This window comes from Rhipicephalus microplus, chromosome 9 (assembly GCF_043290135.1).
Source record: "Rhipicephalus microplus isolate Deutch F79 chromosome 9, USDA_Rmic, whole genome shotgun sequence".
In the NCBI taxonomy this organism is placed as follows: Eukaryota; Metazoa; Arthropoda; class Arachnida; order Ixodida; family Ixodidae; genus Rhipicephalus; species Rhipicephalus microplus.
Window position 1 is genome coordinate 10,315,637 of NC_134708.1, and position 144,179 is coordinate 10,459,815.

A 144,179-nucleotide genomic window follows, 5' to 3' on the forward strand; every position below is an offset into this window, starting at 1 on the left:
GTGTATGATGAAAATGCCGCTGGCATAGGTGGCGTGATGTGTGTACTTTTTATCATAATTTATTTTGTTACGTTGTTGTAAACTTTTGTATTTTGGGCTTGAGGTTGAAACGATTCATGCAATACCTACTTTGAAAAATGTTCACTACAAGTATCGAAACAGTGGGCATGCAAATTAAAACGAAAACAGCGCCAACATCTCTCGAAGACTATTCGCAAAGGAGAATGAAGGCACGCTTTTGTTAAAGGCAGGTCGCAACCATAGAAACTGTAAAGGAAGGCCTAATTGCGAAATGTGGGACGATGAGCAAATATTAAAATGTGAGTAAAATTATCAGCAATAGCATTGATAAAATTATAAATGATTGGGATAGGCAGTCGTGATGCTGTCTTCGAGAGCACCGAATTTCGCTGCTTTTAGTAAAAAAAAAAAAGCTTTTAAATGTTTCGGCAAAAGTAGAGCTACAGATTCAGAAATATATGGGAAACTTCCGCGCGCATTGAATTAATGCTCACGTCACGGGAATGTGAACGTAGCCGCTGTATCACGTAGCTACTGTCTGGCACCGTAGTACATGGGATCGGGATCTGCCTATAGATATAGAACGCCTGTCCTGTATTTTTTGTGTGTGTTTGTGCTTGTGTGTGCGTGTGTGTTTGTGTTTGACCGGTTTAAGAAGCTAGTTGTTTTCGTGTACACGCAGACTTTATAGGATATAATGTGTACCCTGGCTTTAGTGTGCTCAGTTTTTGTGCCTCTCGCGTCATTTGCTGTTCTCAGGTATTTTTTTTCTAAATTATACAAGAAGCAATCAGCAAAACCCTTGCATCGTCAATGAAGTTGATAAATAATCCTTCCGGTATGGTGAACAGCTGTCCCCGGTGGCCATACTTGCTTCGTTTGTCGTGCATCGTTTAGCGGAATTCTGGCCTTCATTTCGAAGTGCTGCGCTTAAAACTTGAATGCTGTGGACTTCATGTGAGTGGTCTTGTGTTTTTTTTCTTTTTGGTAACTTTTTGTATGTTTCTTTTGTATTCTTTTCACGAATGTTGAGTCATAAATCAGAAACAGCAGCTTATTCTGAATAAATCGAACAGCATGAACTTGAGTGCTTTCTTGAATTTCATGTGCTAGTGCTCTGTGGAGAAAAATACACAGCAACTCTGCAGTGCATGCATTAGATTTGAGAATCCGTTCATATAACCGACGCCTCACCGTTCACCATAAAATAAATAATTAGAGAGCAAACACTTTAAAATGCCGTTGCAGCTCGCTTAAACTCGGTCCAGATGAAGTAAGGACATTCGTAAAATACTCCGGAGGCGCAACGCAGAAGCTCCGGATAGCGGGAAGGAAAAACCCATGCAAAACACTCCGGAGGTGCCACGTAATCCCTCTGGCTTGCCGGAGTGAAAGGCGGGTTACAAAATGTTCCGGTGGCGCTAAGCAATCGTTCCGGCGCCGAAGGAAAATATCAGTGGAAAGTGCTCCGGATGTACCACGCAATTGCACCGGCCAGCCGGAGTAAACACTTCGCTCCGAAGGTCCGCAGCGAAAATTCTTCCAAATATGGGGGACGCAAGAGGAAAAGCATTTTCCTCCCACCTCGAAGTATTTTTTTTTTTCACAGTGTATGGTTATATGCTATCTTTACTCTCCTCCCCCCATCTCCGTCACTTCACTTGACGTTGCTTGAAATACTATAATTTACGTAGATATATGCTATAGATGTCGTTACCGAGGTGACGCGAACTGATGACATAAGATGAGAGCAGATGACTGCACGAGATAAACTAGGTTCCAAGTGATTCGCACTCGATACGCACCCTGATGTCAACTCTACGATCTCCTCGAGTGGTGCTTTCCTCGAAGGCTATCTGCAAGAGAATCGCCGTGTTTGGCTGGAGGCCAGGGAAGAAGAACGCTTTTCCATCGGTCATGGTTGCCAGCGTCTCGATCTGATGATCGGCTGATGTTCCCATCGCCATCGTACTGACTCCCACCTTGGCCGCCATGAGTTCTGGCAGGATGTCATTCAGTTTGGGCGTCATGTTTTCTTCACTATCGCTCATCAGCACAACAATGCCACCTTCCGGTTTCTCATCTGTAGTGTTGAGCACCTGCAATACAATTAGTTTTGCGCGTATCACTGCACTCCTGCCGAGAGTTCTTAAAGTGGCCTTGCTACACTGTTTTTAAACACGGTCAGAAACGGCTATGGACAGGAAGTCTAGGAGACCATGAACACGTGACCCAAATATTGAGTAGTGCATGTGGCTGGTATATAGCAAGTTCTTTAATGTTATTTAAAAGGCACCTATACAGTGCCCAGTCTTTCTCGTCAAGTCACTTCACGGAGGGCTTATTTTTTAAGTGATGCGAATATGCGCACACAGGGAAAGACAGAGCACAAAGAATAAGAAAGCTGTTGTGCAGCCAGTCAGGCAAGTAGCAACTAATGAATATAACTTACGAAAACAACAAAACACATACATATACGAAGGGCACCGCGTCGCTACGGCATAGGTTGATGAGGCACTGGAATTTAGAGCCTGTGGCTCCCACATATTCAATGGCTGCGAGATGGTGGACGCCGTTTACTCAAGAGTTAGGCGCATACTAAAGAACTCCAGGTTGTTAAGATTACCGGAGCCCTGAATCTACAGCATCACTCAATATTATAATGTGACTTTTAGGATGTAAGACCTCGAGGTTTAAGCCATATAATGAAGCACTGGAAATTTACCATCACGTGCCTAATTACCTTTTTTTGTAGAGCACGGAAACTTGCGTCAGCTAGAGGGCCGCCACCACTAAATACATTTGTGCGAGTGCGGGGCAGTCAAATAGGTTGAAAAAAATGTAGCGGGGAGGAGCTTCAACAAGATTTGAGCCCTATCCTTGCCCCTTGATAGAACCCTTTTCATAAGTCTTTACTGGTGTCCTTTGTTGAAGGGACTTGGAAATAGTATTCGAAAAGCATCGACACCGATCTGCAGAATTAGTGAAATCTGGACGCCTGAAATGGGAAGTGTTTGTTCTTTATTAGTATTCCAACACATGGTGACCACATTCGTTTCGTCATTAAAAGAACGATACGTTCATGTGTCGATATTGTGGCGATGGCGTAGTGGTTAGAGCATCCGCCTCGCATGCAAGAGGTCCGTGGTTCAAATCCCGGTACCGCGCAGTTCCCAACCGGATTTAAAAAAAATTCGCTTGTTGATGGAACTGCATTAAGAGGCCTGGGGTGCGGCCTCACCGGTAACCACCGCCGGGAACGAACTCCCTCACCAGAGAAGGATTGGCCACCCTGGTGCAGTATCTGGCCACTACCTCCCACATGCATGCGTCAAATAACTCACGGCCCTCAGTCCCCAGCAGCTGCGAAGCAACTGACCACGGTGGCGGTCAGATCTGCAACGCAGCAGAGGGTGCTAAGAATCTCTGGATTTGGAAAGCCGCCATTGGAACCTGAACTTGGCAACGTTTAACGCTAGAACATTATCTAGTGAGGGAAGTCTATCGTACTATTCGAGGAGCTAGAGGGTGTTAAATGGGATATAATAGGGCTCAGTGAGGTTAGGAGGACAGATGATGGCTATACGGTGCTACAGAATGGGCACGTCCTTTGCTATCGGGGCTTGGCAGACAGAAGAGAACTGGGAGTGGGGTTCCGAATTCACATAAACATAGCTGGCAACATAGAGGAATACTATAGCATTAATGAAAGGGTGGTAGGTATCGTAATTAAACTGAATAAGAGATACAAGATGAAGGTAGTACAGGCTTACGCGCCTACATGCAGCCGTCATGACGCTTCAGTTAAAAGCTTCTATGAAGACGTGGAATCGGCAATGAGTAAGGTAAAAACACAGTATACTATTGTGATGGGCGACTTTAATGCAAAGGTAGGGAAGAAGCAGGCTGGAGACCAGGCACTAGGAGATTATGGCATCGGCACTAGAAACGCCAGAGGAGAGCTACTAGTAGAATTCGCAGAACGCAATAATTTACGGATTTTGAATACCTTCTACCGAAAGCGAGAATACCGCAAGTGGACATGGAGGAGCCCTAATGGCGAAAATAAAAACGAAATTGACTTTATATTGAGTGCACACCCAGGAATCGTGCAGGATGTGGAAGAGGTTGGCAAGGTACGATGCAGTGACCATAGAATGGTACGGTTTCGAATTCGCCTAGACTTGAAGAACGAACGACAGAAAATGATACGCAAGAAGCCAATCAATGAGCTAGCACTGAGAGTGAAAGTACAGGAATTCAGAGTGTCGCTGCAGAACAGGTACTCGGCTCTTAGTGAGGAAACCAACCTTAGCGTAGATATAATGAATGATAATCTGACGAGTATCACTACGGAGTGTGCAGTGGAAGTTGGAGGCAGGGTAGTTAGACAGGACACTGGCAAGCTTTCCCAGGAAACGAAGAACCTAATTAAGAAGCGTCAAATAATGAAAGTGTCAAGTACAACAGACAAAATAGAACTGGCAGAACTTTCGAAGTGGATTAATAGACGTAATGCGATGCAAGAAGGTATAACATGGAGAGACTTGAACACGCTCTGAAAAACGGAGGAACGTTGAAGTAGTGAAGAAATAAATTGGGATAGGCAAAAGTCGGATGTATGCACTAAGGGACAAAGAAGGCAAAATAACTACCAATATGGATAGGATAGTTAAAATAGCGGAGGAGTTTTACAGAGATCTGTACAGTAGCCGAGACAACCACGACCTTAATATCATAAGAAGCAGTAACCCAGATGACACCCCACCAGTAATGATAGAAGAAGTCAGAAAAGCTTTGGAGAGCATGCAAAGAGGCAAAGGTGCTGGTGAGGATCAGGTAACATCAGATCTGCTGAAAAATGGAGGACAGTTTGTGTTAGAAAAACTAGTTACCCTGTTTACGAGGTGTCTCCTGACGGGAAGAGTACCAGATTCTTGGAAGAACGCGAACATCATCTTAATACATAAGAAAGGAGATGACAAGGACTTGAAGAATTACAGACCGATCAGCTTGCTCTCTGTAGTATACAAGCTATTTACAAAGGTCATTGCTAACAGAGTAAATAAAACATTAGATTTCAATCAACCCAAGGAACAAGCAGGATTTCGAACAGGCTACTCAACAATTGACCACATCCATACTATCAATCAGGTAATAGAGAAATGCTCACAGTATAATCAACCACTATACATAGCCTTCATAGATTACGAGAAGGCGTTTGATTCAGTAGAAATATCAGCCGTCATGCAGACACTGCGGAATCAGGGCGTAGATGAAGTATATATCAACATTCTGGAAGAAATCTACAGGGGATCAACTGCTACCATAGTGCTTCATAAAGAAAGCAACAGAATACCAATCAAGAAGGGTGTAAGGCAGGGGGACACAGTCTCCCCAATGCTATTTACCGCGTGCTTACAGGAAGTTTTCAGAAGCCTAGAATGGGAACAGTTAGGGATAAGAGTTAATGGAGAATACCTTAGTAACCTGCGCTTCGCCGATGACATCGCATTGCTGAGTAACTCAGGGGACGAATTGCAACTCATGATTACGGAGTTAGCCAAGGAGAGCAGAAAGGTGGGTCTTGAAATTAATCTGCAGAAAAGGAAAGTAATGTACAACAACCTCGGAAAGGAGCAGCGCTTCGAGATAGGTAATAGTGCACTTGAAGTTGTAAAGGAATATCTGTACTTAGGGCAGGTAATAACCGCAGAGCCGAACCACGAGATTGAAGTAACTGGAAGAATAAGAATGGGGTGGAGCACATTCGGCAAGCACTCTCAAATTATGACAGGTAGATTGCCCCTGTCCCTCAAGAGGAAGGTATATAACAGCTGTATCTTGCCGGTACTTAGCTACGGAGCAGAAACCTGGAGACCTACAAAGAGGGTTCAGCTTAAATTGAGGACGTCGCAGCGAGCAATGAAAAGAAAAATGGTAGGTGTAACCTTAAGAGACAAGAAGAGAGCAGAGTGGATTACGGGACAAACGGGGGTTAAGGATATCACAGTTGAAATAAAGAAGAGGAAATGGACATGGGCCGGGCATGTAGCGCGTAGACAGGATAACCCATGGTCATTAAGGGTAACTAACTGGATTCCCAGAGAAGGGAAGCGAGTTAGGGGGAGACAGAAGGTTAGGTGGGCAGATGAGATTAAAAAGTTTGCGGGTATAAATTGGCAGCAGCAAGCACAGGACCGGGTTAACTGGCGGAACATGGGAGAGGCCTTTGTCCCGCAGTAGACGTAGTCAGGCTGATAATGATGATGATGACGTTCATGTGACTCGTGGATGCACTTACTAAGAAGAATAGTATATAGAAGCGAGCTTTATTTACTATGAACTGGAAGGCGAGTGTAAGCCCGACTCCAAAACGGCGTAAAAGCCAGTACTCGCAAAAATTTCACCCTGCGTTTTGGCCGGAGTACGGCCGAAACGTAGTATATATATAAAATATATATATATATATATATATATATATATATATATATATATATATATATATATATATATATATATATATATATATATATATATATATATATATATATAAAGAAATAAGTGTATACTTAAGGGATCGTTTTTCCGTGTTTGACACAATATTATTGAGATCTAACAGACAATAATGCCAAGAAAAGTATAGGGGACGATATTAGACCGAATTGTAACGTAAATATGAAGAAAGAATGACGTATGAAAAGATAATTGCCGATGGCAGGAATCGAACCCTGCGACCTTCGAATAACGCATTCGATGCTCTCTCTCTCTCTCCACACACACACACACACACACACACACACACACACACATATATATATATATATATATATATATATATATATATATATATATATATATATATATATATATATATATATATATATATATATATATATATATATATAGTCTAGTAGATCCTCCGTGAGCGGTCACAACGTGGTTTACTTCGACGTTTCGGCCTAGAGTCTGGCCTTCATCAGGAATAAAGATACAGTTTGTCTGTGCTCAGCTTTATACAATCTCAAATCAGAGGGCAAGGAAAGAGGGAAAAAAATGGAAGAAAAAAAGAAAAGAAAAGGAAAGAAAAGAAAGAAAAAAGAGAAAAATAATACACGGTGGACGCCCCTCGGGTGCCCCCCTTCCACTTTTCCCTCCACTTCCCCCCCCCCCCCATCTCTCTCCCCCCTCTCCCCTTCACCTTTCTGATGTCAGGGGTCTGTGTATGTTTCCGTTCACTAGCGCATTCCTCCCGATCAGACGGCCCCTCCTGGCACTGGCGGTTCGGTGTGGGGCAAAAAAGAGCTTTTCAGGAAGTCCTAAGCCTTTAACTACTCGGGGTCCCGTAAACAATTCGTCGTAGAAGGACGGGGGCCGCGTATTGTGGCAGAGGCTGGTCAGCGGGCATTTTAGGAAGTTCTAAGCCTTTAACTACTCCGCGCCCTGTCAACATTTCGTCGTAAAAATAGGGGTGCCCCGTATTGCGGTAGGCTGTGCAAGCGCGTGCAATGCGAATTCCTGGCCCGCTTCTAAATTACGCGTGTCGTGGGGGCCTCCCGGCTGTGCACATGGTTGCTGTTGGGCATGTCGTGCATGGCACAATTGATTGGGTAGTAAAATAAAACAGAAAACAGACGACAGCTGCACTTAGGAAGAGTAGTTACACTTGGAATTGTTTTAGGTTGTCCAGTGCCCTTCGCAGCTGCAGTGCCGTGAACTCAGTTACTATTTTCATTGTTGCCGTTATTGTTTTCTAATGCTTTAATTGCTGCAAGTGTACCAGGATTCTCATTTATTCCTCTATCGAGGGTGTTAAATCGGTGGATAAGGTATGACTCTCGTTGTTCACGTTCTCGATTTGATTTAAATCCCGTCTCTAAGAGCGTTACTGATAGTTTGTCGAATGCATGGTCGGGAAGATTGAGATGTTTTGATTCGTCGTAGAAGGACGGGGGCCGCGTATTGTGGCAGAGGCTGGTCAGCGGGCATTTTAGGAAGTTCTAAGCCTTTAACTACTCCGCGCCCTGTCAACATTTCGTCGTAAAAATAGGGGTGCCCCGTATTGCGGTAGGCTGTGCAAGCGCGTGCAATGCGAATTCCTGGCCCGCTTCTAAATTACGCGTGTCGTGGGGGCCTCCCGGCTGTGCACATGGTTGCTGTTGGGCATGTCGTGCATGGCACAATTGATTGGGTAGTAAAATAAAACAGAAAACAGACGACAGCTGCACTTAGGAAGAGTAGTTACACTTGGAATTGTTTTAGGTTGTCCAGTGCCCTTCGCAGCTGCAGTGCCGTGAACTCAGTTACTATTTTCATTGTTGCCGTTATTGTTTTCTAATGCTTTAATTGCTGCAAGTGTACCAGGATTCTCATTTATTCCTCTATCTATTTATTTCTCTATTTATTCCTCTAGGTAGACTTGGGGCTGATTTCGCATGGGCTCTGTGATTATTGAAGCGAATCCTAAATGGCGTTTCTGTTTGTCCGATGTACTGCATACCACACACGTTGCATCAGAAAGGTGAAGGGGAGAGGGGGGAGAGAGATGGGGGGGGGAAGTGGAGGGAAAAGTGGAAGGGGGGCACCCGAGGGGCGTCCACCGTGTATTATTTTTCTCTTTTTTCTTTTTTTTCTTTCCTTTTCTTTTCTTTTTTCTTTCATTTTTTTCCCTCTTTCCTTGCCCTCTGATTTGAGATTGTATAAAGCTGAGCACAGACAAACTGTATCTTTATTCCTGATGAAGGCCAGACTCTAGGCCGAAACGTCGAAATAAACCACGTTGTGACCGCTCACGGAGGATCTACTAGACTATATGCAACGCTACGGCCACTCAACCACCATGCCTGCCTATATATATATATATATATATATATATATATATATATATATATATATATATATATATATATATATATATATATATATATATATATATATATATATATATATATATATATATATATATCATGGTGTCCAGCGACAGGTGCGTAAGCTGCGTACTTCTGACCTCTGCACTAGAGGTTACGCTATCCAATTACGAATACTGGTGATTTCCTCAAACCGAAAAGAAGCAAACATCAAGAAGCATGAATAAGAGTAAGCGCAGAAGGTAAAATTACGCTTCATGTGCTCAGTAATGGCTAAAATTACAGTATACCAGTTTCTATCGTTTTCACATTCAAATTTCCTGTGAGCTATAAACAGCCGTTTCCTTGCATTTGCTGTCTTTTATTTTTGTTTTCTTCTCTTGGTGAGATTCTTCCGCAATTATTGTGTTGCCACTTTTCCTTGCTGCATACACCGCTTTGTTACTAGCTAATTTTTTTTACTTTGTATTGGTGTAAACGTATACTTCTTTGTGCGATTCTGTTTTTTCGTGTTACCCCGCTGCAATGTTGGCCTCGCGGCGCTGCAGGTACTTGTATAAATGAATAAATAAATACCTTAATAAATAAATACGATAAAGTTTCTTTTCTCTTTGAGCACGCTCGCTTGAATGCACTCACCTGGAGGGTTCGTTGGAGGCCGCATCCAATGCACGTCTGCCCGGCCGCTTTTAAATCCTTCACCGCGTTCAAGAAGCTCTGCCTGGTAGAAGCATTTACTGGCATTAATGGGTGGAGTACCGCTGCTCTGCTACTGAACGTAACGATGGCAAGGCTCTTCGATCCATCCGCAATGTCTCGGACGTATCGTGTCAATGCGTCTTTCAGGAAGGTCATTCGATTATCACCCTGGAATATTCAGAGAATACATGAGTGAAATGATTGACCACTTTTTAACTGCTCTACATCTGCACTCAAAAAGACCCTGATGCCTTGCACTGTAGTACGAAGTTCAAGTGAAACATTACCACAACTGAGAGCCAAATTTGTTCATGAGTTATGTGCACTAATTAGCAGCTTCTCATCTAATCATCTCGATATTGAATCGTAATTCTTAACATATAGTGTAATTAACGCTAGCATCAGTATAACTTCATCGTCATGTATTAGACAGCAGCACCCAGAATTATAGGGTTGTGTTTAAACGAACCGTCAGAGGCTGGATGAGCCGTTTATTAGGTCGTGAGGGTGAGCTCAGCAGTGGCCTTGTAGATAGAGACGTTTTGGAGACAGAGATTACAACAAGAGATTTTTTGTGCCGGGGTCCACCAAGGCTTTACCGAGCCATTTCCATCACGGATACGACATTCGTTTTAAGAAAAAAAAAGGTCGGCATATTCACTAACCTAATTAACTGTTCACTTATCACATAAAGCACTAGACTCTTAATAAATAAAGGTAGTGCGATTAGGTAATTTTACTACCTAGTTATTAAGTGATTAGGCTGACTCGAGTTGCTACTCCATTACAAAACTGTTGGTAACTGCACAAATAGAGGTTTAGGCCTATTTTGTTATGTATGCGTGTGCGCTGCCATATCATGATAATGCACTTAAAAAGTATAGAGTACAAAGCAAGGTGGAAACGTTCTCGTACATTAATTAATGGCTGCTCACTACTTGATGCGACTATAACGTGGTAACTGCGCATCACAACAACTTACTTATAGAGAACTGATCACATATTCATGTGATCACATCATACTCGCAAATGGTCATACATATGGTGATGCTCATATGATCATAACATATGCTCGTATCAGTATGAGAAGAAGAACAAAACTTTATTTTCGAAAAAAAATTGCCCGCATCTTCCCTCGGGGGAACACTGAGGAGGATGCGGAGCATATAATTGGTTAACGGGGTGTTAAAGTGCGACTTACTTGGGTCGATGGCTAAATTGGTTAACGTGGTTGTGAAATGGGGTGTTAAATTGCGACTTACTTGGGTCGATGGCTAAATTGGTTAACGTGGTTGTAGGAGGGTGTGTTAAATGAGTGAACACGTACACACGTATGCGAAAGGGCGGCGCTGGTCGAAGGGACGTCGATCGTTGTGTTTGTGGATTCGTTGGAATTCATTTCACCGCGACCTTGGACGTCGATGCGCCGTACAAACCAACCGACGAGCGGCAACTGAGCCAGCGAGCGCCGACCTTGAGTATATATACAGCGCGACGGCGCATGCACTGTCAGCTGTTGAATGTTCTCGAAGCGCGACGCCACATGCGCGTCCACTGGAGAATCAGGAGAACTGTAGATGTCGAACGCGGTGTGTAGAGGAGGAAGGGTGCACAGATGGTGGAGGAGTGAAGCGCGCGCGGTGTGTAGAGGAGGAAGGGATGCACAGATGGTGGAAGAGTGGGCGACGGCGCGACGGCGCATGCGCGCGCGTCAGCTGTCGAATGTTCGAGAAGCGGTGCGGACGGCGCGGACGGCGCACTACAAGGCGCGAGTATAAGATGCTTCCGCATCTAAAACACTTTGTTGCTGCTAAACCAGGGCAACGCTGCGTGTTCCCGTCCCTATTCCAAGGCACCGCTGGCCCACGCCATACTTTTAGCGCTCCTGACTAGCATCCGCTGGTCCTCAAGGGCCGGGCTGGACAGCATTGCTTCCCACCTCTCTTTCCTGTTATCTCCTGCCTGTTCTTCGATGTGTGCCGTACATTCCCACGTGTTGTGGTAGAGCGTTGGTGTGCTTCCACACCAGGGGAATATGTCTCTATGCTGTGGGGTAGTACGCATGCAAGCTGTGGATGTTTATGTATGTGTTAGTTTGGAGCCTGCGTAACGTCGCAGAATCTATGGCCGAAAGGCTCTTGTGTAGTGCTGCAGTGGGTAATGCCTCCGCAACTCTTTGTGACATTGCAGGATCACTTTGTAACTGGGGAAGCGATTCTCAAATGAAAAGAAAAGAAACGTGAGCCCCGTAACTGTCTTTCAAGGGGAGGACACCTCAACGGTAGTTCATGAGGGGTGTGGAAAAAGAGGGATTAAAAGGATATGAATAAAAGGCATAGAGATAGAGAGAGCGAAAGGAGAGAGCGAGGCGCAGAAACAGTCACATAGAGAAGTAAGGAGAAGATAGGAAAGATGTGCACGGTCGCAGGTGTCCGAGGATGGGGCACCACTCGGCTAGAGCTCTTGTCGGCGTTCGGAGATGGTGTATAGGGCGAGCCAGTTGGTCAGAGCTGCGCTGTCGTCGGAGATCGCGGGGGCACAACCGGTTGGCATGAAATCCAGCCAGCGAGTCCCGCTTTGTAACTGGGATTTATGGGTGTCGGGTCCTCCACGGTTTTGCCATCGGCAGCTCGGTAATTCGTGAAACATCGAGCCGCCTCATGTGCATAGAGGTTCCCAGTGAAACCCTCGTGTCCCGGGGCCCGAATGATTCTTTGGGTATAGCGTATTCCCAGCTGTCTGCTACATCGGGTGAGTATCCGGTGCGCACTTGTATAAATAGACCACAAGTGAGAACCCACACGCATACGCACACGCAACTTTTCGAGACTTCGTCATAGCAAATTTGTACTGTAGTAGCAACTTGAAGGCTATATATACCCCTACTTTGGTATCGCCATCGTGTATGGGTCAGCAGCCATTGAACTAAGTAAAGAATTGTTGTTTTCGACACATCATAGGCGCTTCTATTTACTGATGTGTGTCATTACGTAGCACGAAACTTCTGTGACAAGGTTCAAGTGCCCATGTTACACGTGTCCATGTTAGAAGTGCCCATGTTAAAAGTGCCTATGTTGCAAGTGCCCATGCGTAAAAAAATACATGGCACAAAAACATCTCTTGAAAAGGCTATGAACCTGAATTTGTTGGTAAACATTCTTAGTAAAAATGACATCACCCGCTGAAAGGAACCATGGGAAGATGCGAAGAAGCGTGCGCTAACGCTTACACTGGCGGCATTGACGCGCAGGCGCTGATCGCGGAGTTGCGGAGAAAAGAAACCTGAAGATAAGCAAATCGCGCTGTGATGAACCGGTGTTTCCTACTGGGACACGCTAGTCGCTGCTAATGGGTAATAAGAGACAAAAAAGCTACGATTAGACGTAGAGATCTTCAGTGCGTGCACTTTAGGTTAACGTGCATGCTGGCAATTTCTTTTGCAAAACAACGACCAGGGAAAATCTCTTACCGGCACCATCTTTCAGGGTCAAGTTACAGTTTCCATATATAGAAGGGTGGCCAGTGAACTATGTTCAATGCCAGCAATCAGTTGCTTTCAATCAAAAACTCACTCGCAGACGCTCGCTGTGTCAGCGTTGCGGGGTGAGATGGGAGAGCATTGAAGAGGAAAGAGAAGTACATCTGTGTACAGTTGTCGCGTATACTGTCATGGGATTCAAGCGTATTTTCTTTGAGACATCACATCACTTACTTTCATGCTGTCCGAAACGTCAAGAGCCATTACAACCCGCTGGAGTAGATCTTCCGTGTGCTGCGTCTCTTCGAACGTCGTCTCGATGCGCTTGGACAAGTTGGCACGGGCAAGGCTGCAACAACAATGGGAGAGTGCCCGAATGACAGGCATAAGGCTTGGGCGTGTTGGTTTGTGCCTGCTTAGACACTCTTACCCTCCTTTCCTTGGTGCACACCACGAGATATTCTGATGTCCACGAGTGTTGGCAACCTGTTTTTAAAAAATATCCTACGCCGAGGCAAAAATTACTCTACTCTACCCTACATACCATTTCCGTTTGCTCTAAGCTTTTTTTTGCACCTAAATAGCACCGTGTAAAAATGATAGCGTAGAGATAACGTCCACTCTAAAACGTTCGGACATATGACGTGCCTCCTGGATGAGCTCACTTATGACCGGGTGACGATCATTGACGCCCCATTGTTATGTCACAGTGGCGTCACAGGGAATTTCTAATGAGGTCGAGACTTATGACACTATATCATGATGTCTTCTTGCAACAGACACGTTGCCGCCGACCATCCCCAACGCAACGAACAGATTGGATATGATAAAGAGAAAAAGAACACACCAAGAAAAAAAAAGACAGCTATTTGAATGATGTTTGACGCATTGTCTGCTGTATTTTGTGCTAGTGAGATTTCAAATAAGACAGGCTCAATGCCGATCTTCCCAGGAATGTAACCTTCGGAGAGGTCATGAGGATCTTTCACATTTATCCATGAGTGATGGGGAGCGAAATGTTGAAATTGCATTATGCCATCGCGGTGGTACCCTACGGTGGCTGGCGAAAAGTTCCGGAAATGCCCAAGTAGGGTAACTCCGCTATGGTTGGCAACCTTGGTGCGCACCAAGTGCACTGTAACACTACCTCCATTTACTCGGTGAAACACGCATGCGCTTACGATCGAAAAAGTTCGCCGTGGTTGTACAGTGGAGTTCTCAACTGCTGACCCCAATATTACGGGTTCTGTCACAGCCTTGGCAATTGCATTTCACCGTCATTAACATGGCCACCATCATCATCTTCATTATCATCATCAGCTTGGCTACGCCCACTGCAAGGCAAATGCCTCTCCCTTGAGCTGCCAATCAACCCGGACTTGTGCTTTTCACTGCTGCGTAATACCTGCGAACTATGCATTATCATTGGGCCACCTAATATTGTCTCCCCCCCACCCCCCGTGCTTCTGTGAGAATCCAGTCAGTTACCCTTAATGACCAGCGGTTAGCTTACCTACACACAACGTGCGCGGCTCATGTTCATTCTTTCTTCTCAATTTCAACTATGATATCATTTTGTTAACCCCTGTTTGATACCCGACTCTCTCTACTCTCTTCATGTCTCTCAAAGTTACACCTATCATTTGCCTTTCCATAGCTGGCTGCGTCGTCCTCATTCTGGTGGAGGTGAAATGACAAAAACCTTTGTACTATGCTATATCAGTGCACGTTAAAGGACACCAGATTCCGGTGCCCTCAATGACGGTGTCTCTCGTAATCATATCGAGTTTTTTCATGTAACAGCCCAAATATTATTATCATGCGTTGTAAACCCAAGCTTTATTCTCTGTTTCTAGATTACGTGATAGCTATTCATCTCCGCTGGGTGAGTTTCTAGGGACTGATAACTACAAATTTTGCACAGGGATTTCACTCTACATCTCTTTACTACCTGATGGTGTGTGGCTCTACTGACAGAGCCTAAGCCAAGGTGTACGATGTTTTAATTTACTCCTGTTGTTACGTGACTGGAACACGAAAAGGTATCTCTTCATTGCATGTTCTAAATGAAAATTTGGGAATCGCATAACTCTTTTCTGCACTTTTGATTCTCCTAATTTATTTTGTTTTTACCTCAAAACAATTAAAGTAGTTTATTGAAATGTTAAATTCGCTTGGTTAAATCTCATTTAAGCAAATTTTTTAACTGATCTATTCGAAAATTCTTCGGGATGACTTTCTTACTTCGATTTCCTCCGTTCGTAAATAATTTTCGCCAAGCAATGTGCTTTGTTTAGGTATGCTAGCGAATACCCAAACATGCTTACTTCTTTATCTATAATGCGCCGGAATACAGTTAAAGAAAATTAAAAAATCAAAACTTTTACATATCACCCGAATTCTCGTCAAATCACCGGGACTGCGCCTCTGTCAAACCGAATAGCAATGCCTTCACGGATGTACGGTTTCTAAAGAAGTGAACAGTGGCGCCGTTCTACCTTATCAGAACCAGTTGTTTGTCAGAAGAATGTTAGAGCGGTACGGTGATGTGTGTACAAATGAATAAGTTAGGCGAGTAGATGAGAGAGAGAGCCATAGATACTTAGTGAAGTCTTCGTTCTCGCTAATGACTTCCCACGTGGATCTTCCTCGGCAGATCGCATTCTGCTCACTGGGTGCGTATGGGTTGTGCTGGCGTGCTCCGTTAGTGGAATCACAAAAATGGCTTACCTGCAATATTCATTGGCATTATATAGCCAAAATACGTATGAACCAAGTATGAACCAACTAGTCTGCAAAAAAGTATTGCTTCAAAATACGTCGTTCGTCGAACAATCGTACTAATTTTTTTTCGGTGTAGGGAAACCATTACACTACACCCGGGAATGCACGGCTGAGAGTAATACGTTACGCTTTATTTGTCTCATTTTAAGACGAAAAACTTTAATAGACAGTCATAGTTTACCGGGCTTAGCGGGATAGCGGGATCGAAGTGCGCATGCACAGTAACGTACGTGACCCATACCGCTAACCGTACGCATGCTATTTTTCATATTTAACGTTACTGTGTTATCATGGTGTATGCATTGTACGTAAAACACGTCGGCGTTTTTGGACGCCCGCTCCGAAGTGATTTTCGCGTAGTTGTTGATAGATTCACTTTGTTCGCAGTAAACCACAGCTAAAAATAGCTTCGCTTGCCTCCAGTTGGCTTCGATGATTGAGTATTACGAATAAGTTTGCTTAGCTTTTGAGATAGCTTCCCATTTCAAACGTCTTTAGGCCTAACTAGAAAACAAATGTAAAAAATTTGCAACATAATTTTTTTTCGCAATCAGTGCGTGGTTAAAATTTATTTACAATTAATATTACTAAAATGAATTTGTACGATGGTTTCGCGCGGTGACATAGGCAAACATCCTCGTCGTTTTTTTTTTTGTCACTGTTCTTTAACTTATTAATTCTTTGTTAGGTGGTGCCACCATCCCATATGGTGCACGTAAACCACGTAAGCGCAATCCCGCTAAACTATGGGGCGCTGTCCGCAACGAAATTTTGCTGCACGGTAATGCTATTCTCTTAACTGACGCTATCATACTAATGGTGCACTATAACTGTCTAATATTTCATAGTCGAGTTCATCCTTCCATGACCTGCAACGGGGCTAGCTGCGGTATCTCCAACCCCCTCTCAGCAATCACGTGACGGCAATGCGGCGCATAGCAACAGCTGCGCCGCTGTATCCCTTAGGGTGCACTCTCAGCTATCACGTCTTTGCTTAGGAAGTGTTGAAAACAAAAGAAAAAAATGAAGAGGGGAGTAGAGAAATACGGAAAGAGACAGCGTAGTGTAGTATGGTTAAGGGTAGTAGCTAATTTCCACGAAAGGAACTTCCAGAACTGAGATTTTAGCTGTCAGTTCATTGATTGATTCAATCATATATTTATTCATTTTCTTTCATTAACTATTTATTGTAGTTTTGTTAATTGGGCACGAATCTCCAGAGTTCATTCATTCATTCATTCATTTAGTTAGCACTGTTTTTTGTCACATGCAGTTCATGCAATTAAAGATCTACAAAGGCAGCAATGCTTTTCACTGAGGAATGGCACAATTTTTTTTATTACTGAAGTTTTTTCTATCAGCCCAGAAATACTGTGCTTCATACGACAAAAAAAAAAATTACGTTTTCGTTAAAATTCCCCAGAAAAAATAAAACTGCGCTTTCGTGTAAGCAATTGAAATAGATTTTCGCTTAGATTCATTGCAATTCCTGCCTTTGTGGCCCAGGGGCAATAATTTTTGTGGGAAGTGTCAAAGCATAGATGAACCAATAAGCATGCCTCGAAGAATGGAAGCCACTCACGTTGGCGACATACGGCATGAACATGATTGATGATTCCACAGTATCTGTCACGTCTGTTTTGATACGCATAACACACTTTTCATAAAATGTACATGTAGTTTTGTTCAGTGGGCACGAATCTCCAGAGTCCAGTGTCAAGTCGAAGGTAAACTTTGAGGAGCACGCATTCAGTTTGAGTTCTCGGAGTCCTGTGACCTGAGTGAGCAGAAGGTAAGCGCAATTAGGAAAACATGAACATCAGCGAACTGCAAGGTGCATCAGCGAACTGCAAAATTGTCTTGATGTGCTAGTGTGTGTAAACTTTATTCAAAAAATTGAAATTGAGAGAGAGTAAATGCTAAATACAGTGCTTCGATTGTGAACTTTTCTATTTTTGGCGTCCATAACTGCTTCTGGCCGCTGCCGTGGTCAGACCAACTACGTGGCACCAAAAAATAACTGCAGTTTATCACACACGATCACAACTAACTTCTTTTAAGGTACTGCAAAATTGTCTTGATGTGCTAGTGCGTGTAAACGTTATTCAAGAAAATTGAAATTGAGAGAGAGTAAATGCTAAATACAGCGCTTCAGTTGTGAACTTCTGCTAGTTTTGGCGTCCATAACTGCTTCTGGCAGCTGCCATGGTCAGACCTAATGCGTCGCACCAAAAAAATACCTACAGTTTATCCAACACGATCACAACTAACTTCTTTTATGGTACCCCTGATAAGTCCATTTCTGTCCGAGTATGCACTTACGGTCACTGTTTTTTTTTTGGTCACCGGTCACTGTTTTCTGTTCCGACTGTAACTGTGTAAGGGTGTAATAGTGGGTCATGTAATACTTGTTGTTTGTGACGCTGATGCTGATTCAAACAGGAGAGTGAGCACTATGTGAGGCCCTTGTGGCCATTTGCTCTGGCTCCTTGTTTCTGTAATGGAAGTAAAACAAACTTCTCCGACTGGTTTGCTCAGGTGTGCACTTTTACCTAGCTTTTAGCAATGACTCTATGGAAGTTTCGTCAGGGATAATTTCCGTCATCACAGATAATATCTTGAAAAGATCGCTGATGACACGTAATGTGGTGCTGCACCTTAGCGTTAGCTGAAGGACAACTATGGCAAGGAGCTTCTCTGTAAACAACTTCAATAGAACTCTTTGGATGTGCTCCAGTGGTCATCATAGCTTCGCTGGTATTGTGAGTTTTGTTGTCAGTTTTATATATTCGGGCTTGAAATGACGATTTTGATCGAGTTTGCGGACAATGCGACGTGTTTCGACGTTATAGTGATTACTATGTAATTTACAATCGAGCAGCGTAACAAAAAGAAAAAAAATGTGGTGCATTCAGAACTCTATAAGCACTATGGTGCATTTCTAGCTCCCAGCATTGCGATGGCTGTACTGCAATCAAAAATAAAAATATTCACCATGATTCTATGAAAGTTTATACGTAGTAAAAATAAATGTTGATCAAGACACAGTGCCAATGGGACCTACATAATTTGAGAAAGATCAAAGAAAGCGGACAGTATGTAACAAACAGAATTTCGAACTCTTACACTTGCGAAAGAAAACACTGCAGTTATGATTATTTGCTTCTGAGATATTACAAGCAAATATCGTTCTGTCGGTCTTTATGAAACTGTTTTCTTTATAAAAGGGAACACGCGATAGCGTGACCTGCTCTCTACAACGGCTGCGTACTGTATCTTGTAGGGCTTGTCCTGCGACCTAACTGGTTGTTTTGTTCGCCAATAGATGACGCCAAAAGCCAACGTCAGTTTTTTTTTTTTTTTGCTGTTGGTTGATGATGGTCTTGCAGGCAGCCGCCACAGAGCGCAGGCCACGCGCTTACGTGTTCCCTTTCATAAGGGACGACAGTGTACCTAACTGACAGTGACACCTCAGATAAAAACCACTAGCGTATTACAGGATCCTCCTCGCAGTAGGTGAGTGGGTACTTTTCGTCATCCCGCCAGCCATGTTCGTCAAAGACTCCGTACCGGTAATGGGCCCACTCGTGCACAAAGACGTACGCTGCAAGAGCAAAGTAGCGACGTCAGTAAGAACGCACCATGACATTGAATTAATTTGTTCGTCAAATTCTACGACTACTTACATAAGCAGTTGCTAGTAGAATGTCGAGGATATAACACGGGAATTATTAGCTAGTGTAAAGGGGAAGAATACGCCGTAGTGGGCCATCTTTTTAGCCAGACGTTGAGCGTGAGCGGTTGGCTGTGATTCCTGTGTCGGTTGTCACCGCCCGCTTTCAGCATGATTAGACCTGCTGTGAAAGTGCTACTTACGCCACTAAACCCCGTTTCTGAGTGGTGGAGGTGCGGGGTAACTCAACCTAGAACCCTGCAACAGGAAACTACCTGGCTCCCCAGAAATGGCTGACGAAGCATATCGAATGACCTTCACCTTTTACTTCTGTCTTTTCCAATCTTATACTTCCTTATACCTCATTCCTGTGCCGACCTGTTGAGGTGTCCTCGTGAGGAGAGACAGTTACGGGTGGCATTTTTCTCTCCTTTTCTTCTGTTCTGTAAAAACGACATATATATATATATATATATATATATATATATATATATATATATATATATATATATATATATATATTGCCACCTGGCCATGAACTGCGGCGAGCACGAGCCCGCATCGAGGAGAAAAACGAGGAAGAAGTTGTTGGGCTAGCGCGCTCTCGCCGAGGCTTTTGTTTTTGGTTGTGGTGTCCCTGACCTGCGCCTCTGTGACTACGCGGTATTCTTTACCTGAAGTCCCTCTTGTTCACGCGCGACAACTGGTGGAGTCGCTGGGTATTCCCAGTCAATGATCCAAACGCCTCCTGGGAGCCCTATACCCGCAGTCGCAACACCTGTCCACCGGGCCAGCCGGAGAATCCGAGGATTGTCCCCCGAGCGTGAACCTCTACCGGAGATGGCATCAACTGCACCACCCCAGAGCGGTACGGAAAATATTCCGATGGCTAATTACACGCTGCAGAAGCCACGAGTGCCGAAGGTGTTCCGTGGCTCCATGTTGGAGGATGTTGTGGACTGGTTGGCTCACTTTGAACGCGTTGCGGCTTTCAACGAGTGGACCGACGCCAACAAGCTGCGGAATGTATATTTCAGCCTTGAGGACGGAGCTCGTACTTGGTACGAAAACCGCGAACCCTTCTCGTCGTGGACGATGTTTTGCCGTCAGCTGCTGGCAAGTTACGCTGACCCCCATCGCCGTGAACGAGCGGAACGGGCCATCCAATCACGCATCCAAATGCCGAACGAGAGCGTGATGGCGTACGTGGAGGACATGACGAGCCTTTTCCGTCGCGCTGACCCAGGTATGGGAGAAGACAAGAAGTTGCGCCACCTAATGCGAGGAGTTAAGGAGCAACTCTTCGCTGGTCTCGTGCGAAGTCCCCCGAATACTGTGGCAGAGTTTTTAACTGAAGCAACGACAATGGAAAACATGCTGCAGCAGCGATCAGCTGTGTACGACCGCCACGTGAATGTTGCCTCGCCGGTGGACCAGATTGGAGTTGCGGGGAGTAACGTCAATCTCGAAGCTCTCTGCGACCTCATCAGATCGGTGGTACGCGACGAGCTGCAGAAGATTCACGGGCCGCCTCCACCTGCTGCGGGATCCATCTCCAGCCTCATCAGGAGTGAAGTACAGCAGGCTTTGCAAGTCCCGCTGTCCAACGATGCTTCCCCGCCTGTACCGATCGAGCCTCACCGTGCATCTTATGCCGAGGCTGTGAGCTGTTACGTCGCTCCTGCATCGTACGCCGAAGCTGCGAGTCGTTACGCTCCTCCACGCCGTTTCGTACACCCTGCACATCGCGATCCACTCCCAGCAGTTCAACCAGTCCAGCATTTCGAGAATCGGCAGCTCCTCCCGCGGAAATCGGACGTATGGCGCACACCGGACAGGCGGCCGCTGTGCTACCACTGTGGCGAAGCCGGACACGTGTACCGCGAATGCCAGTACCGTCGCCTCGGACTTCAGGGTTTCGCCGTCGACTCACCCAGGCCAAGATTTGGCGAAAGACCCAGAGCGATTGAGGAGTACCTGTCCGAGCAGCGCATGCCACTGCTCCCGCGGCGCCAGTCACGATCACCATCTCCAAGAAGGTCTTCGTCAAGTGTCCCGAACTACCCAGGGGCGGCGCCAGCACGGCCGCTCAGCCCTAGGCGGGAAAACTAACGACAGCGACCTTCGGGGGCGGGGCCGCTGATAAACGACACGAACAAGGGCCCCAATCCATGCGAGTACGTACCAGCAGTGGTTCAACGACGACAGCTCCCGAATCAGAAAGCCGACTTTCCCTAGATATACCTGTAGTGCTCGACGGCCGCCACGATATTACAGCTTTATTAGACACAGGGGCCGACTACTCCATCATGAGCAGAAAACTGGCGACGCATCTCAAGAAAGTGGGTACGCCGTGGTACGGGACACGAATCCGTACAGCCGGCGGGCACGTCGTCACCCCTCTCGGTATCTGCACGATTAGAGTCGGCATTCGCAAACGCACATTTCTCTGCAGCTGCCTTATACTTCCTGAATGCTCCCGAGACCTCATCCTAGGCATCGACTTTTTACGTGAATACGGCGCTATCATTGACCTCCGACAGCGCACAGTGACGTTCTCTACAGACAAAGCAGAAAAGCCTGATGACAGCCATCTCAGTTCGCTTCGTGTTTCGGCCGACATAATCACGTTGCCTCCACGTTCAAGCATCCTGGTTGAAGTCGTGTGTGACGAGATACGTGACGGTGAGGCAGTCGCCGAAGGCAACTTGACACTTTTGTTTAGCATAGGTGTCTGCGCAGCCCGCAGCCTCATTACGCTTCACGACAGACGTGCCACGCTGCTTGTGACAAATTTTAGTAATGAGCAGCGGCACCTGTTTCGACGCACCGCTATCGCTTTCGCCTACCCCATCGAAGACGTTGCTGAATGTTTTTCTGCCGCATCAATAAATAGTGGGCTACAATCGACATCGACCGGCGTTTCTAAGGCTCTTGAAAAGGTGGACATCAATTCGAGCCTCACGCAGAAAGAACGCACAGCGCTGCAGGAGCTGTTGCTTGAATTTCAAGAGTGTTTCGCTTCATCCTCAAAGGTGCGTCAAACGCCCCTTATGAAACACCGGATTATTATACACACCGATGTCTCGCCCATAAAGCAACAACCCTACCGAGTTTCTGCCAAAGAACGTGACGCGATCAATGCTCAAGTCGAAGAGATGCTTCAGGATGATGTTATACAGCCGTCCAATAGTCCATGGTCATCGCCAGTCGTTCTTGTAAAGAAAAAGGACGGAACGTTGCGTTTCTGCGTGGACTACAGAAAGCTGAACGACGTGACAAAAAAAGACGTGTATCCTCTGCCACGCATCGATGATTCACTAGACAGACTACGGCGAGCAAGGTATTTTTCATCCATAGACTTGAAAAGCGGATACTGGCAGATTGAGGTTGATGAAAGAGACCGAGAAAAAACTGCTTTTGTTACACCGGACGGCCTGTATGAATTCAAGGTGCTTCCCTTCGGCCTGTGTTCTGCACCAGCGACATTCCAAAGAATGATGGACACTGTTCTTACCGGTCTGAAGTGGAACACCTGCTTAGTTTATCTCGATGATGTCGTCGTATTTTCGGTCACTTTCGAGGAACACTTGAAACGTCTGCAGGCTGTTCTGGAAGCACTCCACTCCGCGAACCTCACGCTGAAGCCAGAAAAATGCCACTTTGGCTATAAAGAACTTAAATTTCTGGGGCATGTTGTGAGCGCAGACGGTGTTCGACCTGACCCCGACAAGACAACCGCCGTAGCCTCCTTTCCCGTTCCCCGTGACAAGAAAGCAGTACGCCGCTTCCTCGGTCTGTGCGCCTACTATCGTCGCTTCATCGCCAATTTTTCTAGAATTGCCGAGCCTCTGACTCGTCTCACACGTGACGACGTACCATTCGTTTGGAATGAAGAACAGAACGCGGCTTTTATCGATCTACGTGAGCGTATGCAGGCACCACCAGTTCTTGCTCACTTCGACGAGGATGCTGCCACGGAAGTTCATACCGACGCGAGCAATGTAGGTCTCGGCGCCGTGCTTGTCCAACATCAAGAAGGCACCGAGCGCGTGATAGCTTACGCCAGCCGTGCCCTGTCTCGCGCCGAGATGAACTATTCCACCTCGGAGAAAGAGTGCCTAGCAGTAGTGTGGGCCACTATGAAATTCAGGCCTTACCTCTACGGTCGTCACTTTAAAGTAGTTACTGATCATCACTCATTGTGCTGGTTAGCCAATTTACGAGACCCGTCTGGGCGTCTGGCACGATGGAGCCTTCGTTTGCAAGAGTTTGACCTTACCATTGTCTATAAATCAGGCCGCAAGCACGAAGATGCTGATTCCTTGTCACGTGCACCTACTGGAGTTTGTGATCCCGACAATGACGATGACTGCGGCTTCCTCGGAGTCCTCACTGCAACAGACTTGATCGCACGACAACACGATGACGTCGAGATTCGCGCAATCATTGACCAACTAGAAGGACGCAACACACCCGTACCTCGGCACATCTCTCGCAATCTCTCTTCGTTCTGCCTGCGGAACGGTGTCTTGTATAAATCAAACTCGAACGGCAATGGGAAAGCCTACTTGCTAGTGGTCCCATCTGACATGCGAGACGACATTCTTCTGGCCTGCCACGACGAACCCACATCCGGGCATCTAGGTTCTTCACGAACTCTCGCCAGAGTTCAACAGGCGTACTACTGGCCGAGACTTGCTATGTACGTCAAGAGATATGTGAAAAGCTGCCGTGAATGTCAACGCCGCAAATCTCCGCCACTGAAGCCTGCAGGCCTGCTGCAACCAATCACACCACCAAGGTCGCCGTTCGATCAAATAGGCATGGATTTACTGGGGCCGTTTCCTCTGTCATCTGCCGGTAACAAATGGATAGTTGTAGCGACAGATTATCTAACGAGATACGCCGAGACAAGAGCCCTGCAACGAGCTACAGCTTCCGATGTTGCCCAGTTTTTCGTCGAAAAGATCGTTCTTCGCCATGGCGCCCCGTCTTGCGTCATCACTGATCGCGGAACAGCTTTCACGGCTCAGCTCATTGACGATGTATTCAAGCTAAGCTTCACGAGCCATCGCAAGACGACGGCGTATCATCCGCAGACTAACGGCCTGACGGAACGACTTAATAAGACCATCGCCGATATGTTGTCCATGTATGTAGACGTTCAACACAAGACGTGGGATCAGGTTCTTCCATACGTAACATTCGCCTACAACACTGCCATCCAAGAAACGACACGATTCACACCGTTCCGTCTCGTCTATGGGCGTGAGGTCCAGACCATGTTGGACGCTATGTTGCCACACGATTACGACGGGTCGCTCACACCTGACGCTGAGCAGCTTGCTCAGTTTGCCGAAGAAGCTCGACAGTTGGCACGCCTGCATATCACGCAACAACAAACTGCAGATGCACGCCGCTACAATCTTCGCCATCGACAGGTCGAATACCACCCAGGAGATCTAGTTTGGGTATGGACTCCGGTTCGCCGCCAAGGGTTGTCCGAAAAGCTCCTGAGTCGCTACTTTGGACCCTACAAAGTAGTGCGTCGCATCAGTGACGTGAATTATGAGGTGGTTCCATATGGAACCATGTCACCCCAGCGTCGAAAGCACTACCCAGAGATTGTTCACGTTGTACGGCTCAAGCCGTACTTCGTACGTTAGTGGGACCGTGCCTCAGCCTTGTTCTTTTGTTGTTGTTTTTTTCTTAAGTGTGCCCACAGTGTGCATGTCTGCTTTACTTCCGCTTATCCACTACCATTCGCGCGAGCATCGGGGCGATGCTTTTTTTTTCAGTGGGGGAATAATGCCACCTGGCCATGAACTGCGGCGAGCACGAGCCCGCATCGAGGAGAAAAACGAGGAAGAAGTTGTTGGGCTAGCGCGCTCTCGCCGAGGCTTTTGTTTTTGGTTGTGGTGTCCCTGACCTGCGCCTCTGTGACTACGCGGTATTCTTTACCTGAAGTCCCTCTTGTTCACGCGCGACAATATATATATATATATATATATATATATATATATACATCAAGCACGGTATGCGCCAGCCTTCGATGATCATCACCGTGCCCACTGCGCTACGCGTGCGCGATCAACCTTTTATCGACGAATCGACGATGCGGATGAACGAAACGTTGAAGATTGGCTGTCGACATTTGAAAGGGTAGGCGCAAGCAACAAGTGGGACGACCCTTCGAAACTGCAATATGTGCCCTTCTACCTGAAAGAGGTAGGGAGTCTCTGGTTTACCGAGCACCACTCGGAATTCACCGGGTGCTTTTAAGCTACGCATTGCCGATGTGTTCGGTTGGCCCGAGGTACGCAAGCTTTGAGGAGTTGCGTAAACAACGGGTCATGACACGGAGGCCAGCGGCCGCGGATAAACTCTCGTGGCGTTGACCCTCGGCAGAGACCACAAAACACTAATACCGGAAATCAAACAATATGTGTGCGAAGAGGTGGCAAAATTCTTTGCCACCTCTGAGTCACCGACGAGAACCGGAAAACTGACTGTCACAGCTCTGGAGGCACGAGCTTCGTCGTCGTCACAATGATCAAGTACTCGCCTGTCCCCCGCCAACGTTCTGGAAGTGTTTATCGAAGTTTTATGAACTCTCGCCCTTCTTGATACCGGAGCTGCTATTTCTGCCATGAGCCGAAAACTTGGCCGTCCCATACTAGATGTCAAGACGCCACCATCTGAATTTTCGCTTAGTACAGCGAGAGCGCAACAAATTCGACCGTTTAGAGCGTGTACGGCTGGAGTCACCATTCAGAACATTTTGTACCACATCGAGTTTCTAGTGTTGGCCACCTGTTCACATCACGTAATACTCGAATGAGACTTCTTGCCATGCCACCACGCCGTAATTGAATGCGCTTGCGCTCAGGTGGAACTTGTGTTCGCCGATGCCCCGTCTGCCAACACCGACCGACTTAGCGTTGGCAAGCTTCGTGTGGCCACTGACACTGACCATCGTCTTCTTAGTCATTGTCCGCGTCGACCGCGCTGACCTTTCTGGCACTACTGTTACGTTCACTCCGTCTGCCATTTTCAGTCATCGCCATGGCACGTCTCTGTCATATGCCATTCTGCCTCCCAATGGTGATGCAACGGGAATACTTGTTCGCAATCCCAGATTATGTCCTCTCACCTTACACCATCACGAGACACTTGGGCGTTCTCACCCAGCAGACGAACGCTCTATCTTGCCTATTGAATCCCATAACACTGGCCCAAAGCTTCAGTTGGATGCCGTACCTCCTTGTTTCCATCCGGATGACGTCTCTCTCGATGTAATCAACTGCTACACCGAATGCGAGCTCCCCCGGGATCAATGAGCACGACGAATAACGCTTCTTCGTGAGTTTATACATTAATTTGTCTTTCCACGGAAGCCACTGAGTCAAACCAACACCGTCACTCACAGTATCGACACGGTAACGCATACTCCTTTGCGACAACGCCCCTACCGTGCACCAGCAACAGAACGCAATATCATTGCGGGGCAAGTCAATAACATGCTTCGCCACGATGTTATCACGCCCCCTTCAAGTCCCTGGTCTTCGCCTGTAGTGCTCTTTAGAAAAAAAGGTGGTTCGATTAGATTATGTCTGGATTACAGACGACTCAACGATATTACGCGTTAAAATTTGTACCCTCTACCTCACATCTCCGCCACTATAAAAGGAGGGTTATTGGCGTAAGTAGCACTTGGAAAGAATGGTATTGATACTGAAAGCGGGCGGCAGCAACCGACATAGAAATCACAGCGCTAGGGCCAACCACTCGCGCTGAATAGACCTGCTGTGCAAGCGCTATATATTTACGTCAATAAACCCCGTTTCACCAAGATAAATATGCCCAGAAGGTTTGTTCGTCGTTTTTGATGGAACTCGTCCGTTGCAGTTTTGCAGTTTTCAGAATGAGATGGTCAGGTTGACATCTTTGTTTTCAAAAGTAACATGAAAATGACCCCTTCAATTGCTACAACTATGACATGGTGTTCAATTTAGTGTTGTAGGCCTGATTAGATTTTGTTTCAAGTCCAAGGTAAGAATGCCTTGTCTAGGTCCACCTTTAGTCGGCCAGAACCAAAGGCGGGCGTAGCATACAAGCGTGGCCGACCTGCAAATTTGTAAAAGAGAACCCGAGGCGTGAGGTAGGGTACGAACCGGAGTTCTAACTGACGTTCGAGTAAAATTCGCCAAGCGATGAGCGATAAGTCACCAAAAGTCGCCATTTGTCGTCAAATTTCATGAAAAATTCGCTACTTTACATATGTATGGCCAGTGTGGCTATAAAAACTACACCAGCATGCTTAACACCTCAATTATCTTGACGTTTCTCAATATCAGAAGCATCAGCCGGTTCACCATGGGGGCACAGAAAAATGGCATGCATGATCCAGCAGCGTTTTTGAATGTTAGCGCCTCATAACAAAAGTTTTTGATGGTTTAGATTGTAGCGAATAGAGGGCGACGCAGTCGGTATAACAACAAGGAGAGGGCGAGCGTAGCATTCGTGCAGATTTGAAAAAAAATTGTTGCAGTCGAATCATGCGCCCGGTAATCGAGCAACTTACTTAACAAAACAACGGAAATAAATTCGGAAACGCATTAGCATCAGTGCAGGTTCTGAAGTTTCTGAAGGGTGCTTAAAGAAGCTAATTTTTCGATCGGCTGAAATAGTAGGTTAATAAAAAGTCACAGCTTGGCTGCAAAGTCGATGCATCGAATGCTATAGCAACAAATTGGAAAGTCACACGAAGAATGGCAAGCAGATTCAGAGTATACTCTCAATATTATATGTACTACATTGTATGTTCAATTTTGTTGTTGTTGATGATTGTATACTTGCTATTACAAATTAGTAACACTGTTATTTCATTAGCCCTGCTGTGAAGCTGCTGTCACTGCTCAGTCAAGCTGTGTCTGAGAACATTTTGTGCGCTTCTGCTGTCTGTAAATGTTCAAAGGAGGGTATAAAGAATTTGACTTAAATAACAAAATCTAAGAATTCTTACATTTACGGCCGCTCTAGACGTGTGGAAAAGCTTTGTATTCTTGCACAGTACATTTGTCAGCACAAAAATATGTTATATCGCCATTTTAACATTAACACGTTTAATCTTAAAAAAATATTAAAACAACAAACTTCGTTCATACATGCTGACCATGGGTGCACGTTAAAGAACCCCAGGTGGTCGAAATTTCCGGAGCCCTCCACTACGGCGTCTCTCATAATCATATAGTGGTTTTGGGACGTTAAACCCCACATATCATCATCATCATCATACATGCTGACCATACAAATATTGTGGGTAGCGATAGAACGGCCCCTATGAGAATTAGTAGGTTGGTTGTACTGCACAAGATATGTCATTAAGATATCTCTCGACTAGACCTGTGCTTCGTTCCCAAAATCGCCGGTGGTGGTGCGCCGGTGTTTTTTCTCCAGTGACGGTGCATCATCGGCAAGAGGGAGAGTGAGATGGGTTCAACATTTCTGTGTCCCGTGAATTTGAAAAAAAAAAACTGTTTCCCTGAAAGGGTGAAGCAGTGAATGCGATAGCAACAAGTCTTAATGTTATAACGATCTAAGGCGAGCAGCTGACTATTTTCATATGATCTCTTCATACGTATTTGTGTTTCACGCTTGTATATCGCTCCAAGTTCTTCATTGCCTTTACTTCTCCCTTGTTTACGTACTCCATAGGGTAAAAAACTGAAAGGATAAATGGGCGTTAAGCCCTTCAAGGCTGGAGGACGCCGCCGTGTGGAGACAAGCAATACCCTTCTGACTTCTGGAGAAAAGTACATTGGGAGCTATTCTCGATGTGTTCATCTAAAGAAGTCGTCCACAATTCATTTGAGCAGAGGACATTCATTTCCACTAGAAATATAAAAGTGGTGAGCTGTAATGTTTGCTTTCGACCACGTCCAAGCACCAAACGCACCAGCACATTCCCAGAGTAAAAAGAAGCCGTGCAAAATTTATAGAAACGTGAACTTGTCAAGTTTTAACTTGCATATAAACGTGTCCCAAATGTTTAGGAACGATGTGGCGAGTGGGTGTCAACCTTCACAACTCCATTAGAGTCCAAATTAACCCTGCCTTTGATCAGAATTTATGCACGACCTCTGAGATGTACGCCCAAAAGCGGACGTCTGGGCACCTGCGTTCATTGCGCTGAAGAGAATTAGTGTCGATATTTGTTGAAACGTCCGGACATCGAAATGATGATGTTGAAAAAGAACCGTAAAAAGTGATTGTGGTGATCGCTGACATGCAGCTAACCAACTGCCGCCGAAATGGACAGTACTCCAGCAGGACATATGGAGTATAACTTCGCAGTCATAAAAAGAAAATTTGCACATCCCACGTATTGTGGGCATCGATGATTTTCGAAGCACGAATGATTAAGGTTGATATGTCACTTTAAAATGACCACAACGTTACGAGGCGGACGTAAATTATGGCGTTCCTGACTCCCATGCCTTGATTATTATGTTTGGATGTGTCATTTGCTTTCATCGTCTATTCACGTCACGTGATACCAAATTTAGCATAACGTGACGTGATATGCGGAGCTTGCGAAACAGCCGCGACCATGCTACGAGCGTAACATGTAGCCATGTTTTGCATCACACGCATATCATGACTATCATGTTTGGACGTGTCATTTACCTTCGTCGTCTACTCACGTCATGTGATACCAAACTTGGTATAAGTGGAGCTGGCGACACGGCCTCGAGCACGCTATGAGCGTAGCAAGTAGTCAAGTTTTACAAGACACGCATATCAAAATTATCATGTTCGGACTTGTCGTTTACGTTTGTCGTTTATTACACCGTATCACATGATACCAAATTTGGTATTTGTGGAGCGAGCGAAACGGCTGCGAGCGCGCTATGAGCGTAGCATGTGGTCATGTTTTACATGACATGCATGGGAGGTTTATCATGTTTGCACCAGTCATATACCTTCGTCATCTAATGAGGTCACGTGACACCAAATTTTGTATATGCGAAGCTAGCGAAATGATCGCCAGCGCATCATGAGCGTGGTGTGTAGTCATGACTAGTCATAACATGAAAATCAAGACATGCGTGTCACGATTCTCAATTTACGGGTTGTCATTTATGTTCGCCATGCAGTCCTGTGATAGTATACTGTTGTAGTTACCGGACACACAAAGGTCATTAAAATCATTGCAGTTTTCGTTTGCGAAAAGCGCGCGCTTTTCAGACACAGCGAAGTAACAACTGAGACGCTAATTCGCGTGCATATGTACCTGTCAGTAGGTTTCGTGCGTCATTTGCACGTGAGATACGTGGAGCACGTTTCAATTTGATTTCCATTCTGTGCATGATCTTACAATTTGTTGCTATCACATTCATTTCTTCACCGTTGCGGCAAAGCTGTCACTTTTTTTTTTCATTCCAAAGAATTGAAAAAAAATAGATTGCGACAAGTTGTAATTCCCTGCAATGTATTTGGAATAAAATGAAGGCACCCATTCGGCAACACTGACGGATTAATATTATTATCACAAATGCTTGTACTCGTATACTCTTTAGGGGCGTTTGATCAATTCCTGGGGCGCATACCCGAAAAGTGGTTATTCTTTCTCCCAGATCATACTAACAAAAAATGAAAACATTTTTGTTACTGTAATTATAACACTAACTCTAACAAAAATAGAATATTGTTTTGTTTGAAGTAGTTATGAGATGCCTAGCGAGTTTACAAAAGCGAACAAAGCGCCATAGAACAAGATTTTGGTGCATACCAGTAAAGATTCCCTACACCGCACAAGATAACAAAGCAGTACCAATACAGATTGCAAAAAAAGGTACGATTCTGCTCTCAAGAAATGAAACATGCTGCTTGCCATGATCAGTATTGTTCAAAATACGCATAAAACACTGCATGACTGAAATTATAACTCCGATCCGCCTATTCGATGCACCCTCCCATTACATGTAGCAAGAACACTGATACGTTCTTAACAACAAGGCTACCGATGAAGCAACATGACAATATATTAATACAAAGATATGAAGTGGCTTTTTACATGAATAAGGTGAACGCGCGTCATTCCAAATGCAATATCTCTCCGAAGCGTAGGACCCGTCTTTGGACCCTGCGGCTTCTTTTCATTTTAATTAAGATTCTACGTTTCTCCCAACTGTATATAAACATGATTTGCGGAAATAATAGAATATATGGTCTGAAATATATTTATACCCTTGTTTACTTGATTAGTTTAACGTAGCCGAGACACCGCAGGCGATCATATAGCCCGACAGCAACATCATAGAGGTGATGCGACTTCCCTCCCAAGACCAGAAAATGATTGCGCTGCAATTAATTTGTATTTATGTTCTCTTTGTTTATGTAATTTTCACCGTAGCACTTCTGAAACTTCGAAACCTCACGGCTGTCGGTTTATTTACCTTAAACCAGGAGGTAATCAAGCAGGTGATACATACCAGGATTTCCAAACGTCTTGGTTGTTGAATCGTTCAGTTCGGCTAGAAACGTTGGTGTGACTTTGATGTACTCTCCGGGCTTTCCACAGAGTTTCCACTGTTTTGTGAAGGGCCGTTCCTGCTCTTGTGACTCTGCAGGGAGGTCGATGCGTACGTCGCCCTTCTCGAATAAACTAGAAGACAAGCGGCGGGCACTGCTTCTCTTTGGCCACGTGCTGGGGAAGTTGATGGTCACGTGCTTAAAGTAGACGAGGCCGTTGGTTGCACGGTGGAGGAACTGAGACGAAGACCTAAACAGGCTCTGCAAACATGGGAGTAGATTTAGTCCCTATTTGTCTTAAGTGTTGGTTTTAATTGACAGGTGAGAAGAGCAAACTGTGGAATACCTAGCGAGAATAAATGGTAGAGAAAAGAAGTGAAAACGTTTACCCAGTCCAGGATAACCAGTTTGCTACCCTACACATAACAAGATGAATAAGATTGAAGAAGAGATATAATAGACTGAGAGATAGCACAGCAACACACAAGCAGGCAGTGAGTAACAGTCGCCCACTACTGGCTGCTGTAGCTGCATATGGCTGTTGCCCACTTCTGCTGACTGACTGCTGATATTCCAATTTTTTTTTACTCTTTCTTCTCCTTACCCCATCCCCTACAAGACGGGGCGCCGTGCTCCTTTAAGGGCTGCACAAATTAGGCGTTTTTTCCTTGCTCTAACCTTAATCACCACCACCATGAATCAGGAGTTGAACACGATATGACTGTCACAACCACAAGTTTGCACAAGTTCAGTAAGACGATAATTGATTGAATTGTGGTGTTTGACGTCCCAAAACTAGCATATGATTATGGGAGACACCGTAGTGGAGGGCTCCAAAATTCGACCACCTGGGGTTCTTTAACATGCACCCAAATCTCAGAACACGGGCCTAGACCGACGAAAGCCTTAGTTGTCGATATTTGAAAAGCCTTGTGAAAGCTCCTTCGTTGAAAAAATTATGATGAATGCAACAACGAAAAAGAAATGCCTCGGGTCGAGCAAAAATCGTAACCAAATGAGCCGTGGCAATCAAGACACAGATCTACGAAACTATTCCAGAAAAAATGACCATCTATGTGCGGTCATGTCCGGTGAAGGGTGATGCTGTTCCATATGATATTGCGTGATGAAAACGCAGAATTGCACCAAGCCTTACACAGTGTGATTTTGTTAACGATTCGTTTGTTGAAAGCTCTCTCACAAAGGGGTCTGTTATAATTAGTCAGCATTAGGCGCAGCACCAACAACAAGCTCAGCCACAGCATCACAGTACCTTGATTTATTGTTGTGGTCATGGGATCTCTTGCACAGCATGCCACGCGTTTGGCAGAAAATAAGATGTTACCTTCTGAGATGACAGGGCACGCAAGCACGGACCCAAGTAGGAAGTCGGGACGCCTCAGACGCTTACTAACAATTGAAGATGCTCTCGATGACAAAAAAGAAAGAAAGCACAAAAACTTATCTGTGCCTACCGATACAACTTGCGAACATGTCAATCTGGAATGCGTGGGGATCTACATTAAACACGACTATTAATGCATTTGATTTCATATTTGTGCAAGTTGATCGACGGTTGGCTCCCGAACGTGCTACTACTATTATCGATATACCATGCTTCAGCTATCAGACACGTTTCTCCATTTCTATGCAGGTACAGAAGAGTGTATTATTCGAACATTGGTGTGCACTTGCAACAATGAGAATGCAACGAAAGATTAGATTGCCAGATTGATAGGTTATCATATTGCATGGGCATGAGAGAACAAGTTTCAGCTAGATAAGTTTTGATCACTTCATTCATTTTAGTTGCGGAAGACACAACGCTTAACGTATACATTACCTAGTGAGAAATTGAACAAACCAAAGTATCATGCCCGTCGATGAGGTGTACTTAAAGTCAATAATAAAATTCACTGGCGTTCCACGTCGTCGTACGCGTCGGTGATGTCGACATGAGTGATGCAAAAAAAAAGATCACGCGATCATATCATCATATGACGTCACCATTAACGTCATCGTGACGTCGCCGATTAGAAAGTGTGTGAGGACATTAAAATATGTCAGGGATGACATTGCATCACATGACTGTTTGGTGAAGGGTTTACCGACCACGAAGTCAGTGCGAAACGTGTTGGGGTACACAACATTTACCATGCCTCTGATTCTGAACGAATTGCAATTTCAACCATGCTCTTTGCTTGAAACTTCTCGAAGGGGTGCGTGGAAGCTTTAGTACATCAACCTATGAGAAAAAGAGGAGGCGTGTGGGCTGAGGCGGGGCACCCTGTGAAGTTTCTCATGTTTCTAAGAAAAAAAGAACGTGATTTATTCTCTTCATTTTGCGAAAAGATATGTATAAATATTTGCATTATGTTATGTACCTTGACGTTCTCGACGATGGTCTCGTTGTAAGGCACATCCTTGTTGATCGAAATCAGCAAGTCCCTGTAGCCTCCGTCGCTCTTGTCTATCTCCAAGGTGCTCACACAGATCAGCAGGCACATCATTGCGGCAGCTACAGGCAATCGCGAGGCCATTCTCAGATGACACGCTGTTCAACAGAGTGAAAGATAAATGAAATTTATCATTAGAAAACCAGTGAAAGCACTGTGGCCACATAAAAGTGTTTCGTTGAATGGTGTCTTTGATAACATGCAGCTTCCATCAGCGCTGTTCAGCTTCGGTGTCCAGAATGCGGGAGTGATGCGATCATTTCCGACAAATTTCGCATGTACCAGGATATTAAATAAGAACGTAGCTGTTTCGAACTACGCACTTATCCGTCGAAAATAATATAGCGAAACCTGATCGTGGCTATTTGCCTAGCGCAAAGGACCATTCTGGAGTTGTCCTCTTATTTATTTATGTACGTATTTATTTATTCTTGCGGACATGCACAGAAACACAATTACACTAAGAAAAGAGGGAGAGAGCAAGAGTGAAAATGCAGTATTTTTCGTGAGGTGAAAGGCTGTCACATCTCTATAAGGCACCCGCCTTATGATGAACCGATGAACCGATTGATGAACCGATACCGCAACCCAGTGATCTCCGTCATGGAGGCACATGACGCGAGGCACATGACCTCTTGTTTCCGATACATTTGTACCCTCTGTAGGAATTGCAAAATCGATGAACGATCATTCGACGAAATGTGCTCGGTTAATCAAATAATCGTAAGTGATTTCGGTGCTTCGCGTAATCGAAATAACCGATTAAGACCCTCGATTAATCTATAGTAGCAACAACTGCTCCCCCCCCCCGCCCCCTCAATACTGCCCCTCGGCCGGCGCGCATGAGGCGAAGCGAGCGATGCCAAGATGCAGAAGATTAGCACACCAACTCTGTTTTCACTGCAGTGCATGTTTGTTCGCTAGTAAAATGAACCGAAAGCCAGCTGTGGTCCTACCTCATAGAGACGGCAATGAACTCACCCTGGTCTCCGTTACACATGGCATCCACTTTCAGGCCTTCCTCACAGGTTCAAGGTTGAGCAGTAAGTGGCCCCCTACGTGGCGTGGCAGAAATACTCTTGCCCACTTCTCTCCACTTACAGCCCACTACTGCATTCACCTCCTCCCGCTCCACCCTCTCCTTTTTTTCTATCTTGTACTGGTTAGCCGATGGCAAAGTACTTGTATTTCTTACGTGGTATATTGCTTTATTATTGCAATTTGGTGTGAATAATGATTCCTTCATAATGTCGAATGATGAACAATCGCAAAAGAGCGTAGCGTGGTCATTGTTTCGAGAATGTAGCAAAACGACGACGGCAATGTGGGATGCGCGTTTTACTCGGCCAATTTCTTGTAAAGGATGTGGGCCTTGTGCGGAATGCTAAAAGAAGAATGTACGTGGTAAGCACTTTTGATTACATAAAGTAGTAGGTAGGTGCCAATCATCCAAGAAGCATCGTCATCATCATCATATAATTGTACCAAATGTGGTTTCGTTTGGGGCTTTGTTTCTTGGCTAGAGCGACAGGGAAGTTGCCAGGCTTGGACGAGTTAGTAAAGGTTGAAAAAGATTTGATTGTAGAGCCAGCTGATACTCCTATTTTTCGAATTATTCCTCCCTCAAATACCTATTCCAGTTACTATCTGTTTTTACTATCGATTTTAGTATTTTATTATTATCATCTCTTTTTTGATTATTTTGAAGTTTGTTACATTATTACTTTTTTCATCTTTAATTTGTCGACATTTAATCTAATAATTGAGAATTTCTTGTGAAAGGTACCTGGTTCTTGGCGAATCCCCCAGAGTGGCAGGATCTCTACTAGCTAAAAAAACTGTTTTCTTTATGGTTTCTTGTGTTCCTCATGGTTTTATTTTGACTAGTTTTTGCGGTCCCTTGGAAGTCAGACAACTCAGACTATTCTGGTCTTTTTTTTTATCATCTGGTCAAGAACACTCTACTGGGCTAGTCTATCTGATGGTCAAGGATTGGCCGCTTGATGCCTTGCTACGCAGTAGAGAAAACTACGTCCCTGTGGCTCTGGTTCTTACCGAAGGTGGTTCCGATCCAATGAAGAATCCGAAGGTAATTCAAGTGGAGCTTCGCAAAGCTTCTTCGTGCTTCCAGAAGATCAATAATGTCCACTAGTTCGGACGTGGTTGTATCCTGTGCTGCTATGCAAAGCAGGATTGCGTCCGAGAGCTTCTCAATTGTGCTGAATTTGTTGCACTGCCGAGGAGTCCGTTTGTCTCAGCTGATCTTGCTTGTACAAAGGGCATAATCCATGGGGTGGATACGAGTCTGGCACCTGGATGAGTTCTGAACTTATTTTAGGTAACAGGGCACTTTCAGTCTATAGGTGCGCCCGAACGAATGACAACAGGAAATCATCTACCGAGTCGGCTAAGTAACTTTTACAGCAAGAGTCACCAACAGCAATTGAGGCAGGGTCACTAATCTACAAAGTAGAGCCACTTCGCCAAGACCATTGCAGTGCTTGAAATGTTGGCGATTTGGCCACAGTATAAAAGGATGCAGATCAATTGCTAGATGGCGTCTGTGCAGACAGAGTCGTGACAACCGTGGTTGTAACTCTAAAGAACAGAAGTGTTATTTGTGTTATGGAGCGCACCTTGCAGACCCTGCTGAATGTGCGGTCAAAGAAAGAACACTGGGTGTACTAGAAATTATAGAACACAGGCTTTGGTTTGGGAGGGAGGCTGTCAAAGTACTGCATGAAATATCGAAAGGTTATGCAGGCACAATGCCCCACACAGCTGCCATGGATGCATCACTCGCAAAGTCTATAGCAGAGGCCATGAAACGTCTACTGGAAAGGCAGTGGCACGTTTGGCATTCACTCTTTTTGAAGCCTGGGCTAACATGCTATCACAACAGCTGAGTCAAATCTTTGGTTCAACTTCTGTGCAAGATCAAGATTCTCAAGTTTTGGTGATTTCAAAAAGTACAGAGAAGCAAAATCTGACAGATAATCGTAGATCTGGCTCTCAAAAAAGCAGCACTTTCTGAAGATTATTTCATGCTGAATCTGAACGCGTAACAAATGCTTCGGGAGGCTTTACAAATATGGACACAGAATCTCAAAAGGCTCTGAAGCGTAACGGACCTCCCCCTTCGAAGTAGTTTCCTAAGAACTCAAAATCTCAAGACTACCACTCAAAGGAGGACTTTTTTGAAAACCTGTTAACAATGACTTCTTGAATAAAAGGTATTTTGAATCAGGCAGTTTATATTGCTGTTCTAGCATCAAACTGGGTTGACTAAAAATTATGAAGTAGAATTTCTGGCCTATTTGGTCGGCAATCGCAGATTTATTCCATTGCCACGTTCCTTCCTCAAGATTTCTTATTACCCCAATACGCTGTACGCGACTCTCAGCGCAAACCGCGCCTACGGAAGGAAGGAAGCAACAAAAGGGAGAAGGCAGGGAGGTTAACCAGAAAGACATCCGGTTGGCTACCCTACACTGTGGGATTAGGGAATGGCAAAAGAAAGACGAGAAAAGGGAAGAAAGGGAAAAGAAAAAAGGGGGGAGAGACTGACAGTAATTTCACTGCAGCGTGTAGAACTCTACCGCTTGTCAGAGGCGTTCACACAAGCCTGTCTTTCTCAGGAAACACAGCAGGGCTTTCACTGCCTTGTGGGCTGTCGAGGCATGTGGACGTTGCTGTAATAGCGCCTGCACAGAAAGAGGCCGATCATCCAGTCACCGCATTGCGTTGGCAAGTACGTGTCTATCTGAACCGCACCTACAGTGTTCGAGAAGCTTCAGGGCTGCCGTAGATCATTTTGTTGAGATTACGCCCAAGTCGTGAGCATTTCATATTAGTCTGTAATCTACGTAGCCGCTAACTATAACGCTAGAATGTTCGATGGCGAGTGTGCAACTGCCGACACGCTTCGCCGTTTGTCAGTTGATCGACGTCCGACGCTCTGCTTGCCGCTATCAGTGCCAGTGTCTTGGTGTAAGCTGATTTTCTTTTTGCGTGACCACAAGTTCGGCCCGAAAAAACAGCTGATTATTCCACTTGCCCTTCGTCCACGTGACGACCCCGTGACATCTGGTGGAGGTGCTTCCCGTCCATGTACTGAATGACCCCCTCTGGTCGAGAGCCAAGCCCCAACTGCGAAGCACACACCCCTGCCAACCTCGACCTTCGAGCAAGCCGCCGACGGCAGGGGCTACCTCCGGAGTACGGGGCAGTACTTGATAATAATCGCAAGCCGAAAGCCTATGACAGACTATGACAGCCTTTGTACCGACACCCGCCATTGTCGTAATGTAGCAGCCAAAGGGGCCACCGATCTTGCACAGATCCTCATTTGAAGAACAAGAGACCTGGCTGGAAATGGACAACCAAGTGGCCGCCTTGAACCAGTGGGATTCTGAAGAAAAGTTGCACCGCGTCTACTTCTATCTGGAAGACGTGGCGAGGACCTTGTATGAAAATCGGGAGTCTGCACTGTGATCCTGGCATCTTTTTCGCGGCGCTTTCCTGGAAACTTTCACAAGCGCCGCTCGCAAAGAAAGAGCCACTGCTTTGCTTGAGATCTGGGTGCAGCTACCGAACGAAAGTGTCACCATCTTCCCAAAAGAGATGACGAAACTGTTTCGGCACGCTGATCCTACCATGGCTGAAGACAAAAAGCTCCGCTTCCTCATGTGTGGCGTGAAGCAAGAGTTGTTTACGGGACATGTTCGCAACCCGCCCAAGACGGTTGAAGAATTCCTCACCGAGGCCTCTACAATCGAGAAGGCTCTTGAGATGCGCACAAGGCCGTATGACCGTCGCTCTTCAATTGCCTATTGCGCCGAAGCCCATGGCCTCAGCACGGACGATCTGCGTGAGACCATCCGACAGATCGTGCGGGACGAGCTACGGAACCTGTTGCTTTCGTTGCAGCCCCAAGTAGATTCGATTGCCGACGCCATGCGTGAAGAAGATCGGCAATCACTTGGAATGTCAGAAGCTCCATAGCCTCAGCCGTAAGCAAGGAGCTACACTGCTGCAGCCCGACGGTACGCTCCCCTACGCAACCCGACGCTACGCCCCCGATGATGTTGAAAAAAGGAACCGGAACGGAGCAACTAGAACGCGTGACACCGAGAGGAAAGAAGAGAAAGCCGAGGACACGAAGCTCGCGAGGCACGGCAAGACAGATAGTTCGCCGCGAACGCAGAATAATGTCGCATTTTCTCTGACGGTTCGGGAGCCAGTCGTTTCGTAATAGTGGGTGTGCGCCACGAACAATAGCTGAACAAGAAGAAAAAGAAGAAGGAGAACAAGGATTGGCCGAGTAAAAGGTGAATCAAACATCGCAGTCGTCGCTTTCGAATATTCTCAGAACAACAACCACACCGTGGTCCTTTTGTGATTGCTCGTCATTCCGACATGACAGAGGAAGCAGTATGCACACCAAAATTGAATAATAATGCATTGTACCACCCAAACAATACATGTGCTTTTCATCGGCTAACCAGCACCAGATAGAAAAAAAAGGAGGGGTGGAGGCGAGAAGAGGTTAATGCAGTAGTGGGCTGTAAGCGGAGAGAAGTGGGCAAAAGTATTTCTGCCACGTCACGTAGGGGGCTGCTTACTGCCCGCACTTGAACCTTTGAGGAAGGCCAGGAAGTGGATGCCGTGGGCAACGGAGACCAGAGTGAGTTCATTGCCGTCTCTATGAGGTAGGACCACTACTGGCTTTCGGTTCGTTTTACTAGCGAACAAACATGCGCTGTAGTGAAAACAGAGTTTGTGTGCTAGTCTTTTTCGTCTCAGCATCGCTCGCCTCGCCTCATGCGCACCGGCCAAGGGGCAGTAATGAGGGGGCGAGGGGGGGGGGGGGAGCAGTGGTTCTGACATTAGATTGATCGAAGAGTTTTAATCGAGTATTACGATTACGCGAAGCACCAATATCACTTACGATTATTCGATTAACCGAGCCCATTTCATCGAATAATCGTTACCGATTTTACAATGGCTACAGAAGGTAGAAATGAGTCATGTGCCTCCATCACACAGATCGCCGGGCGGCCGTATTGGTTCATCAATGGCATGTGCCCTATAGAGACATCACATCCTTTCACCACACGACAGAAACCTGTATTTTTGCTCTTGCTCTCTCCCTCTTTTCTCAGTGTAATTGCGTATCTTCGTATGCCGAAAAGAATAAATAAAAAAATAAATAAATAAATAAATAAATAGACAACTCCAGAATGGCACGTAGCGCTAGGCAAATGGCCACGAGCGCGCTTCGCTGTATTATTTTCGACGGATAGGAGGAAGAGGATACAACTTTATTTGAAAAAAAAAAATCAAAGTATATGTGCTTGGGCCCCTAGACGTCCGGGAGCCCCCTGGCCGACATCTCTAGGCAGGCCCGGTGCACCAGCCACAACTGGTCGTCCGAGCCAGTGACCTGAAGAGCGGCCTCCCACGAGGAAAGGGAAGGGTTAGGGATAGGGTCTACCGCGGATAAGCGCATAGGTCGAAACAACTGCGTTCTCGTATATTATTCTGCTACGTGTGAAATTTATCGATAATGAACGCATCACTCCCGCATTCTGGACTCCGATACTGAACTGCGCTGACGGAAGCTGCATGTTATCAAATCAGTCATTTAAATACTTTTAAGTAGCCACGGTGCCATGACTGGTTTTTGAATTATAAATGTCATTTATCTTTCACTCTGTTGAACAGCTTCTTGTCTGAGAATGGCCTCGCGAGTGCCTGCTGTTGCCGCACTGCTGTGCCTATTGAGCTACGTGAAAAGTCTGGAGATAGACAAGAGCGACGGAGGCTACAAGGACTTGCTGATTTCGATCAACAAGGATGTGCCCTACAACGAGACCATCGTCGAGAACGTCAAGGTATTTACCATAATGGAAATATTTATACATATGTTTTCGCGAAACGAAGTACTTAAATGATGTTCTAATTTCTTAGAGACACGAGAAAATTTGCAGGGTCCCCCGCCTCAGCATACAGCCCTGTTCATTTTCTTAGGATTAGATGTACTGAAGCTACCACGCACCCCATTAGGATGTTTCCAGCAAATAGCATCGTCTTGCAATTGGTCCAGGGTCGGAGGCATGTTAAATGTCTTGCACCTCAACACGTTTCGCACTGCCTTCGAGGTCGGTACACCCTTCACCAAACAGTGATGTGCTGTAATGACATCACGTACATGATATGATGTCCCACACACTTCCTGATCAGCGCCGTCACGATGACGTTAAATGGTCACGTCATATGGCGCTATGATCGCGAGATGATCTTTTTTTTGCATCACTTGTGTTGACACCGCCAACGCTTATGACGACGTGGAACGCCAGTGATTTTTATTATTCGTTCAGGTACACCTCATCGACAGGCAAGATACTTTGGTTCATTCAATTTATGACTAGGGGGTGCATACGTTAATCGTTGTCCTTTCCGCAACTAAAGTGAATGAAGTGATGAAAACTTATCTAGCTGAAAGCATACTTGCTCATGCCCATGCAATATGATAACCTATCAATCTGGCATTCTAATCTTTCTTTACATTGTCAATATTGCGAGCGCACGCCAATTTTCGACGTATGCACTCTTCTGTACCTGCTTAGAAATGAAGAAACGTGTCTGATAGTTGAAGATTGGTATATGATTGATTGATATGTGGGGTTTAACGTCTCAAAACTATCATATGATTATGAGAGACGCCGTAGTGAAAAGCTCTGGAAATGTCGACCACCTGGGGTTCTTTAACGTGCACCCAAATCGGAGCACACGGGCTTACAACGTTTCCACTTCCATCGGAAATGCAGCCGCCGCAGACGGGATTCTATCCCGCAGCCTACGGGTCAGCAGCCGAGTACCTTAGCCACTATAGACCACCGCGGCGGGGCGAAGATTGGTATATCAATAATAGTATTGGTAGCGCATGCGTAAGCCAACCGTCGATTAACTTGCACAAATATGAAATCAAATGCCTTAATAGTCGTGTTTAACGTAGATCTCCACACATGCCAGATTGACATGTTCGCATGTTGTATCGGCATGCGCAGATAAGTTTCTATGCCTTCTTTCTTTTCGTCTTTGAGTGCGTCTTCAATTGTTAGTAAGCGTCTGAGGCGTCCCGACTTCCTACTTGGGTACATGCTTGCGTGCCCTGTCTTCTCAGAAGGTAACATCTTATTTTCTGCCATATGCGTGGCATGCTGTGCAAGAGCTCACATGACCACAACAAGAAATGAGGGTACTGTGGGGCTGTGGCTGAGCTTGTTGTTGGTGCTGCGCCTAATGCGGATTAATTATAGTTCATCCTTTCGTAAGAAAGCTTTGAACCAGCGAATTGTTAAGAAATTCACACTGTGTAAGGCTTGGTGCAATCCTGCGCTTTCTCCACGCAATATTGAGTAGAACAGCGTCACCCTTCACAGTACTTTACCTAACATATATGGTCATTTTTCTGAAATAGTTTCGTAGATCTGTGTCAAAATACTTGATTTCCACGCCTCAGATGGTTACGATTTTGGCTAGACCCTCCGGCTTCTTTTTTTTTTTTGTTTAGCTTCCATCATGCTTTTTTTTTTTTTGAACGGAGGAGCTTTCAGAAGGCTTTACGCATATCGACAACTAATGCATTCGTCATACTAAACTGTTGTGCGAATTTGCGGTTGCGACAGTTATATCGTGTTCCACTCCCGATTCATGGTGGTTGTGATTGGGGTTAGAGGAAGGAAAAGACGCCTAATTTATGCATCCCTTAAGGGAGCACGGCGCACCGTGTTGTAGGGAGATGGGGGAGGGGGAACAAAGAGTAGGAAGGTAGAAGATAGGAATAGGAGCAATCAGTCAATAGAAGGGGGCAACTGCCATTTGCAGCAACAGCAGCCAATAGTGGGCGACTGTTACTGACTATGTGCTTGTGTCTGTGATGTGCTATCTTTCAATCTCCTCCATCTCGTTCTCATGGGTAGGGTAGCAAACTGCTTATACTGAACTGGCTAACCTCTTTAGCTTTCCTTTTCTACCATTTATTCTCTCTAGTTATCTCACACATAGCTCTTCTTTCCTGTCATTACAAACCAACCCTTAAGGAAAATGGTTGAACTAAATCTACTCGCATGCTTGCAGAGCCTGCTTAGGTCTTCGTCTCACTTCCTTCACCGTGCAACCAATGGCCTCGTGTACTTCAAGCACGTGACAATCAACTTCCCACACACGTGGCCAAAGAGAAGCAGTGCGCGCCGCTTGTCTTCGAGTTTGTTTGAGAAAAGTGACGTACGCATCGACCTCCCCGCAGAGTCACAAGAGCAGGAAAGGCCCTTCACGAAGCAGTGGAAGCTCTGTGGAAAGCCCGGAGAGTATATCAAAGTCACACCAACGTTTTTAGCTGAATTGAACGATCCAACAACCAAGACATTTGGAAATCCCGGTATGTATCAGCTGCCTAATTACCTTCTGGTTTAAGGTAAAGAAACCGACAGCCGTGTGTCTCGAAGTTTCAGAAGTGCTACGACGAACATTGCACACGGAAGAGCTCGCTTAGGATGAAGCGCATTAATTTTCTGGTGTTGAAAAGTAAGTCGCATCATCTATATGATGTTGCTGTTGGGCTACTTGATCACCTAAGGCATTTCTAGGAATGTTACACTAATAAAATAAACAGGTTGGTAAATATACTACAGATCGCATTCCCAATCATTTCTACAAATGACGGTTATCAACGAATGAGAAAGATGCGGAACATTCGTTGAAATAATAAACGGTGGTCAAAGGTCGTGTCCTACGCTTAAGAAATATGCTGCATTTGTAATGCAATGTGTTCCGCTAGTTTATGTAAAAAGCAATTCATACCTGTCTAATATGCTAATCATGCTGCTTCATCGGCTGCCTTGTTGTTGAGAATGTGGTACTGTTCCTGATGTAATGGGAGGATAAGTTTAATAGGCAAATCAGAGTTCTAACTATGGTAATGCATTGCCTTTATGCCTATGTTCAACGTTATTGAATATAGAAAGAAGCCCTTTTAATTTTCTGAGAGCGGAATCCTATCACTGAATACGATATGTTTTGGTACTGCTTTGTTATCTTCTGCGTTGTAGAAGATCTTTCCTCGTATTCACCGATATCTTGTTGTAATGCCCCTTGTTTGCTATTTTTCATTTCTTTAAGCATATCATAACTAATTCTAACAAGAATGCTCTAATTTTTGTCTAAGAAACTATATAACCTGGGCGTATAGTGTAATCAGCGAAAAAAAAACCATTTCACGGGTATACTTCGTGCATACAGCAAACGAATCTATCTATCTATCTATCTATCTATCTATCTATCTATCTATCTATCTATCTATCTATCTGTCTGTCTGTCTGTCTGTCTGTCTGTCTGTCTGTCTGTCTGTCTGTCTGTCTGTCTGTCTGTCTGTCTGTCTGTCTGTCTGTCTGTCTGTCCATCCGTCCGTCCGTCCGTCCGTCCGTCCACTTACGTCTGGGTGCTTTCTCGATCACCCTCTTATATGGCGTGAACCAAAATCAGTATGGGAGGGTATGATGTTTTGTCGAACATGGCATGCGGATCAAGACATGAATTAAGTCACAATCCCGTCACGTACGTCAAATTGTTTTCGCCACACAGTGACACATACCCGCGAGCGGTTATGTACCACTGGTATGCGGGTATGTGCCATAGCTGATTGACAGTTCATATCTACCCTGGAACGGCGAGAACAGACACGGGTTCTCTTAGCGTGTGAGCGGGACGAAAAGCTTGGCATTGACAGCGTTTACCTGACCCATGCAAAGAAAATTAACACCATCTTTCCAAAGGGAACCCTAATGGGCTGCGAAGCAGCAGCGTCGCACATGGGTGGTTTCATGGGTTGGACGACGCTAACACGGGTTCGGCGGTGAGCGCTGGAAGATTGGTTTGAAGCGATGGCGGAGTAGGTATTGTAGGTGACACGTACAAACTTGTTTGAACTAGGACTTCAACATTAAACCGGCTTTGCAGCGAAACTGGTTATCCGGTTATTCGATTCCTTGGTTGTTAGCTTTCGAAAACCATATAACCGGATTGGCCGGATGTTCGGATGGTAATTCGGCGAACAATACCGTGATATTCGAAAAATCGAATAATAGGATTTTCATTTTGTAATGCTACGATAAATATTCGTTTTTGTTGGATTCTAGCTTTTGTAGAAAACATTCCAACCATTCGTAAAAGTCTGATATGTGCTCTTGTTGACCTTCTCACATCGCTAATTTGTCTTAATGTGGGGGCATTACGTGAGCCACTTGTGATAATGCCTCTTGAAAGGCGGCTACGCATTCCCAAACATTCTGTTAATTATAAATATCCGCAGGGTGTGAAAGTGCATGCACCGTTGAGAAACCGGAAGTCTTTGCATGGGGCATCAGTGATTATGTCGGTAATTAATTAACGAGCTGCGCATGTTGTGTCGGCGCGTATCCTATAGCACTTAACTTTGAAAGAAACTCTTAGCGAGACTAAATATTTGTTTCCGAATATTTTAATAACCGGGTGTAGGTTCATTAAAACTGGATAAGCAGAATTTTCGTGTCTTTTAATTCAGATAACCAGATAGCCGGCTTTCAAGGCTGGATTCGATTTTTTCCGGTTTAACCGGATAGCCGGATTGGCGGATACTTGCAAGCCCTAGTTTGAACGCGGACGTTAAGTGCGCGTCAGATTCATTCCCCGTGAACCGATGAGTCGGTGGTGCAGCGAGTGGTGGTCGCGGCAGGTGTTGCGGGCGAACTGTCGAGGTGGCAGTTGCGGGTGCTGCAGCGAGTGTGCGGCCAGCAAGGGAGAGAGTGACGTCAGTGCGTACTGAGAGGAGATTGGCGCGTCAACGCGCAGCAGCAGCGTGACCTGCTAAACACCGCTTGGCATTGCGCCAACACCTGCGGTGCTCGGCCCGTTCGTATGGAGGGACAGCGTAAAACAGGCCAATCAAGGAGCTGCTTCGCATATAATAATAAATGTCAGGGTCTCAGCAGGAATGGAACAGCAGCAATCTGCGTCTCAATCAAGTATTCTACCACATTGTCACGCCAGGTCTCGGAATAGACCCTGATGTACCGAAAACGTCAATTGTGGTTGCAATGCTGGCTATCTTATTTTATAAACATTACACATGTACTCATATGATACAGCCGTGACGACGGGATAACTTCAACTTTATGAATTCGGTTGATTTACGCAGCAGTGTCCAGGCCTACTATCCTCACGAGCACTAGCACTTCATATAAGCTTATCGATTCTAGTTTTCTAATACTAATATTCATTTTGGCATGATTGCTCAAGTGCGAAGGACTGGTTATATAAACATCTACGGCTGTTCAACATGTATCTGTCTGTGCAATATTTGTACGTATATTTAGCGTCATTTCATAGCGTGCCACTTAATAAAAAAAATTACAGTACAGTCACCTTCCCTCCGCATGCTTCGCATAGCGTCGATTCCCAAGGTACGTGGGATCTGTGGATTTTTTTTGTTTTGCTTATAAAGCCATAATTTTTTATGGCATCTCGTTTTCAAACATTCAATCGTTTCTGAGACATGGAGACGCTCTGTAATTTATTCACGAGCGCACCTATCACCCAATCTCGCTATGTCGACATGTCTCAAGGCAGCACGTCGTTTCCATGTAACGTTTGAAAACGAACAGATGTCGACCTGTTCATGTAATTCTGAAAACTGACGCATTCCCGCAAAAGGGAAAATAATCTGGTTACACTCATGGCACATATACCTCGCTAATAATTCCTGCATAAATCCTTGGCATGATACTAAATACCACTGAAGTAAGTAGTCGTAGAATTTGATGAACCTAACTTTTTTCATGGTGCATTCTTACAGACATGGCTATTTTGCTCTTGCAGCGTACGTCTTTGTGCACGAATGGGCCCATTACCGGTACGGAGTCTTTGATGAACATGGCTGGCGGGATGACGAAAAGTACCCACTAACCTACTGCGAGGAGGATCCTGTAATACGCTCGGGACTTTTATCTGAGTTGCCCTATCAACTAAGTTTCTCCATATGTTGAAAAAATGTAGTTGATGTGCTAGTAGGGATCTCCGAATCAAATTGTCGTAACTGCAGTGTAGTTCATTCGTTGTTTGACTACCTATTATATGCTTTATTTTATATTCCGCCAAATATGTTGGCCTTCATCAGCAATCTTTTCTAACGTATACACTTTCATAGGTTCATAGTATTTTTCTTTTTGCGACACTACGATCATTGCAATACGTTTATGGCTGTAGTGACCATAATCGCAATGATCCGAGCTATAACTGCGCCACAATGCTTATATAATTGCGAATACACAGGTATATTCCACTTTGTTATGCTGCTCGAGTGTAAATTGCACAGTAATGGTGGTAACATGCAGACAGCTAGCGCTGAGAGCAGACTAGGGCGAAAGTGTCATTTCAAGTGTGAAATGATAATGCTGATAACAGCAAAAGCAACAAGACTGACGAAGCTATGATGACAACTGCAGCAGATCCAAAGAGTCTCATTGAAGTTACTCACAGAGAAGCTCCTCCCCATGTTCGTCCTTTAGCTAACACTCAGGTGCAGCACCGCATGATGTGTCTTCAGCGATCTGTTCTCTTTAGGTATCGGTGACGGCAGAAATCGTCCCCTGACGAATGTATTACAGAGGCGTTGCTTGTGCACACCTGAACAAAAGTTTATTTTATCTCCTTTGAAGAAAGAAGGAGCAGGGGCAAAAGGTCACAAGGGCCTGACAAAGGGCTTCCGCTCATGGTGAAACTAAGCCTCAGCAGCACGAATGACCTTACACATTACATCATGCACACACTCAGTTACACAGTTACAGAGTGATACTGGAAACAGGAAGTGAAGAGCAACCAGTAGTACATACTCGGTTAGAAGTTGGCCTTACAGGGGTGCGAAGTTATGATCGTGCTGGATCTACTGCAGGTATTATTAGGTGCGACGTATTCGGTCTGACTGGGGCAGCTGGCAGAAGCAGTCATGGTCGCCAAAACTAGCAGACGTTGGCAACTGAAGCACTGCATTATGCCTCCCACTCTGTCGACGTCAATTTTATTGAAACGCATTTACACTGAAGTCCCCAGATTTTTCTCTTTTGCCCAAGTACCAAGAACTTCCCCATTTCCCCGTCTATTTTCTTGCTTATTTGGCAGCTTTATAAATCCACATATATCAAAGTACATTAGCCACGCATCTTTTAGCGGATGCGGCGCGCCTTCTTCGTCCCGTCAGTGTCGTCCTTGGCGAACGGCGGACTCGTTTCGCAAGGTGCTGGCGAAGTTTCTGGTTGGAAAAATATGGCGGCCGAAGCCGAGCTTTAGCCAACGTGATTAGTCGATTTCGTTTCTATGGTTTTCGGCACATAAAAAAAAACAAAGGAAAATCTAGGAACCTTAGCTTACATGTACTAGTACATCAGGACAACTTCGAACCTTAAACTTGCAGTTAATCGATGTTCATGCCTTTCTAAATACTCTTATCTTCTGTTCACTCAGGTCACAGGGGTGACATTGGTCAAACTGAATGCGTGCTCGTCAAAGATTTCCTTCAACCCAACACTGGCCTCTGGAGATTCGTGCCCACTTAACGAAACTTCATGTATATTCCCCAAGGAGTGCATTATCCGTACCACAACAGAAAGGATAAATCCTGTCGAATCGTCAATCATGTTCATGCCATATGTCCCCAACGTGAGTGTCTTCTACTCTTTGACGCATGTCTATTTGGTCTTCAATTTTGTAGTTTCTCGAAAGAAGCAACGCCCCTAGACCCCAGATGTTGGAACTGCACTAAATATCGATAAAAATCAATTTAATTACTTAGAGAAAAGAGCGTTTTCATTATCGTGGAAGATTTCAGAAAAATGCTACTTCTTCTGTCCTCTGAAGACTAGTATTTTTGTGTTAATAGAAAAACTTGCGTCATTCCTGAGGTGATGTCAGAGCTGCCTTTGTAAGTCTTCGCACATACTGCATGTTGGAAAATCCAGTGTTGAATGAGTGAATGAATGAATGAAGAATGAATAAATCATTCAGCCAATCAATCAATGAATCAAATATTCGGTCGGTCAGCCAAAGGACTGACTGCTACAATCTCACTTTTGTTAGTTTCTTTTGTTGAAATAAACTACCTGTAACCATCCTTTGGACGGATTAAAAAAGCCCGTAGTCATTCCACTAACTATGCCACGTCTTTTCTTCCTATTTTTTTCTTTTCTCCTCTCTTTTTCTTTTTTTCATACTTTTTTAACGCTCTCAAGCAATGATGTGGTCGCTGAGAGAGTGCAAGAGGTTGAGCCCCCAGCCTTGGCGCGCAACTGTTGCTATGCGCCACTGTACCGTCACGTGATTACCGAGAGGAAGTGAGGGGGCGAGACCACAGCTTGCACTGTTGTAGGACACGGCCGGACGGACGCGAGTACGATACTTTAAAGGCTATCGCCTTAAAATGAGAAAACTAATACCCCTGTCACGCGGGCAACCGCGAACACCGTTTAGCTTCCTCGTCCTTACGACAAGAGAGATGCGGTCCGTGCCACACGGCAAACCTTACGCAAATGAAGGTAAACGGAGCATTTCACAAAGGACGTTCGACGATCTCCTTTTGCAGCGGAACGAGGTACTCTCGTTCCCAGTATCGGCAGGTCAGACAAAACTTTCGAGCTCTAAATGGCCGCAGTGACAACAATAAATGACTGACAATGCTGCCTCATTTTCACCTGCTTCGACGACTGCAGGAATGGGTAATGGGACTAACTAGGGACGCGCTCACGTGCGAAGGAAAGAAGGACTTTGGTACACGGGCTGCAAAATCAACAAGTCACCGAGCACAGCGCAATCGTAAACCAACATAGTGTTAGGCACAAAGTGGCCAGCGTCGCTGCCAGCATTGCTACAATTAGAGAATGTGTTTTCATTCGAAAAAAATTTTAATGCAATGTTGCATTCAGACGTACTTATCATAGTGTTATTGTAAAAACCGCATAACGAAGATTCACAAAAAAGCACCTATTGATAAATTTGGGACACTTCGGGGAAACTCAAACAGGGCTGGCTTAGCCCCCTCGCGGCAACTATTGCAACCTTGTCATTGCCGTGTGACACTGATACAACTCCATCTCCGTCGAACTACCTAGCGGAGCTTCACGTTGACGGAGTTCGGTGGTGGCCGTGTGACAGGGGTATAATGCGTGCCGTATCAGTCTTCAGCCGTGCATTCCGGCGTGTGATGTTGCACCTACAGCAAAGGATATTGGTAGGATTGTTCGACGAACGATAGAATTTGACTCTATAGACCCAACAAATATTGCAGGTAAGCCACTTCTGCGATTCCACTAACGGAGTACGCCGCCACGACCCACACGCTCCCAGCGAGCAGAATGCGATCTGCCAAGGAAGATCGACGTGGGAAGTCATCAGCGAGAACAAAGACTTCACTAAGTATCTATGGCTCTCTCGTCTAAACGTCTAGCTTATTCATTTCTAAACACATCACCGTTCAGCTGTAACGTTCTCTCGACAAACAACTGGTTCTGATAGGGCAGAAAGGCACCGTTGCGCACTTCTTTAGAAACTGTACACACGTGAAGCCACTGCTTTTCCATTTGACAGAGGCGCAGTCCCGGAGATTTCACGTCAATTCGAATTATATATGAAGTTTTTTTTTCTTTTTCTTCACCTGTTTTCCAGTACATTATAGATAAACAAGTAAAATTACTTGAGTGTTCCTTATCTTATCTAGAGACAAAGCGCATTGCTTAGCGAAAATAAATTTAAGAACGTAGGAAATTCTTAATTAAGAAAGTTTTTGCTGAAAAACTTCAAATAGCTCAGGTAGATTGATTTATTAATTTATATGTGGAGATTAAAGTCCCAAAAACCACCATGTGAATATGAGAGACGCCGTAATAGAGGGTTCCGGATATTCCGACCCCCTGGGGTTCTTTAACATGCACCGAAATCTGAGCTCATGGGCCTAAATCATCTTCGCCTCCATCAAAAACGGAGGCCTATTCCGCGACCTGCGGGTCAGCAGCCGAGTACCTAACGCGGCGGGGTTGTAAGCAAGAAAAAAATCAGTTGTGTAGGATAAAGTAGGGTAATTATTACCTTGGCGTGGGGTGTATTCCAAAAACTGGTTCGCAACACTGGTGCACCCGAGGGGGACTCGGGCTGTGGGCTAGAGAACTACACGAACCAGATTTTCCGGTCCGACCCCAGTCCGGCTCGAAAACGCCACTCTCCACCCCTCTCAGCCAGTTTTTCAAAGGTAAATCGGCCCAGCCCGGCCCCGCCCGTTTCAGCCAGTTATGTCTTCAGCACGCAGGAAGCACTGTCCGATGTTTGGTTCCTGTGAAAATAGCTGCCGAAAACACGATATTAGCTAGAGTGTTTTAGGGGCGAAGCTCCTTAGGGCATGGGCTGTGCGTCCCCTGTAGCCTGTATGTAGCCACCTCTAGTTTAGTTCTTGCAGTGTTCACTAGATGGCGGTACCGTCCCCTGTATGTAGCCACCTCTAGTTTAGTTCTTGCAGTGTTCACTAGATGGCGGTACCGTCTCCTGTATGTAGCCACCTCTCGTTTAGTTCTTGTAGTGTTTACTAGATGGTGGTACTTGTAGCTGATGATGAAAAGATGCAAGATGTTATAAACTAGAAAGCGGTACTTGTAGTTGATGAAAGACGCGAGATCTTATAATATAGGACTGATTTCACATATGGCGCGTGTCATTGGTTGAAGGCAATCGTTCGATTTAGTGCGGCGACGTACGCTAGGGGGAGCGATGTAATAAAATCGAGTGGGCAAAATGTACAGAGGATTCATGGTTTACCAGGTTTACCTCTGGAGCTTCGCCCACTCATCATCATTCACTTCGTGGATATGGCGGAATTTTTTTGGAACTTTTGTCAGTGTCCCAACTTTCACTCGCACTGTGCATAACTTTGGTTATTTAGACCCGTAACACTTTCACGAAACAACTTTAGAGCACTTTAAAATATGACCGGAGTTATAGGCGGCTGCCTCACGTACGTATTTCGAAGTACGACAACAAAATATAATACCCCCATAGAGTATGTAATTTATAAATATAGCCTACATAAATTTCGTACGAGCTGGGGCAGTTGAGTAGAATTGATAAGTCTTCTGCAAACTTGATTTAAGGCAGAGTTGTTCTAGCTGCTTATGGCAGGTAAACACCAGGCTTGACATACTTAGATAAACTAAAACTGTCGTGTGTACTACTCCCCAGGCAACTGTCCCCAGCGTTCACTACGTTTTCATGCTCAAACGAGGAGGTTCTTTGAACCATTCTTCTTTGAGTTGCCGCCACTGTACAGTGATCTGTGAAAGCGAGCCACCATATATCGCTCTGCTCCGAAGATATATATTGTCGACTTCGTGTGGGTGCTCGTCACTCGAAGACGTTTGTCGTCATAGAAATATACTGTAAAATACTAAAGATGTTTTGAAATAAAGTTGGAAGCGTAGATTAAACTATCGTGTGTGAGTGCATTGACCCTTATATAGCACGTTCCTACAACTTTTAAAACGTGTCTAAGAGAAGTGTTTAAAGTTTGAAGCAGTTCGAAAATGCGCGAAGAGTCCCTAACCTCGGCTCTACAATGATTTCGCAATTATGATAAAAGCCCAAGAAAGCTCTCGGCGTTCAAGAAATAATGCAACCAGGTAAAAAAGTACTTCAGGTGTGCTAAAAAACTTCATTTTAAAGCATTTTCAGTCAGATGAGTAGTCAGAGCGACTTGCCTTGGTGTGTAGTTAACCAGTTGTTTAACTGCAAAAACCACCAGAATGGTCAGCTTGAGCTTATACACAATCACATGACCATAAAGGGCTTAGAACTCGCGGATAAGTTACACAGATTTTTTACAAGTTTGGTAAAACGTATTTTAGTATTGCCAAAACCTAATTTCTATATGTCCGCGAAATGCACATACATCTTCTTTTTTGCGCCCACAACTTTAGATCAAATCTTTCAGGCTTTTATATCCTTAAAAATAGCAATGTGAGTGACATAAAGGGGTTACTGATAAGACCTATAACGTTTGTGTCTGACATTTTATCACCTGCACTTACTCACTTTCTTAACATTTGGACATGTGCTGGAATTTTTCCTCGAAAGATGCAGTGTGCGAAAGTTATCGTCATTTTCAGATCTTGTGAGATAAATCTATTCTCGAATTATCGGCCAGTATCTGTTCTCCCTATTGTATAAAAAAAATTAGAAAAAAACATTTTGAAGAAAAATTATGGTTTTCTGGGATAAAAACTCAATCATAACAACACAACACTTAAGCTTCTCTGAAGCAATGTTCATATAACTTGCCGTACTAACGCAAAAGTAGTTAATGTTGAACAGTTTTCTGAAAAAAAAAAGAATTTATGTTGGGTATGTTTGTTGACTACTCTATAATGTTCGACCACCTGAATCACCACACTTCATATACAGAACAAGAGCGTTTTGGATTTCGTGGCACTCCTCTTAGTTATGTTATCACTTGCGTATCTAACGCATAGAAAGCTATGCCTTGCCATCCTGTCAGAACAATCTAGACTGAAAGAAATAACTCATGAAGTACCGCAAGGTGGCATACTGAGGCTCATGCTATACAACATCTACGTCACTGATATGAAAAACAGCCCCGCCACGGTAGTCTAGTGGCTAAGGTTTTTTGGCTGCTGCTCCAGGTCGCGGGATGGAATCCCGGCTGCGGCGGCTGCATTTTCAATGGAGGCGAAAATGTTGTAGGCCCATGTGCGCAGATTTCAGTGCACGTTAAAGGAACCCAGGGGGTTGAATCTTTCGGAGCCCTCCGCTACAGCGTCTGTCACATTCTTATGGTGGTTACAGGACGTTAAGCCCCACATATCAATTTTTATAAGAAACAATTGTATTGACGCTAAGATTATAGTTTATGTAGAAGACACCTCCTTTTTGTAAGATTACGCGATATAAACACTACCTCGGTCATCTTTAATACTGCACTACAACCCTTGGCCGAAGGAAGCTGCGTTATTTCACTAAAACTGAATGCAGTAAAAACTAAGGTGGTCCTTCTCACGATACCATGATGACGTGGTTTTTCGAAAGGTTTCAGATCGGAGCTTGGATCTGATTGCATACACCTGCATCGAACGTCTAAACCTTGGGAGTTGTGTTTAATAATCTTCTTTGTTGGAATGATGATATCGCCCCACGTTTAGCAAAAGCCTGGGAGTTCTTTGTATACTTTACCACGTAGTGTTAAACTCGTGGTTTATAACAGCATATAACAGCAGATAACGTTTCGTCCCTTAGTATGGACTGAGACTAAAAATCCACTTTACGAAAGGGAAAGATGACAACCACTCAATTGTAGCATGCAGCCACAAGGAGATCCATACGGATTTCTCAGAAAGAAAAGACTCTTAGTTGCCGAAAAATTGGTCCTCGTCCAGAGTTCGAACCCGGGACCAATGCCTATCCGGGGTGGTCGCTCTGCCATTTGAGCTAACCAAGAAGCCAATAACCAAGAACTTGACAGCGCGAGGGTGAGTCCATCGACAAAAAAATATACCCCAATGCGTGTATATTTTTTTGCGACAAATAAAGATTTTCATTTGATTTGGTATGAACTCGAAGCACACGAACCCATGCATTGCACATAAGAAACATGTCCAATACGTGTGTCCATGTGCTTCGAGTTGTCGATGGATTCGCCGTCGTGCTTTCAATTGATAGCTTCCTCGTTAGCTCAATTGGCAGAGCGGCCGCCCCGGATAGGCATTGGTTCAGGGTTCGAACCCCGGAACAGGACGAATTTTTCGCCAACTAAGAGGCTTCTCTTTCCGTGAAATCCGTATGGATTTCCTTGTGGCTCCATGCTACAAATAGGGGGTAGTCTTCTTTCCCTTTCTTAACCCTTCCTCCACCTTGCGGGTTTCGGCAAAACTCACGTGCAAAAGTTCATTTACATTGGTTGACTGAGCTTCAGCAAAAAAGCAGTTCCCCACATAGCAAGTGCTCAATATCCCGCCCATGTTGGAGAGGTGTTTTCCACATTCAAGGTCAGCCCGCTTTCAAATTTCTTCTCGCTATAAAATGCCGAAAATTCTTCCGATGCAACAACCATACTTTGTTTCTTGTCGATATGCAACCTGAATATACCCAAAACTATCTGATATAACATTAAGGAGAGAGACAAATGGCTCATACGCTTTTCGCGCACGGCATATGGGATGAGCAGCCTGTCATACCGCGTGCCATCCTTACTCAATGAGTTCGAAGGAAATGGCATTTGCACAGAAAAGTACTCAAGATGTGCAGTCAAGTGGTATGTTCTTGAGCACTTGTCTTCAAATCATTAATGCGCGTTATGCTATTTCTATAAAACAATTTGCCTGTCCCATATTCTGACCCTCAGTTTTAGATTTTTTAAAAGTTGAATTACAAACATGCACCATTTTTTCATCAGCGTAGTTATGATGTTTATTTATAAATGCATAGTAGTCCATAAACCGTATATAAAGGTTTTTACGCCTGATTTGTGCATTTTCGTTATAGCACATTGCTTCCACTTCCGTGATACACTTTTCTGCATTTAAATCTTTTGTTTTCTCAAAAAAACCATGAACATGATAATATTCATGTATTAACTTTGATGTATATATTTACTTTTGTTAACAGCTGTGCTACATATTACAACTAGAAATGTTTAACGGAGATGAGATTTAAAACTGGAGATGCTTATGTGCATGGTACGTTGTTTTTGGCTGTAACGAATTGGGACAAGTATCTTTGTCAAGCTGTTAGCAGATTTTATTCTTGGTCTGATGTTCATTATCTTGCTGTAATGAATGCTTAACTATTTTTTTTATTTATTGACAGGAGCCTTCGATCTTTATAAGTGCTATGTCTTAAAGCAAGACTAGACCTGGTGCTTCTAAAAGAACTCTCTATTAAAGCGCCGAAGTGAACCACCGGTGGCTTCTTTAGTGCTCCCGTCAAATGACAGGGTGTCCGGACCATGATCTCACGCGGGTACTGATAGGGTGAGAGAGTGTTGCCTAGTCTCCGATGGCTGACTGCCTTGGTGCAAACACGGGAGTGAAGTGTGGCTGTCTGTGGCTCTCGGTCGTGGTTGCGGGCTTGCAGCTCGTGACAGCGACAATGGAGGGGAATGAGGTTTTTAACAGAAAGGAAAAAGCAGTCACCAAAGTGGGGAAGAAAAGGTGAAAGACTAAGATGAAGTCAAGTTTCAATACGGGCTAGTGCCCATGTGGAAGGACAATTCCCGTTAATCAGGCATATTCTATTGCTTCAGTAGTCTTGATTTCGTAAGGCATGAGCTTTCTAGCCAGCAAAATAAGTTTAATAATTGGTTCAAACGACAAAGCCAAACGGCGTACGCACGCCATTATACCTATATGTATGAGAGCCGGCCCTAATACATGTCTGGCTCAGGCCCGAGCCTGTACCGGCCCGCGGGGCGGGATAGGCCCGTGCAGTGAACCAGTGTACACCAAGGTAAGGAGGAGGGTAAGGGTGATTATGCAGTGACAAACCAAAACGCTCAAGCCTTATCCCTGTAGGGATTATATAGGAACTTCTCTCAATTGGGCACTCTCCCATTGTTGTTGCAGCCTTGCCAGAGCCAACATGTCCAAGACCATCGAAGTGACGTTCGAAGAGACGCAGCACAGAGACGATTTACCCCCGCGGGTTGTCTTGGTTCTTGACCTCTCACGCAGGATGAAAGTAAGTGATGTGACCTTTACGAAAAATACGCTTGAACAACCTGCCAGAATATACGACAACTGTGCTTAAACGTATAGCAACGTAAAAAGCATCTTCGGCTACTCTCAGCTCCTACGGGTTAGAGCTGAAAGACAACTCGGGAGAAAACGAAATTACATCATCTCTACGGAATGTATTATGGTGAAGTGAGTGAAGCTCCAGAAGTTTCTCGGAGAAACCGTGAATTCTCCAACAAATTGGCTCAACAAAACTCCGAGAATATCGCCGCTTCGCGCTCTCACATTCGGGGTCCACTTCACGTTGCCCATATTTTGCAGTAGCGTCCTTGGCGCGCATCGTCTCGGGATCCGCCCGGCACCACGCTAGCGAACCGACACGTATGGTGACGATGCAGGGGAATGAGAGATGACGGCCGCATCGGTGGAGCCCCGTGAAGCAACCAATCGGAAAGGAGCGGCACCTCCAACGCCATGTAGTGTCCGTTCACCCAACTGCCGTATTATACACGATGGATGGATGGATGTGGCTGTACTCTTTAGATCGGGCGGTAACTAGCGCCACCAAGCCGTAATACTTAATAAACCAAAAACAAGATTTACTATTTCTTTCATTTTCTTATTTTTATTATTTTCACTCGTGCCTCGACTTTAGCAACGAATCAGACAACCTCCGTCTAGTTAATTCTACTCGCTTAAAGTCTATTTTGCCCTCACTGTCCCTAAACCCCAGTGATTTGAAAAACTCGGCGCCACCATCCTGAACTATAGGGTGAAGCCCTTTACAGAACATTATCAAGTGTTCCGCAGTTTCTTCTTCCTCTCCACACGCACAGCATACCGTGTCTACCCCTTCGTATTAGGCCCGATATGTCTTGGTTCGCAACACTCCCGTCCTGGCCTCAAACAGTAGAGAACTACCCCGAGTTTTATCATAGATCCTTTCCTTGGCAATTTCCTCCTTAAAAGTTCGATAGATTTCTATTGCGGACTTCTTAATCATGCCGATTCTCCACATATCGGTCTCAGCTTCCTTCACCCTCTTCTTAACCGATAATTCTTTTTGGTTTGGCCACCTGCTGTTTTCCAAGTATTTACCAGCCAATTTTCTGGTTCGCTTCCGCCATCTTGTATCGACATTTTTCATGTACAAGTAGCTGAATAATACCTTCCTAGCCCAACGTTCCTCCCCCATTTCTCTCAATAGCTTCTCAAATTTTATCTTGCTGCTAGCTTCCCTGCCCTAAAATGCTGTCCATCCCATATCACCTTGTACTCGCTGAATTGGTGTATTCCCGTGAGCTCCTAAGGCAAGCCTACCCATGCCACGTTGCTTAATTTCTAATCTTGCTTGAACTTCTGATCTCATGCACAAGACCGCATTGCCAAACGTCAGACCAGGAACCACGACCCCTTTCCATATTCTTCTCAAAACATCATACCTATTGTAATTCCACAGTGCCCTGTTTTTCATTACCGCTGCATTCCTGTTACCTTTAGTCGACACGTATATTTCGTGTTCCCTTAGGTACTCGGCCCCATTGCTTATCCATACACCCAGATATTTGTATTTATCTGTTATCTCTATCGTTCCTCCTGTAATCTAAGCACACTACCTTGATTGCCATTAAGAATCATGACTACTGAATTTTCATTACTGAATCTGAAATCTAACCTATATCCCTCATTACCGCAGATCTCCACCAATCTCGGCAAATCTTCCTTGTTGTCGGCCATTAGCACTACATCATCTGCGTACATCAATGCTGGTAGTGCCTGTTCAATGAGTTTTCCTTGTTTGACGAAAGAGAGGTTGAAGCCCAGTTCACTTCCCTCTAATTTGGCCTCTAATCTTTGTAGGTACATCATGAATAATAAGGCTGACAGGGGACACCCCTGCCTAAGCCCCAGTTTTTTCTCTGTAGGCTTGGATACCTCTTTTTCCCACTTTATAATTACCTTGTTACCTTTATAGATATCCTTTAAAAGATTAGTGACTACATCTTCCATACCTAGTGTGTACAGTATTCCCCACAATTCCCCTCGAACCACGCTATCGTACGCTCCCTTGATATCCAAAATGCTAGCCACAGGGGCCTGTGCTCCTTTTCTGCTATTTCGATGCACTGCGTCAGTGAGAACATATTGTCTTCCAACCTCCTGTGTTTCTGAAACCCATTCTGCAGTTCCCCCAGCACCCCCTCATCCTCTGTCCATGCCTGCAGTCTTTCCTTTATAATCTGCATCGCCAGCCTGTAGACCACTGATGTCACTGTTATAGGATGGTAGTTGTTTATGTCAGCTTTGTCCCACTTTTCTTCATAGATCATGCTCACCCTGCTGGGTTTCCATCCATCAGGAATTTCTCCATCGAATATTATTATTTTGATCACATACTCTCTCAAAACCTGCTAGACTTCGGACCTAATGTCTTTATCAGCATAATTTTAATGCCATCTAGGCCTGTTGATGTACTACTATAAACCCTTTTCTCAGCCCTTTCCCACTCTTGTTGTGAAAATGGAGCAATTGTGCCACTTGATTCATCCTTGTCTACTGTGGTGCATAAAGCACTTCTTTGTTGAAATTTTTCTGTCACCCTTGTTCTTATATATTCAATAGCTTCGTCCCCTTCAGTCCTAGCACCTTGAGCTGTAGTTAAAAATCTCTGTTCTAGGCTCGTCTCATTTCTCAGGGAGTTTAGATGGTTCCAAAGTTTTGCAGCTGCCTTTCTATCTTTTTTATGTACTTCTGCCAGCCACTGGGCTCTCTTTCTTCTAATCTTTTCATTGATCAGAAGGGATGCATCCATTCTACAGCTTAGAAAGATTTCCCATTTTCTTTCAACATCATCTGTCGGTTCACCCCGCTGCTTAGCATGTCTGTGTTACCTAGAGGCTTCCTGACGTTTTGCTATGGCTCTCCTAACTTCCTCATCCCACCAACGTTTGAGTTTGTGGGTTCTTTTCCGGTGTGACTTGTCACGTGCCTTAGCAAGCTCTAGCTAAAACAGTCTAATTAGATTCGTGTATGTCCACACTGTTTTATTATTATCAGTGATTACTTTCTCAACTTGTTTAGTGGCTATTTCAATTTTCCTTTCTTCATAAAAATTTTCCTGTAGTTGCTCATCTTATCTCCTTCCCACTTTCACTGCTGTTCCAAAACTTAGCTTGATACGTTTGTGATCACTACCCAGACTTCTGGAGCCACCTTCATCTGCGTGCATTTCCCTGAGCTTATCATACATCCTATGTGACATCGGTGTGTAATCTATCGTCGACTGCAGCCTTCCTACCTCCAACGTTATTTGCCCTTCACACTTCTCGGTACTGCTGCAAATGATCAAATCAAGCCTTTCACATATATTCATGATCATTTTGCCTGTCATGTCGGTATACCCATCTATATCTTCTATATGTGCATTCATATCTCTTAGTATAATTATCTCGCACTCTCTTCCTAACTCCTGAATGTTCTTTGATATACACTCTACGATTGCCTGGTTTTCCTCTCTGGTCTTTGCTCCCATCCACAAGTACACGAAACCAAGGAGTGGCATTTGCCCTGCCACTTTTCATTTTAGCCATAAATGTTCCTTGCACTCCTGCTTGATCCTTTGCCAGTCTCTACTTTTATGAATGAAAGCCCCAATACCACCCCCCTTTCTGCTGCCTTCTGTTCTATTACAATATTCCCAAGCGTAGTCCACATTGTTAGGAGGTTGTTCCATGTCCCTGAGATGCGTTTTTACAAAACCGTATAAGATCGGCCTCTCCTCCCTTAGCTGTTCTTCTATCTCTTCCCACTTCAGCCTGTTCCTACCACCCTGCATGTTAATATACCCTATGTCTGAATTGGCTCGGCGCTCGTGGCTACGTCTATTTCTGCCCCGCAGTCTACGTGTCTTAGATATTGTTGCCTCTTTGGAATCGTTTCTGTCTGTACCACCTGTCAAAGAGTCTCCCTGGTTGTTTTCCTCGTTACTAGCTATCCTGCATCCCGAAGGGCCCGCTTGCCCCCAAAAAAAGCTACTGCGCGTCCTGCAAGTCGCCAACCCACCTCATGACCTAGCCGCCCATCGAAATGAATTCTGTCTCGTTGAAAACCACCCCACCTATGCACCTCTCTGTTTATTTCCACCACCTCAAAGCCTTTCTCTCGACTCATCCGTCATATCTCTTGGTTTGCGTTGACAACAGCTCTTTGCAGGTTGCTATCACGCACCGGTACCTCCGGTATCGTTCATATCACTACCTGTACCTGAGGAGAAGTGGCGCGCATGTCATCGACGCCTTTCGCCAATGTGGTTGCTAGTCCTGCTGTATCTTCATTTAAGACATCGTTCAAACCGCCTAAAATTATCACGAGGTTTCGTCTATCAGCTGTAGTTTTGAGTTTTGCACTCGCTTGCCTCATGACTGCTTCCAGCTTGCGTCCTGGAGACGCCCCTACTGCAACCCTCGTGTCACCACTTACCTTGTCTTTGATGGCTTCTGTGCACCGATTTAAATTCGAGTCCCCGCCGATTATCACATGCTGTGACTTTTCAGCTGCGGCGTCCTGCACCTGGGGGTTACTTGCACCTGTGACGCCGGCTGCTTTGTCCCCTCCCAGCCCCACCACTACTTCATTGAAGCTGGGCCTTGCGACAATTGAACTGGCTTCACCTGTTTTTTTTTTTTTCAAACTTGCTAGCTCTTTCTTCTTCGCCGTTCTGGTTGCCGGTTCCCTACAGTTCTCTCCGTAGGCCACTACTGTGTTCACCTTGGCTAGTGCTTCTTTGGCGGACCTCAGCCTTTCTCCCATTGCCCTTGTTTTCCCTTGCTCTGTCGCCAACGCAGTCTCGTACTCGGTGATTCTCTTCTGTAGGTCACTCTGGGTAACCATCATTTTCTCCATTTTTTCTTCGACCTCACATTGCCGACACTTCGCGTCATCCTCTTCTCCTTCCGCTTCTATACTTGGGTCCACTTTCAAACAAACCCCACATCCTAAACACTTCACAGTCTTTTTAACCATGTCTTTCCGACACCAATTGTCCCTGTGACTTGTCTCACTCGATAATTACAAAACTCGAGCCCTGCCCTACGAAAAAGAGAAAGTCTAGGCTCTACTACAAAAATTAGCGTGTTCAATGTACGTGCACCTCCCCCGCGGGGTGGCAAAAAAAACAACAAAAAAACAAAAAATCAAACACACACATACGCACAAACTAATAAATACCTGGTGTCTGACCCCCGAAAAAGCCGTACAATAAAATAAGTGCTACAGGCATTTTAACTGCTGCCCTGTAATTACAAATACAAGCTCAAAACATGCAAAACAGCTTATCTGCGCAGTCGATTGGGAGCGCTCAAAAACACGTCCATCCACCATGACAGTCCGAACCGAACACATCTCTAAGGGACAGTGCCATCTAGGAAACTAAACGAGAAATAGCAATGACGGCTGGATGGATGAATGGATTGATGTGGCTGCACCCTTTAGATCGGGTGGTGGCTAACGCCACCAAGCCATATTACTCAGTTAACCAACAACAAGATTTATCTTTTTTTAAATAGTGAAGTTGACGATTGGTACTTTGCAGTGCAGGGTTTAATTTTCACTCGTGCCTTGAGTTTGGCCACCAATCAAATAACCTCCTTCTAGTTAATTCTACCCGCTCAAAGTCTATTTTGCCCACCCTGTCCCTAAACCCCAGTGCTTTGAAAAACTCTGGGCCATCATCCTGGACTATAGGGTGAAGCCCTTTACAGACCATTATCAAGTATTCAGCAGTTTCCTCCTCCTCTCCACACGCACTGCATACCGTGTCTACCCCTTCATATTTGGCCCGATATGTCTTGGTTCGCAATACTCCCGTCCTGGCTTCAAACCGTAGAGAACTACCCCGAGTATTATCATAGATCCTCTCCTTGGCAATTTCCTGCTTAAAAACTTGATAGATCTCTAGCGCGGACATCTTAATCATGCCAAGTCTCCACATGCCAGTCTCCGTTTCCTTCAGCTTCTTCTTAACCGATAGTTCTTTTTGGTTTGCCCCCCTGCGGTTTTCTAAGTATTCACCCATCAATTTTCCGGTTCGCTTCCTCCATTTTGTATCTACATTCTTCATGGACAAGCAGCTGAAAACCTTCCTCCTAGCCCAACACTCCTCTTCCATTTCTCTCAATCGCTTCTCAAATTTTATCTTGCTGCTAGCTTCCCTGCTCTCAAATGATGTCCATCCCATATCACTTTGTACTCCCTGATTCGGTGTGTTGCCGTGAGCTCCCAAGGCAAGACAACCTATTCTACGCTGCTTAATATCTAACCTTGCTTGAACTTCTGATCTCATGCACAAGACTGCATTGCCGAACGTCAGACCAAAAACCATGATCCCTTTCGATATTCTTCTCACAACATCATATCTATTGTAATTCCACAGTGCTATTTTTCATCACTGCTGCATTCCTGTTACCTTTAGTCGTCACGTATATTTCAAGTTCCCTTAGGTACTCGATCCTATTGCTTATCCATACGCCCAGATATTGGCATTTATTTGTTATCTCTAGCGTGACCTCCTGTATTCTAAGCTCACTACCTTCATTATCATTAAAAATCATAACTGCTGATGATGATGGCACAAAATGCGTACAGCGCCATCTAGTAGATCGTCACCCAACTGCAGCTTGAATGCATCTCTATGGAAAAGCCATCTATTGCATGATAAGGGAGACGCAACTGGGTACGCCGGCGGGACGAGGGATTGCCCTAGATCATAAGGAGCTTTGCCCCTAAAAGAAAGTTATCCTGTAGATTGATGCATCACAAGAATGTTCTAGTAGGAAAAGCCACCATCATTAAACATGCCCGTATATGCACGAAACGGCCACGGCTTGACATCTTTATGTTTTCAATAATTTCTTGGTTTCCTTGGAGGTGCGCATGTGTACTGGTAACGGGTGTTCGATACGGAGGACTCTACACAACCGCAATTGGAAAGCCTGACAAAACTAGTGGTTTGTTCGCAGATTGGAAAAATGTAAGGCTTCTAGCTCCACAGATTCGTTGTACTACACAATCAATGCAAGCATCTGCGTCAGTCCTTTGCCAAGATTCTATGGTTCCGCGAAAGCGTTGAACTACGCATACTGATAGGTAGATTAGCAATGTTGGTTGTTTTCTTCGTCTAGGATGACGTTGTCTAAGTTTTCACGTGATAAAAAATTGACTGCGCTACAAGTGCCCAGTGATGCTGGAAGACGAAATTTTCTTGGAAGTCAACGAGCTGAAAACAACAGAGACTGTATGGTTATCAGGCTCCCTTATAAGACCACTGAAAAAAATGGAAACACGAGATACTTCATAGAAAAAAATTCAAATCATATCCCCCTACGGGCAACCATAGTGGGATCCGAAAACATCGCGGGGGAGGGGGGGGGGGGGGTGCGTCGTTCATCTCAGTCAAAAATCCGGCCCTGGTGAACCGTAAAACTCCGCTTGCCGACGACGCTTCTACCGTCGAGAAAGCGACAGTAAAGCAACACCTGAAAATCACTACGAAACCATGCACGAAGCCGCCGAGAGAGGCGACTTCGTCTCGTTGGAAATGTTCCTGACCACGTTTAACGTAAGAAGTGAGAGCGAATACATGAAGATTCTGAGAGCGGGCGTCACTCGACCATGCATGCTACAGAAGAGCACGACAGCCGTGAATGTCTTGAACCCACGGGGCGCAACGCCTGCTGTGATGTGTAATCTGCAACGTGTACGACCGTGGCGTAAAGAAGGGCGGTAGCACAGCGAACGCGCGCTTTATACTGCACCGCGACACTTGCTTCGTTTACCGGCGTACCAGAGAGAGAGAGGGGGGGACGAGTGAGCGAGGGTTATATTTTAGTGGCTCTATACTCCGTTTAATACATCAGGTGCAACGCTGGGGAAGCTTTGCGAGAAGTTCGGCCAGCAAAACGTATAACTTTGCGCGTGTCGTAGTCGCTCGCTTGCGATCTGATCACGGCCGGTTCACCCTGACGTTTATTTGTGCTCCCATTTGGCGCGACGACCCAACAGGAAAAAAGCGGGCCGAGCACAAAAGAACGCGGGTACCAAACGACCCTTTAGTGTTTTATCCCTCACTGACACTGGTGGCCAGTCCAGGTGGCCACCCATGTGACGTACCCAGAGTAGAGAGCCTAGTTGTGACGTCACGCGAACACTAAGTCGCACAAAAAAAAAACGGCGGTCCTGCGCGGAACTCGCAGCCCAGCCACATCAAGAGACAGAAGAGCGGCCTTTCGGAGATTTGTCTAAACACTCTTTGGGTAACTGCTACAAGCACACTGCTGGGCACCAACTACATCATAATTAATTAAACTTTTTGTGTAGTAGGTCAGCATTGAGTATGCTATCCTTTGTTATTCTTTGGATAAGCGTGGTATCCAATACGCACTTGTTAGAAATTTTGTAAAATTTTTTTATGCAGTGGCTGTCGACGATGAAGTATTATGCCTGAAGTGGGTATGCACCACTGTAAATAGGTGATCAAGAACAAGTTTTCTTATGGGTAGGCGCATTGGACGACCGACTCGTTACGCAATTCACATTTTGTGACGCCTGGCTGGTCCTGTGATGTTCTAAAACGCTTATTACTCACAATAAGAAGATTGCTTTCCCGACATCAAGCCTGCCTAAGGGCAGTTTAAAAACGAGGTCCGAGCACTGGCGCGGGGGCTCATTGGTAGAATACTGGGCTGAAACTCATCAGACCAAGGTGCTAACCCTATTGTGTCGTTGAAGTTTTTTTTTAATTTACTGAGTCTTTTTTTATTTTCAATATTGGTTATGCACACAGGCGGCGACGGACAACGACGGCACCGCACGTGACCCGGGTTCTGATGTCATAACAGCTTTCGCTGTATTAACAGATGTTCAACGGCGTTTTTGTCTATAAGGCACATAATACCTTCTATTACTTCTCGCAGTAGTAACAAAATAGAAATAAAATTACTTGAGGGTAAGAACATCGTACTACTTTTTGTTGCGAACGCATCGACTGCAAGAAGTCTCGCTAGCTTCCGCAACGTTGCACATGACGTGTGAAACAGAGTATAAGTGGCTTTAAAACGAAAAGTGCCGCTCCATAAGTATCTCTCTCGTAGGAGGTCAATGATTTACTGCGCCGCACCTATGGCGGAAAAACGCAAAGCGTAGGAGGAGAGCGCACACATCTGCATAGGGGAGAAGGTAGAAAGAGTGCACACCTGCGTAAAATGAGAGAGCTGTGTGTGCGTGGTATGGGTGCGGACGCCGCAGAATGGACACTGCTCCGAGCTTAAGATGCTCTGACGTAAAAAGAATCACAGCATATCCACGAATTGAATGGTGATGATAGGGTGAATCTCCGGAGGCACATCGGTAAACCATGAATCCTCCGTGCATTTCGCCCACTCGATCATCATGGAAGGACGTGACAAACACGGTATATACATAACGTGATGTTTATTATACGTGTATTGCCACGTTCTATTTCTCAAGTTTTGTTATCGCCCCAAAACACTACACAATTATTTCCTTGCGCAAACCGCGCCTGCAGTTTTCGAGAAGCTTCTGGACTTTAGCAGATCATTTCGATAAGATCACACCCACTCTGTGAACTGTACAGATTATTCTGGAACCTACGCCACCGCCAGCGATAACGCTAGAACATTCGATGGCAAGAGTATAAATGCCGACGCACTTCGACGCTTGTGGTAGTAGTTGATCGATGGCCGACGCTCTGTTCGCCGCTATCAGTCCAAGAATGCTACTGTAATCGGATTTTCCGTTTACCGGGCACAGGCTCACCCAAGTAAACAGTTAAATTCCAACACAAAGTCTCCTATCTTCGGCCACGTCACGATTATTAATCCATCTGGTGGAGGTGCTGCTTCTTTGATGTTCCGGACGTCCCCTTCAAGCCGCGACTCCAGCCCAAGCGGCAAAGAAGACACGGATGCCTACCCTGATCAGCAAACAAGCCGCCGGCAGAGGGGACTACAACCAGAGTACGGGCCCCTTCTGAAGCAGCCAGGCAGACCCGGATCCCGACATCAACTACTGCAACCATGACCGCCCCGTGCAGCCTGCACCACTCCTGCTCCGCGACAACCCAAAGAGCCGCCACCTTTCCTCGGTTCGCCACTGGAAGACCCGGAAAGCTGGATCGAAAGGTTTGACCACGTCGCCGCCTTCAATGAGTGGACAGATGATGACAAGCTCCGGCATGTGTATTTCGCCTTAGAAGATGCTTCTCGGACCTTGTTCGAGAATCAACAGCGAAGCCTTACAACGTGGGACGTCTTTCGCGCCAGGTTCCTCACCACTTTCGCAAGTGTGGTGCGCTAGGAGAAGGCCGCAGCTATTCTCGAAACCCGCATGCAGATGCCAAACAAAAACGTGGCGCTATTCACGGAAGACATGATAAAACTTTTCCGCCACGCTGGTTCCGACATGTCCGAGGAGAAAAAGGTCCGTCTGCTCATGCGAGAAGTAAAGCAGGAACTCTTCGCCGGGCTGATCAGAAACACGCCTAAGACGGTCGTCGAATTCATTTCAGAAGCATCTACGATACAGAAGACGCTCGAGATGCGCACGCGGCAATATAACCGTAGCTTCTCGTCTACAAGCTACGCCGGCATTCAAGGGCTTGGAACCTCTGACTTGCGTGAGACGATCCGAGCGATCGTGCAAGAAGAGCTGCGGAAATTACTACCTTCAGCGCAGCCTCACGTGGAATCCATCGCGAAGTTCGTAAGCCAGGAGATCCAGCAATCGCTGGGCGTTCCTCAGTCTCAAGAGCCTCAGCTGCAAGCCATGAGATATGCTGCTGCAGCAAGCCGCCACACCCCTCCTCCACGCGCACGCCAAAATGCTGCCCCATCGCACTTCCGTCGCCAGACGCCACCACCCCACCGACGTCCTACCGTTCGCCAGCGGCCCAGTGCAGTACGCCGAGGGAGACTGACGTCTGGCGCACCCCTGACAACCGCCCGCTCTGCCACCACTGCGGCGTGGCCGGACACACATGCTGCCGTTGCCAGAACCGACAGATGGGACTGCGTGGCTTCGCCGTCAATGCACCGCATCCACAGCCAGGAGAACGGCCACGTAACATCGCCGACTACCTGACAGGAACTCAATTGACACCACGAAGTCCTTCCCGTTCGCCGTCGCCTAGCCGCCGCATGTCGCCGCACCACCGGCAGTATTCTGGCCCAACGCGGGGCTGGTCTCCTAGCCCGTATCCGGGAAACTAAGGGCAGCAACCGATGGAGGGGCGGTTGCTGTGTGACGAACTACCGAAGATCCTTTTCCTCCGACGACGACGCGACGGAGCTTTCCGAACACAACGCCAACCTGGCAAAGCCCTGACGGTGACAGCTCACTTACCAAAAGTGGCCTGACGACGCAACATGGAAGCAGCGGAACAAGCCGACGCAGCCGTGACCCGACGCCACGTCCTAACTGTAACACGAGACGGCGAACTAGCGACCTCGATGTTATTATCGACGGCCACAGTGTGACCGCTCTCGTCGATACTGGAGCCGACTATTCCGTCATCAATGGGTTGTTCGCCACGAAGTTAAAAAAAGTTGGGACAGCTTGGGAAGGCCCTGAAATCCGCACAGCCGGAGGTCATCTCGTAACGCCTACAGGAATCTGCACAGCGAGAGTCACTATTAACGGCCGTATTTATCCTACAGACTTCGTAGTCCTACAGCGTTGCTCGAGAGATGTCATCCTTGGTATGGACTTCTTATGCCTCCATGGGGCTGTCATCAACCTAAGAACAAAGTCGATAACGTTATCCACAGAAGAAGCACTACCGCCGCGCACGCCGTCAGGAAACCATGCCTTGAATGTGCTGGAAGAACAAGTCACCATTCCGCCTCGCTCCAGCATCATTATTTCAGTCGGCGCTCCTAAATCACCTGACTTGGAAGGCATCGTTGAAGGCAGTCAGCATCTGTTGGTCACCCTAAATATTTGCTTCGCAAGAGGAATTGCAAAGCTGCGGGGAGGCAAAGCAACGGTTATGCTCACGAATTTTGAGCAATGAGTACAAACATGTGAACAAAGAAACAACGGTCGCATACATCGAAGAAATTGTGGACGCCACCAGTGCTTTCGCCCTCACCGATTATGCGGAACCTACTCAGAGGAACCAAGCCCCTCCCACAGCTTTCAACGTCAATCCCAGACTTCCGAAGCATAAGCAAGAACAGCTCAAGGCCCAGCTCCTGCAATACGAATATTGCATTTCATCGTCATTAAAAATTCGGCAGACCCAAATCATGAAACATCGCATCATAACCGAAGAAAATGCCAGACCACTCCGTCAGAGTCCGTACAGGGTTTCGACGCGAGAACGTGAAGCCATGAAGAGACAACTTGATGAAATGCTGCGGGATGACATCATCCAGCCGTCCAAAAGTCCATGGGTGTCCCTCGTGGTGTTAATGAAGAAAAAGGGTGGGACCCTACGTTTCTGCGTCGATTATTGCCGCCTGAACAAAATCACAAGAAAGAACGTGTATCCTCTCCCACGAATAGACGACGCACTTGATCGGCTCCATAGCGTCAAGTACTTTTCGTCAATGGACCTCAAGACTGGCCATTGGCAAATCGAAGTCGACGAAAGAGACCGAGAGAAGACGGCGTTTATAACACCGGACGGCCTCTTCGAGTTTAAGGTGATGCCCTTCGGTCTTTGCTCAGCGCCTGCAACGTTTCAACGCGTTATGGATACAGTACGGGCAGGATTTATTTATTTATTTATTAGAATACCAGTTAGAGTTTCGACGAGCAGCCTCGGTGCCTTGAAGCTGTACTTAAAGCCACCAAGACGTCCGGACTCACACTGAAGCCAGAAAAGTGCAGATTTGCGTACGAGGAGCTTTTGTTTCTGGGGCACGTTATTAGCAAGTCTGGAGTTCGTCCCGATCCACGGAAAACAGCTGCCATCGCCGACTTCCCGCCCCCCACTGACAAGAAGGCGGTGCGCCGATTTCTGGGTCTGTGCACCTATTATAGGCGGTTTGTGAAAAACATCGCCCGCATCGCCGATCCTCTCACTAACCTTACGAAGGCCGACGTGGAGTTCAAGTGGGAAACACCGCAGGAACACGCTTTCCAGGAGCCTAAACATCGCCTCCAGACGCCTCCGTTACTTGCCCATTTCGACGAATTCGCCGAGACAGATATACACACTGACGCAAGCAGCGTAGGTCTTGGCGCCGTTCTTGTGCAGAGGGCTGATGGACTTGAAAGGAATATTAGTTGCGCCAGCCGATCGCTATCCAAAGCAGAAGCCAATTATTCCACAACAGAAAAGGAGTTCCTCGCCATCATCTAAGCTACGTCGAAATTTCGCCCCTACCTCTACGGCAGGCCCTTCAAAGTTTTGAGCGACCACCACACCTGGTGTTGGCTAGCCACCTTGAAGGACCCTTCAGGTCGCCTCGCACGATGGAGTCTGAGACTTCAAGGATGTGACATTACCGTCGTTTACAAGTCCGGTAAGAAACACTCCGATGCCGACTGTCGACCAACCACCACCCGACAACCCGGATGACGACTACTTCTTGGGAACAATAACTACCGACGACTTCGCTGAACGACAGTGGGCCGACCCGGAACTTAATGCCCTAATAGATTACCTCGAAGGCAGGACCACCGAAGTCCCGAAGGTATTCAAGCGCGCACTTGCGTCGTTCTTCCTGCGAAACGGTCTTCTCCAAAAGAAAAACTTTTCACCGCTTCGAGCCAAGTACCTCCTTGTGGTGCCTTCAGCTCTGCGACCAGAACTCCTGCAGGCCCTGCACGACGATCCGACAGCAGGGCACCTCGGTGTTTCTCGCACGCTCGCGAGGATACAAGAAAGGTACTATTGACCACGTCTTACCACCGACGTCACTCGTTATGTGAGGACATGCCGGGACTGTAAGTGACGCAAGACACCACCGACAAGACCAGCAGGACTTTTGCAGCCAATTGAACCACCTCGCCGACCTTTCCAGCAGATTGGTATGGACCTACTGGGGCCGTTCCCGACGTCAGCTTTGGAAACAAATGGATCGTGGTAGCTACCGACTACCTCACCCGCTACGCCGAGACAAAAGCCCTGCCAAAAGGCAGTGCATCCGAGGTAGCTAAGTTCTTCATCGAAAATATTGTCCTACGTCACGGCGCCCCGGAGGTCCTTATCACCGACAGAGGAACGGCATTTACTGCCGACATAACTCAAGCGATCTTGGCATACAGCCGCACAAACCACCGCCGGACGACAGCGTACCACCCACAGACCAACGGTCTCACCGAGCGGCTAAACAAGACAATCGCCGACATGCTGTCAATGTACGTCGATGTCGAACACAAGACGTGGGACGCCATTCTTCCGTACGTGACCTTCGCATACAACACGGCGGTGCAGGAGACGACGCAGATATCTCCATACAAATTGGTCTACGGAAGGAGCCCGGCAACTACGCTCCATGCCATGTTACCCAACGTCACCAACGAAGGAAACCTCGATGTGAGTGAGTACCTTCAACGCGCCGAAGAAGCCCGACAACTCGCGCGTCTCCGTATCAAGAATCAACAGACGACTGACAGCCGCCGTTACAATCTTCGACGACGCTTCGTGGAATACCAGCAAGGTGAACGTGTTTGGGTGTGGACGCCGATACGCCGACAGTGAAGTGAAACGCTTCTGTGACGGTACCTCTGACCGTACAGGGTGGTTCGACGTCTCGGCCCACTTGATTACGAGGTTGTTGCCGACGGCATCACGAACTCTCAACGACGCCGATCGCCACCTGAAGTCGTTCATGTCGCGCGCCTCAAGCCGTTTCATGCGCGTTAACAAACTGAGACAGTGTTTTTTTGTATTAATAATGTATCCTAATTTATTTATTGTACTTTCTTGCATTATTATTGTACCTTCATCTTAGTTAAAGCATCGGGACGATACCTTTTTCAGAGAAGGGCAATGCCACGTTCTATTTCTCAAGTTTTTTTATCGCCCCAAAACACTACACAATTTCTTCTCAGCGCAAACCGCGCCTGCAGTTTTCGAGAAGCTTCCGGACTTTAGTAGATCATTTCGATAAGATCACGCCCACTCTTCGAACTGTACAGATTAGTCTGGAACCTACGCCACCACCAGCGATAACGCTAGAACATTCGATGGCAAGAGTATAAATGCCGACGCACTTCGACGCTTTTGGTAGTAGTTGATCGACGGCCGACGCTCTGTTCGCCGTTATCAGTCCAAGACTGCTACTCTAATCGGATTTTCCGTTTACCGGGCACAGGTTTGCCCAAATAAACAGTTATATTCCAACACAAAGTGTCCTGTCTTCGGCCACGTCACGACCCCGTGACAATATGATAGTGAGACGTGGCTTCCGTTCACCCTTCATTATAGCTGCTTTGTGGTCGCAAAGCTTGTTGCTGTGTCCCGCTTGAAGCACGCACTGTTGCCACCTGCCTCGGGTAGCGTTCGCTTCAGGCACTCGGGTGCAGCATCCCGCTCCAGTGCCACGTTTGTTTGCCGTCACTTCTGCCTCAATCAGAGCATGCGTCGGAGCAAGCACCGGGTCGTGGGAACGAGGGGCTCCGATTAAACATGAGCGATGTGCGTTTATCCATGCTAACCCACTTGAACTTCGTGTAAGTGCAAACATCAGGGTCTTTGTGAGTGCACATGTAAAACGGCGGAGAAGCATCAATAACTTCACAAGCGTATTCTGTGGATGTTGCAGGGCAATAATCGGATGTCATTCCTGAAGGAAGCAGCAAAACGATACGTCCAAGACATTGCGGATGAATCGAAGAGGCTTGCCATCATTACGTTCAGTAGCACTGCCGCAGTTCGCCACCCATTGATGTCAGTGAATGTTTCTACCAGGCCGAGCTTCTTGAACGCGGTGAATGATTTGAGAGCGGCCGGGCCGGCGTGCATTGGTTGCGGCCTCCAACAAGCCCTCCAGGTGACTGCACTGTACTTTCAACGTAATTTCATTTCGCGCCTTTTCTCTTAATTTTGCTTTCTTCTGTTTTGAGTAAGTCATAATGTTTATTAACCGGCTACGTGACTTCACGAGTGTAACCTCCAGTCCAGAGATCACAGGCACACGGCCCACAAACCGGTCTCTAGTGACCCGCACCGCACATGACTGTCTTCGTCCCATATATTTTTTCCTAAAGAACATGCCCATGAGCTATATAAACATGACTGGCCTCAATCAATCTTTTTTGTCAGGAAACATTGTGGTCACCGTACGTTGAAATATCACAGTGGAAAAAAAAAGTTTATATTTCAGGTGTCGAGATTTCAGTCACATTGCAGATTCGTGTCGATGCTTTTCGAAGCCTGACTCAATATCCCCTGAACAATTGACACCTATGAAGAAACATGCAGTGGGTTTTTTTCAAATGGCAACATCAAGGCTGATATCTTGTTCAATACCCCTCGCCCCTTTTTTTTATTCAAGCATTTCGACTGCCCTGCACTCGCGGAAGTGGTTTAGTGGCTGCGGCCCACTGGCTGAAGTGAGCTGGAGAGCCGCACTCTAACCAAAAAGGTAATTGAGCAAAAATTTATGAATTCAAGTGCTTAATTATATGACTTCTCGAGGTTTTGGCATACCAAAAATTACAATATATACATTAGTGCCGTCGTAGTGCCAGAGCTCCGGAAATCATAACCATCTGGTATTCTTGTGGGTGCGCATAAGTCTGGAAACACCGATTCTAGCATTTCGCCGCCATAAAAAATGTAGCTGCTGTGGCCACTATATTGAAGCGCCTCATCTGCCGAGTTAGTGGCAATTCAGTGCACTTTGCATATGTATGTTTTGTTGTTTAGTGTATTACCTTCGTTACCACTTGCTGCAAGGGTGGCACAATTATTTGCTAATTCTTTATGCTCTCGCTTTCCCACTGTCCGCCCGCGTCACTTCAAATATGAGCCATCCGTGAAGTGACTAGACCACAAAGACCGAGCACCTTCTAGCTGTCTTTTAAGTGAGATTTGAAAGTGCCTGCCAGCTACATGCAATGCTTTACACTTCGGTTACGTGTTCTAAGTACCTAGACTACCTCTTGATATGCCCGGGGAGGGGTTGAGGCTGCCACCCAGGATCCGGCGAAGGACGACTCTTCCGACGCGTCTCACGAACAAGTAGAAGGTGCGTTTAATTTACATGTTTGCAAGAGAAGTACATTGCAACGAGAGCGTGCAGACGCGCCTTCCCATCACAAGGGCCCAGAACGCACTCGAGACGAGCGGGCCAGCGAAGTCCAGAGAGAAAGCGCCTTATGTTTGAAAGAGAAACCGTCAGGCGCAATGAAGAAGCGGAAAGCCAAGAAAGTGAGCTTGAGCGCTTGCGGCTTCAGCTTAAGATTGCAGAGGCAAAAGGCGCTAGTGATCTGGGAACAGAAAATGCCGAGATTCGGGCAGGCGCACGAGTGAGCATGAGGGACCTCTTGTAGCCTTACAAAATGAGCGAGGACATAGCGTTGTTTCTTATAAATTTCGAAAGAACTTGTGTGAGGATGGGGTTTGATCGTGCCACGTGGCCTCAAAAGCTACTAATGGTACTGCCCTGCGAAGCAGCGGACACGCTTGCGCGTTTGCCAGCAACAGACGCGGATGAGTATAACAAAGTGAAGGCTGCGCTCCTAAAGAAATTCCGGCTTTCAGCAGAAGCGTTTCGCCGCCGGTTTAGGGACGCACAAAAGAAAACGGGCGAGACATTTCAGGAATTCGTATTCAACATGAAGGCCGATTTGGTGGAGTGGCTGAAGGGAGAAGGTATCTACGAGGATCGGAATAAGCTGGTGGACTTGATCTGCCTTGAGCAATTTTACGGGTGCTTGAATGAAGAAATGCGCCTGTGGATTCAAGATAGACCTGGGGAGAGGAACATGGAACGCGCGGCTGAGCTATGCTGATGAGTACATCGTCCATCGCCCGGTACAAGGAACCGCGGCGGAACACCGTCCGGAACATGGAACGCGCGGCTGATGAGTACACCATCCATCGCCAGTCAGAAAAAGCACGCGTTCATCCATTCAGCAAACGGCCGCTCGAGGATTGCTCTGTGCGTAAGGGCGCCAGCTCTGCAATGAATGCGCCCGAGACCGAAGCAAAGGAAACCTCGGTGAAGAAAAAGTGTTTTGAGGTGAAAAAGCCACTTTTGTGTTTCCGGTACCAAGAGCCAAGACACATAGCGGCTGACTGTCGGAAACCGAAGGTAGTGTTTTCTTTTACGGGCTCAGTGACGGGCTCGGCGACGGGCTCAGTGACAGACGGTCCCCTGGCGAACCCCAAACTTGCCGCCTCGCACCATAAGCTCGCTCTGGTCCGACGCAAGAATCGGCGATGACTCCAGACACCCAGATAGACGAGAAGGTAGTGGAGGGTGGGGTCCAAAAAGGCGACGTCCTAAGCGCCGCAGGATCCAAGGACACAGCAGACAGTCCCGCTAAGCCAGGCGACCTGGAACTTGCCCATCCAGCAACTTCCGAGAACCCCAAGGCTACAGCCTTTACATCTCTACCTGGGTCATCCGAACATCCTGCTTCATCTTCAAGCGATACCGCTGCGCCAAGAGCCTCTGCTAACAAGGGCAAGAGGGGTACGCAATCGCTGAATGCCTTGATCGCATTGCTCGACGTTCGTGCCGAGACACCCTCTTGTAAGGAAGAAAAGGCCGGCCTGGATTTGTGGCGCATTGTGAAGGTGCTGCTGGTACTGTTTGTCATAATTGTCGTCCTGGGATTCATAGTTTTCTGCGAGCCCGTCAAAATGCGCAGCGCGAGAGGTTTTGTACCACCAAAGGCTGCGAGGAACACAAGCGTCGCATCGAAGGTCAGCTGGACAAAAGTGTGGATCCTTGCGACGATTTCGGCGCTCACGTTTGCGGAGGCTGGGCATCTCGCAGAGAGTTCCTGTTGTCATGCTCCCAGATGACCGATATGCACTTGGCCTGGCTGTACAAGCTCCCAACGACACTGGAGGCAGGCGTGGCACGTTTGCCCGTCGGCATGAAAGTCGACGCGATGTTCAAGAGCTAGAGCTGCATGACAATGGGAAAGTCCCAAGCGATTCACGGTAGCAAGTGCTACTATTTAGCCTCATGTGTGTGCGCGCGCATTTTCATTTCTTTGTTCGAGTTCACTTGGTCACCACCTCAGTGTAGTCTTCTGTTCGGCAATAAACAATGAAAGGAGCTTCGCCCTAACTTGAATCTGGCGAATCTTAGACGCACTGAGTGCTCGCAGTGTCAGTGTTCTGTTTGTGTGCTGTGTGGGGTGCGTGTATGGGTAGTGGTTGACGATCAGGGGAACACCCGAGAAGAAGCACAACGGCCACTTCAGGGAGCAGCGCCACTGCCGCCCTTCCGTGACCTCTTCGGGCGGCGGACGGGCTGTTATGACCGGCACAGCAAGGAGGTGACCTGCAAGGGACGCTCATCGGCGTAACGGTCAAACGCTGTCCACGTCCTGCAGGAACGCGGGAGGCGTCTGTGTGCGCCACAGGAAACGCACATCAGCGTCGCTGGGACACACATACTGCGTCCGAGAAGATGCACGTGCACGGACGAGGAGTATAAAAAGCGCGTCGCGTGTGCGGTCGGCTCTCTCTCTAGACTTCGCTGGCCCGCTCGTGTCGAGTGCGCTCTGGGCCCTTGTGATGGAAAGGCTCTCGCTGCCATGTACTTCTCTTGCAAATATGTAAATTAAATGCATCTTCTACTCGTTCATGAGACGTGTCGCAAGAGTCGTCCTTCGCCGGATCCTGGGTGGCAGCTTCAACCCCTCCCCGGGCATATCACTCTCCTTAGCCTTTCCTGACCATGCTCAAAAACAGTGTAGTAGGGCCGCTTCTAGAACTCTTCGTTGGAGTGCAGTAATATGTGCAAAACTAATTGTATTGCAGGTGCTGAACAGTACAGATGAGACACCGCAAGGCAGCATGATATTGCTGATGAGCGATGATGAAGAAAACAGGAAGCCGAAACTGTATGACGTCTTACCAGAACTGACAGCAGCCAAGGTGGGAGTCAGTACCATGGCGATGGGGGCATCCGCTGATCATCAGATCGAAAAGTTGGCAACCATGACTGGCGGAAAAGCGTTCTACTTCCCTGCACTCCAGCGAAACACGGCGATTCTCATGAAGATAGCCTTCGAGGACAGCACCAATGAAGAAGCAGATAATGCTTACGTCAGGGTGCGTATTAAGTGCGAACGACTTGGAGGCCTTGGTTATCGTGTGCAGTCATCTGCTGTCATCTTTATTCATCACTTGGCCTTACTTCGGTAACGACATCTATAGCATAGCTATGTATAGTACAGCAAGGGAAAGACAAAATGAAGTGACGGAGATAGAGAGGGAAGAGGTTGGGTAAAGATATTAAAGCCAAACATAGGCAAAAGTGGGTCTAAAATAGTTAGGCATGAAACGGTATAGAAAGGAGGTGGGAAAGTACAATGAGAGTGAGGAGGAGGAGGAAAGCAAACGGAGAGAGCAATCAGTGCATAGCCTTGACTGGCATCACGTTTATAGCAGGGGTCTCAAACACGCAGGCCGCTGCCTACACATGACTTCGTCCAACATACCTTTCTTTATTTTAGTAATGCGTATGCAGAGATTATTGGTCCAAAGCATTGTTTCCATGAGCACTATGTGCTGAACCTTAACCAAAAAATGGAAATGATATTTCAGTATTGGCACTAAGACAGCCAACTTGAACATTATTGTCAACATGGTACTAGAATAGTGCCATCGGATTTTTATCAGAAATCATCCGTATTTGAGTTCTGATACATGTTTTTTTTTTCAAATGGCACCGTGTTCCGACAATTTGTCCATAAGAACTCTCCCCCATCTCCCCTCTGCGCTTTTAGATTTCGAAATAAACAGATCTGGCGAAAATAAACTGCGTTAAAGCGGCCCACTTGCTATAGCGATGCATAGCAAAGTGCTGCTAGGCCGCGGGAAGGAGAAGCGAGGTAAAATAGGACAGGGTAGGGCAGGGCAGGGCAGGGCAGGGCAGGGAAAAGTTTTTACGTCGAAGAAGTGCCCTAAGAAAAACTACAGTATTTAAAAAATACACCATCTTTGAAGGGGACCATAGGGGGATGTGGAGGATTGCTGGGAGTTTCATTGGTCGTTTTGACGGCGGTATTTACCCCTATCTATCTATCTATCTATCTATCTATCTATCTATCTATCTATCTATCTATCTATCTATCTATCTATCTATCTATCTATCTATCTATCTATCTATCTATCTATCTATCTAGCCGCCTATGACGTTCATCTCTCACGGCTGTTTCGATAATGGTATCGATACCCAACTTACTATGCCATAACATGACTCTATGACCAGCTTAAGTGACTATGACCAGCTTAAGTGACATGAAAACCATGCCGGATGCAATGAATGTCATGATTTACATTTCATCGTCTTGCTGCTCTTGCGGTGGTTTCATTCATCACGACCTAATTCGCATTGTAGTGAATTATCAACAACCTCGGCGTAAATTTACCGTTTGGTGAGTCAAATGGGACCAGCTCCACAAATTCAGGCAATCACGACCAACACAGGCCCCCTTCGACTATGGCTCCTAGGTTATGCTGTTACAGGAGGACATTCGCCAGAATACCCAAACGCTAGATACAACCCCGAAAATCCCCATTATCGACAGTAAGCACGCCCATCTCCTGGAAGCTAATAATAACATTACGCAAAGGTAGAAAACTCAAAAGTACAACCGGAATATGATATCAAACTCGCGCAGCTTCAAGCGCAAATAGAACAGTACAGCACGACCCCTTGCAAAGCTAACTGGGCTCAGGTTTGTTGGAATCTCCACGAAAATCTCTACAACTCGCGCTTGGCATCTGTAGCGCCACATGCTAGAGCCGACGCAATCTAAAAACCAGACGCGTCACACGCCGCCGCACTCATAACCATTGGCAGGACACCAATGCCTCCCTTACACACGTGAAATGCACCTATACCACACCTGGTCTCCCCCCAAACACCCCGAGTACTCTGGCACAGCCCAACTCCAGCTTGATGCCCTTAATTCAGAATCAGAATTTCGCGGAGCCTAACTAAAATACGTAATACAGCACCCGGTTAAGATCAAATTACTAACACTGCCTTCCGAAATATTGATGATGCTTCCATATCTGATCTAGTGAACTACTTTAATGAATGTCGGGATGCTGGTATCCTCCCTGCCTTCTGGAAACACGCGAAAATCATATTTATCCATAAACCTCACAAACCCATCACCATCGACAATATTCCTCCCATTTCGTTAACATCTTGTCTTGCCAAGGTCTTCGAGCACACAATCCTTGCTAGGTTGACGATGTACATGAAAGAAAATCAATATTTCCCCCACAGTATAGTAGGATTTTGTGCGCATCTTTCCGCGCAGGATGCCGTGCTCCAAATTACTCACGGCATGCGTGATGATACCATTCCCCACCATACTAAAGCTATTCAGGTGGTAGACCTCACTAAGGCATTCGATAGAATTCGACACGATGCCATCCTAAGGCAACTGCAGACACTACAAGTAGGCCCCGGAACTTATAACTATGTTCGTGTTTTTCTATCTGGGCGCACTGCCTCCTTGCACATTAATAACCTGAGCACGGCCTTTTACATCCTCGGCGAGGTTGGAACTCCTCAAGGCGTGGTCCTCTCCCCCTTACTCTTTAATATTGCTCTTATTCTCTAAGCCTACAAACTAAATCTCAACCCACACCTAAAGCATACCTTATACACGGACGATATAACGACATGGACTACGTATGGCTCTGATGGGCAATTAGAAGAAACTCGATCTTCAACTAGCAGCCGACATCATTTCAGCTCGCGCGTCATCTATTGAGCTCGAATGCTCCCCCTCTATATCCGCTCTCCTTCTTGTGAGACCGAAATCAACCGAAATCAGCCGCTAACTCTCCCATCGAAATCATATTACGAGGAACCGCTATCCCCTTCACGCCCACACTGCGAATCCTTGGCCTTTACTTGCAGAATTTCGGATGGAATGACCACATCCTAAAACACTCAAGGGTTCTACGTGATCAGTATTGCAGCTTTTACGCGGCGTATCTTCCATGCACAAAGGTTTAGACGAAGCGGACAACATGAAAGTTGTACATACTTTCACACTTAGCCGCATTCTATACGCCACAGAAACTGGACGCGTGAATGTCTCGATCAGCCTTGCAACTAAGGCAGCCCTGAACCTTCCTCGTAGCACAAGCACAGCCAAACGTTTTGAACAGGGCTTGTGCAACACCCTTTCTGAGATAGTTGAGGCACATCTTCAGGCACAGTATTTAAGACTTTCCGCTAGCGCCTCTGGCCGCCATATTCTCGCCTCCTATTACAGAAACATACCCGCTAATCAAATAACCTGCCTGCGAATTCCAAAACACATTCATGCCTCTTTAATAGTCAAATCCTTGCTTCGCAACGTCCACACTAGGAATCACATCGCTCGCCCTGTAGCTCGCGCAAAAGCTCTTCACAAGAGTTACGGACAAGCTGAGGGTGCCATTTGGGTAGACGCCGCTTGTACAGCATTGGAAGCTGTGGCAGTTGCCTACAACCCTACGCTACCTCATTCCTGATTCACCACCTCCCTCACCTCAGGCTCTACAGCTGAGGAAGCAGAGGAGACCGCCATCGTCTTAGCCCTTGCACAATCTGATGTACAGTACGCCTTCACTGATTCAAAAACTGTTCTGTACAACTATGCCAGGGGCAGGATATACCCCTCTGATTGGCAGTTGTCGAACACCCCCACACAATATTTACCGCCAATAATAGAGCCTCAGTGAGTACCGGCTCATTCAGGGAACCCCGGAAATGAGGCTGCCAATAAATTGGCCCGAGGATTGATTTGCTGAGCTCAGGACGGCCTCGATTCGGGCTTCTCGAAGGAGCGGCCACACACTTTTGCAAAGCTCCCGCAAATACCCCATTTGAACTGTTGGATCTACCCTCCTCCAAATTCCTCTCTTACGCACTCCCAACAAATCTTGTGGAGACGTCTCCAGGCTCGCACTCTTTCTTCCCCTCAGCTGCTGTCCCACTACTGTGGCATTTTCCCGGTATGTTCCTTCTATGGCGAACCTCACGCCATTCTTTCCCACATCATATTCGGCTGCCCTGCTGATCCTACCCTGCAGGGACAGCCTACCATCGCAAGATGGAAGGACCAGGAGGTCCTGCTTTCGTCTGTATACCCAGCTTTGCAGCTTGCTGCGGTGACTAGGGCAACCGATGTCATCGCGGTGAGAGGCATGGCCATGTAGACGTGATGTGGGACCACGCGGTGGTCCCCGGACACCGGGACACATATCGAAAATGAAAATACATTTGCACACACGACGTCCTCGGCACAAATGCTTCGTCCGTTGTCACAAGCAGGAATACTTCACAACCGTCATGCGCCTGCAAGGTGTTCGTCGTGGTTCCATTTTGTGACAATGTCTGACCACAATTTAATCAAGCACTTCAGACACTTTATCCGCCGTGTGGCACATGGATATACGCGGTCGTTTCACACAATCTTAAAGCCCCGTGGCTCAGAACAGGCTTTTCACTTGTTGTTAGGCGTATAGTAACTACTGAAAGAACACTGCGTCACTAAGAACGCGGAACAAAGCGTAGATATTCTCCGCCACGGTTCAGTACGAGACCTGCGGAGGCGCATATGCCACCACCGCTCACTGCTAGACCAGCTACACTACACAACACGTAACCATGGCAACGCCGCCATTGTACCCAGTAGATATGGCAGCCAGGACGCCAATTCCTCCACACATTTTTTGTAGGGCGCCGGCTAGGCATGCGCTCTCCTTTCATTCATTCCTGTGTGGGCGGCACGCTGCTCTCGGCTATGGCCGAAGGAATGCTGGCAGAGTAGCGAGAACCGCGAAGTAGCACTTAGTACTTTTTTTTGCTGCGACAAAGACTTGCCTTTAAGGCATATTATTTTCGTTAAATGTGTGCTGTTAGGCCGGTGTTATTTATGAAGTGAAATAGTGTCTTGTGGAATCTGCAGCGGTTGTAACTGGCTGTGTCGCTGTAGCGAAAGCCGGCTTGAGCGAGGTGACGGGAGCGTTGTGGCTGCAACCCTTTGCATGTCCATAAAAGGTGGTATGTATATGCTTGCATCGCTGAAGTGGGACAATACGGACATGTATCACCATCTCGTAAATGTGACCAGTTCCATGATGATACAACGGTCGGTGTAAGGGCCACCCCTGCCCGTAGCCTCCTAAGCATAACTTCCTCCGCCCTAGTAAAGTGAGGAGGGAGAGAACAGACACACGGTGGAATGAGAGCACGTGTATCCTGCCGGAGAACATTTTCACTGGTATAGAGTAAGTTTAAGGGCTGAGGTGGAAGGGGAATGGCTGGAAGATCTATGTCTGGAGGGCAGTGCGCCTGCTGGTCAGCAGCAATGTTGTGTGAGTTCGCAGCATGGTCTTAAATCCAATGTACTTTTACGCTAGTCTACCGTATTATGGTTCAGCTTATGAATCGCCTCGCATATCTCCATCGCTTTGCGTACTTTTTTGAGCTCGATCCTTATTAGCTCCCAAGGAATCAGTGCATATGTCAATCTGCTTAATTGTGCGCAGCTTAGAGGTAGTATCCTGGATTGCATCGCGGATGGCTTGAAGTTCCATCATAAGAGGAGTGGCTTCCGTAGATAGATAACGCTGGTGGCCACTAACAAAATTATGCGTAGTACTCAGGAATGATGTCTTTCCACCGTCATGTAAGATAGCAGCATCTGTATATAGCTTGCAGGTATTAGCGCATGGGGCCTCGATGATGGAGCGTTCGTCAATTGTAGATGATGTATCGGAGCGCCGTAACTTTGTTGTTTTATTAGATGAGATGGTGGTGATTTCCCAGGGAGGCATAGACTCGGGCTGGTTGTCAATGCGAGAGCTACGTTGAACGTTAGCATGAAATGCAGCAACAGCTGGCACAAGATGCTTTTTCATTTCACGAGCTTTTTCTCTTTGCGAAGTTAACTGTTGAAATTGCGCCTGGTATAAAATTTTTGGCTGCAGAACTGTGTGTACGAGCTGGCGAGCTACATGTGTACGAGCTCCAGCTGCTTTCGATGCAATGCGGCGAATCGGATGAATTGTTTTTGTGGAACTCTGTCTGACTTTGCGAAGCCAGTGCACTCCGCTGCCGGACTGGTGAGCATCAAGACCTAATATGCGGACCTCCGAAGCCTCAGAAATGGTCACTGCACCTGGTGTAAATGTAAAGGGGCACTGCTTAATTTTTCTGCGTCCTGCTTTATTAGCTACCTGAACATAGCTTGATTTTTGGGTGGACATGTCTAACCCTGCGTTCCAAGTGTAGCTCTGAAGAACATCAAGGACTTTCTGAAGCTGTTGTGCTTGTCTTGACACGTCTTTGTGCACAGACTATAATGTCACATCAGCGTATATCAGAAGTCTCACGTCTGGAATTCGGTGTAGTTGCCATGCTAGAGGTATTAGAGCAATTTTGAACAGGAGAGGAGCCAAAACGGATCCTTGCGGGACACCTCTGTTGTAGATAAAACAACTTTCAGGCTTTGGATCTACTCTTATTGCAAATGTGCGGTTGTGAAGAAAGGAGTATATAAATATTACTACCGACAGTGGAAATCCGAGCTCGATGAGGCTAGATAAAATGACGTCATGGTTTATGTTGTCGTAAGCTTTTGTTACGTTCGTTGCTATTACAGTGCGTACTGCGTGGCTGTGTGGAGAAACTTGTAAAATGTCATCCGACAAGAAAGAAATACCGTCTTCAGTTGCCAAATGAGAACGGAACCCGATTTGAGCCGGATGGTATTTCTTGTGTCGTTCAAGCTACCACGAAACACGTGTGGCCAGCATTTTTTCCGCAAGCTTGCAGACAGTAGCAGTCAATGAAATTGGGCGTAAATATTACAGGCTATTTGGAGACTTTCCGGGTTTTGGAATAGGGACTTCAACTGAATGCTTCCAATAAGATGGGAGGTATCCAGTTTCCCATACTGTATTGATTGTACTTTACTGCGACTAGCCTCTCGTCGTGTGCGGCTAGCCTTACGTCTTATAATACTGCAGTCTGTTGCAACTGCAGGTTTTGCCGTGCAACTGTGACAAAACATAACTTTTAAATGTTTCTGAAATTGCACGCATTGTCTAAATTTGCACGTATTTTCTAAATGAGCATGACCTCGCCTCCTTGTGTCCTCCACAGATTGCAAATTTCGCAGAGACTTTCACGTCCAAGGTGGAGAAAAAGTTCATTCTCGATCCAAGTTTGGGTAACAAGACTGTTGTCATCTTTGACCAACTAAATCCCTCCCTCGCAGACGTCTCAGTGACTCTCATCAATCCAAGCGGGCTAGAATGCACAATGTGCGTCGAACAAGGAGACGAGAAAACAAAGAGAATCATCATACCCAGCCCGGCGCAGGTACTGTACGGATTGTTTCTAAGAAAAACCAATATACCTGCTTTAGCTCAGCTGACGGTGGCCAGAGAAGCTGAGCGTAGTGCAACTAAATACAACGTCATTTCGAAAAAGAGTGTCATGTATTTATGTATCGCAATGCTGAACATAATAGAGCAACGGAGTGTGCTCGAGCACTTTATGAGGTGCAACGGAATACCGCATGCCTATGACCCCCGCGCAACTTCTTAACTACGTCATTTTGGGAATTCGTAATTCATAACCACACACACACAAAAAGAGCTAAGCATTTATACACTTCTTGCGGCCACACCGTATGGGCTCCGCCCTTTTGAAAGTTAGTCGCACGCACCGAGAAAATTTGGAAATTGCCCCTTCGGCGATATTTTCACGAGGTCGTGCCGTGGAAGAAGGAAGCGTACTCTAATTACAAGATGAAACTGTTAATTCGGCCGAACATGTGGCCCATAAACTGAAGGTCAGATTACAGCAATGTCCAGTGGCACTGATAGCGGCGAGCAGAGCATCGGCCATCAATCAACTCACAAGTGGCGAAGCAAGTTGGCATTTATAGACTTGATATCGAATATTCAGGCGTTTACGCTAGCTGTGACGTAGGTTCTAGGATAATCTGTAAGGTTCACGAAGTGAGCGTAAACTTAAGAAAGTTATCTTGTGCAGTCCGGAAGGTTCCTGAATACTGTACGCACGGTTTGCGCTGAGAATTGCTGAGGGTGAAATAGGGTGATAACAAAACTTGAAAAGGAAATATATGTGGAAATATTCATACTTTACAGCACTACCTTAGCGTGCGCAAAATGTACTGCTCATTCGCATCATGCGACATGCGGCGTGTGTAAGTACACCGAAACCTTTACTATCACAACATGCGCTGTGATAACTCTGGTTGTTCTACAAAAGGTACTACACACTCCTGCAAAGAAAACGCGATAGGAAGCACGTAGAACGAAAAAAAATGGCAGCATATCCACGGGGTGAATGATGGAGAGTGGGGCGAAGCATCCGTCCGTTCATTCGTTCTTGCTTCCGTTCGTCCATGCGTCCGTCTGTGTGACCATCTGTGCTTTCTTCCGCCATCCGTGCCTGCGCCTGTTCGTGCGTCCGCATGTGCATCCTTGCGTCCGTCCCTGCGTCCGTCCATGCATCCGCCCCTGCGTCCGTCCACGCGTCCATCCGTCCGTGCAACCATCCATGCGTCCGTCCATGCATCTGTCTGTGTGTCCGTTCGTCCATCTAGTCAACACTCCAAGTACCACCATCTCGCATCTTTTCATGATATATTCCGCATAAAGAAGCACCGCCATCCAGCGGACCTTCCAAGGACTGAACGAGAGGTGGCACACGCACACTTTCTTACGGCTTGCGCTTCGTGTCTATTTCACACCTTTAACCACCTCGAGTTCATTCATGGTATATACTAGTTCATTGTATTCATGGCACTGCGGCCCAACGCTCGCTAAACCTTTCTAAAACTAAGGAGGTTACGTCCAGTGAGTATAGCGTAGCAACCCTTTTTTGTCAGAATGTGCTTAATGTGCATGCCAATGGCTGCTAATCGGGAATGAGAGATCGGAGAATTCGGCTTTTAGTCAACGCGCACGCTGCAAATTATTTATTGTTCAACAACGCACAGAAGAAATCTCCCACCGGCACCACCTTGCAGGTCAAAGCGTAAGACATGTTACGTTCTACGACGAACGACCAGCGGGTGCCGCTTTAAGGAGCTTCGCCCCTGGAAGTGCGCTTACACAGAATGCGTGCGCACCTAATCATTCCACTCCTGGCCTCTCTTGCAGACTTGAGGCTACATGCAAAGCCAGAGTGACACACCTTCTGCCATTTCAATTGCAATGCGAACCATTACAACTAAATTTATGGTTTCACCGCGTTTTGCATATTTATTCAATTTGCTCCTACCAACACATTATCGAACCTCCTGGGGAGTGTCTACAATGCTCGTACTCTAAGGACATTCTTTTAACACGTATAGGTTACAACAAATGCCGGTCGGAGCACAGGTGTGTTGTTCAAAAAACGGCAGGCTATCGTTGTTTTACTTGAAACTTAGGTTGAAATATGGCTGACTTCTTGAGTATATAGTTTTCTACAAAAGCCACTCTTTCTGTCAAGCTGATGCGCTCCCTCAGGGATACGAAGGACGCTGAAGGAGTGATATGCAAACATCATGGGCATGTGAGGAAGGCGCCCAAAGCATTTTATACTGCTCGCGGCACTATGTGCTGACAGCCTAATGTCACCGAAAACGTGCGGCCCATGTGTTTTTGAATGGCAAAGTTCGTTACTGATGGGTTTAGGAATCTGCTTATAGGATGGTGAGTGGACAATTCGTTTGGAGAGCCCCAGTTTGCAAGAAGTGGAGGTGAACATCCAAGTCAAGTCCCAAGCAAAGGATCTCAACGATAAGCCGATTCGGGTCACCACTCTACTGGACACCCTGCAAGTTGTGAAACCTCACGAAGCCATCATCTACGCCGAGGTGACAAAGGAATACAAAATTGTCCTCGATGCCACGGCAGTCGCCGAGGTTATTGGCCCCAATTCGCCTAACAAGACTGTGGTACCACTTCACGAAGACGGTGACGGTGAGATTTAAAAACCGATTTCCTCATATTCATGTTCTTGGTGGTCATAGGCTGGAAACAAAGCATTCGCATTTGCGCAATGAAGGGATAATCCTGCACATATTTTACTATCTAGCTATATTGCTGTGTCTGAATGAGATTGAAAGTACTTAAAGGCTCGCCAACAGCGTTAAACAACACCCCCTTCCTTACCTCTTCCACCCTTGTCTTAAAGATTGGGGGACCTTTATGCTTTGATTATAAGTTAACGGGATAGCGATATCCTGTGACTATAGCACACTTCAATAAATTAGTGAATACTCTTCATTGTGTCGCGCTGCTCAGGCAGTTCAATTGCAGATGTCTACAATGTGATTAATTAAATTGAAAGTGGCTTGTCAGCAAAGCTTTCTCATATGGCCGCATTCTGTGCAATTGGTGGCATGCTTTAAACGAATATAAATTATTCGAGTGAAATCTTTCCGCCCTTGTTATGCACCACTACGTGGCCTTAAAAATTTAGGGCCTTTTGCAGTGGGTGGCTGGATGTAAATTATGCACTAAATATGACAATCATATGTTCTGATTCCTGATGACAATGTACGCATGTACCTCGCATTACTACTGCGGTACTCTATGTTGTATTGGGAACCATATAGAGGACGCGTTTGTTTGTAAAGAATGAAAGCTACTTCCACTACAATTCTAAGCAGATGAAGGTATTTTAAGTCTATTTCCAAGAATAGGCATGTCTATGAGGCAGAACACCAGCTTGCTACGCAAACGGCATGGGTTCGATCGTCACTCCAACCCAGAAATTGTTATTGACTCGTTTCTCGATTTGCATAATCTATATTTGGATATTTTTCCGTTTCTCGGTCAAGGCCAAGGTAAGGTTTTGCCCACAACCAACGACACCGATGCGGGAATTTCTGCCAAACGAGCTGTTTAACGCTGTTCCGTAAAGTAGAATGAGCGGTGGACTCCACAACAGAAATTGGCCGTTGCATCGTGCTACCTATGTAATAACATGTCAAGATACTTCACCGTACCATAAACTTGATGCTTAAAAACATAGGTCGGCGAAACTTGTGGAGCTCACTCGGACTCATGCTTACGAAAATTATCCTGAGCTGAACCCATTCTGACTCACGCTCTTGAAAATTTTCTTCAACCGAACTACTCAGACTCCTACACGCCGAACAATTACTGACCCAGACTCACTCAGACTCACTGTTTGATCTCAGTCTGAGTGAGTCAGAGTGAGTCAACTCACGAGTTCAGTAGCCTAAAATCAGCTTCATCGACCGTGTTGTCAGTGCTGTTTAACGCCAATATCTCACGTAATGGGTGCCGTTCTCGGTGCCGTTTGACGTAGTATCTTTGAAAACAAATAGTGAGTGCTCCCACACCAGTAAGGTCATTTTCCTTGAAAGAGTTGACAGCGTAAAATATAATTATCAAGAACTTCCCTTGAAGAGTTGATGGGCTGAGGGCAAGGCACCCCTTGCGTAATTCACGTCTATAATTAATATACATGGTGCCCCAGCTATTTTTAGACAGAGTTTAAAATTGTTCCGACACACGCAATTACGGCATGACCAAATGCATGTTGCTGACCATTGCCTGCAGTTAATCAAACATTTTTCTGTGTTCTAAGATATTGGTTACTTAGATCTGTTTATATAACTAACTTTTTAAGAAACTAAGATGGATGAAACATTTCACTGGGACAGTTGTATATCGCTTAGCAAAACGTCCGATTAGACAGTTTCGATTTTTATATCTCTTAATTATTAATGTTTTTCTGGACCGGCAGAGCGCGGGTTCGAATCCCGGCTGCGGCGGCTGCATTTCCGATGGAGGCAAAAATGTTGTAGGCCCGTGTGCTTCGATTTGGGTGCACGTTAAAGAACCCCAGGTGGTCTAAATTTCCGGAGCCCTCCACCACGGCGTCTCTCATAATCATATGGTGGTTTTGGGACGTTAAACCCCACATATCAATCAATAATGTTTTTCTGCTCACTAAAATTGCCCACGAAATACAAGACAATACCACGTGACAAGCCAGCTCGCACGTCAGAACGATTCTGGTGCTCTCTAACATTCATGTCCGAGCGACCATAGCATTTGCCCGATTGTGCGGTCTCGACAAGGCCGCAACGATAGTGGTTGCTTTGGGATGAACACGCTTGGCTATCGCCCAAAAAAAGCGATAACCGCTGTGACTGCTTATCGCTGTCATGAACCAGTGCGAGGGAAGTGTATCGTTCGTACGCGGAGTTCTGGGAGCACCAAAATCACGGCGTTTGTCACGTGGTATTTTTTTTTTATTTTGCGGGCATTTGTAGCAAGCAGAAAAACGTACATAATTGACAGATATAAAGTTCGAAACTCTCTAATCGGACGTTTCGCAACGCGATCTACAACTTTATAATTGAAATTTTTCATGTATCTTCGGTTCTTTGAAAGTTAGGTAAATAAACAGATCTAATTGATATTTTCACAACACAAGAAATAGTCTGACAAACTCGATGCAACGGTCAATAACATGGATTTGGTCGTGTCGCAATTGCGTGTGTCGGTATAATTTTAAACTCTGGCTAAGTAGAGCTGGGGCACCCTGTATATCGAAACATTGAAGGATCAACACTGATTTGGAGTACCTGTGATTAGACGTGAGTATAAGCGCGAGTCCAGGTAAGGCTGATAGTAACGCTGAAGATTACTAGATTCAGGCCCAAGAATGTAGCCCTGGAAAACGAGACAATGTGAATATTGCCCAACGCTGTAGTGAGCTGTCCTAGACTTTCAGAAGTTTGCAGCGACAGTTTCAGCGACTGCTTCAATGCCATTTCCTCACGACCCGCGACCGCCAAAGTGAGGTGGGACATAAACGTCACATACAATGGGTCGCGCACACCCTGACTGCATATCTCTAAAATTCTTGTTCAGAAAAACTAAATGTATGCAGTATACGATGGTTTGGAATATATCACTGGAATATCTAAAGAAAGTTGTTGTGAAGATGTTATGGAGGTCATCAAACATTTTAAAAATATCACTGATGTAGCCCCTGACCGGAACGCACACTATGTTCAATAACAGGTCATGAAGAGGGCCCTAATTGAAGCTCAATGACAATAGTTTTATTTTCCCCGCTGCTTATATGCATGAGTATATGGAAACGCTCATGAAGGCAATGAATAAGCTCCATACGCGGAAACACTAATTTTATCGTACTAGTTTTAATATGTTTAAACAAGCACACAAAGAAAAATATAAAGCTACATCGACAATAACGCAACGTATTAAAGAGGCACTAGCCGACCAAATACCTGTGAAACACAGGCGTGGTTGACACATGATTTCGAGCAGTTATTTATTACTCAGCGGCAAATGGTCTTGCCGTAAATAGTTTTTTTTGTTAATGAGAACAAAAACTATTTGCGATTTTAAATATAGTAGTATCACCATGATGCCACTGAGCTAGTTAATAATATCTGGGGTTTTACGTCCCGAAGCTACGATACGATTACGAGAGACGCCGCAGTGAAAGGCTCGAGAAATTTTCACCACGTGGTGTTCTTTAACGTGCATTGACGTCGCACAGAGCCCTCACCTCGCCCATTTTGCCTTCACCGAAGTACGACTGCCGAGGCCGGGCATGTAGCGCGTAGGCAGGATAACCGATAGTCATTAAGGGTAACCGAACCACGAGCACTGTAGCCGCTGATCCGCCGTGGCGCGAAGTGAGCTAGTTAACGAAAAATCAAGGATAAACAGATTCAATGAGATAGCCTGGAGTAACAAGCCATATTATGAGGATTAATCATTTGATTAAGAATACACTCGTATTTTTTATTAAACGCCGATAACATTAAATTGCTGCACAACTCGGGGAACGAATTGAAACGCATGATTACGGAGTTAGACAAGGAGAACAAAAAGGTAGATCTTAAATTTAATCTGCAGAAAACGAAAGTAATGTACAACAACGTCGAAAGAGAGCAGCGCTTCGAGATATGTAATAGTGCACTTGAAGTTGTAAAATACTATGCCTACTTAGGACAGGTAATAGCCGTGGAGCCGAACCACGAGATTCAAGTAACAAGAAGAATAAAGGGGTGAAGCATATTTGGCAAGCACTCTCAATTCTTGACAGGTAGATGGCCCCTATCATTCAAGAGGAAGGTATATAACAGCTGCATCTTGCCAGTACTTAGCTATGGATAAGAAACCTGGAGACTCACAAAGAAGGTTCAAGCCAAAACTGAGGACCACGCAGCGAGCAATGGAAAGAAAAATGGTAGGTGTAACCTTAAGAGACAAGAAGAGAACAGAGTGGATCAGGGAACAAACTGGGGTTAAGGATATCATAGTTGAAATCAAGAAGAGGAAATGAACATGGACCAGGCATGTAGCGCGTAGGCAGGATAACCACTGGTGATTAGGGATAACTAACTGGATTCCTAGAGAGGGCAAGCAAAATAGGGGGAGACAGAAAGTTAGGTGGGCAGATGAGAGAAAAAAGTTTGCGGGTGTAAAATGGCAGCAGCAAGCACAGGACCAAGTTGACTGGCGGAACATGGGAGAGGTCTTTGTCCTGCAGTGGACGTAGTCAGGCTGATGATGATGATAAATATGATGATGATGATGACACCTAGAGATGATGATGATAAAAACTTTATTACTCCCAAAAGAGGGGACCAGCCAAGAGTTCGGTTACGCTGCTTAGAGATGAGATGTCTGTGCTGGACGTGCGAAGTCATGCGTCTTGTTTATTATTCACTAGCCAAGGTGTCAATTAACTTTATGAGCAAATACAGCTATCCACCACGTCAAGACAAACTACCCAAACGCTGCATTTTCATAAATGTATCGCTCGCCACAAGTAGTCATTCAATATTTTACAGATCCCGATCTCAGAAAGAATGATGGAATTTACTCCGGCTACTTTGTCCAGTTCACTGGCAAAGGGAGGTACGTAGTCACGGTTTACGTTTCGGGCAATGAGAGGACACGATTGGGCGTGCCAAGGAGCCACTACCCAACCAATGTGATTATCGTGTCACCTGGTAAGTCGCGCTCTTGCTCGCATTGCAGTATACCGAAGTGATCAAAAAAGTCATAGTTTTTCCACAAGCGTAAAGGAATCAATCTGATGGCCTACTATTGGAATACGGTCTTGGTACCAGTTGCGTAACTTGAATTGGCCCTGTAACACATTTTGAGCATGGTCAGGAAACGTTGCTGATTGGTAGTATAGGCTCCCATGAACACGCGAGCCAAATACTATAGCGCAGCTTGCGACCTGCCATTCACAATAAGTCATCAAATAGACTTCAAATTGCTCTCTCGATACCGAGTGAACTACGGTCTCCAAATGCTGAAATATTCACCCCCACTCATACTAAATACAGTTTTTCGTTGCACTGATTGCATCTTCTTTCGTGACAAGACATGCCCAGCCTATTTTTAGTTACATGACACAAGAAAAAAAGAGAGAAAACAGACATTTCTTGTATTTTGCTTATTCCTATTTTATGTATTTATTTAAAGAGTACAATCTTGCCTACATGTATGAAATATTTATTATTGTGCCACTTTCAGCTATGTATGTCTGTTTAAAGCTGGTGCACGCCGGCAACTAGCAGCGGTCACGCGACCATTCGCGACTGGCGACCAAAAAGAGACTGATGTACACACCAGCAGAGGATGCATGCGAGCGACCGGAAGTTGCCAAACCGGAGAGTCACGTCCGGATATCGTTATCAGCGAGAACTCTGGAGACCGGCGCCGATAAGCTGATCGCCGCCAGCTGAGTGAACGGAGCAAATCAAGCGCGCCGCATTTATTCTTTTCGTCCGTTCTCGCACAGTGTTCCCAACAGCGTCAAGGAGTTCGATTCAAGCGAAAAACAAGAGATTGTCATGCTGCTGGCGCGCTGTGCCATGGTGTCAGCGTTGGCAGCACAGATGCTTCCAAGGAGAAAAATTGGCATCATATCCACGGAGTGAATAATGGGGAGTGGGGCGAAGCATTCATCCATCCATTCGTTCTTGCTTCCGTTCATCCATGCGTCCATCTGTGTGATCGTCCATGCATCCATCCGCCCGTCCATGCATGCGTCTGTTCATGCGTCCGCCCCTGCGTTCTTCCATGCATCCGCCCCTGCGTCCGTTCATGCGTCCACCCATGCATCTGTCTGTGTGTCCATTCGTCCATCTATTCAACACTCCAAGTACCACCATCTCGCATCTTTTCATCATATATTCCCCATATACAAGCACCACCATCCAGCGGACATTCCAAAGACTAAACTAGAGGTGGCACACGCACACCTTCTTACGGCTCGCGTTTCGGGTCTACTCCTTACTTTTAAGCACCTCGAGTTCATGGTATATACTAGTTCACTGTATTCATGGCACTGCGGCTCAACGCTCGCTAATCCTTCCTGAAACTAAGGAGATTACACCCAGCGAGTATAACGTAGCAACACTTTCTTGTCAGATAGTGCTCAGTGTACATGCCAGTGGCTGCTAATTGGGATGACTGTGTGCACACTAACTAAAAGCCGAATGCACCTGTCTCTTATTCCCCATTAACAGCCATTGCCATGTACATTGAGCACTATTTTTCATTGTTCAACAACGCACAGAAGAAATCTCTGACTGGCACCACCTTGGTGGTCAAATTGTTATACTCACAACATACTACAACGGCTACAAGGGACGAATGGGTGCCGCTATAAGAAGCTTCGCTCCTAAAAAGGCCAGTGGTGGGTGCGGCCATTCCTTCGATCACGGAAGCCGCCTACCTCCCGAGCTGCGCTGAGACGACGAGGAGTATTTCCGAGAGTCGTGCGTATTCAGAAACGCTCTTGAATTTATCTTGACTTGCCACAGACTCCAGTACCGCACAAACGCGTCTCAAATGCGGTGTCTTAAGTCGTTGCCAAGGCATGAAGCACAAACACTTTCCAAACACGCTGCATTGAAGGCGGTGGCAAATCAAGTTCGAGACAAAAACGATTCTGAATACGGGGGAAAGATAGTGCACAATTCATTGTCTCTATGCTTTGATGGTATTTAGCTTCTTGCGAATGCCGCCCCGTATCTACACTTTTCTCGAGCTGCAGCGCCCCGCCATCCCAAGGCAAGTACTCCGTGGTGGCCATGGTGCCACAGACCCACAAGAACGCACTCGTTTGTATCTGGCGGCAGGAGGCCAGGGCAATGAAAACACAAAAAACAAAAATTGGGTATCGCTGATTGGTTCCAGCAGCTTTGCGACTTCAGTCGCGCGGCTGAAAAATCGGTCACGAAGCGACTAACCAGAGCAGTCGCTTTGCGACCGTTCGCGACTGTTTGCGACCAGTCGCAAATGGTCGCGCGACCGCTGCTAGTCGCTGGTGTGCACCAGCCTTTACTGTTTTAGTTTGCCTCATGAACGCTGTCTTTTTTTCTGCCTTGTTTTGTTGGAATATGGGACTAGTCAAGCTGCTTTTGCATCACAGCTTCTTTCGAGCATACGATACCACACATTTGGGTAGTTAGGCTCGTTGTCGTGACTTAAAAAAATCAATATAAATGTGTAACTGTGTGGTAAAAATAAACCTCGAATTTCAAACTACAAACTTCTCTTGTCTCGACACATGACGAAGGAAGCTCAAAAACCACTCGTAGAAGGCTTTGTATCAGCTATTAGCCGATTTGAATATGGCGCGCCTTGTCGTCAGGGATCGCCGCGGGAAGCCGTGACTTGCCCCCGCGTGTGCGCACGATCAAAAAAAAAAAAGAACGCCTATTCGAAAAAAAAAACGCGTATTCGAAGAAGGAAAAAAAAGCTAAGTTCTCAAGGCGACGAAGCACTTGGGAAGCATATTCTTTTCCTCTTGGAAAGCGTCCTGCATCGGGGGTGGGGGGCACTGGCTGTTGCGCGCCATAACTCAATGGAAGGGCTTTGTGCGCTGCCAGCGTAGGCCGTGGGGTGGCGCTGCAATTCTACGCAGAGTAGAATTACTGTATATGCTACCTTTAGGTAAAAGGTGGCACATACAGTAACTCTGACGCGGAGTAAAGTCCCTAGTTCTAGGGGCCTTAAGGCATAGAAGGCGCCCCCCCCTTCTCCGCGCGCATTGAGGAACCCTAGCGCAGAGTAAAGAGGCTTCAGCGCGGGGCATCAGGCAGACCGGAGGGAATTTGGCTGCTGGTGCCGCAGGTGTCAGTGCATAATATCGTTCCCCGCCGCGGTGGTCTAGGGACTAATTCACTCGTATGCTGACCTGCAGGTGGCGGGCTCGAATCCCGGATGCGGCGGCTGAATTTTCGATGGAGACGGAAATGCTGTAGGCCCGTGTGCTCAGATTTGGGTGCAGGTTAAAAAACCCCAGTTGGTCTAAATTTCCGGAGACCTCCACTACGGCGTCTCTCCTAATCATATCATGGTTTAGGGAGGTTAAACTTCACATATCAATCAATCAATAAGACACACAACGTGAGTTACTGCGTGCGCATTGTCCTGTCCCGTCTAAAAGACAGGGCGTGCAAACATGGCCGGAAGAAAGAAATCATGACATTACAAACGCCGATTATAAAATGAGCACACACACAACGGGGGGAAAAAAGGTCCGGGCACTCGTCTGCACATGCTCAAAGGCGTACCTATCAAACCGACACGCCTGGGAGTCTAAGATAACTCTTAAGGCATTTGAGTTCTTTGCACATGATTATGGAAGATCGGCTGACATATGTGCTATCACTATTATCGATAAGCAATGTATTTATTATTAGATGAGCGTTTTTATTCGTGTGATACCAAACAACGCATTCATTGAATTCCGGAGTGTAATCATATTTTACGCAAAAGAAATATCGATTAGAAGGTGTGCCTTCAGTGAGAGATCTGTTGTGTTTCATTTAACATAGTGGGCCGTCTGTCCTACATTTAGAACGGTTGCAGCTAAAAATAACCTTATACACCCTACCTGCGTGGAAATCAATGAATTGTTGCCGTGTTTTACGAAACAATTGTTAGTGCACTTTTTGTCTGTTACATTACAAATCATACATAGTTTATTGGCAGCCGTAAAAACGGCACTAACGTCGTATCTGCTACCCACGCTTTTTAACCAGTGTGGTACGCAATGTACAAAATATTTACAACAATACGTGTTCTTTCTATTGTTTTCCGTTCTGCAGCAGTAGGCACTGCAATGCGAAAAAAACAACAACCTCCATCTGGGAGGCGCGTAACCTGTCAGTTAAAGCTGGTACTCATTTTAATTTTGCTCCCGTGACTTGGTGAATGAAGACTTGCATATCTTTGCACTCCCAGCCTTTTAGGATGAATACTCACCTAATAGCTCAGATATATTGAAACGAAGATGCGCGAGCCTACGGGGCGCCGAAGAAGAAGAAGAGTAGTGGAGCGGCGCCTGGACTGTGTGGTTAGGTGAAAGCGTTCTAGGCCTGTCTCAGAAGTACACTGGTATTTCACTACGCCATTTCACCCCATCTTTAAATAAACACAGTCACTCGTAACAGTTTGGTGGAAGGTGCCGGGTACATTGACCCAGATCTACCGATCTCGTGATGGAGCAGACGCTTGGCAGGCTTGCCACCGCAGCTACCAGACATGGAGGACGCGGGAGCAGGCCATAATAACCTCGTTGCTGATGAGCAACACGCTCACCCGCCAGGACAAGTTCGCTGCGGCATGCCGGAACGTCAGCCGAGGACCATTTCGGTGCAGCCGGATGACAATGTTAACGACTGGCTCAAGCACTACCAAAGAGTGAGTCGCAGCAACCGCTGGAGCAATGCTAAGCAGCTCGAGAACGTGGTGTTTTTTATCGTTGGCACCGCGTCTCTTTGATTCGACAACCATGAGAGTGCATTGACCACATGGGACATTTTCGTGGACGAGCTGAAGAGGTGTTTTGGTGACTCAACAGCTAAGGACAAGCCGGCGGAGCAAACGCTTTCACGCAGAGCTCAGTTACCTGGCGAAACATGCACCACCTACATCGAGGCCGTCTTGAAGCTTTGCGGAATCGTGCGTGCGACCATGTGTGGCGAAGATAAGGTAGGTCATCAGCTCAAGGGAATCGCAGAAGGCGTGTACAATTTCTTTATCCCTAAGGAAGACTTACACACACCTTCCGACCTAAGGAGACACTGCCGAGAGTTTGAAGCGCTAAGAGGAGGAGAGTCCTACCGAAATCCGGGACGTCTTGAGAATGTGCCCACGATTGCAAGTGTCAACCTTCCATCGCAGGACGACATCTCTTCTCTTATAAGACGAGTGGTTAAGGAAGAACTTGTTCAACTGCAAGCTGTGGACACCGCTAGTATCTGCCATCCGTGTGCATTCGACCAACGGCCCCGTGAATCACTGGTACCTCGGATGCGACAGAGCTACTTTGAGCCTCGCCCGAATTACACCGATCAGGTTTGAACGAAGGAGTGAACGACCACTCAAAAACCAGGAACGCAGGCAAGCTGTGTCACAGCAATTTACTGCTCGACCACCATCGCCCGGCTTTTATCAACCGATGAGGTTTACTTCGCCGGGGACGACTAGACGCGACACCCGTACTTGCTACAACTGCGGGCTACCTGGACACATCGCTAGGTACTGCTACCGTCGCCAGCAGCGAGCTCCATGATTCAACGTGTACACGCCCTATGTACCTGCTGGCGAGTCTTGACCATTTCAGGGCTCTTTCCAGCAGCAACAAGCAGCACCTGCTGACTTGCCTTGCTCCGATCGCAGCGTTACCCCACCACCCGTACGCCAACAGCGATCCCCGTCTCCGCGTCGCCGCTCGGGGACGCCACCACCCCTGGGAAACTAACTGGTGTGACCAATGGGAGCGAGGCCGCAAAATCATCTTCCGCAAGACCCCCTTGTGTTGTAATGGTTGAGAACAAAGTGAGTGTTTTTGTAGACAATGTGTGTACTGTTGCACTAGTTGATACCGGTGCTGCCGTTTCCATAATGAGCATGTCTTTTAAAAATCGCCTTGGGACGAAAGTAATGTTTGCTTGGAATTGGAGTGCTACGTTCCGCGGCGTAGAGGGAGAAACGTTGAGCCCGGTTGGAGTTTGTTCTGTTTTACTTTCTGTAGGAAATCAAACGTTTCGAGCTGAACTAACGGTGCTTGCACGAGCGACCCACGACGTCATTCTAGGTAGAGATTTTTTGCGGGAATGTGGTGCAACTCTAGATTGTGGTAGAGGTGGGATCATTTTTCGTCCTGTGCTGCCGTCTCCATTGATGAAAGATACCGTTTATGACTGCTTGGAAGTGTTTTCCGTGTCTGAAGACGTCTGCTTGGCCCCACATACCGCAGTGTTTGTGCGTGTAAACTCTTCGCGTTCTTGTGCGGGTTCTTACTACGGTTTAGCCGAGCCAAACTTCAGCAACGCACTTAATAAAAACGTTATTGTGCCTTGTTGCCTCGTGCTCACCGTCGATGGTTGTGCCGATTTGTGGACTGTGAACGTTTCCGCGCAGCCCATATATCTGCCCGCAGGACTTAAATTGGCAAGCTTCCAAGATTAAAGTACTCTTACCATACGGTCACTCCAACTGTCGGTGGATGTAAAGAAAACTCACGCCAACTCGTACCCCGACTATTCTGCCAGCAATGACCGTATGATTAACAAATCACTTCCATCAACTGAACATCCGCTGCTGCAGGAGGTGATCGCACGCTACACCTCAGTCTTTGACTTTGCCCAAGACAAGACGTCGACCGTTACGCCACCGTCTTCACGTACGCAACACCGCATCTATACAGGCCAAGCACCGCCAATACGCCAGAAGCCCTATCGTGTATCGCCTTCCGAAAGGAAAGTCATCGCTGAGCAAGTTGAAGACATGCTAAAGAAGGGCGTCATACAAAAATCGTTTAGTCCATGGGCAGCTCCTGTCATTCTAGTGAGAAAAAAGGATAATTCATGGAGATTCTGCGTAGACTATCGTCGCCTAAATGCCATCACAAAAAAAGACGTCTACCCTTTGCCACGTATAGATGACGCCGTGCACTGCCTGCATTCTGCCTCCTATTTTTCATCTGTTGACTTGCGTTCTGGGTATTGGCAAATTGCTATGCTTCCCTCAGATAAAGAGAAGACGGCCTTCGTAACACCAGACGGTCTCTTTGAGTTCAACGTTATGCCCTTTGGTTTGTGCAATGCTCCAGCGACATTCGAGAGATTTATGGATGCAGTACTCCATGGACTAAAATGGGAAATTTGCATGGGCTATTTAGATGACGTGATTATCTACGGCAAGACTTTTCAAGAGCATAACCACCGCTTGTCGCTTGTGTTTGAATGCTTACGTGAAGCTGGCCTTGTTTTAAACTCAAAGAAATGTCATTTTGGAGGACGTCAAGCCCTCGTATTAGGCTTTCTCGTGGATAAAGAAGGCGTGCGACCAGACCCAGAGAAGACCGCAGTGATTCGCAACTTTGAACCACCACGAACAGTGAAGGACCTGCGAAGTTTTCTCGGTCTGAGCTCATATTTCCGCCGATTTATTAAGAACTTCGCACAACTTGCCTCCCCCCTGACGTCGCTTCTTCATAAAAACACACCGTACTTGTGAGATGATAAATGTCAGGCCGCCTTTCAACAGCTGAAGTTTTTATTGACTTCAGGACCCATACTAAAGCATTTTGATCCTGATGCTTTGACTGAACTTCATATTGATGCTAGTGGGCTAGGTGTTGGTGCTGTGCTGGTCCAACGTTGCAACAACCGCCAGCACGTCGTAGCATATGCTAGTCGGACACTGACCCGAGCAGAGACGAACTACACCGTCACCGAGCTCGAGTGCTTAGCAGTCGTCTTCGCCATTCAGAAGTTCCAACCGTAACTACATGGCCGCGAGTTCACAATAGTGACCGATCACCACTCACTGTGCTGGCTTGTGGAACTTCGTGACCCATCTGGCCGGCTGGCTCGTTGGGCGTTGCGCCTCCAAGAGTACAGCTTTGCTGTTACCTATAAGAGCGGACTATGTGACACTGATGCCGACTACTTATCCCACCTTCGTTCAGTACACACCAATGCTGACGACAATGACATTGATGACTATTTAGTTTCTGTCTCGTCCGACTTCCCAGATACCAGCAGCTTCAAACGTGAGCAGCAGGGGGACCCTACTCTGATACCCTTGCTCGAAGCTGCACATAACTCCATTGACAAGCACTTTGAAATTTCAAATGGCTTGCTGTATAAAAGAAACTATTCAGCCGATGGCCTCCCGTTGCTTCTAGTGGTGCCGGAAAGCCTGCGCCAGGTCGTCCTTCGTTCTGCGCATGATGACATAACATCCGGTCATCTCGGTTTCACACGTACGCTACATCGACTACGTGAGAGGTTCTACTGGCCGAAAATGTGGAAGACCACAAAACAGTACGTCACCAGCGTCGCTATATGTCAGCGCCACAAGCGATCATCCACTGCCCCGGCAGGTTATTTGCAGCCCATCCCTCCACCGACATCCCCTTTTGAAAGAGTCGGCATTGACTTGCTCGGACCCCTTCCTAAGACCCCATCGGGCCACCGATATGTTATAGTGTGCGTGGATTATTTAACGCGTTATACGGAAACGGACGCACTGACATCGGCCACAGCGGCCGCTGTTTCTTCTTTTCTGTTACAACGGGGCATACTGCGTCACGGTGCTTCACGGGTTGTCATCAGTGACCGTGGACGACAATTTTTGGCCGATGTGGTTGAAGAAATTTTGCGCTACTGTGGCTCCTCTTATTGCCACTCCACCCCTTACCATCCGCAAACTAACGGTCTCACTGAGAGAACAAATCGAACTCTCACGAGTACGCTATCGATGTACGTTGATGCTGACCACAGAAACTGGGACGCCGTCTTACCGTTTGTTACTTACGCGTATAACACCGCCAAACATGAAGTTACTGGACGATCGCCCTTCTTTCTGCTTTACGCACGAAATCCACAGAGTTTTCTGGACACTCTATTACCTTTCTCGCATCAGGAAGATCTGTCTATCGCTCAGACGTTGTGTCGCGCTGAAGAAGCACGTCAACTAGCGCGCCTTCGAACATTGTCTTCGCAAGAACACAACAAGAGTCGCTACGATGCCAAGCATATCCCCGCAGAGTTTTCTCCTGGTGACTACGTGTGGCTGTGGACTCCTGTTCGTAGAAAAGGATTGTACCGGAAGTTTCTAGCAAACTATTCCGGCCCATTCGTGATAGTCACTCGTCTCGGTGACGTGAATTACGTTGTCGCCCGAGTCACAGTCAATAACCGGCATTCGTGCACTACGCAAATTGTTCACGTAGCCCACCTCAAACAGTACCATCATAGGCCTATTTTAACTCGCTCGGTGAGCTTCGTCTGCCGCCGGGGGAAATGAAACGAATATGCGCGAGCCTACGGGGCGCGGAAGAAGAAGAATAGTGGAGCGGCGCCTGGACTGTGTGGTTGGGTGGAAGCATTCTAGGCCTGTCTAAGAAGTACGCTGCTATTTCACAACGCCATTTCACCCCATATTTAAATAAACACAGTCACTGGTAACAATATCTTTTACACTATCCGTTCTCTTGCGCCATTCTCCCATATAATTTTGGAACGTTCGCCAAAATCTGAATGCAAGGTAGTATTTGCATATGACGCTTACAAATACGGCCACCACATAGCCTCTATTGATGTAATCTGTAACGGGGACCTCAAACTAATAGAAACCACATTTCTTTGCCAGAGACAGTGGCTCCGGGCACCGTGTTTAAAGCCGTGTGGTCGTCCGATGAATTCAACGTCAGCGACTCGCCCGACGAAGTGCCAAACCAGACAGGCAACCTCACCGGTGCCTTTCAGAGGGTTGTGTTCGCAGGCTCCTTCGAGGTGACTGAAAACATCATGCAGAGGGATGTGCCCCCAGGTGATATTTGGGATATTAGAGAGCGTGCATTCCTGCGAGCGAACAACACGATGGAGGTGCGGCTCTCATGGACGTGGCCCGGAGCTCAGTTGACGTTCGGAAATGGTAAGCGCCTTCATATTGTGCCACTGACTACGAACCTCGTGAAACTTAGTGAAAATTGCTGAAACATTTCTCTGAGTTACATTTAAATAGTGTAGCTGTTGGTGCATGAAGCTTCGTGAATCACATGCTGTAAAACGTTTAAAAAATTTTTCATGTACCAGCAGAGGTAGCCACTCGTACCAGCGAGTGCGCCGATAGCTACGCAGGGAGGAAGTCAACAAAGGGGCCGGACTATGCGTGCGTGTGCCAGCTCGGGTCGTTATGTAGGGCATCTTTGGTTTTATTTGGGATCACAAAGCCTACTTTCAGTGTGACAACTTGCACGTGCCCTGGCATGCGGCACCGCACGGTGGCCACAGAAACTACGTAGCTGACGATGCTCAATACAGCCAACGACCACGCACTTGCACACAAGGCGTCATTTGCAGACAGAAGAGGAAGCGATATCTTTAGAGAATTAACTAGACTGCAGGCCACATGCTGAGTTATGTTATTCGGCTTGCGTGTTCTTGGGAGCCTTGACTACAGATCGGCAACACTTTCTGACTTTGCTCAAAGAGTGTTCCAGGGCCCCTTCAAGGTTACACTAACGTTCTCTCTCTTTTATTTCAGCTTCAGCCGTCGATATTCGAGCCAGCAAGGAAATGTCCAAGCTAAGGATGGAGTTCGAGAAGCAGAAACAAATGACGATGGCAGACGTGGTTGAAGGTGATCTTGACCCTCTCCCTGTTGGCAGCAAACACGAGGTCACCTTCTTGTTCACAAGCGAGTGGCCTACACGTCGACCCGACGGAGGCTTTGACTGGGTGATATTCCTGGCGGCTCGTGCAGTCAACAGCTACGGGCTCAAGTCTGGCATATCTAGAATCCTAGAGGTCATTTACAGTACTCCTCCTATGAACACCACGGTGGCCACTACTACGGCGATGGCTACAGCTACGGAGGCAACAACAGTAACGCTACCGACCACAATGAAAGCAACCACAGACGGCCGGTCGCACTTATGGGTGTGGTTCCTGGTAGGTGGTATTGCAGTGGTTATCGCCATTGTCGCTGTGCTGGTCGTGCTATTCAGATCGAGATTGGAAAACCACAGTGTGTATAATCGTCTGGTCGGCCGATGGCGGGGCGATCAACCTTCGTCTGACCGCGCTGTCACCTATTCACAAATGGCATAGCTTTTTCACGGCATGAAATGAAAATAAAATGCGGGCCTCTGGCTTTTTCTGCTTCTTCCTGAGAGTGAAACAGTCGAAATAATTTTGTGGCAATCGAGTGTCGTTATTGTGGTAGTTGTTGTTTATTTATATTACTGTTAGCATAACAACCCGTCTTATATGTCGGGTAATATATTTGTAGCCCCGCTGGGAAACATAGTTCAAGTAGGGAAATGAGCCGCAAACTATTGTGGCAGACCAGTGTAGGTGTGAATATATCAGAAGTAAACCATAATAAAGCAATATCCGCTTCGAGGCTTTGCTCGCCTTGCATGAATAAAATGAGATGAAAGCTGATTCTGTCGTCATCATTATATGCGGGAGTTTAAGTTCCGCACTCAAATCTAACGGAGTTGAGAAATGCTAAAAGGTAATATAAGGGAGCTTGGAGGCCTATTGTTGCGACTCAATCTGAGAAGCTTGCAAGAATCGGCCAAGAGAAACAACGCAAGGCCAGGTCCGTAGCCAGGAAATTCTTTCAGGGTGGGATGGAGATGAAGGGGGCACATGTCGAAGGCCTTATTTGTTCTCGGTAAAACATCCACCTCCTGCCGAATTTTAGAAAAAGGCTGGCGTGCCCTTCCCCCTTTCCCACTCTGGCTTGGGACCTGGCACAGGCGTATAAATATGTTCTGTCATCTGTATAATGCAGCCTTTTCATGGGATAGAACCTGGTGAGATCTTTGGATCATAACTGATTGCGCATTTCCAGGTGTATAGAAAAGTAGTGATGGGGACTTCTAATTTATGTTCGTACACCACACCGTATCACGCAAAACTCTAAGGTGTCCTTGTGTGCCTTTTCGTGTCCTTATGTCGTTTTGCATCACGCCACAGCAATACAGACGATTTTCCAACAAGCATACATTGGAACCCGTTATCTGCGCAAGCTTTATGGCATATGTGTGCTATTTACATCCATCTAGGACTACATTGAACGAGTCATTTGGGGATATGAAGGCTCGCTTCACGTAAAGCTTGTGGTCAAGAAGTTAATACTCAGTCCCCCAATACGTCGATGTTACCGGATAATCATATCCTTCAAAGTTTTATACGCTGGAATTTATCATTTAAGCTGTGCTCAGTTTGTATTCTTGCATGCGGCGACTTTCGGAAACAGCAGGCAGCCAATATCGCTGTGACTCATTCTTCGATGCTCCAAAGCGACGACGGTGTACATGACAAGTGACGGCATCAATCAAGGATCCCCCAAAACGACACAGTTCGAAGGCGAGACTGCAGTTTTTTTTTCTACCTTTCACTGCGCTTCCTACAAGTGCCATTTCCAGCTATACTCGACTTTCATTCATAAAATACGTGCAATGTCCGCACTAAGTGATAAGCCAGTCAGGATCTCCCGCTTTTCGACCACACATTGCCCTCTCTGCGTGCTTGCGCTGTGGCAAACGCACAAAATGAAGGGACAACGGTTTATCGCGTCCGATAGTCATGCGTGACGAGGTAGAACGGGCAGGCGAATGCACCGTAACTCATGGTGGGCGAAAATTCACAACAGATGGCTCTTGTGTACTGACCAATGCAGACCTCATTTCATCCTGACGTCAAGAGAACAAATTCTTGACGTCGCGAATTATGCTCCTAAGCCGATGCCACCTCGATCACTCCAGGCCTGCTCGCTGTGTCTGCCACGGGCTCTGACGTCACTCCGTTTCGACCACTGTGTTCGCTCCACAGACGTGCCTACACTTGTTTGCTCTCGTCGCTCGATAGAGATATATTGCCAAGCCCGATGACAGTTTTCGTGGCGTGCTACTGTTCTAGATATCGACTTGAAAAGACCATCTTTTTCTGTGTGCGTGAACTGCAGCGTGGATATGCGATTCGTTTTGTGCACTGTATGTTCGCAATCTGCACGGCTGGAAATTAGAACTGTTGGGCGATGCAGCGTGGCGAATGATCGTGGCAAAGAGACCGATGCAGCGAGTGTTCTTCAATAAGGACACCCGAAGAACGGAATAAGGACGCGTCGTTCGTCAAGCCGAGGTTGACCTTTTTTTTTCTTCGTGACTGGAAGGTACGTGCGTCCGTACTACGTATTTTTAAGTCGTTTCCCATCGCCACTATGTTCTTTTCTTGCTCCAAAGTAAAAGTGTCCTGTGCGGTTCTGACTTGCTGACGTAGGCCTTGAAAATAAGTTAATAAATGCACGTAGCAGAGCATTTTAAAGACGATAGTCTTTTTGGAGACATTCAACGAAAAAAATTTTGGTCTGTCTGTCTGTCTGTCTGTCGGTCTGTCTGTCTGTCTGTCTGTCAGACGTCCAATTTCGCTATCATGTGCAGAATACTTCGTCTTCATGTTGTTAGCCATCTTGAGGTCATAGTAGGGGCCTTTTCTCTTCCTGCGTCTCTTGTAGTAAAAAGAATCGGTTTTCGGCATGGTTTCGTGGAATCGCGAGGCTTCTTGATAATTCGCGTACTTCTTCAGAGTCATGTACACCAGCCATTGTTGATATCGCTACGGAAGACTTTGTAGTAGCTGTGAAAGCATGCGCTGCTTGACCACTTCAGTTGTGAGGTAGTCCTCAGCGGATGTCTCGCACACAGGTGCATCCAAGCTGGATGAAGACTCCGAGGTGAATGATGATTTTTCTTCTTATTTGTTCCACAAGGACGACGATGACGCGCAGCATCCTGGTTACATCAGGCAGTGACGTCGCCAAGAGCGAGAATCTCAGCCACGTTCAGAGGCAGTTGAGATTCGTCTACATGCTCTGTGGCCGGTAGCTGATTGCCGGCGTCCGTCCTCGCATCGAGAGCAATGGCACACTCGGGGCTTCCATTGGCCATCGAACTCTTCACGGCGTGCCTTGCGGGTGAATCCTCGCACTGAAGCGCCGTAGATCACGTGGAAAGTGACGGGTTTTTCAGCGTGTACCCATAACTCATTAGAGTTGCAGTAGGTGTTGAAGTCATGACGCCCGCTGAAAACAAATTCACCACCTGGGGCTACGAGGAGGCGACAGGAATCGTGAGGGTGGTCGACGGTGAAGTCGCGGCTTGGTAAGCGAGAGGAGTCGAGAAGCCGGTCGAAGGCGAAGTTGCGGCCTGCTCCCACGTTGAGCCGAGAGGGTTCAGGAAGCCGGTCGAGGGTGAAATCGTGGCCTGCGATGTGGATGAGAGCGGTCGAGAGGCCGGTCGAAATCAAAGTTGCGGCCCGTTGCGACGTCGATGCGAGAGGGGTCGAGTTGCCGGGTGAAGGCGGAATGTCGGCCTGCTCCGACGTTGAATTGAGAGGAGTCAAGAGGCCGGTCGCAAGCGAAGTCGCGACCTGTTGCAATGTCGCTATGAGAGGAGCCGTGAAGCCGCTGGAAAGCGAAGTTGGGGTCCGAGAATAGATGGTGGTGGACACTGGTGCACGATCTTGTTGTACCGAGGGGTTGTTTGTACGCTGTGAGCAGTTCGTTAGGTTGTTAATGTCGCACAGAGAAGTTAGATGTCCCACGCATCGGTTGAATTGCAGGGTTCTGGAGGTGCGACGATCATTGGCGAAATAGTTGTGTTTGCCGCAGCCAAAGCGTAGCTTCTCTTCGTGAAGCCGCTTCCGCATCTCTTCCTGAGGTAGACGTTCGGAGCAATTCTGGAAAGCGGGTTCTGTAGAGGTGCACAGGACGGAGGGGTGCGAGTATGGAGATCGAACTTCTGCTGCAAAAAGACGTAGTGGTGGGCAAGGGCGGCTGTGGTGTCCCTAAGTCTCGCTGGCAAGACCTTCGGCCTGTTGACAATATCTGTTTCCCGAGACCGCCTTCTTCCCGTATTTTCACTTGCGCTTTCATGAAGCTCAGTAGGTCTTTCACTTGTGACCGGGCTTCCCTGGGATGCTGTGGCGTTCGCCGTTAGGATGGCCTTCTTCTGCCGTAGGTGATAGAAAATGCTGAGGTCGGGAGGTAAAGCATTCAAGAGGACGTCCCGCAGCACCGTGCAATATTCTCCTGGAGACACTCCGAGACCTTCCAGGGCGTTAGTGTGGAAGGTGGCTTCATCATACAGATTTCGTAGCTTGGTGACGTCGGCGGAACTTCGGAGTGGTGTGACTGACAGCAAACTGTCGAGATGGTCGTCGACAAGCATGTCGCGACGGCCGGAGTGGTCCGACAGGATTTGAATGACGACGTCATTGTTCGTTTCGGTCAAATGAATGTCTCGAACGGCTGACTTCGCTGCCCCAGCCACGCATGCTAATAAGTATTGGGACTTATCGAGTTTCGGGATACAGTCGTTAATTGTTGTGGATGCTTGGTTGGAACTAATCCCAAAATCTTTTCCAGTCGCGTCGTTCTCCAGAGAAACTAGGGATGTGCAGCTCGGGCAGTGCGATGCGAGAAAGTGTCGTTGGAGTTGGAAGGCCGGGCGAAGGCAAGGTCACGGCTGGCTGTGACGTGCATGTGAAAGGGTCACTGCGTGGAGTGGCTGTGACGGCGACGGATGTGGGTAGGGTTCGCGGCCACGGCGTGGTTGCGCGGTGAACCCTTGCCTGAGCGCAGATGACACGAACTTCGTATTCGTTCGCGATAGTCAAGTCTGCCTCCAGGTCCAGACCATGTAGCACAGCTTGAATCTCCTTGGCGACGGTACTGAGGTGAGCGTGTTTCGACACAATGATGTCAATGACCTCCTGGAGCCTGTGAGTCGTGGTCATCGAGTCAGCCAAAAGGTAGTCAAGCGTCGATCTTGCCTTGGTCATGGCTGTCCGCTGGAAGCTGCGCTGTACTCGGAGTTAATCTATTGTCGAAAGTCGAGGGCCAGACGGCCAGGTAGGTTGCGGCACCAGAACGAAGTGTGAAAAACGAGGAAGGGGACCCGGACCCCATCGTGTGGCTGCGTTGAAGGTGAAGAAATCAACGGAGTGGGCCGGAACCCCTGGCTCGTGCTCGTGCCCACCACCCCTTCTTCCTCCTTTATTTGAAACATTCATTGGTCTTTGGTCTGAGCTAGAGCCACTGAAACAGATTATATGCTGTTGCGCAAGAGAAGATCCACTGTCACCTCCTTCAGATCCGTGGAAGCAGACCAAAGGAAAGCCCCTGGCCCAGGCGAAGAAAAAAGCGAGAGTTTTGACGAACCGCCTGTAATAGGCGCACAGGCCAATAAATCAGCACACGGCCTTCTTGTCGGTGGGCGGTGGAAAGTCGGCCATGGCGGCTGTTTTCCGTGGGTAGTGACGAACTCCATACTCGTTAATTATGTGCCCTAAGAACAAGAGCTCCTCGTACGCGAGTCTGCACTTTTGTAGCTTCAGGTTGAGTCCGGATGTCTTGATGGCTTGAAGTACAGCTTCAAGGTGCCGAAGGTGCTCGTCAAAGCTCGAGGAAAACACGATGACGTCGTCCAAGTGGACGAGGCAGGTCTGCCACTTCAATACTGTTAGCACTGTATCTATAACGCATTAAAAAGTCGCAGGTGCCAAGCAAAGACCGAAGGCCATGACCTTATGTCGAAAATGTCATCTGGTGTTATAAAATTAGTCTTCTCTCGGTCTCTCTCGTCGACTTCGCTCTTCCCATAGCAAGTCTTGAGGTTCATCCACGAAAAGTACTTAGCGTTGTGAAGACGATCCAGGGTGTCGGCTATCCGTGTGAGCGGATACACGTCCTTCTTTGTCACTTTGTTTGGGCGACGATAATCGACGCAGAAACGTAGGGTTCCGTCCTTCTTCACCAACACCACGGGAGATGACCAGAGACTCTTCGGCTGCTGGACTACGTCGTTGAGTAGCATTTCGTCGACTCGTCTCTTATACGCCCTCGTGTTCTCACGCCGAAACTCCATAGGAACTCCGTCGTACCGGTCCAGCACTTTCCTCTGCGACAAGGCAGAACTGCGGCGGGGAAGTATCCTGGCGCGGACGCGGAGGAGCATTGTAGCGCACTGCAGTGGCGTAGCTCCTAGCGTGCAGTTCAGACTGTGGGGCTTCGGGGATTCCAAGCGATAGCCAAACTTCCTCGCGGACAATGTCGGTGATTGAATTAACTAGAGGCTGCGGTAAGGTTATAGCTTGCGCAGCTCCTCCCTCACGATCACTCGGATCGTCTCCTGCAGGTCGTCGTTGCTTAGGGCATGACCATCGAAGTAGTGTGCTGCTGAAGAGTGGCCGTCATAGTGCCTTGTGCACATCTCAAGCGCCTTCTCGATCGTCGTGGCTTCGGTGAAGAATTCTTCGACCGTCTTGGGCAGGTTGTGCACAAGCCCCACAAACAACTCTTTGACAACTTTGACACCTCGCATCAAGAATGGGAGCTTCTTCTCCTCGGCCATGGCGGGGTCAGCGTGACGGAACAGCCGGGTCATCTCTTCAATGAAGATTGTCATGGTCTCGTTGGAGAGTTGCACACACGTTTCCAAGATAGTTGCAGCACGTTCCTTGCGGACGACGCTCATGAACGTGCTGAGGAACGTCTTCCGAAAGAAACCCCAGCTTCGCAGCGTGAACTCCCGGCTCTCGAACCAGGTCTTCGCGGCGTCTTCAAACCAGAAGTAGACGCGGCGTAGTTTCTCTTCGGTGTCCCACCTGTCCAAGAAGGTGACTCAGTCGTATGTCCCGATTCAGCTTCCCGGGTCCTCGACTGACGATTCACGACTCGTTCGATGCTGCTTGGGCTGCCGGAGAAAGATTGGGGCATGCTGCACGGGGTGGTCATCGCTGCTGCTGCTGTTGTCGGAATCTGGGGCTGCCTGGTTGTTTCCCGAAGGGACTCTTTCCCGAAGGGACCCGTAGTCGCGTTGCAGTCCCTTGTGCCTACGGCTTGTTCGCTCTTCGGGGTTGGCTTTGGTGTCTTCTTTGCCACTTGGACTGGGTTCGCGGCTTGATGGGTGTGCGGGACTGGGTTCGCGGCTTGATGGTGTGTGCGGTACATCAAAGAAGCAGCATCTTCACCAGATATGACGGGATTGTGACGTAGACAAAGGGAGCACACTCGATGTTCAGATAAAACTCTTTATTCGGCTGAACTTGTGGCCAAGAAACTGAATGTGAGGATATGGCAACACACTTGCACTGATAGCGGCAAGCAGAGCGTTGACTGGCGATCAACTGGCAAGTGGTCAAGCGCGTCGGCATTTATACTTGTGGCACCAAACATTCTAGCGTTATCGGTAGCGGCAACGTAGGTTCCAGAGTAATCGGCAATATCCGCTAAGTGGGTTTAATCCTAACAGAACGGTCTTTTATAATCCTGACCCTTCTAGAACAATGAGACGCAGTTTGCCCTGAGCATTCTAGATAGGCTTTGTGGCCAAAAAACAAACGTGCGTGGCAATATATACTTGAGATATGCTAGTGATATTATTGTTAATGTGAACAACTGTAGGACATATATTCGATGTTGCTCGGGTGAGCGAAACGCAACTGCCTGGTCAGCTAAAAATTTCTGTGTTTCGACATGCTATCATCACTCATTTAGTTTCCTTAATTCATGTTTATATTTTTATTTATTTTCGAAATATACAGTATCTTTTTTTTCGTACAATTTAGTAATTGGATGACAATCATTGGGTTATCACACATAGTCAACTGCAAGGTTCTACAAGGTTCCTTGGTCAATGTCCAGTATGCATACGTGCCTGCGTTGACAGGCAACACAAAAACTAACAAATAAATAAAGCAACAAACAAACGAAATTTCCGGGAAGAGTTAGCCAGGAACGTGCTTCCCTGGAGGTCACCTACTGCGCTTGCCTACTCTGAGGGTTTTGAGTAGTTGCGGTTGAATTTTCGTCTTGATAGGCGTTTCGCTATTGTCATATTTGATTAGTGAGCGCATTTTCGGATAGTAAAGCCAGAAAGGTGTCGTTTTTCTCTCCTGAACGGTGGACTTTCCTCTCGTCTGGTTCTCGTTTTCCGCAGCGGTGACGAGCCGGCTTGTTTCTGCGCCATGGGATCTCACAAGCGCATGGGGCCTTACTCCCAAGCAACAAAGGTATCATACGTATGAACAATCAGAAAGTGATTCAGACGAATATGTGAGCCGTTACAGCCCACTGTCACTGTATCACAGAGATCCGACAGTTCCACAAAGGAGGCATCCTCTGCTTTTCTTCTGACCAGGTTTTTGTTCGGGACTTGCTAAAACACTCGGGGTTTGCTACCAACCCGGTAAACGCATTTATTCCACCTCACCTAGCTTGCCTCAAAGGCGTCGTTCTGGGCATCGATGTCCACATAACTCGAACTAAGGTACCAGATATGTTTTTCGAGGCAGGTGCGATAGCGGTTTAGAGGTGTGTACGAGTTGTAGATTAAAAAAAAAGGTCCCAATTGAGACCGCGATTGTCACATTTGCCTGGTCGATTCGCCCAACTGAAATCAAGGCGTGGCCTCTAATATCCTTGTTAAACAGGCAGCCTAAATTGTGGTTATGCCGCTAAATGCAGTTTTAATAAACCGAGCTAGGCAACCTCGGTTAGGCAGATAACTGAGAAAATGGCGGCACCCACCACCGATGAGTGCATGCCGGCGAGCGTGCGTGAAAAACGGACGGGCTGGACGGCACGAACGACGGAAAGCCAGGTAAGGTTGTGAGGAAATCATTTGCGTGATATGCGGAGAGCACGCTACGCAACGCAAAGCTGCACGCGGCAATTACAGTCCAGTTGAACGCCGGACTTCCGCCTAACGCGAGCGATTGACGCCAAAGCTAGTACGGATGAAGATGGACAATCTGAACAAGTACTGGTAAGTACATTAATATATATGTATATATATTTTGGGGCATATATGACATTTTTTTCTGGTTGCTGCTGAATGTATTCGGAGCATATATACGCAAGAAAGTGGCTTTGTTGATTAGTGCGTCAATTAGTTTGCTCTACGTCAGACGGCGTTAGCCACTTTAACCAGGGATGCTTTCGCGCTCTGTAACATCGGCGAACCGTGGTTTGCACTAACCGCGTTTCAATTCAGTTACCCGTGGTTGGTCGTAACCACACTTGCTTTGCCTGTGTAACATGGGTATAATATACACAGTTGAACCCCTATCCCCTCGTCCTCTACTATGTCTAATATGCTGGCTCTATGGTTAAACAGGGAAAGGATGCAGATCGGCGCCCAAATGCCGAGTTTGTGGTGAGACGCACAACTCAAGTGTCTGTAATAGTAATAAAAAGAAGTGTTGTCTTTGTCATGAAGCGCCCTGTGCTGATAACCTAAATTTCTCGTCCAAGGCACGTTAAGTACAAATTCTTGAAATGGTAGATAGAAGACGATGTTTCCGAAAGAATACCATCGTTGAAATTCAGGCCAGAATTCAGTGCGCTGGTGCTGCAGTCCGCCTTAACATAGCAATAGTAGCATAATTTTCACTGTTCTTTGCGGACGTGATCGAAGAGGCTGTGGATAAGGCTTCAAAGTTTTGCTATCAATCTGTTGGATATTAATATGATATTATGAATAACCAGATGGCACAAGTATAGGGTGCGCAGAGATATTTAGACACAGCTTCACAAAATTCTGAGTATGCACACCCGATCTGAGATAGCTCATCATCTGAGACAGCTTCTCCGAATGCACAATCTGGAAGGCTCTCTTGAGAAGGCATTGAGAATGAATGTGAGGGCATACAGGACGTTACTCGAAAACGGAAGACATAGACGTGGACCTCAAGTGTCTAAAGTGTTCTAGAACCTCTATCAAAAAAAAAAAAATATGGTTCGCAAAAAGATTAGAAAAGCAACAAAATACCAGAAGTACAACCTTTGAAAATCAATTTTATAAAACAAAGTATTTTAGATGAGGCTGTTGCTGACTCGAGTTTTAAGAAATCTCGTAGGGTATTTGAAATTTCTACAATGGAACTGCCGATCAATTAACTCAGCTCTAACAGATATATCGTATTCGTCTTCTAAACTCGCTCCGAATAATATTGCATTGCAAAAAACTTTGCTTTCCACACATCATTTGTTTCACTTACCCAATTTCTAATTTTTTGACTAGACCACCCATCCAAGGGTGGAGGTATAACGTTTTTCTTTCAACGATAAAATTAGTATAGAAGTCAAAATTTGATATAAATGTATGTCTCCTGTATGCGAAATGTTCGTCTTAGATATTACCTTGCCAGGATGCCTGCCTTTTTCGCTAACCAGGTCTACTTTCATGTGGTTTTACAAGACACGCGATCGTTAGATATGACTGCTAACGAAAGATGTAAAAAAAATTCTACTTGGTAATTTTGATTCTCACCATAAAATTCTTGAACTGATTCATGTGGCCAACGATTGTGGGGCCGGTCTATGGACGGACGGACGGACGGACGGACGGGTTGATGGATGGATGGATGGATGGATGGATGGATGGATGGATGGATGGATGGATGGATGGATGGATGGATGAATGGATGGATTGATGAATGGATGGATGGATGGATGGATGGATGGATGGATGGATGGATGGATGGATGGATGGATGGATGGATGGATGGATGGATGGATGGATGTGTGGATGGATGGATGGATGGATGGATGGATGGATGGATGGATGGATGGATGGATGGATGGATGGATGGATGGATGGACGGACGGACGGACGGACGGACGGACGGACGGACGGACCTAGACTTTCCGCCGTGTCCCGGGCCTGTTGAACTGCCCATAATTGTCCTTTTAATGTAGTACTGCGTGAAGATGCGTCCCATCGTTCTTCAGTATTTTCCTTATCGCTGCGTAACTCGGAGCAACGCCCGAGCATATGAGCAAAATATATGGTGTGGCATTTATCGCATGTTGTAGGAACACAAAACTCTGGATAAATCCTGCTATTTAACAGCGGGCTTAGGTAAGTTCTTATTTCTAATCGCCTGAGTGTAATGGCCTGAGCTCTGTTTAGTTTATTGTGTTGAAGTGGAAGACTCTGCGTCCTAGATAGAAATGTTTCGATATCTCGTTGTACGAAAGGAGGAGATCTTTGCATTCTGAAACCTCAGCATGTTCTTGTCTTGTGGTGGCATGGTTGACAAGTCCTGGTACAGAATTGTGGGAAGATTGTGGGATGATTGTGGGCTCACGCATGGTGAGCCAAGGTAAAGAAGACTATGGCAAAAAACACTTTAATTTTCTTTTGAAATCTAAAAATAAGAAAGTTTTATTTCAATACATGAGAGCTTGCAAAACCCTTCCGTCTGCCGTAAATAGTGATCATGAAAAGTATCACCAGAAAAAAATACCATATTCTTTAGTGTGAATCGGTATATGTCTAGAAATTAGATTTTCTTCCCTTGTGTCATTCAAAGGCAAAATTATACCATAACAACTGACTTCGAAAAAGTAACACTGTCTGAAGCATCAAAAGTGATTGGACATTTACCTTCGTCATCTTCTGGTCCTCATTGAATCACTAGTTCCTAAATTACATTTTATTCACGCTAACGTCCCGTGATGTCCTCAATAATATAAACTACTTCTTAAGCAACGCCTGGACATCGTATGACTGGAAAATAGCGAACATAACTCCATTACCAAGAAGCACGTATTAGGTTTTACCATATAAAATATTCGACCAATCTCCTAACATCACATGGTCAAACTCACAGAGAGGGTCCTAAATCATCCAATAAATATCTGAATGGCCAATGGGTTCATGGTAAAACCAAACCAAATTGGTTTTAATATTTCAATAATACAGCTTAATTGGTGTGCCTGTGACCATTTTGAAAGTCGAATACAGCTTGCTAGGAAAAGGAAATATTACACTTTGTCAGTAACCCTCGACATTGCTAAAGCTGATGACAACGTCGAGCATTCCATTTTACTGGACACACTGCACAGCTTAAATTTTTCACATCTTATTGAGTGGAGAGCAGTATTCTTAAACTCAATTAAGGGAATTTCATTGCGTTAAGGATGGTTAATATTTAATTGAAGTCTAACAGAAACGTGGAGTTCTCTAAGGGGCCGTCCTATCTCCAGTATTCTTCACTGATGAGCTCTATTGCGATTGAACAGTATGTCAGTGGGTACAATTACGCAAACAATATCGCGTTCTTCGCTACAGACAAATACATTCACTCATTGCGTCATAAATGCCAAATATATAATATTACCGTAGAAGTTTGGTTGCAGTCGATTTCATTGTCACTAAACATCAGTTAAAGTGTGCTCTTGGTGTTTCCCCTATATCCAATTCAATTTCAATTACCAAATTATATAAGCAGGAACCGATTGCACAAGTGGATTTAATCAAATACCTAGACATGATTTATAATGAAAAACTTGACTTCGAGCATATAGCAGCAAAGGTACAACGAACATCAGGCTTCTTGAGCAGGCTGTGCAACCCAAAGTACGGATTACGCAGAGACATAATGGTAATGATGCATAAAATGTGCATGTACACAGTATTAGAATTACGGTGCGTAGTATTTTCGGGTGGCACTGGTTATAAAACAAAACATATAGTCATGTTGGAATGACAAGCATGCACCGCGAATATGCCTGGGACTCTCCAGGTTCATGTCTACTAAATGTATCAGGAAGCGCGCTTGCCAACACATTTTTGTCGATTTCGCATCCTAGTGGTTTAAACCTTTCCAAAATTTTACAGCCTGCCGGCTATAAGATCTGAGTGCGCATTTATCTGTGACCTCTTCTCCTTTTTTTTGGCTCATTGGCCGCAATTTCAAACACCTCGGATTACTTTTTTGTTAAAAAGAAACTGGGTGGCATAACACTAACGGTAAATAAAACTAATAGCTCAAACCACACACTCTTGGAAAACAGGTTAGTAATCAATTAGTAAACACGTTCGTTTACTAGTTTTGGGAGCGTTTTACTACCTTCGCGGCATAATTTTGCTAGCCACCAGCAATACAGCTAGTAACTTTAGCCGTTACTAACCCGGGAACCTTTGTTATTGTTTTTAACTAAGCAACTACTAAGCCACCTACGTGCCCAGATATTTCGTAAATTCCACCGTACATTTCGCCGTAATGGTGACATCGCAAGCAAAATTTAGGCAAGCTCCAATTTTATTGACTACCTTGGAATAGTTTCGTGCAACGTAATGGCACACACATACGCAACTAGAAGGGGGCATGATGATGCGTAGAAAACAGGAAATATTTTATAAATTTTGTGGCTGATAACTAGTACGCGGTGTGCGATCTCAAAACAGGGGTATGTATAGCCTTCAAGCTGCTGCTACAGTAGAAATCTCCTATGTCCAAGTCTTGAAGACTTACTTGTGCGATCGTCTGCATGCGTGTTCTCGTAATCCGTTCATAAGAGTCTCTCATATGAACATATAATCACATATGAGAACTCATATGACCATATCATATGTTTATACGAGTTCATAGGAGCAAATGAGGTTCACATATGTATGTGAATTTGATGTGATCATGGGATCATCTGGTCAATTCTCATAAGTATGTTGCTGTGATACGCACTGACCACAGTATAGTTACATGACGTAGTTAAAAGCCATTATTTAGGAGGACCATGCCAATTTGTTTTTCTTTCTATACTTTTGTAGCAGAGTCATTTTGATATGGGCACGCACACAAACATTTAACAAATAGGCGTAAACCTCTATTTGCGGGGGTTACTAACAGTTTAGTAATGAACTAAGCACTCGAGTCAGCACTGTTCACTTACTAACTAGGTAGTAATTTTCACTAACCTGCATTTTACTACCTTCTTTTACTAGGAGGTTAGTGGTTTATGTGACAAGTAAAATTTTCGTACTTAATTAGTGAATATGGCGACCATTTTTTCAAGAGTGAAGATAGACTATGATGAAATTTTTTCCCCAAAATGAAAGTTCTAAGCTCTCAGGTTTTCGAATAATATATTAAAAGATTAGCTGCTACATGCAGAAGCAAATAACGTAATAGCCACATATTCTTTTGTGAACAACAAAACAGCTGGCGTACGAATTGCCTCCGACTCCCTCTGCTAGTCCTTTTCAATGAGGCTGCCAGATTTCACTTCTGTTCTTGAAGCTGAGCTTAAAGCTATCTTATTTTGGCGCTTCGAAAACTTTCTACGAACGAAATCAGTGCAATCATCGTAACAGACACACTTCCGGTGTGTGCAGCTCTTACAGCCTTATACGAAAATGCCTTTTTCATGTACGAAGCGTAGCGAGGAGGAGCAGATTCATCTGCGGAGAGGAACGCCGACTTGGTTTGCGCCTGGCTCCAACAGCGATGACCGCAACTACTGTAGACTCCGCTTCACACAACTTCTTTGTCTTCTTTATTTCATTAGTAAACATAGTTACACAGTTGCAGGGGCCAAGATAAAAGCTGCTACAAACAGCTTGAGAAGCTCATATTTATAGCCCCCGGTCTCTTTCGCCCTGTGGTGACGGGCTACTAGGCGAACAATCGTAGGCGAATTTCCTGTCTAGCTTTGCACGTTACCCGAGAGTTATTATTGTCGTGCAAATAGAAATTGGCCCCATATTTGCATGTTAATCAGCAAATGTCATCGAAAGACAATAGTCTTGCGTCTGGAGAGAGTGAACAAAACGTTTATTTGATGTTCTGCGAAAGAAAATTGATTAATGGTATTCTGAAGGCTCTGCGTTAGAGTGCTTTGAGCGTGCAGCGGAGGCGAACGAGTGCAAGTCACGCCACACGTGGGACATGAGCGCTATCTGGCACGTGGCTCTGACACGGGCATGCGCACACGTCTCAGAGGTGATAAGGTGTAGAACACAAGGTGACGGGTAGGTGCCACCACCGCATCGTCTTACGCATTTTAGTGGAAGCGTAGCATGGTCAGCGCAGCGTGATACACGCTTTGGTCCTTATAGTTACTTTTGTATGCCTTTTCAAGTAAAAGGCGCACATACAGAATATACACATGTTGTTATTTTGCCTCAGAAATGTGCAATCATTGCTTTTTAATTGACAATCGCACAATTATGAACGCCGAATCTTGAGCAACATTGGTGGGCGCTGCGGATGGTGTCGGCTGTTTAGGATATCGTCTGGTCACTCTGGTTCCTTTTAAGATATCATTAAAGATGTACAAACAGACAAATGTACAGACACACAGACCAAAATGTTTGTGTCGAAGGTCCCCAAGAAAAACTATCGTCTTTAAAAGCTGGTGTTTTTCAAAGACTGCAACATGTACCCCCTCCACTCCAGCCTGAAAACATTCCGTTCTACGGGCCTGGCCTGCGTGTTCTCTCTTTAGCCGATCCTAGCAAGCTTCTCAGAATAAATCACAAAAATATGACGATTAAGCTTCGTTATAACACCCTTCAGCGTTTTTCAGCTGTGAATTTCACTGCTGAATTAAAGAATAGTATGCGCGAAAGGACGACCACAGAATCACCTTTCATCTCATTTTATTCCTGCTAGGCGAGCGAAAGCTTACAAGGCATATTTCTTCATTTTTCATGGTTTATTTTCAATACATTCACACCTACACTAAACTGTCACAATAGTAATTATCATTTTCACTATTTGAAGTATTTTTCACTGCGGGGCTACTAATATAATACCGACACGCAAAGCGGGCATTAAGGCAAATACTATTAATATAAATAAACAACAAGATCAACTACAATTGCGCTTGATGGCGGCTACATTAATTAACTGTGGTTTCACTCACTGGAAGAAGAAGAGTGAGTGAGAGGCACGCACATTCTACTTTCGTTTTCATGCCGCGAAAACTGTGTGAAGCTAAGCCATCTGTGAATAAGTGACACGGTCAGATGAATGTTGATGATCCCGCCGTCGGGTAAACAGGCTGTCGTTTCCCGCCCTCAATCTGAATAACATGGCCAGCACAGCGGCAATCATAATCACCACTGCGATACCACCTATCAGGAACCACACCCATAGTTGCCACAGGCCACCGGTGGTTCCTTCCGTTGCGGTTGGCTGCGTTACTGTTGTTACCTCCGTCGTTGTAGCCACCGTGGTAGCAGTGGCCACTGTGCTTGTGGTCGTAGCAGGAGGAGTCCAGTCAATCACCCATCTGACCTGAGATTTGTCGGACTTGAGCCCGTAGCTGTTGGCGATGCGAGCCGCCAGGAATATCGTCCAGCTTAAGCTCCCACTGGGTTGACGCGTGGCCCACTTGCTTGAGAACACCAAGGTGACTTCGTGATGGCTGCCAGCAGGGAGAGGGTAGAGGTTACCTTCGACAATGTCTGCTACCGTCATTCGTTCTTGCTTCTCGAACTCCTTGTCTATCTTGGCTTCGTCCTTGCTGGCTCGAATATCCACGGCTGAAGCTGAAATAAGACGGTGAAAAGTTCAGCGGAACCATGAAGGGGCCATTTAACTCTTTTTTTTATCGTTGTCAGCAAACGTTGTTGATCAGTAGTGGAGTCTCTCAAGAACACACGAGCCAAATAATATAGCGTGCACGTGGCCTGTAATTTAAATAATTGATATATTGATATGTGGTAACGTCCCAAAACCACCATATGATTATGAGAGACGCCGTAGTAGAGAGCTCCGGAAATTCTGACCACCTGGGGTTATCTAACGGGGAGTAGAATCTGAGCACACGGACCTACTGCATTTTCGCCTCCATCGAAACTGCAGCCACCGCAACCGGGATTACATAACGCGACCTGCGGGTCAGCAGCCGAGTATCTTAGCCACTTGTATCATTGAATGTCATTATTATTAAGTGTTAAGCATTTCTTAGCGAACTTCGGTGATTTTGAGCATTACTATCTGTCTACCTATCTAGCCGGTTACGTTTGTGTGCTCTCGTGATTACCCACTCAACTTGGCGTGAACCAATATTAGCATGTTAGAGTAAGATGGCTTGACGACTATCACGTGCTGGCCATAACATGAATAATGTCACCTTCCCGTCGCGTACGTCGTCAAACGCTTCCCGCCAGACAGTGGTACATACCCACGGGTGGATATGTGCCGCAGGTGTGCGGGTATATGCCACAAGTGATTGATACTTAATATCTACCCAGGAACGACGAGAACATTCATAGGCAATTTAAACGCGTGATCGTTAAGCAATACCCGTTATTGGTAGCGTCGACCTAACGAAGGCATATAATAAATGTCAGTGTTAAGAAAAATCGGACATGGGCAGCGTTGACGCCCCGACAATTGCAAGTAACAAATTTCAGTGTTACAGCCGGAATCGAACCCAAGAATTCTGCGTGGCGTCAAACATTCTACCACAGAGCTACGCCACGTCTCCGAAGTATACTGTATAAATAGACGCTAATTTTCATGAAACGTCAATAGTGGTTGCAGTGCTGCCTACCCAATTTTATAAATATTACATATGCACCTCTTTGATACAGCCATGACGTCTTGTTAACGTCAATTGTGGTTAGGTGCCATGCGCCGACGCTTATTTACGTAGCAGCGTCTCGGGCCAGCATCTTCGCGAGCATCAGCGCTTCATATCAGCTTTTGGTGTGCTGATACGCATGTTCCAGTTATCATTGTGCAAGTGCAAACAACTGGTTACATGAACAACAGCAACTCTTGAACATATGTGTGTACGTGCAACATTTGTACATATAATTAGCGTCAGTTCATGACGTTTCGTTTAAAATTAAAAAAAACGCAACATGGTCACCTTCCCTGCGCATGCTTCGCATAACGTCGATTCCCAGATACGTTGGATCTGTCAAATTTTCATTACCAATGTTTGTATCCGCTCGTGTTCTGGCCCTGAATGGGCCTGCAGTATTTTATAAATGAAAAAATAAAATAGACCACCGTGGCGGGGCCAATCTAGGTAATTCTCAAAGCTAGCTAAATGTCGCTTCCTATTCTGTCTCCAAATGACGTCACGTATTATTAGAAGTCCGCGGCCGTTGGCTGAATTGTGCACCGTCAGCTACGTAGTTCGTGTGGCCGCCAAGGGGTGTCACCACATACAAGCGCACGTGCACGCCACCACACTGAAAGTAAGCCATGTGATCGAAAAAACCACAGATGTCCAAGGTAATGACCCTCGTTCAGAAATGCACGCATTTTTCTTAACCCTTTGTCAACCTCCTTTCTGCGTAGCTATCGCTGCGCTCACTGTTACGAGCGGCTACCTCTGCTGGTACGTGACGAATGTTAAAACGTTTTGCAGCATGTGATTCGCGAAGCGCCATATGCGGCAATAGTGAGACTATCTTAACTCAGAGCGGTGTTGCAGGTCACCTTTCAACTAAATTCAAGAGGTTCATAGTCAGCAGCATATTATGAGCATGTGCAGGCACCTACCGTTTCCAAATGTCAAGTGAGCTCCGGTCCACGTCCACGCGAGCTGCACCTCCAACGTTTCGTTCGCTCCCTGGCGCACTTCAACAACTCTAAAATTCCTGAGGCGACCTGGGGGCACCTGACTCAGCACGATGTCTTCAGTCACCTGGAAGGAGCCTACGTACACCACCCTCTGAAAGGCACCGGTGGGCTTGCTTGTCTGGTTTCTCACTTCGTTGGGCAAGTCCACAGGCTTGGAGCAGTCTAGCGGCCACGCGGTCCTAAAGTCGTCTGGGTCCGATTTATCTGGTAATGCGTAATGGTTGCAATTAGTTTGAAGTCCGTGTTACGAATTCTATCAATTCAGGCCACGTGATGGATGCATTTGAACGCGTCTAATGCAAAGACAACCTGGCATTCAGATTTGGGGCACGTTCCAGAAGTCCAAGACAAAAAGGCGCAAAATAAGGGATTGTGTAACAGAGAGCTGAGCTTTTTAGTGAGTATTTATTCTAAAAGGCAGGGTGTAAATACACGTACAAGTTTTCCCTCACCAAGTCGCGGGAGCAAAAAGGAAAAAAGTAAGTACCAGCTTTAACTACCGGTTACGCGCCTTTTACATAAACGTTTTTCCTCAGGTTGCAGTGGCCACTGTTGTGGAGCGTTTCAAAAAAGATTTCCACCATAGCCACAAAGTGAGGGATGTTAGAAAAGCTTGCTCGGATGTGGATGGGCCGTGTGTTGGTGAGACCATTTCTGTACGAAGACTTGTTAACGAGCTGACACATGTGTACGTTGAAGGCAGCGTTGTCATGCATGTTCCGCGGTGACAGTGCGCAGTGTCGGCCACGTCTATCGGCACGTTAAGCACCTTTATGCCATACTGGCTGCTCCCGTGAGGCAAATGCCTTACCCTCATAAATGCTAAACGTAGAGCTATCCGGCGTTCCTCGACGGGGTTGAGGGCAGGCAGGTAAGGGGCTTTGGAGCATAAATGTACCCATGCTGAAACTCATTGTAGGAACTTTTTACGTGCTGCCATGCCTACGAAGCAACGAGAACGAAGTGGCCGTAGTCGCGAGAAGGCGAGCGCGCGGGCCTTCGAAAAGTGACGCCTTCAGTAGCGGCACGCCATATAGTGCGCATTGTTGGTATCACCGGAGAGGTGACTGGAGCGGCAACTGGAGAAGTGCACAATGGCAAGGCTGGTGTACACACCTGTGGTTGGCGGACAAGGCGCGAGCATAAGAAGCCTGCCGAGTAAGCTCCTAAAAAACCATGATGTTAAGTACGAGTATGGTTGCCTTAAGGCAACGTGAAGGACATGTGTCGTCGCAGGTATTGCGTACATTGATTGCGAATCACACAGGTTAAAAGAAGTGGGTACTAGATACGACGTTAACGTTGTTTTTAGGGCTGCAAATAAGCTAGGTGAGATTTGTGCAGTAGGAAACACAAAGTGGACTAACAAATCTTTTGTATACGCACCAAATAAATCATTGACTACCGTTGCATGTGCGGTTATAAGGTACATTCGAGCTGCCACCCTCAATGCGCGAGTGATGGCCATTTTAGCTACAGAAAAGGAACTGGCCTTCTTTGAAGTGACACTACATCTGGGGAAGATATCAGCTGATGTGCGCAGTCGTACTGTGCACCTGTGACATTGATGCTTTAGTTTAGACATGGAAAATCCTGGTTTCAATAATAAATTCACTTGGATGTTTGCATCCGTTCATGTTTCACCTGTTGTTTGAAAAAAAACGTGCACAAGGACTAAATTTTCATGGAGTACGAAATATCTCGAAACCACACTTTATTAAGTTACCTACGCGAGCCTTACTAAAACGCAAACACTATACTTCGTGAAGCTCGCACCTTACGAAGGCTAGTGCCGTATTTGAATTTGTGGCTATCACATTCACTCCTCCGCCCATGCGGTGAAACTATGACTTTCTTGGTCGCTTCGAAATACTTCAATGCGAGCAAGAGCGCAGCTTACCAGGTGACTCTGCAATCACATTGGTGGGGTAGTAGTGCGTCCAGGGATCGCCCAATCGTGTCCTCTCATCGCCCGAAACGTGAACCGTGACGACGTACCTTCCTTTCCCAGTGAACTGGACAAAGAAGCCACTGTAAATTCCATCATCGGACCTGAGGTCGGCACCTGTAAAATATTCAATTATAACATGAACGAGTGATCCATTTTCGAGAGCGCAGCGTCCAAGTATAGTTATATTGGAAGTGATACGGTAGTACAATCTACTGGTCGAATTCATTAACACTATGTGTATTGAATAATATATAAGAAGTGTGACGTCACGCATCTATAGAACAGGCACCTGATCACTACGTGTGCAATCTTATTTAAATGACAAAACCTCATCATTTGGGTAGTCACCCTTGCTCACCTCACTGGGCCTGTTTATCCTGCTCGTTAATTCACTCATTTTCCGGCATGGTGTATCAGTGGCCACGGCTCTCGGCTGCTGATCTGTAGGTTCCAGGTTCGATCCTGGCCATGGCAGTCGCATTTCAGTGGAGGCAAAACTGTTGATGTCAGCTAGTACACGTTGAAGGACAGCTCATCCTGAAATTTTCTGAAGCCCTTCACCGTGGCTTCTGTCATAATCGTATCGTAGCATTGGAACGCTTAACCCGAGATATCAATAACTTGCTAAATAGCTTCATGGCAAGACTGTTATGCTTAAGATCGCAAATTGTTCTTTCAGTCACGGAAAAAATATTGAAGGCGAGACCCGTTTATCACTGAGCAATATACTAACCGCTTGAATCTGTGCTACTTCCGCACATTTGTGTCTCAGGTAGTGGCTCGGGTAGTGCCTCTGAAATGCGCTGCGTAATTGTCGATTTACTTTCATATTTTCTTGGTGTGAGTGTTTATATATATCAAACTTAGTACGATAAAATGAGTGTTTCTGCATAGGAAGCTTCTTCTTTGACGTCGTGAGCATTTCTGTGTGCTGAAGCATATGAGCAGTGGGGGAAAATTAAGGAATTGTCATTGCTGGCATAACGTTACGGATAGCCTATTTAGTTAATCAAAACGCTGTGTCAACAAGATGGCACCCGACCAGTAGCAACCAAGAACCGTCGTCATCTTCCTGCTCTTTCATGCAGTCACAATGCGGTGGTTGTTGTGTGAAGACCAACTCATGTAGAGACCAACTCTGAAAAATTTTCAGTGGGAACGTCGATCGGCTAAAGGTACCCAGCTGGTAGAGAAGATGGCCTTTTGCGGCACTGGCCAAGGCTCACAAGCGGTGACGTATCATCAAGCAAAATGGACAAGAACAAGACTAAAGAAACGACGACGTACACGGTCGTACGTGCAGGAAACACCCAAGTGGCCCGCCGAAGGAGCCTTGTGAAGTTGTTTGAGGACAGTCGAACGCAGGTGTGCTGGTATGACGGGAAGTAAGTCAGAGCGAAAAGGATCAAGGTTACGGCGGTAGAGAATCCCGTCTTTGAGTAGGAACATTTGTAAAGACGTGTAGGGAGGCATTGGTTCTAATTCGCCAATAATGGCTCGCAGAGAAGCATCCTCACGATGTTCCTTGCCAAGATTAACTAGCTGCGACACAGATAGAACGTATACAATGATGTTAGTATTGACTGCTTCTTCCACAGGGTAGAGGAATTGACAATATTAATCTTGATGCAATCTCCCAATTTTGACATTACGGTGGAGGTGAACTCTTGCTGACGTGGGGCCCAATGGCCGAGGCGTCTTGTGGAATCCTTGAGTGAGGTGAGCCAGCCGAGAGCGTAGTGATCGGTGACGACATGGAATGGGCGCCCGTGTAAGTAAGGACGAAACGTGGCGACTGTCCACGCAAGAGCGAGGCACTCACGCTCCGTTATTGAATAGTTGCGCTCGGCGACAGATAGCAGTCTGCTTCCATAGGATATAACAGAGTGATATCAGCCTGCTTCCATAGGATATAACAGAGTATGTCCGCGTTGTTGTCGCAATAACATGTCTCCTATACCATGTCTACTACCGTCAGTGCAAACTTAGGTTGAAGCTGATGGATCCAAGCGGGCTAGAATTGGCGGTGTTGTAAGCATGGTCAAGAGTTGGGAAAAAGATGAGGCTTGGTAAGGGCCTCAGCAAAACGGGGCTTCCTTCTCAAGAAGATTTTTAGTAGGCGTGCATTGGTTGCAAAGATTTTAACAAAGCATCAGAACTAGAAGCACATCCCAAGAAAACTGTGAACAACCTTTGTGGACTTGGGAACAGGAAAGTTCGTTACGGCCTGAAGTTTCTCTGCATCCGGGCATACTCCAGCGGCATCAACAAGATGGCCGAGTACGGTTATTGCACGACGAGTGACGTGCCATTTGGAAGAGTTCGATTGAAGTCCGGCTCTACGAAAAACAAAAAAAAATTGCCGACAAATATTGAGATCTCAGTCAAGTGTGGGCGAAAAAACAATAACTTCATCTAGATAACGCAAACAGATGGTCCATTTGAACCTGTGGAGCAATGAATCCATCATTCTTTCGAATGTGACTGGTGCATTACAGAGACCCAAGGGTACCACCTTGAATTGATAGAGACCGTCAGGAGAGACGAATGCTGTCTTCTCGCTATCCATCTCATCGACAGCAATCTTCAAGTAGCTGGATCGAAGGCGGATAGTGAAAAAATAGGTAGTACCATAAAGGCAGCCTCTGACGTCGTGGATGCGTGGTAAAGGGTAGACATCTTTTTTTCCTGATTTTGTTGAAATGGCGACAATCTATGCGAAAGAGCAATGTTATATCTTTCTTTTCTGTAAGGATAGAACATTGATTTTTGACGCCCCGCCATGGTGGTCTAGTGGCTAAGGTACTTGGCTGCTGACCTGCAGGTCGCGGGATAAAATCCCGGCTGTGGCAGCTGCATTTCCGATAGAGGCGGAAATGTTGTAGGCCCATGTGCTCAAACTTGGGTGCACGTTAAAGAACCTCAGGGGGTCAAAATTTTTGAAGCCCTCCCCTATGGCGTCTCTCATAATAATCATGTGGTGGTTTTGGGACGTTAAAGCCCCCGTATCTATCTTCTTTTTGTGCAGGTCAACAGGGAAGCCCGCACATCGTACAATTCATTATCATCGTTCTGGCGCTCTTTGGCCACATCTGGCCCTTGCGCCAATAAACTCCACTAATCATCAACAGGGAAGCCCAGGCTCTGCACGAAAGCTTGATTTATCTTTCGCAAGCTTATACTTCTCCACTTCCTGTTATAAGACTGTACGCTAAGACGGGGAAACATGGAAGAGACGTCCATGAATGGGAATCACATCACCAGAATTAATGCGATGAGTCATGACAGTCGTTTGGTTTAAGGTCGTGCTGACGAATTTGACAATGTCATGATAGCATTCAAGAACGTGATTGACGGCGAGCAGAGAATGGTGAGTGGTCGTAGCGAGGGTTGGCCACAGGTACAGCAAAATAGAGAATGTGGTCGACATAGGAAAAGAACCATATGCCGATGATTACCGGTGGACAGAAGAAGACTGGGGGTTGGGAGAGGCCCATAGTGTGCCGGTGGAGCCTCGGGGTTGTGGCAGTGGCGAGCGATATGACCGACGCGTTAAAAATGGACTTGTTGTCAAGTGTACGCTATTCGGCTGAATTGCAGTTTCGAGAATAGTTGTAACCAAAGCAAGGAACGGAGGGCCAAAGATTAAAAGGCTAAGCAAAATATACGGGTGAGACACCACTCAGCTGAATTGCACTTTAGATAATAGTTATAACAAAAGCTAGGAGCGAAGGGCCGAAGATAAATGGCTAAGCAAAATGTACGAGTGAAACACCACGCAGCTGAATTGCAGTTTAGAGAATAGTTTTAACCAAAGCGAGGAACGGAGGGCCGAAAATAAAAAGGCTAAGCATACGTGTGAAACACCACTCAGTTGAATTGCAGTTTAGATAATAGTTATAACCAAAGTGAGGAGCGGAGGGCCGAAGATAAAAAGGCTAAGCAAAATATACGGGTGAAACACCACTCAGCTGAATTGCAGTTTAGATGATAGTTGTACCCAAGCGAGGAGCGGAGGGCCGAAGATAAAAGGCTAAGCAAAATATACGGGTGAAACACCACTCAGCTGAATTGCAGTTTAGATAATAGTTTTAACCAAAGCGAGGAACGGAGGGCCGAAGATAAAAAGGCTAAGCATACGTGTGAAACACCACTCAGTTGAATTGCAGTTTAGATAATAGTTATAATCAAAGCGAGGAGTGGAGGGCCGAAGATAAAAAGGCTAAGCAAAATATACGGGTGAAACACCACTCAGCTGAATTGCAGTTTAGATGATAGTTCTACCCAAGCGAAGAGCGGAGGGCCGAAAATAAAAGGCTAAGCAAAATATACGGGTGAAACACCACTCAGCTGAATTGCAGTTTAGACAATAGTTATAGTCAAAGCGAGGGGTGGAGGGCCGAAGATAAAAAGGCTAAGCAAAATATACAGGTGAAACACCATTCAAGTGAATTACGGTTTAGACGATAGTTGTGACCAAAGCGAGGAGCGGAGGGCCGAAGATCAAAAAGCTAAGCAATTTATACGGGTGAAACATCACTCACATGAATTGCAGTTTAGATAATAGTTATAACCAAAGCGAGAAGCAGAGGGCCGAAAATAAGAAGGCTAAGCAAAATATACGGGTGAAACACCACTCAGCTTAATTGCAGTTTAGATAATAGTTATAACCAAAGCGAGGAATGGAGGGCAGAAGATAAAAAGGCTAGGCAAAATGTACAGGTTAAGCGGCATGAAGGCCAACGTTCGATAATTCTTGACAAATGACGGCCTGTATCAGTGAGATCGTGAGTTCGAAGGATCAGGCGTGGAATCGAACATGGCGTACGTTCTGTTAAAAGACTCCGGTGATATTTGTTTCTGTTTACTGATCCCAAGAATACATTCAACGCTTATTCATCAGTCAGCGTACGTTTAGTTCTTACTAAAATGAATTTTAAATAAATGCAGTCAATTTGAGCGTGGACCATCCTGTGTATTGTCGCGAGAGGAAATGATGAACGGGAACTCAAAGGGAACGACTTTTTACTCGGCCACAGCAGCAACTCACTTCTACGCCTTCTTTTTCTGCCACCAACCCAGCGTGGCAATACCCTAGTCCTAAAGAAAATGAAAAAGAAGCATCGTATGAATTTCGAGCTTCCGAAAAACAGTAAAAGGTAGCCAAAAATGCGCGTGTTTTAGAGAAAGCACAAGTGCGAGATAAAAAAAACGAGAAGAAATGTACTATATTCCTGAAGGCAAGCTATACATCGCAAGGTTCGTGACTTGAAGTCAGCGCGAATGGTACGGCTTAACCCTGGAGACATGAACCACATCCCAGGAGCGTGGTCTACGGAAACAGTGTGGTGTGTCTCCTGGGACAACTTCGGAGTTGACTTCCATGAGGCAATGAAGAACTCGGTAGGGTCCGAAGTTCCAATTTAATTTCTCGGAGCGCCCACGTTGACGTATGAGTGTCCAGAACCAGGCTAAGTCACCCGGCGGGTTTGTTACAGCTTCTGCTATGGGTTTTGTACCAGCGAGCATCTTCATTTTTCGCAATAAAGTGCGAAAGCACGCAAGATGCCGGGCGTCTTCGGCATGGTTAAATAATAAATGTACATCTAGTTTAGTAAAGTCTGGTAGAGTTGAAAGCAGCATGGTGTGAAGCGTTGTGGTGACATCGCGGCCGTAAACCAGATGAAAAGGAGCAAAGCCGTGTTGTTGGCAAATGCGATATACGGGAAGATTTCATCCCCATTTTTATGATCCTTGGCGACATACATCGAAAGCATATCTGCAATCGTTTTGTTCAGATGCTTGGTTAACAGCAACTGCGGGTGGTACGCAGTTGCTGTTTGGTGTGTCGTACCGCTCAGCCACAGGATGTCTCGGAGCATCTCAGCTGTAAATGCAGTATCACTATCTATGATGACGACATTAAGGGCACCATGGCGGAGAACGATGTTCTTGATAAAAAAGTTAGCCACATCGGAAGAAGTTGCTCGCTGGGTGGCTTGTTCTTCACAGTATCTGGTCAAGTAGTGAGTGGCAACAACAATCCAGTGGTTACCAGTAGTATACTTTGGAAATGGACCGAGCAAATCCACCCCGACCTTTTCAAAAGGTGCATGAGGGGGTCGTACAGGCTGAAGCAGACCGGCTAGTTTCATTAGTGGATGTTTGCGGCGTTGGCAAGCTGTGCAAGTCTTCACGTACTGCCTGACGGTTTGTGTAAGGTTCCGTCAGTATAGTATGATCGTGATCCTCGCCAGAGTACGATCGAAGCCACGATGTCCTGATGATGGCTCGTCGTGGCAAGCACGCGAAATGCCATCGCGGAGAGCAGCAGCAATGACTATATATTCCAGCGCAAACGACCGCATAATAACGGGCGCGGTTGGCCCGCCTTTGTTCAGAAAATGGTCGTGATGCGATGCTGCGTGAGGGGTCGCCCTGCTTGCGCCACACGTGCTTTCGAACACTTTTCCCCGGAGACGTGATAGACGTGTTTCCCACTACAATAGGGAGTCTTAGAATAGCGCACCGCGAGCCCTTGCGGTGCGGTCACTGCTACTGCGCATGCGTCGTAACGCGAGTCGGCGTTCACGTTCGTGGACCGCACGCAAAAAAATCCGAAATTGCTTGCGGTGATGGCGGCCCACATGTGGCCCGCAAGCGCTGGTTTCGAAGCTACGGTGACGCTGCAATCGTGCGTTGCGGATCGTAGCAGGGCAAACGCTATTCTAAAGCTCGTATGGCGCCCGTTACGCCCACAACGCCCGCAGCGCTTGCACACGGTATTCTAAAACTCCCTATTATCGTAGTCTGTCAAATTTGTTCCTTCATACTCCTTTTTTGTCGCTTGAAGCAAGGCTGCTACCGCATCACGGCGAAGCGCATCTAGAATCGCTGCAGTGACGTTTTCTCATTGGTTGCCGGCTTAGCCCCACGAACGGCGACGCGCTATCTCAAAACACCATATCTTTTACAGAGCCCATCTGAACGCCAATTTTTCCTTGAGTTCTGTGCAGAACCAAATGAAAAATACTTCGTATGACATTCGTCGTGAGGCACTGCATGAAAGGGCTCCCTCCCCCATGGCAGCAGAGCACACTCGAAGGCTAGGCGATAAGCGAGAGCAGGAAAGGGCTAGAGGAAAGGGTTGGATCGGGCGCATCTGGCTGGCATTGATAAACTAGAGGAGGCGTTGCAGAAGGATACAAGTCACGCGTAAGCTGACGTGGCGATTGTGGGCGACGTTTCTCAAAGTATTCGATCAGTGGTTGCAGTTCTAAGTCTTCGCGTTGTTGGTTATCCACGTTTATTGATGCTAGAATAGCAAGGCTGCTGAAATCCTCATCGTTGCCTTCCGCAGCGATCTCGACGGGTGCGCGGGAAAAACAGACGGTGTAGGTGTGTTTCTTGCCCGACTTGTAAAGTATCGTTGTATTCCTGTAATCAAAGTTCCATCATGCAAGAAGGCCCGAATGATCTTTCAGGTTAGCGAGCAAGCAGAGAGAATGGTGGTCACTGACGACTGGGAAGAGGCGTCCGTACAGGTATGGCCTGAATTTCGTAATAATAATCCGTACAGCCGCCAGACATTCATTTTCAGTCGCTGAGTTTTTCTCCGCAGAGGACAACATGCGGCTAGCGTAGGCATTGACGCGTTCCACGCCACCTTGATATTAGCTCCCAGGCCAAGGTTACTCACATCAGTGCGGACGTTTGTGTCTGCTTCGGTGTCGAACTGGCCATAAGGATCAGCGGCGTTTGTAGGCGTTGTTGAAGGTCACGAAAAGCGTCGGATCATTTTGGACTCCAGAAGAAGACGACGTCTTCTTTGAATAGTTCTTGTAGAGGGTTGGCGATTTTCAGAAAATTCAGCATGAAGCGGTGCTAATAAGCAGAAAGTGTCAGAGAGAGGGAGAGAGAGAGAGAGAGAGACATCATTTATTTACACATCCAGCGTGCGGGAAGTCACCGGCTATGCAGGGCGCGGGTATTCCCTATCTGAAGACTATGACTATGGCTATGGCTTTTGAATGTGAATTGTCGAAGCATTATCAATAAAACACATGAACTCGAAGCTGTCCTACTGTCTTATCAACCTGATATTGTAGCGCTCACTGAAACGTGGATGCATTCCGGTATCCTAGACCACGAGGTAGTACCGCCAGGGTATGCGATTCTACGCAAGGACAGGAAAACGAGAGGAGGAGGAGTAGCCTTATTAATTCGTCACGGTATTCCCTACACAGCTATGCCCATGGCATCTGACATCGAAGCAGTATGGTGTAAATTCTACGTCAAGGATGAAATAACCTACATTGGCGTCGTTTACAGACCACCTGATGCTGAAGTTTCATTTTTAGAAGCACTGTACGATTATATGCATACGCACGCTCTTCGCGGTAAAAAAATCATTGTAGCAGGTGATTTTAACCTGCCTGAAGTGAAATGGGACTCGCTGAATCTGGCGACGAAGACTGGCAACGTGCTTGCTGATATCATGTTCACATTTAACCTCACACAAGTTGTTACAGTTCCTACACGTAATCAAGGCTCTTTCGCTTCTATTCTAGATCTTTTTTTTGTAAGTGATCACTTTTTAAAATATCCTATTAACGTAGAAACATTAGAAGGCCTATCTGATCATAAAATAGTCTCGTGTTGTTTGCAATATCCAAGCGCTATTCATACGAAAGCTACAACAAAACGGGTACCTGCTTTTAAAAGAGCGGACGACGCTGCCATCATGACATACCTTGCTCTCGAATTTTCCAACTTTTTGGACCTCTACTCAAATGAACACTCAACGGTAAATATGATATGGTCAACATTCAGTAATATTGTCAGGCACTGCATAGACAACTTTGTTCCAACAGTTACAAAAAGCATCAAAAAGCACAATCCATGGATCACGCGCGACATAATTCATATGAAGCGTAAACTAAAAAGGCTCAGAAAAGCTCAGAAAGTTCACCCACGCAGTTGTATTGCGTCGGAAATCCCTGCACTAGCTAGGTCCCTTAAGAAACAAGTGAATTTGGCAAAAAAGCGCTTTCTCAGTCACTCTTTACACAGTTTTATCAAAACAGCGCCTCATAAGTTCTGGCGATACATAAGTGTGAAACATACTAACAAAGCCTATACGCCTACCCCGGGAGGAAAACAGACAGCCGATCATTTCAACAGCTACTTTCAGTCTGTTTTCACCGCTGATAATGGCCTACTTCAACGCGACCAGTTCAGACCAAGTGGCGTAGATACACCATTAGATACCCCCTTCATATCGCAGGCGGGTGTATTATCCCTCTTGCTAAACCTCGACGAAAAGAAAAGCACTGGTCCAGATGACATTCCAAATGCCTTTTTAAAGCGGTACGCTGAGCCTGTAAGCAAATTCCTTCAGCTAATATATTTAAAATCACTTCGCGTTGGTCATCTTCCAGCTGACTGGAAATTAGCAAAGATAATACCCGTGCATAAATCAGGTGATACGTTTTCCCCTGCTAACTACAGGCCCATATCTCTGACATGCACATCTTGCAAAATACTGGAACATATCATCCTGAAATATTTAACAGAGTTTGTCGAAAGTCACAACATATTACACTCCAATCAGCATGGGTTCCGCAGTGGCCTGTCGACTGTTACTCAATTAGTAGAAACGCTTCATGACTTTGCCAAAGATGTTAACAGCCAACTACAAACAGATGTAATATTTATGGACTTTTCAAAGGCTTTCGACCGGGTTTCCCACCTGAAGCTTAACTATAAACTAAGATGTCTATTAGGCGAAGGACCACTCACACGTTGGATTGAAGATTATCTTTCAGACCGTTATCAGTACGTACAGTACAATGCCCATGTATCTGATACTGTTCCCGTTCTATCTGGTGTACCGCAGGGTTCTGTATTAGCCCCGATGCTATTCTTACTATATATAAACGATATTACTAAGCACGTCGACGTAAACATTAGATTATTTGCAGATGACTGTGTACTGTACCACACAATCAAAACTGAAGATGACCAAACAAAACTTAGTAATTCTCTGTACAAAGTGTCTCAATGGTGCTCAGACTGGCAAATGGTGTTAAATGCAGAAAAGACAGTCTACATGAACATTACTAACAAAAAATCAACACTTACCTTTCCTTACAGTATCAACGGCACCCCACTACGAAATGTTTCACAGTACAAATATCTGGGTGTAACGATAAGCAGTGACCTAAGCTGGAATGCGCATGTGCAGCAAATTTCTAAAAAAGCAATGAATAAATTGTTCTTTCTCAAACGATCGCTTGCCGGATCTACCTTTGAAACACGTTCTCTTGCCTACACCAGTCTTATCCGACCGACATTGGAATACGCCAGTATTACGTGGTTTCCACACACTAAATACAACATCGCTGCGCTTGAGCGCGTACAAAGAAAAGCTGTCCGTTTTATTTTCAATCGCTACAGGCGTAGCGATTCCCCAACAGAACTTCTTCGGCAGGCTGGTCTCACTACCTTGTCTAACCGAGCGAGAGTGCACAGATTGAAATTCCTATATTTGTTGTTAAAAAATAATTTTAAGATCAACCCCAGGTCATTTGTTACATACAGCTCTGCCAGAGAAACGCGACACAAACACAAATTCACGTTAGAAGAATTTCGTCCTACTAATAATGTATTTCGCTTCTCTTTTTTTCCACGAGTTGTAAGAGACTGGAATGCCTTAGATGAAATTACTGTTACTCAGCCTACGCTAGAATTATTCTCTGAACTCGTGGAGAGAGCTGTGTGACACAGACACATGTCACTTTGGTTATTGTTATTGTGATATGGATGTAGTATGCTTGTTTTAATCTCTTGCTGTGTGTAAATTTAGAGTGTGTCTTTTCGTTTATACGTGTATATGTCTATTTATTACAGAGCGCATAATATGCTCTCCGCATTACTTCTGTACATTCATGTATAAATCAACTCCCACCCCTGTAATAATCCCTTTGAGGGATTGGCAGTATTTTGAAATAAATAAATAAAATAAATAAAAAAGAGCCCTATAGTGCCAGGGCCTACATCTTGAGGACGTTGTGCTCCGGCTAGGCGTCAGAAGGCGGCGCAAATCATGCTTTGTCTTCGGTATCGGGAACAAAACAACTGCCAAAGCCTTCTCATGGTTGGGGCGAACACCGCTGCAGCTTACAATATGGCCAAAGTATTTGAGTTCCTCATACCCAAAACAACACTTTTTTTGCTTCAGAGACAGGCCAGAAGTATACGAATAGCCAAAAGAACAGCCTCAAGCTGCTCAATGTGCAGTTCAAAGGCGGTATAGAAAAAACAACTAAGTCGTCTAAATACACTACGCTGTGTGGGTGGCAGTATGTAACGTTTGCGTCCCACCTCGTTTCGCACGTTAGTTAGTGCGCCATTAGATAATAGATAATTGCGCTGAAGCAATCGCAATACTATAAATGCGTGGTGCAAGCGTACATTTACCTCGTCCGTCAGAACACGTAATTGTCATAATTACTGCATGGCTTGAAGCCGGCCACCGACTACGTGAATGCCTATTCCTTCAAGGCCACGTAGTGTGTCCATCACAAGTGCTGAAAAATTTCATGCGATTAAGATCTCTTCGTTTGAAGTATCCTTCGCATTACACAGATTCCAGCCTTAAGGATGGTGCACACCGGCGACTAGCAGCGGTCGCACGGCCATTTGCGACTGCTTGCAAACACTCGCGAACGGTCGCAAGGCGGCTGCTTTGGCTGGTCGCTTCCTGACCGATTTTTCAGTCGGGCGACTGCAGTCGCAAAGCTGCTGGAATCAGCGATGCTCAATCTTTTTTTGTTTTTTCAACGGTGTGCGAGAATGGCCGAAAATAATAAATGCGGCGCGCTCGGTTCGCTCCGTTCACTCAGTTGGCGGCGATCAGCTGATCAGCACTGGTCTCCAGAGTTCTAGCTGATAACGAGATCTGGACGTATCCCTCCAGTTTTGCGACTTCCGGCCGCTCGCATGCGGCCTCTGCCGGTGTGAACATCAGTCGCTTTTCAGTCGCCAGTCGCGAATGGTCGCGCGACAGCTGCAAGTCACTGGTGAGCACCAGCCTCTATACGAAAGCTTCGAAGACACAACTCACTTTCAATCTTATTGATTACATTGTAGCAATCAACCATTTAAACTTAAATAATACAGTAAGAAATCTGCACTAAGTTGTTCAAGTATGCACTAGGGGCAGGATATCGGTATCGCGTTGAACTCTTAAAAGCGAACCTAATTGATTGATTGATATGTGGGGTTTAACGTCCCAAAACCACTATATGATTATGAGAAACGCCGTAGTGGAGGGCTCCGGAAATTTAGACCACCTGGGGTTCTTTAACGTGCACCCAAATCTGAGTACACGGGCCTACAACATTTCCGCCTCCATCAGAAATTAAAAGCGAACCTAGCAAATCCCAATTTTCTTAGGGGCGGTGGTAAAAATTGGGATGAGTTTTAAAGTTATTGAAAAGCCGCTGAGTAAACTGAAGCCTCCGAGGTGCTACAAAACTGTAAAGTCAATTGGTCACAGCAATATAGCTATAAGGTAAAATATGTTCCTGGGTTCTCCTTTTATTGCGCAAGAGCGCATGCTTCGTTTTCAGCGTACGAGAACCCGGAACATAGATTTGGGAGAAGCGAGGTTTTAATCTAACCTAGGCCGTCGTCGTAGAGTGGCACCGTCGACTTGTGTGGCGAGTTAGGACCAATGACCTCGGCGACCACCCTGGCGTCGAGGATAACCTTGTAGCCCTTGTTGATCTCGGTGAGGATTACGGCGTCATCAGGTTTCGCAACTTGCAGCACGGCCATTTCGGATTTCACCCGAATCGGTTTGTCGTTCGGATCCCTTGCTTGGGATTTGACTTGGATGTTGACCTCCACTTCTTGCAAGCTGGCGCTCTCCAAACGAATCGTCCACTCACCATCCTATAAGTTGATTCGTAAACCCATCAGTAACAGACTTTGACATTTGAAGGTGGGATGCACATGTTTGACGACATTAGGAAGTTGGCACTTCCTGCTGTGAGCAACTTAGAGGTGTTTTGGGCGTCTATCACATACGCGTAAATTTTGGATACTACTGCTCCACCATTTTTTGTATATCCGTGAGAGCACACAAGCATCAAGGTGTCCCGTGTTTTTCAAATCTAATTTTAAGTGAAAAACTACGATAGTCTGCTATCTTTGATCAACACATGTATGCCCTAACCAACATTGGTTGAAACCTACTCTGTTACAGGACTGCTTTTAGCAGTATGGGTCTAATAGAGCTCCCCAGGAGGTTCAGTATGGTGCCTTTATATAAGGAACATGCACTTAAAAAAATTAGCAGATCCCACGTACAGTGGAAATTCATCATATGCGAAGCAGGAATGAGAGTTGTTGTGCCACTTTAAACTCAGCACAAGGTTACGAGGTGAAGGTAAATGATGTCGTACATGACTTCCGTGTCGTGATTATCATGTTGGGATGTATTGTTTACCTTCGTTATCTATTCACGTCACGTGATACCAAATTTGGTGTATGTGGAGCTAGCAAAACGGCCACGCGCACCTCAGGAAGGGCTCAATATAACCCAACGTAGCTTTGACGCACGCGCACGCTGGGTATAGTGACGCTACGTTAGCGAAACGCGGGCCCTCTATAGTTTGACGCCAGGCGCGACCAGAGTCCGTCGGCGCGGCCCGACGGCAACCGGTGTGAAGTGCGACATGCTGCATTTCGCGCCGATGCGTTACCCAGATAATACTGCGTCTCCCTCTTTTCATGACGGAGGGACGCCGGATGCGCTGAACCGCGCATGCGCCAAAGCAACGCAGCGCGGCGCGCGCCTGCGAATATATGGCAGGACCGGCGCCTGGCGTGGCAACGCCGGCGTGACGCGACAAAATGAATGCCGGCGAGCACGCGCACCACGTCATGGCGAAATATATTGGCGCCTTGACTGTGGCATGTGCTCATCTTCTCACACGACACGCATTTCATTGTACTCGGCTGCTGACCCGCATGTCGCGGGTTCAAATCCCGGCTGCGGCGGCTGCATTCCCGTTGGAGGCGGAAATGGTGTAGGCCCGTGTGCTCAGATTTGGGCGCACGTTAAAGAACCCCAGGTGGTCGAAATTTTCGGAGCCCTCCACTACGGCGTCTCTCATAATCATATGGTGGTTTTGGGACGTTAAACCCTACATATCAATCAATCACGCATTTCATGATTAGCATGTTTGAACCAGGCACATACCTTCGTCATCCATTGGCGTCATTTAATGCCAAATTTGGCATATGCGAAGCTAGCAAAACGGCCGCGAGCACATCATCAGTGTGGCATGTAGTCATGTTGTTACATGACACACATGTCGTGATTATCATGTTTAGATGTGTCATTTACCTACGTCGTCCGTTCGCGTGGCGTAACCGAGTTAGATGTGAAGGTAGCGAAATAGCCACGAGTGCTTGATGAGCGTATCATGTAGTCAAGTTGTTACATGACACGCATCGCATGATTATTATGTTTGCACCAGTTACATACCTTCGTCATCCTTTCACTTACTGTAATACCAAATTGGGCATACGGGACGCTTGCGGAACGGCTGCGAGCGTAGCATGTGAGCGTAGCATGTAGTCATGTTGTAACATGACACGCATGTTATGATTTTTGTGTTAGGGTCTGTCGCTTGTGTTCGCCATGCAATCGTGCAATACCATCCCAGTTTTGCAACACGCCATGTGAACAAAACCACAGCAAGAGCTGCAGGACCGTGAAATGTAAATCATGACATTCGTGACATTACATGTCATGATTTTCATGTTATGACGAGTCATATATGTTCTTCATACAGTCAGTTTATGCCATAGCAAGTTTGGTATCGATACCATTACCAAACGGCCAGGAGAGCTAAAAGTCGTAGCCGGCTGGTTAGGATAGTTTTAGCGCGAGAACAAAACGACGACACAGAGACAAGAAGGACACGAAAGACTCTGTGTCGTCGTTTTGTTCTCGCGCTAAAACTATCGTAATGCCATACCAACTAGCCCAAGCTGCCACACACGGCTGGTTAGATAGATACATACGCTCAAAGTCACCAAATTTCGCAGAGAAATGCTTCGCATTTAAAAATGCCAAGGCGTGGGGATACTCTGAAGCTAGTTGTAATGGTTCGCGTTGGAATTAATATGGCGGAGCGTGTGTCACTGTGGCGTTGCATGTAGCCCGAAGTCTGCAAGCGAGGCCAGGAGTGGAACGAATTGGTTAAGTGGGTCCGCATTCTGTGTGAGCGCACTTTTTGTTCTACGCGCTTCCTATCGCGTTTTCTTTGTTTTCTTTGTAGGAGTATGTATACCTTATGAAAATCACACAGCGTTAATACAGCGCGCGTTGCGACCGCAGGGTTTCGGTGTACTTATATACGCCGCGTGTCACGTGATGTGAATGAGCAGTATACATTTTGCGCACCCTGGTCTAGTGCTGTGAAGTATGAATATTGTCGAAAGGGCAATGTCCAGAATTTCTCGATGCGTGCGACGAACTTCCGAAGGGGTGGAGCCGACACAGTATCGACGCAGTGTGTTAATACTTAAGCTTGTTTTGTGTGTGTGGTTATGACGTACGACTTCCCAAAATGACCTTGTCGAGAAATTGGAGCGTGGGTCATATACGGTATTCGGCTGCACCGCACAAAGTGATTGAGCATGTTCCATTCGAATATACGTTCAGCGTTGCAAAACATAAAATACAGCATCATATTTTTTTTTCCAAATGCATTGTATTTAGTTACGCTGCGCTAAACGTTTCTGACAAGCGTCAGTTGAGCAGGAGCTGTTACATTGGTTGTACTGAAAAAGAAGCCGTAGGTTACCTGCGCCGGGCTTGGAATGAGGATTCTCTTCGTTTTCTTGCCTCCTTGTTGTACGCACATTTTACATTCTTGCCCGCTCGGATCAATGAGGGTCACTGATACGTCTGTGAGGGAGGGATTCAGTTGGTCAAAGATGACAACGGTATTGTTACCCAAGCTCGATTCGAGAATGAACTTTTCCTCCAAATTGGTCGTGAAGGACTTTGCGAAATTTGCAATCTGTAGAGGACACAAGGGAGTGAGGTGATGTTAATTGAGACAACACCTAAATCTTGAGGTGCGATTTGGATTTTACACATTTTTAGAAAGTTCACTTTCGCCACCAATGGCGAAGCTAAACTGACGGTGACAACAGAGTAGAATTTGGTACGGCGAAAGGCTTGTAGCAGTAAAGTAGCAAGTGCCGCTGCGGTGTTCTCACTACTCCTCCAGCGTTCCGTGTGCTAGAGCAGAGAGCAACGTGCCACCTTAGCAGTGAAGTCATACGTGACGGTCCTGCGTGAGTGTGCCGCATACGAAGGCCACCAGGGGTATCGGTGTCACGCTCTTTACGATAAAACATTGTGTGACTGTGACAAGGAACAAAACTCATCCTTAAAAAAAACAGCATGGGTATACAAGGTAATCATGACAAGAAGATAGAGCACTGGCTGACAACCCGAGTGTTTCTTTCGTGTGAACGAATAGATACGACTTGAAAAGGGGAATAAGAACGCAAAAAAAAAGGAAAAAGAGGCAATGCGCATGCCTCTCATCGAGTACGTGAAAGTGTGAAGTTATCTTCAGGAAAAGAACTTATCTGCTTGTCCGTTAGTGCGATGAAGGGTGCGCTTAGATATAGCCAAGGGGCCACTGTGACGCACTTTTGTCCCACCTTACTCCCTTGTTGCAAAACGTGGTATCCGGGGGAGGGTATACGGCTCATTTCTGAAGGAAATTTGGTACCATGATGCCAGTACCATGTCAATACAGATGTTCAACTTGACAGTCTGAATGTCGATTCTTAATTATAGTTTTAGATTCATGGTTATGCTTGAGCGCACCGTGTTGATACGGGAACCTCACGAAAACAACGCTTTGGGTTAATAATGTTGGCGTAACTAACGAACATACTTATAATAATATTAAAAATATATACATGTTTGATGAAGAATTGTGCAGCCCATGGTGTTTGGGACTCCTGCCATAAAATGGCTTTGCCCACTTGAGCCATCTTTGTAATGCACTGATTTGCTTTCTCCCCTTATTTTCCTTCTCCTCGGCCTCGTATATCTCTTTCCCACCTCACTGCTACTCCGTAATATGCATAAATGTTGAATAATACCCGGTTTTGCCTAAATATTGCTACGCTGTCTTTCCCACCCCTTTTTCTCTCCATCTCAATAACTTGATTTTGTAGTTGCCTTGCAATGCTATACTCCACATGGCTGTGCTATAGATGTGATTAACCAGGGGCGCCAAGTGGTGACATCATATCAGAACAGATGACTGCACACCTAGGCCCCCAAGTGATTTGCATTTAATACGCACCCTGATGTAAACACTATCTTCTCGATTGGTGCTTTCCTCGAAGGCTATCTGCATGAGTATTGCCGTGTTTCGGTGGAAGTCAGGGAAGAAGAACGCTTTTCCATCGGTCATGGTTGCCAACTTTTCGATCTGATAATCGGCTGATGCCCCCATGGCCATCGTACTGACTCCCACCTTAGCTGCCATCAGCTCTGGCAGGACGTCATTCAGTTTCGGCTTCATGTTTTCTTCACCATCACTCATCAGCAATATGATGCCGCCTTGCGGTGTTTCATCTGTAGTGTTGAGCACCTGCAATACAATTAGTTTTGCACATATTACTGCACTGCAACTGAGAGTTCTTAAAGGTCCCTGCAACACTTTTTGAGCATGGTCAGAAAACGCTGCCCATTGGTTCTAGAGGCTCCCGACAACACGCAAGCCAATTGTTAGAGTGCAGCACGCGGCCTGGAATTCACAATAAATTATCAAAGTCAGCTAAAACACCTTTCTCTTGTCTCGACAAATCACGCAATAAGCCCAAAAATCACTCGTAGTAAGTTCATCCATCAGCCATTGACTGATTTGAACATGGCGCGCTCGGTCGTTATGGAGATCGCCGCGAGAGGCTGTTAATTGTCCCCGCGTGCGCACGCAATCACACTGAAAAGCCCGCGCATTCGAAAAAAAAAATGGAACAGTGCTCAAGGTCAGGAAGCACGTGTGACGTTTTTTGTTTGCCCCTCCCATCCCTCCCTGCTTAGGTCCCAGCGCTTTCGTCAGGACGAGAGAAGAGAGAATGCGATCGCTGCATGTGACAAATCTTTGTAACTCCGCTTGTACTGGACAGATTCTTTAAATCTTTGCGGCGTTGATTTTTTGAGGCAATATGCTTTTCCATTGAGTTAATTTCATGCATGGATACTAAGAAAAGCGTTTTAGGGCCCCTTTAAAGCGGCCCTACTACACTGTTTTTTAACTCGGTCAGGAATGAAAGGCTATGGATAGGTAGTCCTGGAGCCTATGAACACGTGACCCAAGTATAGAGCATTGCACGTAGCTGGTAGGTACTTTCGAATCCCATTTAAAAGACAGCTAGAAAGTGGTCGGTCTTTGTCGTCAAGTCATTTCATGGAGGGCTAACTTTGAAGTGACGCGAGCTCACTGAGGGAGAGAGAGAGCATAATGAATAAGAAAGTAATTGTGCCGCCCTTCGGGCAAGTGGCTACGATTAAATATAACGTACTTATCAACAAGACATACATATGCGAAGTGCATTGAACTGCTACTAACTCGGTAGAGGAGCCACTTCAATATAGTGGCCGCGGCAGCCACATTTTCGACGGCGACGAAATGCTAGAAGTCGTGTATCCAGACTTATGTGCACCCGAAAAATTACCAGAAAGTTAAGATTTCCGGAACCCTGCACAACGATGCCACTCATGATTATATTGTGAGTTTGGGGATGTAAAACTCCAAGAATTTAGTCATGGAATTAGGCACTTGAATTCATGATGATATCCTTACATTTTTTATTTATTAGAGCACGGCTCTGTAACTCGCCTCACCCAGGAGGCCGCAGCCAATAAATGCAATTCCGCCAAGCGGGGCAGTCAAGACGGTTCCATCAAGTGGCTTGGACAGGGTTTCAGCCCTAACTTTGCCCCTTACAAGAACCATTTTCCTAATTATTCATAAATGTGTTTTGTTAAGGGGATTCAGTATCAAGATTCAAAAAGCATCGAAGCCGATCTGCAGAATTACTGAAATCTGGACGCCTGAAATGTAGTTTTTAGTATATATATATATATATATATATATATATATATATATATATATATATATATATATATATATATATATATATATATATATGATTGATTGATTGATATGTGGGGTTTAACGTCCCAAAACCACTATATGATTATGAGAGACGCCGTAGTGGAGGACTCCGAAAATTTAGACCACCTGGGGTTCTTTAACGTGCACCCAAATCTGAGCACACGGGCCTACAACATTTTCGCCTCCATCGAAAATGCAGCCGCCGCAGCCGGGATTCGAACCCGCGCCCTGCGGGTCAGCAGCCGAGTACCTTAGCCACTAGACCACCGCGGCGGGGATATATATATATATATATATATATATATATATGGGAAAGAAGTGTATACCTAATGACTCGTTTATCCGTGTTTTGACACAATAATAATGAGATCTAACTAACAGACAATCATCCCAAAGAAAGTATAGGGGAAGTTATTTGACCAAATCGTTTTGTAAATGCGAAGAAAGACAGGGTAACATTTCTTGTCTCATTGAGCACGTTTAATTGAGTGGGTTCACCTGGAGGGTTAATTGGAGGCCGCAACCAATGCACGTATCTCCAGCCGCTTTCAAATCTTTCACCGCATTCAAGAAGCTATGCCGGGTAGAAACATTTACTGGCATCAGCGGGTGGTGTACCGCTGCAGTGCTACTGAATGTAATGATGCCCAGGCTTTTCGATATATCCGCAATGTCTCGGACGTATCGGGTCGCGGCTTCTTTCAGGAAGGTCATCCGATCATCGCCCTGAAATATTCACAGAGTACACAAATGAAATAATCAACCACTTTTTCACTGCTTCACATCTACACTTCAAAAGACTCTTGGCCTTACACTAGTACGAAGTTCCAGTAGAACATGACATCAACAACCATAGAGAGCCAAACTTTGTTCGTGAGTCATGTGTTCTAATTCGCAGCTTCGCGTCTTATAATCCCAAAACCATTGCGCATTCATATATATATATATATATATATATATATATATATATAT

General features: G+C 46.2%; 6 protein-coding genes across 8 annotated transcripts in view; 2 read left to right on the forward strand and 4 right to left on the reverse strand.

The window, feature by feature from the left end:
* LOC142771252 (uncharacterized) overlaps positions 1 to 2,079 on the reverse strand; it is a 5,397-nt gene extending 3,318 nt beyond the window's left edge. The window contains exon 1 of the mRNA XM_075872723.1: positions 1,827 to 2,079. Within this exon, the coding sequence (XP_075728838.1) occupies positions 1,827 to 2,072 (246 nt within the window). The 5' untranslated portion in view covers positions 2,073 to 2,079. The remainder of the gene's footprint in view (positions 1 to 1,826) is intronic.
* Positions 2,080 to 13,191: 11,112 nt separating this feature from the next.
* LOC142772176 (calcium-activated chloride channel regulator 2-like) lies at positions 13,192 to 34,572 on the reverse strand. Its single transcript, XM_075874339.1, has 6 exons — positions 34,447 to 34,572; positions 32,023 to 32,350; positions 19,347 to 19,453; positions 17,432 to 17,626; positions 15,668 to 15,795; positions 13,192 to 13,414 (listed from the first exon to the last, which is right to left on the reverse strand). The coding sequence occupies exons 1-6, from the start codon at positions 34,570 to 34,572 to the stop codon at positions 13,264 to 13,266; spliced, it is 1,035 nt and encodes a 344-aa protein (XP_075730454.1). The 3' UTR covers positions 13,192 to 13,263.
* A 6,673-nt stretch (positions 34,573 to 41,245) lies between these two features.
* LOC119184933 (calcium-activated chloride channel regulator 2) lies at positions 41,246 to 47,727 on the forward strand. Its single transcript, XM_075873113.1, has 3 exons — positions 41,246 to 41,414; positions 43,663 to 43,963; positions 47,437 to 47,727. Exons 1-3 carry the CDS (start codon positions 41,259 to 41,261, stop codon positions 47,601 to 47,603), a joined length of 624 nt encoding a protein of 207 aa, XP_075729228.1. The 5' UTR covers positions 41,246 to 41,258; the 3' UTR covers positions 47,604 to 47,727.
* A 1,253-nt stretch (positions 47,728 to 48,980) lies between these two features.
* Positions 48,981 to 103,779, forward strand: LOC142771528 (calcium-activated chloride channel regulator 4-like). Of its 3 annotated transcripts, XM_075873114.1 has the most exons (9): positions 48,982 to 49,272; positions 50,894 to 51,021; positions 57,222 to 57,336; positions 73,124 to 73,351; positions 77,308 to 77,601; positions 84,677 to 84,895; positions 87,243 to 87,516; positions 92,412 to 92,573; positions 103,156 to 103,779. In XM_075873114.1, the coding sequence occupies exons 1-9, from the start codon at positions 49,249 to 49,251 to the stop codon at positions 103,719 to 103,721; spliced, it is 2,010 nt and encodes a 669-aa protein (XP_075729229.1). In that variant the 5' UTR covers positions 48,982 to 49,248; the 3' UTR covers positions 103,722 to 103,779. The 3 variants fall into 3 exon arrangements, with proteins under 3 accessions (XP_075729231.1, XP_075729229.1, XP_075729230.1); XM_075873116.1 differs by lacking the exon at positions 73,124 to 73,351 and having other exon boundaries at positions 48,981 to 49,272; XM_075873115.1 differs by lacking the exon at positions 84,677 to 84,895.
* A 15,387-nt stretch (positions 103,780 to 119,166) lies between these two features.
* On the reverse strand, positions 119,167 to 122,235 carry LOC142771531 (uncharacterized). The gene is made up of 2 exons (XM_075873119.1): positions 121,938 to 122,235; positions 119,167 to 119,965 (listed from the first exon to the last, which is right to left on the reverse strand). The coding sequence occupies exon 2, from the start codon at positions 119,892 to 119,894 to the stop codon at positions 119,409 to 119,411; it is 486 nt and encodes a 161-aa protein (XP_075729234.1). The 5' UTR covers positions 119,895 to 119,965; positions 121,938 to 122,235; the 3' UTR covers positions 119,167 to 119,408.
* Positions 122,236 to 136,499: 14,264 nt separating this feature from the next.
* LOC142771524 (calcium-activated chloride channel regulator 1-like) lies at positions 136,500 to 141,848 on the reverse strand. The gene is made up of 3 exons (XM_075873098.1): positions 141,387 to 141,848; positions 139,857 to 140,075; positions 136,500 to 136,929 (listed from the first exon to the last, which is right to left on the reverse strand). Exons 1-3 carry the CDS (start codon positions 141,627 to 141,629, stop codon positions 136,651 to 136,653), a joined length of 741 nt encoding a protein of 246 aa, XP_075729213.1. The 5' UTR covers positions 141,630 to 141,848; the 3' UTR covers positions 136,500 to 136,650.
* Positions 141,849 to 144,179: the final 2,331 nt, after the last annotated feature.

What these genes read in the sequence shown, in the direction of transcription:
- LOC142772176 (XM_075874339.1), bottom strand. Translation starts at nt 34,572, where the DNA reads ATGATGTGCCTGCTGATCTGTGTGAGCACCTTGGAGATAGACAAGAGC. An exon ending in CAAGACGTTTGGAAATCCTG is followed by an intron (nt 19,454 to 32,022) that starts GTATGTATCACC and finishes TTGCTCTTGCAG; the next exon opens with CGTACGTCTTTGTGCACGAG. An exon ending in TCATGCCGTATGTCGCCAAC is followed by an intron (nt 15,796 to 17,431) that starts GTGAGTGGCTTC and finishes TGAATATTGCAG; the next exon opens with GTAAGCCATTTTTGTGATTC.
- LOC119184933 (XM_075873113.1), top strand. Translation starts at nt 41,259, where the DNA reads ATGGCCTCGCGAGTGCCTGCTGTTGCCGCACTGCTGTGCCTATTGAGC. An exon ending in CCATCGTCGAGAACGTCAAG is followed by an intron (nt 41,415 to 43,662) that starts GTATTTACCATA and finishes GCATGCTTGCAG; the next exon opens with AGCCTGCTTAGGTCTTCGTC. An exon ending in CAAGACATTTGGAAATCCCG is followed by an intron (nt 43,964 to 47,436) that starts GTATGTATCAGC and finishes TTGCTCTTGCAG; the next exon opens with CGTACGTCTTTGTGCACGAA.
- LOC142771531 (XM_075873119.1), bottom strand. Translation starts at nt 119,894, where the DNA reads ATGACGGTAGCAGACATTGTCGAAGGTAACCTCTACCCTCTCCCTGCT.
- LOC142771528 (XM_075873114.1), top strand. Translation starts at nt 49,249, where the DNA reads ATGTTCATGCCATATGTCCCCAAC. An exon ending in TCATGCCATATGTCCCCAAC is followed by an intron (nt 49,273 to 50,893) that starts GTGAGTGTCTTC and finishes CAAATATTGCAG; the next exon opens with GTAAGCCACTTCTGCGATTC. An exon ending in CAGATAATGCTTACGTCAGG is followed by an intron (nt 77,602 to 84,676) that starts GTGCGTATTAAG and finishes TGTCCTCCACAG; the next exon opens with ATTGCAAATTTCGCAGAGAC.
- LOC142771524 (XM_075873098.1), bottom strand. Translation starts at nt 141,629, where the DNA reads ATGAGTGATGGTGAAGAAAACATGAAGCCGAAACTGAATGACGTCCTG. An exon ending in AAGATAGTGTTTACATCAGG is followed by an intron (nt 140,076 to 141,386) that starts GTGCGTATTAAA and finishes TGTCCTCTACAG; the next exon opens with ATTGCAAATTTCGCAAAGTC. An exon ending in TCATTCCAAGCCCGGCGCAG is followed by an intron (nt 136,930 to 139,856) that starts GTAACCTACGGC and finishes ATCAACTTATAG; the next exon opens with GATGGTGAGTGGACGATTCG.